Source organism: Impatiens glandulifera, chromosome 9, assembly GCF_907164915.1.
Source record: "Impatiens glandulifera chromosome 9, dImpGla2.1, whole genome shotgun sequence".
In the NCBI taxonomy this organism is placed as follows: Eukaryota; Viridiplantae; Streptophyta; class Magnoliopsida; order Ericales; family Balsaminaceae; genus Impatiens; species Impatiens glandulifera.
In genome coordinates, this window is record NC_061870.1 from 34,788,752 (window position 1) to 34,904,938 (window position 116,187).

Consider the following 116,187-nt stretch of genomic DNA (forward strand, 5'->3'; position numbering starts at 1 on the left):
AATATTATATGAGGTTTGATATGGGAAACCCACAAATTCAGTCGAAAAAAAGCACATTGTCTTTTTTAAAGATCTCCCGCAACACGTTAATTTAGTAATATTTGTGTGATTTTTTTTATTCAATATTTTTTAAGATATACTCAACACTAATATATAGGTTTTTATTATATCAATATTTATATAAATATATTTCATTTTTACCTTGAGGTCAGTTTAATTAAATGTTTATGCACGCCTTCACTTTTTCATTTTTAATAAAAAGAAAAATACTAATATCAAGTAAATTTGTTTTCACATAAATTAAAGTGAAATAATAAATTGGTAAAAGTTTTTTTCTTTCTAAATCATATGTTTTAATTTTTTTTCTAATTAAACTATTAAGATAGGTTAATTCATAGAAATTTTTGTGTTACTTTCAAAATATTTTAAAGGACAATTCACATGCTTAACAGAGTTGTTTCCATTGTATCAAATAAAAAAGGAAATAATTGGTCAAATGTTATTAGATTGTACAAATCTAAATTAAGCTTAATAAAAGTACTACTATCAATTAATGATGATGTTTTAAGGATCTATAAATGTTAAAGAATTGCCTATATATTAGTTTAAGTAAATATATATATATATATATATATATATATATATATATATATATATATATATATTCAATTTTATACTAATATTTATTTGCAATTTGTATGTAAAACCCCAAAATAAAAATATATGTAAAAGTCCTTATATCCAAAACTAAAAGCAAAAGATGAAATGGAATTTGAAACTAAATATCCAAACAAGTTAGAACGTGTCATTATACATGGAATGAAGTATATACTTAAAAAATTATAATAAAAAAAAAATGATTTAAAAGGTACTTTGTTTAATTTAATTGAAAAACTTAACCAGTAATTGTTTCAATTTTATGCTTGTGTTTGTAACAGTTAGAGTTTTGATCCGATAGACTTTATAAAAAAAAAATTGTTTTTACCAATAAGACATGTATAAATATTTAAATTAGGGTTTTTGCACTTCTTTTTTATTTCTCAACTTTGTGTTATAACTTCTCTGTTGAGTTTTTAAATATATCTTGTTGTTATTATCTTGTTTTTTATTTTATCTTGTTATGACTTTATGCGATAACAATTAAATTTTTATTTATTTAATTATGTTTTACCATTTTCTCGAAGAAGAAAAACCATATAAATATAATTGGTCATCAAGTTGGCAGCTAAGTGCATAAAGTTTTAATCTAAAAGGCTAATGAGATATTCACTTAAATAAATAAAAATATTATTTCAAATGATAAAAATAATTTATTTTCCTTTGATAAAAGGTATTTATTTTAATTATACATTGGGTAGGGTAGCGATAAATATAAAGTTACAAAGTTGGGGCAGTCTTTATTTTTTTATTTTTTTATAGATCAAAAGTCTAATGTTTGATTTTTACTAAAAGTTTTTCTTATTTAAATTTAAAGTAGGTCATACTAGACACCCAAAGTATAAATCCCGTTCACATCACACAAAAAAATCATTTATAAGGATGGAAATTATTTTGATTTTATATATTTAAGCAAAATTAATTAAGAGAATTAGGTTGTTGAACCAGTTGAAGTTAATAACTTGATCCTATTACCGTTGGCAACGATTGACACATATAGGATTATTAACTCCATTAATTAAAAACATGTCATTATTTAGATTCTTATAAGTGTGTACTAATTAATATCTTTACCATTATGCAGTAGGTGTTGTTGCAATAATAATTCAAACATTTATATATATATATATATATATATAGTACGAATATGCTTAAGTTTTATATATAGTCATTATTGTCAAAATTAATTGTAAGTCATTTTCAAAAATAAAATTAATTGTAAGCCAAGTTTTGATGCATACATATTCATTATTATTTAGGGTTTGACCCAAAAAAAATTCTGTATACTACAAATGCATGTAAATAAATTATTTTACTCTATCCTATATATGTATTTCAAATATAATTAAGAATTATACCTAAGAAGTCATATGTCTCAAATTTTAATTCCAACTAAAAATGATTTAAATTGAGACTGACATAATAATGTGGTCTTGCTCAAAATAAATAAATAAAAATTAAGTTAAATATTTTTTTGTAAGTTAAAAGTTACAATAGTAATAAAGATTAATCTATCCCAACATTTTTATGTATTCATAAGACTTCTCTTAACCTAAAGTGTTATATATATATATATATATATATATATATATATATATATATATTAGGTGTTCTTACGTAAATAAATGTATTAATTAGTTTAAATAAATTAAAGAAAAAGTTAAATTAACTTTTAAATTTGTCCACTTGTTAATTTATGTTGGGATGGACAATGAACAAGGGCAAAATTGTAAATAATCACTAATACTATAATTATTTGTGTGTCATAATATTTATTTGATAAAAATATAGTTAGTCCTATCATTAAGAATAAAATGTCACAATCTAAATTTAGAAAACAAATATTTATATATATATTATAGATCACTGTCATTAATTATATATGCGGTTGCTAAAGTGGTTCTAATTAGAATAGTCAACTAAAAATAATTGTTGGAAATATTTTTAACTTGTTTAAAAAAAACATTGATTCAAAATAAAATATAAATATCTTTAAAATGTGATTGATACAACAAACCGTGAAAAAAAAACAAGAAAATGGAGCAATAATTTAATTAAAACCAAATATGAGTTTTATTATTATATATATAAATATAATTATAGTTTTATTTTTATTATTATATATATACATTATTAGTAAAACAAATAAAATTAAGGCAATGTATTACTAATAATGTATATATATATAATAATTATTTTATTTATAAATGAAACTATGATTAACCCAACTAACTATATATATATATATATATATATTATTGAATGAAAAAGGACAATTGAAAAGAAAATAAAATAAGTTCCATATATCAAATATTTTAGGACATAGGTTTATAGGTGTAGGTAATACCTATAACCTAGCTATATTCCTAATTCCGCATGTGTCAGCCAATCAAGGAAAGGAAAGTACCATCAACTTTCATATATCGGTTTGGGCGGCCTTATTTAATTATTGATCTTAAATGTAATTATAAGTGTTTTAAAATTGAGGAATAATAATATACAACAAATGTGAAAAATGAGCAAACTAATTAAAAAAATCATGAAAAGAATCACAATTTATTTGTCCTCATTGCAAACTTAAAAACACCAATGCTCTGTCCTACAGAGCCGGCCCCGAGGTTTGGACTGCCCTAACCTCGGTAAAAAAAGTTCGATATACTTTTTGTTACCCTAAATCTAGTTTTAAAAATTGATAAAAAAAATCGTTTTTGGTGAGATATTTGAACTTTAGTATTAAAATAAAAAATAGCCATCTAAATTCAATTGACAAGATATTTGAACTAAATTATTTATCAAAATTAAGAAAGGTGAATTAATGAAGTAACAAAGTTCTTTCTTTTACTAATAATAAGTTATTATAAACAAACAAAATTAAGGCAATGTATTATAGCTAAATCGTTTTTTTAAATAGGAGAAAAAAATTGGAGGGTCATTACATGACCACATTAACTTTCTAATTAGATTCTTTAAAAATAAATAACTAAAATGACCGTAGATTGTATACACTCTTGTATACTACTTTTTATATTATTAGTAATAAAAATGTTAAATAACACAACCTATAATAGTAAATTGATAGTAACCACAATAGAATAAGACAATAAAAAAAAAATCCAAATAAAATCTTCAATTATTAGTTGAATTATTGCCAAAATCTCGATCTTTATAAAGATCGCTTGACCCACCATTTTAAAATAATACTAATTTTTTTTATTTCAATGCTTTGTTTTTTCTTTTAACAAAATCCTATACAAATTAGATGGGAGACTAAAGAAAATGTTAATTTTATTATTATTATTGGAGGATCAATGAACCGTCAAGCTAAAGTCATAATTTTTTTTTTTTAAAAAAAAGTCTGTAACATTTTTGTGAGGTTTAGTTTATTTTAAGTAAAAACATATAAGATTTGATTGTGAAAAAAATAGTTAAATGTTATGTTGAATGATAAATTTAATATTACATTTAATCACAAACTTATAATTGAAGTGAAGAGAGTGTTAAGATTTTTAAAATAAAATGAAACAAATTATTTCGAAAATGAAAATGACTAGTAATACAACTAAGATTTTATATTGTAAGAAAACGATTGAATTAAACCCTTAGATAAGATGTAAATATAATAATTATTATTTTACAAACAGTTATATATGAATAAAGGTACGTAAATAAATAGCTAGGGTAGATGTGACACATTATTCTAAATGAAGTAGTAAATAAACTCACATGTCAAAAATCTAAACTACAAATTAATTTATAATTACAGCGGTTAATTCACGGATTAGGAATCAAATTTATAATAAAATATGTTTTCTCTCTCTAAAATTATTATTAGAATTATTTTTTAAACTGAATAAACACACGTGTCAATCTATAAAGAACAATTAAATTCGTTTTATTGCATTGATAAAAGAAATTAAAAAATAATAATTTAATCCAATCCGATATTTTCTCTTAATGTTTATATTTGTGATAGCGGGGCTCGAAATTTTATGGTATTGGAATTATAGAACGTAACATCTCGAGATGCAAGCAGCATTATATAATTTATATTTATAATAATGTTAATATTTATATAACAAGAATGTTGAAAAAATCGATATGGTTATTTTGGATTTTCTTAAGTTATTTCCTGGAAATTATCATGCTTCTTTTTATTTTTCTTTAGAAAGAAAAAATAAATAAAATCATAATAATGCTCATATTTAAAAAGGTGTGTATAACTGTGTAATCGTGATTTATGTTTTCTCCCTTTGTTATGCTTTTTATATATTCTTGTCTCCCTTTATCAATGTTTGCCAACATAAGATGTTTATAATTTTCATATTCTTAATTTATAAAATGTAGAAATTATGTGAATACATTAAGATTATTATTTTAATTCATCCTAAAAAATATCCAGGCAATAATATTGTTCATCCAAATAGACATAAAAATTCAAAGAAAATGAAATCTACAAAATATTCAAATTGCCAAATTAAGGTTAATTATCAAATAATATGATTTTTTTTTTTTTTTTGAATAAGTATAATAGAGAAAATTTTACCTTTTCAAAATAAATAAATTGATGTCAATGGTGAAAATCAATCACATTTTTTGATGATGTTTTTTCTATCTAAATGTTTGGTTAATTTTTATAACGAAAAATATCAATATTATAGTTTTTGTAACACGAAAATGTCAATATTACAGTTTACCACTATATAATATTTATTTTTCTTTGTCTAATTTTGCTTTAGCAATTTATAGTTTTGATTTAACAATTTAAGCTATTTTTCTTTTCTTTAAAATCACAATTCACATCGATAAAATCTCATTTCACTACACAAGGGATTCTCTTTACTCAATTGTATGATATATGAGAAAATTAACTTGAATTTTTCTTTTTTAAAATATGTATATAATTATTAAACATTTTTGTCAAAAGAAAATCTAATTAATTTGTATTTCATATTTATGAAAATAACAAGCATGCCATTATTACATCTCCAACCAAAAGATTCTAAAGAAGTTAGGATGATAGTCATATAAAAAAAATAGGTACATTTTATGAGTCATATATCATTATTGTTCCTCAAATAATAAATGTCCCTAATATAATGATCCATGAGTAGGTGTCTTTAATAGTGCAAAAGGAACTATGAATTAACTACACCACTTTTGCTTTGTTGTGGCATTATTAATGATATTTAGATCCATTCAATTACCTAGGTGAAAAAGTATATATATATAAGAAACATTGGATTTTATGTGTAAGGATAATATAAAGAACATGACATATGAGAAATAGTTGAATAATCTTGAAGAACTTCCTCCATTCTATCATATGAATATGATCGTGTGAGTGTTATAACTGATTTTCTCAACAACTTTTGGACAATATCATATTTAACTTGTATATAAAGTAACAACAAGTGATGTTGTCTTATCATACAAAATTAGTGATTATCAAATTATACGATGAAATAAAAACATAGGAGACAGTCACCTTACTTCTGGTTTCATTTTTGCTCTCATACTTGTTATTTTTTCTGTTTTCATCTTTTAGTTATTCATTTTTAATAAAAAAAATTATTCTGTCTGAATCATAAACTCTTGTAATCTTTTACCCGGTTTATAAAATCCGTAGGAACATTAATAACATCCATAAAGCGGCGAGAAGAAGTTAATAAAGAAGATAACCCTGATTCTCCCGATTTTCGCACCGAGTTACTTAGCTAGGTTTGAACATGACATGAGATGAGATAATGAGTTTGGGTTTTCTTTTGTAACATTTATTAAATTGTTTTTTTATAGTTGGGTTAACTTGGCAATTAAATAATACATGTTTTATAATCTTTTTATATGTAAAAATATGAGACAAAAGTAACTAATTATAGATGAAAATGATGAGACAAATGAAACCAGACCTGTCAAAAGAACAAACAAAATCTCTATTTAACATAAAGGAGTAGAAGACAAATTATGATAGCTTCAGGGGAAGCTTCCCAAAGAAATCTTTAAGAATCCAAAATTGTTTTCTTATGTATATATATATATGCCAACTCTACTACATTTACAAAAAACATAAAATTAAATAAGTGCTGCCTTAGACAGCAACAAAGATAACAACAAGAATAATAATAATATCGTACCGGCCTGGTACATTCATGATTCATTGCCCCCCTTTTTTTCTTTTTTCTTTTTTTTTTTCTTGAATAAAACCAAATCTTATTGTCTTGCCTCTTTCTTCCTTATTTCGGACCTCTTAACTTCTTCTATCTTATTTCTTTTTCCTACATTATATAATATACTATAATTCTAATTGGGAAATACAATTCATGATAAAACTCGCTAACCGAGACGAATCCAATCCAATCAAACCGAACCGAACAAATCTATTCTTTTTCTCGAGGAACAATAATATCATTTTAGCTCTAACATATTTATAATGTTATCAAATTTTATAATTATAATAATTTGGTTAATAATTATTTAAAAAGAGGAAAGTTACAGTTTCAATTGAATAAAGGGTTCATGTTCATGAGTTTGCATTGTTTTCCTCCCTTTTCTCATGTAATCTATAAAGTTATGCTGTTTTAATTTTAATATAAATAAAAGAAATAATGATTTCGAAATATCTAAACCAAAATGATTTGGCTCTTTAATTAAAATCCTAATTAAGATATATTCATTCGTATATTTATTTAAAATTAACCTAAAAAGATGAGAGTAATAAAAGAGTCTTTATCGTTATTATGGGACCAGTGACCAGTCCAGTCCAGTCCACCATCGGTTCATTCGTCCTGGCAAGACTCACGTGTTTGGGCCCAACTACTGACTAACTGACGTGGCACCTAAATCATCACTCATATGAATTTTTACAAGTATAAATAATTTAGTTATCATTTAAATTTAATTCATTTTAAAGTTGGCATATATTTTTACTTATTTATTATATTTTATGATTTTTTATGTATATATATATAATTAATTAATTTAAAATATTAACATTGAGCAACAAATAAATATTAGGTTAAATATATTAGTTTGTATTTAAATATTTAATTTAAAATATTATTTTACTTAATAATTTTTTATTTTAAAAAGTATTAATATTAATTTTTAAATAAGACCAAAATAACTTTAAAAAAAAAATTCAACTTTTTTTTCTCAAACCAATTTATTAGATTCACATATTATAACCACCAATATTATTTTTCACTATAAAAAATCTCTAATATTATTAAAATATCATTCACATGCTTCGATCATTTTTTCTACCAAATCATCTCAACATTACCAACATTTTAATCATTGACATCTTTCATTTATTTCGGTCGATCAATAATCTCATTCACATATTTTTAACCACGAATATCCTTTGTTTTTCAATAGAGATATTATTACTAATTTATTGAGCTCATTTTGGTCAACCAACCATCTCATTCGCATATTTTAAGAATCAATATTATTTTCTCACTCTAGAATTTTAAAAGTAATTTCCTTATTTTGTGAGTAATTTTCGAGTTCTTTGCTTGATATTTTCGTTGAAACCCGGTGATAATTCAGGTACGCTGGTCAAGTTTGATTAGTAGTGATTTCAGTGCAGAATTACTATTGAATTCGTCGTACCATGGGAGACAGTCATCTGCGATAAACTCTAGCACAAACGGGAGACAATGAAACTGTTTTAAAGGAAATGTGTCTAACACATGTCTCGAATCAATATTTAAATTTGATAATATCGTTCTTTATATATTATATTTTATTTAGTTTATTTGTAACATCATTCTATTATATATTTTCAGTTATTTCAAGACAAAATTTCTAATGTATTCTAACATTTATATTCCTCCGGAGAGATCAAAATAGAGAATGTATAGGAATAAGATAACAGTGAAATAACTGGCCTATGGCCTAACCAAAGCAAATCTAAAAATATTATTTGGGCCTTTAAAATAGACTTGAAAAGGAGATGCCAATTTATGGGCCATCTTGTTCATCTTGAAAAGGACTCCTGTAGGATCTAGAGGAGCAAATTATGAATAAATTTAATTATTTTAACTCAACAAAAACTAAACTAGTAAAATTATTTGGAATCAACAAAAACTAAACTAAATTAATTTCTCATATATTAATAATTAAACGTGAAATCGTCTAACTAAATAGTTCATAGTGCCTTGCAATGCACCTAGAAGGTCAAATTTCAGTTCTCGGGATTTTTAAAATTATAATATATTGGTATAATGTTTTTAAATAAATAAAAAATACTAAAAAAATTATAAATAATTAAATTTTAATTTTAATTTCAAAAATTAGATTCAGGTAGCTATCATGAATTTTTCAACAAAATATATATATTTTTTGAAAATAACATAAAGTTAAATCAATATGTATATATGTTATATATGACCCGATAGAAACAATTAAAAAAAAGGAAGAAGCTAGACATGTCTGTCTGAACGGTTTGTCTTTGCCAATTCTTTTTGTCCTTAATTTGGATATAATATTAATATATAAACCATCACATATATATATATATATATATATATATATATATATATATATATATATATATATATGTTGCTTTCAATTTATTTTTGTTTTCTGTATGAGGATTATCATAACAAGTTGTTGGCGGCACACTTATTCAGAAGTAGAAGTCCTCACAAAAAAAAAAATATATGAAATGTGAAGTCTAGGTATTTCAAAATTAAAAATAGAAAAAATAACATTGAAATTGCTTTGGAATGAAGCAATAAATTATTTATAATATTGGGTGAGTTAGTTGACCATTTTTTTTTATTTCCATTTATAATTTTGATTGATCACTTCAATATAATCCTTAAATAAATAATATGTCACCATCACAAAATTATTTCTAAAATGGAAATTGTACTTTCATATATCTTGATTTAACTAACAATTTTTTTTTATTGCCCTATCTACTTGGTCTTGTTGTCTATTAAAGACTTTTATTTACATTTATTTAAATAAAAATTAAGTTTTTTTTGGGTTAACAAAGAAGACTTTGCATAAGGACATATAGTCTTGTAAGACTTTAAGAAACAAATGAATTTAATATTAATATATTAAAGTCCATTACACACTAGAAAATGGAAAACTTCCAAAATGATTAACAACTTGATTTGCCCCTTCATTGCCTAGTTTTGATATTCCATTCTTTTAATTGTTCTTGATGAATAATTGAGACTTTCCTTTATTTTTAAGGTTTCTAACAAGTATATCAAATAGGGATCACAATGATAGTTTTATTTTGTCCATCTACTACATAAATATTGTATATACTATAGCTTCATACCCTCAAACAAAAACAAAAAACTCAAATTTTCATCTACAACTAAGACTATGTTATTTGTTAAATGGTAAGTTTAACTTGACTTATAATATAGTCATTTATATCTCCAAAGTCTTATATATGTTAAAGAAATTAAATGTGTCGTGTCTTCAACTAAACTATTAATTAAATATATATCTATAGTATTTTTAGGTAAGTTTGTAAAGAAAGTAGCCCAATCAATTAATAAAAAAGTCATTCAATAATTATAATCAAAGATAAAAGAAATTATGGCTCATTCTTTCATCCTCCTATATAAATCTTTTCAATTCCTTTTTAGATGAGAACCATTGATAACTCCTACATCAACTTTAAAGACTAATGGGGAATACAAATCATAAGATGTTTCCATTAATTACTTTGTTGGATCAACACAACTATGTTCTATGGAAATCTCAAGTTATTTTTCTTATAGAAGTATGTGGTCTCATAAAACATATTAATGGAGAAGAAAATCCTCCACCAACGGTAATTATGATCACCGACAAAGATGAGATAACAACAACAATCGAGAATCCGGAATTTAAAGAATGGAGGATTCAAGATTCAAAAGTTCTAGGTTGGTTAATCTCAACTCTTACTGGAAAACTTTTCTCACAAGTCACTGTAGATGTTAATAATACGGCAAGAAAATTTTGGGAAACTCTAGAAAAAAAATTCTCTAGTCAAACTACAGCTCGGTTAATGCAATTGAGACTTCAAATCCAAACTTTCAAAAAAGATAACTTGAGTGTTCAAGAATATCTTCACACAATGGAATCAATAGCTTACGCATTGGCTACGGTTGGCCATAAAGTTACGGATCTTGATCTAGTTCTTTATATTCTTGGAGGCTTGGGATCCGAATTTGAATCAATCGTTGTCGCGGTCTCCTCAAATCAAGAACCCGTAAGCATCAACAAACTTACCGAACTTCTTTTTACACATGAGAAAGACCTTTTTTCACGTTCAATAGAAGAACTTACTGCCAACGTCGCATATGGAAGAAATCAACAAGGGAATCAGAACAATCGCCAAAATGGTGATCGTAGTTCTTCATGTTCATATTCATCACTTTCTTCCTTACATGCAATCAAATCTAATAGCTGGAATGGATTAGACAATGGGTCTTCTAATGATGTTGGAAAATTTTCAAACAAAATTGGTCCAAACGCAAATCGCAATAAGTTTGGACATACTACCGCCAACTATCGAACTCAGATTTCTAATAAAAATAGGCATCAACCGATAAATTGTAATCAGTGTTATAATGAAAAACAGTCACCTTCAATAACTATGATGACTTCTCCTCCTACAATGTCAAATCCAGCGTACCCCGACTCTGATGCTTCGGATCACGTTACATCAGATTTAGGTAAATTTCAAATTCACACTCCTTAAACAAGTGTCAATGATATTAAAGTAGATAATTAAATGAGTATTTAATATTACAACTCAACCATTCCGACATGGAAAGACTATTAGATTTTCAAAATAATTTTTTTTACGTAATAGATATTTTAAAATATTTACTAAGTATAATGGTCACCAATATAATTTTTTTATGGTTGTACATCAACAATAAATTTTCTACCTTTTTAAATTATTTTATATAATTGAGTTGAGCCAAAATTTTAAATAAATTTTAATTTGGCTATATATTACTTCATTTATATTTTATTAAGATCATGTACCTTATATTGGATTGAGTGAATTTATAATATAATGAGTCAGTTTAATAATTTTGTTTATTATACATTCAGTATTAATTTATGTTTCAAGATGTTTGCAATCTAATTTTAAAATAATTAATATAAAAAAATTAAGTACTAATAAAAATATTATAAATATCATCTATAATAAACAAATTGTTTTGAAATAAAATTTTAAAACTAAATAAATGTGAGAATAAATAAATAAAAAAGTTAAAAATAATATTTTTGATTAAATAAAAATGATTAATTATTTAATAAATATTACATTTAAAAATAATAATAATAATAATAATAATAATAATAATAAATGATCTAATAAGTTTCTTTTATCCATAACTATTTCTTTCCATATTTACAATTAACTTTTAAAAGCAGCCGCCGAATATTTCTGTGGGTTAGATAAAGATTCATAAGATAAGCAAATGACCATTATTAATTAATTAAGGCAACTGAAATATTAGATTTTTTTATCCATATCTGTGTTGTGTATGAAGAAATAACGAGTGGAAAAAGTTCAAAAGGGTCAACTTTGGGTCGGTATTCATCGTACGAGTCTAGTAGTAGTTCTTATGGATATTCTTACACACAACCACCTCATGAAAGGGGTTACGGTGGCTGGCCTCAAGAACCAAGAAGAAGAATTAAAGGTGAGAAGAAATTCTCCAGAATAGATGACATCTTCACCAGTTTGAAACAGGTATATATATATGCTGATGTTTTTAATCGCCTTTTTAATTAGTCTCTATACTATAGAGTTCTAACCCACCCAAGATAATGAAATGCTAGTTAGAAACTGCTTTAATACGTGCTGGATTGGAGTCTTCAAATCTAATTGTGGGTATCGATTTCACTAAGAGCAATACGTGGACAGGTTCTTGCCTAAATCTCATGGGATTTTTTTATATAAATCTTTCATGCCATTAGCCATATAGATTTTGCTGAAGAGTGAAGAGTGCTTTAACTTGTGGGTGTTCTTATTAATTAGGTACGAGATCATTTCATCGAAAATGCTTGCACTACATTGGAGATGGAGGAATGAACCCATATGAACAGGCGATCTCAATTATCGGACAAACATTGTCTTCTTTTGACGAGGATAACTTGATTCCATGTTTTGGATTTGGAGATGGTACTTTCTAGTATAATTAAGTACTGTTGCCCTAGCTATTTGGTTGAAATCTGTTTGAATGTATTAAAATATGAAATACAAAAAGTTTATTTATTTTCAATTGTTGTAACAGCGTCTACACATGACCAAGAGGTATTCAGTTTCTACCCAGATGAACGAAACTGTATTGGGTTCAAAGAAGTTCTGACAAGATACAAGGAAATAGTCCCTCAACTTCGATTTGCAGGTTGGAGTCTCATATATTAACTTTTTATTGGCTTTAATTACTCTTTCTTATATATCTATCTGATGATGATATAGGGCCTACGTCGTTTGCTCCAGTAATCGAGAAGGCCATGACTATAGTCGAGCAAAGTGGCGGACAGTACCATGTTTTACTTATAATAGCTGATGGACAGGTTCGGACGTGTTCTATTTTTCATATCTGATGCATAGATTGAGATTGTAAGAGTACCGGTTTGTTTGTTTGTTTGTTTGTTTGTTTGTTTGTAGGTGACTAGAAGCATGGACACTGAGAATGGCCTGTTAAGCCCACAGGAGAAGAAAACTGTTGAGGCAATTGTGAAGGCAAGGTAATTTTCTCTTGGGTTATTTGAATTTAATCTCACATCATTGAAATGATCATCAACCAAAATGACTAGCTACTTAATTAATTATTAATGTTATGAATGTGAAGCGAGTATCCTTTGTCAATAGTCTTGGTTGGTGTTGGAGATGGACCATGGGAGATGATGAAGGAATTTGACGACAATATCCCTGCACGGGCTTTTGACAATTTCCAGGCAAGTCTCTTAATTGGTTAGCATATTGTTTACGAGAATCTAACTATGCATGCGGTTGCATTAAATCTCGTCTGTTTTTTCTTTTCTCTCTAGTTTGTGAATTTTACTGAGATCATGTCGAATAACATGGATGGATTAGGGAAACAAACTGCTTTTGCTATTGCAGCATTGATGAAAGTTCCTTCTCAGTATAGAGCAACACTTGAGCTTAACTTATCGGGGTATGTATGTATGTATGTATGTATGTATGAATGTGGGTTGTGTTTTCATTTTCATTTAACAATTTTGGTGTAATTGTTAATATTTATTTACTTTTGCATTTGATTGTTGAATAGTGTGAGTAGACCAGGAAAGGGCATAGAGAGGATTGCTTTGCCCCCTCCACAATACAACGGTGGCAGTTATCGCCCATCAAAACCTTCAGAGTCTAGTAGCCTCCGTCCACCGACTACACCTTCCAATGTACGCGATACAGCTAATACAGCTGATAATAACTCGAGCAGACCCAACACTTATTCAAATTTGGAGAACAACGTGAGCTATCTATCTTTTCCGTCTCTTCATGTTGAAAATACATGTTATAATTCAGCTTTGTTTTGTTTTGTTTTGTTTTGTTTAGCTATGTCCAGTGTGTCTTTCTTATCCAAAGAACATGGCTTTTGGATGTGGGCATCAGGTTTGTAGATTTTTTAATTATAACTATTTTTTTGAAATTATATATCTAAGGAAGTTTTGTGGGATGATTTCTTACAGACTTGCTGTTACTGTAGACAATTCCTTGAGTCATGCCCCATATGTCGGAGCAGGGAGCAGGGAGCAGGATAGCAACTCGGATACGTCTGTACTGAGACATTGCCAACATATTCGGTGAAGGGTCGACCTGATTTTCTCGTTTTCTTTTGCCTGTACATAACAATATTCCCTCCGCGTTTTGGTCATTATTCACATTTCTTATATTGCTTTGAGATGATCTTCTTATCATACTGTTTATGTTTGACACACCAGCATTTCAGGTAGCAAAACCACATGGTTTGGCTACTTATCTGTTTAATGTTTAATGCATTTGATGATGTTTTTTTTTAAGTTGGTTTGATTCCAATTAAAACATTCTTAAATTGGATTGACTTAATTGTTATGCTTTTGGATCATATAACACAAAAGATACAAAGACTAATGTATAATAAATGTTAAATATACAAAGACTAAATACTAAAATTATAGAGTTTTTGATGGGCCAATGTTAAATTAACGGGCCTGACCCAAGTTATGACAACGTGAATTGAGCTCATCCATAATCCTAGATAAAACAAAAATATATCTGCGCCCTTATTTCGCTTCTTCATCTTCTTCCTCCAGAAATCGTCATCAGCATTTGTTGTTGTGATACACGTAAGTTGACGCTAGAGGAAGAACTTCTCTTTGATCGGGTCTAAAGTGAGTGGATGTATTCCATTCCGATCACCCTCCCGTGTCTCTGTCATCCCAAAACAGACTAAAACAAATCGAGTGGCGACAAATTATGATTTGCTTCGAGACGTTCGATTTGATTCATCATTCAATTGCTTCACTTTCGTCTTCAAAACTTAAGTAAAGTTTATCGCGTTCAAGACTAGAAAGAATAAGTCACCCTGTATCGGTCAACTCTTGCGTGAATTCGCTGCATATAATAAAATTAAATTGTAATTAGTTAATTACAAAATTCACACATAGTCATTAATCAGCTTATAAATTTTTACTGTAATATTATTCGATTTCGATACAATTTCTCAAAATGTATACGTGAGCACACTCTCGATCACTCGATTCGTATGTGTAAAGTGTCGCAATCGATAAATCTTCCATTGCCAAGAATATAGAAAGTGTTGAAGTTGGTTGTATCGATGTCTCTAATGACTCTTGATCTTCTAAATATCGAGCACATAAACTCTTACTCTCGTGCAAAATGTAACTCTAACTGATACTGATTGACCCTTCAGAAAAGTTTTTGTTCCGAAGGTACTTTTCAAGGTATTCATATATTTTTCAATTGGATACATTCATCGATACTGTATAGTGTATATGCCCCATAACAAAGCCTCAAAGACCAAGTGTACAGGAAAATGTACCATTATATCAAAGAATGAAGGTGGAAATATTTTTCCAATTTATAAAGGGTCAAAACAATGTCATCCTACAACTCTTCCAATTAATCTTGATTTAAGGATTTTTGACACAATAATCGGAAGAACCTAAACAAGTGCACTAGAGCATCGTACACATCATCCGGAAGTAAAGCACATGTGGCAAGTGAAATCAAATGCTGTAATAAGATGTGACAATCGTGACTTTTCAATCCGAAAATTTTCTTATTAATTACGTTTACACACCCTCCAATATTAGAACAAAACATTTCTAACATTTTTACATTTTTAAGAAACATAAATAATCGTTTCTTCTGATCCGAAAAAAGTGCGTATGTGGCTGCCGGACATTGAAGAACATCATTGACTTCAACGGGATGTAATGAATGTTTTATGTTCAATAATTTCAAATATTTACAAGTTTTGAGTCCATCATTCATTTTTTTTAAATCCATTATAGTGCCAACACGTTATCACAAATGTTTTTCTCAATATTCATCTAATCCAAATTATGCCTCAATAACAACGTTTTCCAGGATAGTAGTTTGAACCGGGAATTAATATAGAAAGAATGAAGTTATTTTTATCCATACAAATGATAGGAGAGACGTTGTAATAAATAATAAAAACACTTCATATATGGTACAAACATTAACTAGTCTATTAAGTACAACATTATTCTTATATCACTTAATTTTTATTTTTTCATTATATTTATTATTAATATTATATATAACTTATTATTATATAATATATTTTATTTTATTTTAATATTATTATAATATATAATCATTTGTAATATATATATTTTAAATAGCTTAGTATTTTAAGTAAAATATATTTATTTATTTTTATAACAATAATTTTATTAATTATTATTTCTATATTTATTTATATTATAAATAATATTATTTATTTAAAATTATTTTATTACAATTATTAATAATATTTAAATTAAATAAATATAATTTATTTTATATTTTAATTAAAATTACATTAATTATAAAATAATATCAGTATAATAATTTATAATATTAAACAATATTATTTATAATATAAAAAATATAAAAAAAAATAATAATAATATTAATTTTAAATTCATATTTATACTATATTCTTATATTATATACAAAAATACAAAATTATAAATCATATAAAACTTATATTATTTTTTAGCATTCATACCAAAAATCAATAATTTATATAACTTATCTTACCTTATATTATTTATACATAATTATAATATATAATTCTATATCATTTATAAATATATAATTTGTACCACTGTAATGTATATATGTATATTATAATATCATATATATTATATACTGACTTATTTAAGTCAATATCATTCGATGCAATTTTTACTCTATTCAAACAAAATCCATATTTATGTTATAATAATAATAATATATATATATATATATATATATATTATAAATTGAATAAAAAAACAAATAATATCGATCTAATAATTTTTTATATATAAAAATATAAAATTATAAAATTCTTATTTTCCTTTTCTATATATAAAGAAATGTCACCAAGTATTTGTTGGAAAAAGCAACCCAACAGATTTGGACAAAATGCGGTTAGCTAACTATTGAATAAGTTTTTTTAGAAATGTATTTGTTTGCTGTTTTATTTTCTAATTACTTTTCAATTAAAAATAATAGTATATATATATATATATATATGACCCGATAGAAATAATAATATTAATTAAGAAAGACAGCTAGACATATCGAAACGGTTTGTCTTTGGCTTCTTTTTGTCCTTGGGATATAATAATAAACCATCATATGTTGCTTTCTCAATTCTCACGGATCACCATAAACCATATTCAAATACGAAAATGTCTTTTTCAATTTATTTTTGTTTTCTTTAAAACATAATATTTATTACAAACCTCAAAATGTATGCATTTCTTAAAGGTTATTTTTTTTTTATCCAGGTTTATTATCAAATTGCCCTACTTAATTTAAACACGAGATAGATATTTGAACTCTAAATGTTAAAAATTCAGTGTGGTGGAATTGTAAATTTCCAATAAGGTTTAGTTTAAGATTAACTTTTTTCTTAAAAGAAAGAGATGAAAATGAGTAACTCAAAATAGTTTAAAACTAATTAAGGTTTAAACAACTAATAAAAAATTGTCTCAAAATAAAAAAAAAATGGTATAAATATGTGTACAATTTGTAGACGTCAAAAGAAACTTTCAAGAATTCTACAATGCCTTGATGAAAGAATCATTTAAAAGAAAATAAAACTCAAGATTAATTATCCTTACAAGAGGGCCAAAATTATAAATACTTTAAAAAAAATGAGGATTATCATCGAGGGCGAATCCAGGAAAAAAAAATCACTGGGCTGAAAAAGTTATAAGTATATATATATATATATAATGATGCTATATATATATATATATATATAATGATATTTAATTTTGAAAGTGTCCGAATTGCCGGGTTGAGAGCTGTGGTTAATTTGAATATATATGTGAGAGTAAATGGATATTTGGGTCGGATTTTGGGTTGACCCGCCCATAAATTAAAAACGGTTAAAAATAAAATTAAAAATGCTATAAGTATGTTTCGAACTCGCAATCTAACAAAAACAAGTATATTTTTTTAACCAACTAGGCTAATAACATTTTATATTTTAAATTAAACACCAAATTTGATGAGTACGGGACGTTGTAACAATATATTTTTATCCGTATGCATCGCATGAGTATCTTCCTAGTTATACTAATACCCTTAGGTGAACATATTAATCAAACAACTCCCAAAATACCTTTACTAAAATATCCCAAAATACTTTTACTAAAATAAAATAAATATATGAAACCTAATAAAATATAAGAATACTCGATTTAAAAAAAATATATGTTAAGAAAATGTGAGAAGTTAAATTAATTATGTTTTAAATAATAAAAAAACTAACTATATAAATAAACATAAATATAAAAGTGTAATTTAATGGATTTTAGCCTAATTTTGTAAGAATGTTAGAAAAAGAAAACAAAAATTAGTAATTTAATGGATTTTAGCCTAATTTTGTAAGAATGTAAGAAAAAGAAAACAAAAAATATAAATAAGAACAAAAATACAAAATTGTGGTAAAGACATATAATCAAATAATATGTTCGAGATTACGATTATAAATATTAATGCATAGAAATCGTTTGAGAAGAATATATAATATATCAAATTATTTATTTAAATACCGAAACAAATCAATATAACTGTTTTAACTTGTCTATTAATATTAGTTTATATTTTTTATTTAAATAATTTAAAATTAAAAAATATAAAAAAATTATTTTACCATTATATTTATATAAATTATTATTTTAATATTTATATTTTACTCTTTTAAGTAATTTGTATTACAAATTATATTAAAATTAATAAAAAATAATATATAATTATTATAAAATGTTTAAAATAAATAATAATATATAATTATTATATAAATATACTTTTAAAATAAATAATAGTATTATATGATTTATATTATATTATATATAATTCTTTATACTTTAACTTATTTAAATAAATATTATTTATTTATTTAAATAAATATGAATAAAATTTATTTTAATAAAATTAGTTTACAAACAAATTATATTAAATTTTAAAATATAATAAAAAGAAAATGAGGTCAGGTTTGATCTCCTGAACTCTTATTTAAAATCCAGCTTCAAAACCAACTAGACAAAAACATTTATGATAAACATATTTATATATATATATATAATATTATAAACATTTACACTGGGCTATAGCCCAACGCAGCCCGCAACGTGGCTCCGCCGTTGATTATCATACCTATTCAGAAGTAGAAGTCTTCATAATAATAATAAAAAAAAAAAGAGGAAATATGTGTAGTCTATATTGAGTTATATGTTAAATCTGTCTTTCAAAATTAAGAATATAAATAACATTGAAATTTATTTGGAATGAAGCAATAAATTATTTCTACATATTGGGTGAGTTGGTTGACCATATTTTTTTTATTTCCTTAGATAATTTGGTTAATCACTTCAATATAATCCTTAAATAATAATATGTCACCATCACAAAATTAAATGAGATTGTGCTATAATTGAAATTGTACTTTAGTTCATATATCTTTATTTAAGTAACAATTTTTTATTCCCCTATCTTCTTGTGTCTTGTTCTCTATTAAACACTTGTATTTACATTTATTTTAATAATAAAATTAGATAAAATGAAGTATTTTTTTATTAACAAAGAAGACTTTTTAAGTCATAACTGCATAAGGACATATAGTTTTGTAAGACTTTTATTTTTGAAGACTAAGAAACAAATTAATTATATTAATTAAAGTCTATTATACACCAGAAAATGGAAAACTTCCAAAATGATTAACAACTTGCATTTGCCCCTTCCTTGCCGAGTTTTCGCCTAGTTTTGATATTCTTTTTTTAATATTTTTTTTAAAAAATTGTTCTTATCAATAATTGAGAATTTTCTTTATTTTTAAGGTTTCTAACCAGCCTATCAAATATAGGGATCACATGCACTGATCCAAATAGTTAGTCTCTTAACAATGATCTGATAATATTCTTGGAATATGTATAAATATGAGATAAAATGATATTTTGATTTTTTTTTTTGGTGTTAGGAGCATATAGACATAAATCTTGTATATACTATACTTTATAGTCGCCCCAGTCAAATAAAAAGAATTAACTCAAACCTTTTGAAATCAAATTTTAATTGTGGAGATATTAAAAATTTTATGTACAATAAAGAAAAACATATTATTTGTTAAATGGTAATTTTAAGTTGACATATAATAATTATAATATAGTCATTTATATTTCCAAAGTCTTGCAAAAAAAATATTATCGTTGTATATCAACAATGAATTCTGTACATTTTATGAATTATTTTATATACACTAGGGTTATTGTGGATTGGGTTGAGTCAATATTTTTAAATAAATTTAAAATTGACTATATTATGTACATGCATCATACAATCTTATATTCTACATAGGGTATATAATACAATGTCCGTTTATTATATTTCAACATATTTGCAATATAAATTTAAAATAATTAATTTAACAAAATTAACTACTCATAGAAATATTATAACACTTTTTTTATTAAATAAAGACATAAATATCATGCCATTAATATATTAGTTGTTTTGAATTTTTTTTTAATTAAATAAAAATAACTAAAATATTTTTTTTAACAAAAATTACATTTAAAAATAACTCAACATTAATAAATGGTCTAAATTTCTTTTATCCATACCTATTTCTTTCCATATTTACAACAATCTTTTTATATAATATTAATAAAATGTTAATATTTAACTTTAACTGTTATTAATGTTTATTAAAATAAAATTTACAAATTTTATATTTAAAACAAAAGTAATTATTAATTTATTAATATATTTTGATTGTTATATAAATTAAGAGAAATGATTGAACGAGAGAATTTGAGAAAAAGAATTTGAGACGTGGCTCATTGATTTTGATTCGTTGAAAAAATAACAAAATTTTTATATTTTTTTTATTTTTGTTAAGACTTGCTCTCATTCTCCCATTTCCCTCGTCTACTCATAAATTAATTCAATCATTTGAAAAGTCTTTACATAAAACCCTAATAAATTGATTTTTATTTTCTTAAACTTGTATATTGTCTGCCCTAGTAAATTTCCAAAACATGATTATTTTCTTTATTTTCTAATGGATGGGGACACTTTTTTTCTTTTTTTTTGAAATGCGGCTGTGAAAATAAAAGAGAAACTTCCTGGAATTGAGGGCCATTTGGGAACTCCACAGTATTGAGTGTATTGACATTTCTCTCCCTTCTTCTGCCACCAAACGCAGTAAAAAAGACTTTCTCTTTCTCCCTCAATTTAGTTTATTCCTATCATCTCCATCTCTGCCTTTATTCTATACAAATGCAGCCCGAATCTTAAGGTATGCGCAACCCTTTATTTCTGTCAATTCAATTCAATATCTTGCTGGGTTAGATTCATAAGATAAGCAATTATGAAAATCTTGTGTTAGGTCTACTCAATCAAGTGAATTCCCAATTCCTTTGTTGTTATTAACTGCATGTCTTTGTTACCCAGCTCTTTGTTTATGGATAGAGACTGAGATTACTCAGTTTTATGCATTTCTACCTCGTAAAAGATTTTTCTTTTTTTTGATGATTATGCTTTCTAGATTCTTCTTATCCTTACCTATGGGTTTAATTTTAATTTTACTTTAATATGATTCCTTATTTAGTGCTGTAATTTGAATGAAAATGACCTAATTTGCTGAAAGAAAAGGTACCCTTTATGAAATTGACGGCGATGGATCTATTAATTAAAGTCCATGTCAAAATAAATCATAGTATTATCAAGTTTAATGTGAACAAGGACCTGGATCAAAAATTGCTTCAACTGTTGATGATACAGGGAAAATTTTGAGCCAATTTCAGTTTAGTTCTGCTAATTGCAGATGGCCATGATTAAGTTCTTCATCTCTATTATACATAGAAGTTAAAGCAACTGAAATATTAGATTTTATCCATCTCAATATATATAGTATTTGAAGAAATAATGGGTGGAAAAAGTTCAAAAAGGGCAACATCGGGTCGGTATACAACATACGAGTCTAGTCCTTATGGATATCCTCCCCAATCGTACGCTCAATCGAGCCATTCTTATACACAAACACCTCCACCTCCACCTCAAAGTTACGGTGGATGGCCTCAAGAACCAAGAAGAAATGTTGAGAAGAAATTCTCCAGAATAGATGACAACTTCACCAGTTTGGACCAGGTATATGCTGATGTTTTTAATCGCCTTTTAGTCTCTTGTGGAATTTAGAAACCATAGTTTTCTATGTTCTAGATAACAATTTTTGTTTTGTTATGTTTTTGGAAATGGTACTTCATTTAGGTTACAGATGCTTTATCACGAGCTGGCCTGGAGTCTTCAAATCTAATCGTGGGTATCGATTTCACTAAGAGCAATGAGTGGACAGGTTCTTGCCTACATCTCTTGGGAAATTTATAAATCTTTCATGCCATAGATTTTGCTGAAGTGCTTTAACTTGTGGGTGTTCTTATTAGGTGCGAGGTCATTTCATCGAAAATGCTTGCATTACATTGGAGACGGAGGAATGAACCCATATGAACAGGCGATCTCAATTATCGGACAAACATTGTCTACTTTTGACGAGGATAACTTGATTCCATGTTTTGGATTTGGAGATGGTACTTTTTAGTTTACATGAGCTGAAACTTATTGAATTGGCCTATTTGGTTGAAATCAGTTTGGATGTATTAAACTATGAAACAGTTGTATCATCATTCTCTTTTACTCTATGCAAAAAGTTTATTTTCAATTGTTGAAACAGCATCTACACATGACCAAGAGGTATTCAGTTTCTACCCAGATGAACGAAACTGTAATGGGTTCGAAGAAGTTCTGACAAGATACAAGGAGATAGTCCCCCAACTTCGACTTGCAGGTTCACACAAGGACTGGAGTCTCATATATTAACTTTAATAGTTTATGATTCTATTGACTTTACTCTCTCTTATCTATTTTCGTTCTATCTGATGATATAGGGCCTACGTCGTTTGCTCCAGTAATCGAGATGGCCATGACTATAGTCGAGCAAAGTGGCGGACAGTACCATGTTTTACTTATAATAGCTGATGGACAGGTTGGGACGTGTTCTATTTACATTGCAAATCTATTTTTCATAGATTGAGATTGTAAAAGTACGGTTTGTTTGTTTGTAGGTGACTAGAAGCATAGACACTGCGAATGGTCAGCTAAGCCCACAGGAGAAGAAAACTGTAGAGGCGATTGTGAAGGCAAGGTAATTCTCTAGTCTTTGACCATTGAAGGCCTTGTTCAATCTTGGGTTATTTGAATTTAATTTTACAAAACCATCATGAATCACATCATTGAAATCATCAACCAAAATACCCTAAAATGACTAATTAATGTTATGAATGTGAAGCGAGTATCCTTTGTCAATAATCTTGGTTGGTGTTGGAGATGGACCATGGGAGATGATGAAGGAATTTGATGACAATATCCCTGCACGGGCTTTTGACAATTTCCAGGCAAGTCTCTTGGTTAGATACTGTTTACGAGAATCTAATTATGCAGTTGCATTAAAGTCTGTTTTTACTTTTCTCTCTAGTTTGTGAATTTTACTGAGATCATGTCGAAGAGCATGGAGAGATCGAGGAAAGAAGCTGCTTTTGCTCTTGCAGCATTGATGGAAATTCCTTCTCAGTATAGGGCAACACTTGAGCTTAGCTTATTGGGGTATGTATGTATGAATGAATGTGGGTTGTGTTTTGATTTTCATTTAACAATTTTGGTGTAATTATTAATATTTATTTACTTTTGCATTTGATTGTTGAATAGTATGAGTAGACCAGGAAAGGGCATAGAGAGGATTGCTTTGCCCCCTCCACAATACAACGGTGGCAGTTATCGCCCATCAAAACCTTCAGAGTCTAGTAGCTTCCGTCCACCGACTACACCTTCCAATGTACGCGATACAGCTAATACAGCTGATAATAACTCGAGCAGACCCAACACTTTTTCAAATTTGGAGAACAACGTGAGCTATATATCTTTTTCGTCTCTTCATGTTGAAAATACATGTTATAATTCAGCTTTGTTTTGTTTTGTTTAGGTATGTCCTATCTGTCTTTCTGATCCAAAGAACATGGCTTTTGGATGTGGGCATCAGGTTTGTTTGTAGATTTTGTAATTTTAATTATTTCTTTGAAATGATATATCCTAAGGAAGTTTTGTGGGCTGTTTTTTTACAGACTTGCTGTGACTGTGGACAATTCCTTGAGTTATGCCCCATCTGTCGGAGCACGATAGAAACTCGGATACGTCTGTACTGAGACATTGCCAACATATTCGGTGAAGGGTCGACCTGATTTTCTCGTTTTCTTTTGCCTGTACATAACAATCCCTCCGCGTTTTGGTCATTATTCACATTTCTTATATTGCTTTGAGATGATCTTCTTATCATATTGTTTATGTTTGACACACCAGCATTTCTAGTAGCAAAACCACATGGTTTTGTTACTCATCTGTTTAATGTTTAATGCATTTGATGATTCCCATTCAAAATTTCTTAAATTGGATTGACTTAATGGTTATGTTCTTGGATCGTGACTAACGTATAATAAATGTTAAAAATACGAAGACTTATATATTTTTTGATGGGCCAATATTATTACATTAACGGGCCTGGCCCAATTTAGGACAATGTGAATTGAGCTCATCCATAATCCTAGATAAAACAAAAACATATCTACGCCCTTATTTCACTTCATCTTCTTCCTCTAGAAATCCCCTTATCCACCTCTCTCTCTAAACCCTCTCTCTGTGTTTTTATACATTACATTCAAAAATATCTAACAATGTCTTGTACCATTAAGCCTCTATTCAAGCCATTATCTATGGCAAACGCATGTTTGGTTTCACTTCCCTCGTCTTTCAGTACAAGGGCATCGTCTTATCCAAAATTTCAGCTACTATTTTCATCTTCTTCGATAGTTCCCAAGTCACTTTCTTTGAAGAAGACATCACGTTCTTCACCGCTGGTGGCTTACGTTGCTCAAACCTCAGATTGGTCTCAAGAAGACATCACAACGCTCGTTAAAGAAGAAGTAGAAGAAGAAGAAGAAGGCGATGAACAAAGCTCTTGGGAAAACGAGGGTTCTGATGTCGGTGAGAGCGCATCCGAGGAGGAGGAAGAAGGGTCTGGAGAGGTAGGAGGAGTGTTTTTTCAGGAACCTTCTGAAGATGCTAAGGTTTTCGTCGGCAATTTATCTTATGATGTTGACAGCGAGAAGCTTGCTCAGTTGTTCGATCAGGCAGGTGTTGTTGAGGTTGCTGAGGTGAGTGTTTTTAGAAAATTGTTTTAAATTTAGGGTTTCTTCAAAGACTTAGACTTGTAAATCTTTCAATTATTTAGGTTATCTACAACAGGGAGACAGACCAGAGCCGTGGTTTTGGGTTCGTGACAATGAGTAGTGTTGCAGAAGCAGAAAAGGCTGTTGAGATGTTCAATCGATATGTTAGTATTTAATTATTCTTCGAATTAACTAAAGCAGAGCTCTCAATTTTCAATTGAGTTTGAAAAATATGGAAATTTTGAAACAGGAGATAGATGGAAGACTGTTGACAGTAAACAAGGCTGCTCCTAGAGGATCAAAGCCAGAACGTGCACCTCGATCATCGTTTCCTTCGTCTGGTTCATCGTTTGGTCAGCCTTCGAACAAGATATATGTTGGCAACTTGCCATGGAGTGTTGACAGTGATCGGCTTCAGCAGGTTTTCAGTAAGTATGGTAAGGTGTTGGATGCTAGGGTAGTTATTGATAGAGAAACTGGTCGTTCTCGAGGGTTTGGTTTCGTGTCAATGTCTAACGAAGATGAACAAAACGAAGCAATTACCAACCTTGATGGACAGGTATGAATCAAACATGGTACCTAATGCTGTTTGGTTATAGTTTGTATTAGTCAGTAATAATAATAATGTTGATGTTTATATATATACTACAGAGCTTGGATGGAAGGGCGATTAGGGCAAATGTTGCAGAGGAAAGGCCAAGAAGGGGGTTTTGATTTGAAAGAGATAAAAATTGAAGTGAAATCCAATGGCATTCTTCATCCTTTAGACTGTTTTCTTTTTGCTTGAACTTGTTGTTTCTTTCTTGTTTTTTCGAGTTTAAATTATTGTAGAAACGAGTTAAGTTTTTGGTGGGATATATCTACAGGGTTCTCAAATGGTAAAAGTCTCCAACTTGTTTCTGACCTATTGAAATGGATTTTAGATCAAGGTTTTGAAAAATATTCATGAACAGCTTGAGAAGAAGCATCTTTTGATAAAAGAGTATTGAAATTGAGTCGATGAATACATTATTTAAGTTTATTTCTAAAATCAACCCCATAGATGATTAGATAAATTATAGTTTAAAAGTATAAATTAAACTTTAGATTGATTACTTTTACATTAAATAATTTTTAGATTCTTTTGAGAACGCTGGGTTCCGCTACTTATGGAATGCGACTAATTCTCGCAGGTTAAGCACATAGTCATAGGTACGATTAATTCTCGCATGTTAAGTCGTACCACGTGGTTGGTGCACTAGGCTGATCGAGACTCGACTTTTCGGATCTGGCACCTGCGCCCGGCCCGGTCTGCCCACTTTTAAAAATTTTTAAAAGAAATAGGTTCTTTCGAAGTGGCGAAGACCTATGCTACAGTAAGAAAGAAAGTTGAGGAAGTCACTTAGTCGAACTAAAAAGAAAGGGGGGCTAAGGCCTTACAAAGTAAGGGCAGCTGGCCTCGAGGGTCACAAAATAATTCAAAAACCTATTTGATATTATTTATCTTGATCTCTTTCTATAGTCTGCAAACACATTTAACCAGACGCAGAATTTATCGCATGACAGGCTCAAACCCAGAACTTCATGGAGGCCTGGAGATATCCACATCTTGTGAGGGGATAGGATTGTTTAATCTTAACGAGAGGGAATGACTTAATAACACTTAATTGGTAGGAAAAAAAAAAGTGTGAGAAAAAAGAAATATCATCCCCTCTCCCAAATTTCATACTCAATTTGAATCCCAAATTCAATATTGATATATGCAGATATGTTATTAAAAAAGAGTATGGAATGCAAGCATTTTATTCAGGCAACTGCCCTGGTTAATGCAGAAACCCAACTTTATAAGTGCTAGCAAACAAGCAGAAAGAGTGAACACATAAGTTTTTGAAAATGGAAATAGACCCATTTAGCATCAAACATGTATGCATAAGGACATCATTTAATATTAATCAACAACTAAGCTCTCTGCTCAATGTAGGAACCAGATAACCCTGATGTCCCAAGAACTGTAACCTGCAACAACACCAAGAAACACACACAAAAATGTTAGATATTGACTGAAAAACACCAATCAACAGTTACACAAAACTCTTCTATATCTTGTTATTTGGATTCACAGTGGGATCAACCAACAAAAATCCTTTTCAATCTAGCAGTACTGTCCCAACCAAAGATTTAAATTCTCCATTGATCAAGTTATTTCACAAGTTTTATCTCCATTCAACATCAACAAGTCAAATAGAGAAACCAAAATCAATATTATTGAAGCAAAAGGTAGAAATACCTTTCCCCATTCAGAACCAATGTGACTGCATCGCATCTTCAAGTGTATCATCTTGGTCCCCAACTCAGTCTCTACTTTTTTACGCAAGTAAGTCTCTTCAGGGACAAAGGAATCCAAGTATGCAACATACCTTTGATAGATAGTAATCAATGCCTTCTCAAGATGCTCTGGCAATGGTTTTACATCCTAAACCAACATTAAAAAACCTTTTAATGAATAAATCAAGTCAGTACTTGGCTCTCTCTGCAATTACTTGTTACCTCGCCACTCAGTCCAATGCTGTCATCAATTTCCATTCTCAAAGATACTAGCATTCCCCCAAACTCCTCAACTGCCTCTGCTGCACGGAAAACATTTTTCAAGACCTCCTGACCCGCTTTATCATCAGTATTTTTCGACAGAGCTTTCTTCGCATCGTGGATTAATGTGTCGGGAAGTTCGTCCCAACTTGCAGCCATTAAGTCCTTGTAAGGGATAACAATTTCAGGGTCCTCCACGGCAGGCATGTGGGACATATCTTCACTGTAATAACGGACACTTCCAGCACTTGGAAGAGAGTTTAGAAGACCATTATAACCTACATACAGGATGCAAATCAGTCCCCAATTATGCAACAAATAAATCTTTCTCAGCCAGCACCTTAGTTAATCAATAATGAATACCAAATTAACAATAAAAGGATGAAAATCTACATTATGTAAATGACTGCTTATTTATCTCAGATTATTTAAAGATCAGCATCAGGACATTGGCATATCAACAAAGAGGTACAAATGAAATAAGGTATTCATCAAAATTTGAGCGCATATGAATCAAAACAATAAATCTTTTTGTTGAATCAGGCAGGGAGACAAGAGAAGAAAAGTACCGAAAGCAGGCGATGGTTTGGGGAGCAAAGGACGAGGAGATAAATGAAGATATCGCAGGCCAGGGCGCAGAATCTGGTGATGCGAACGATTGACGGCGGATGAAGTGAGATAGATAGATCGATACAGAAATTTGATAATCGTCATTTTTCTCGTCGTCTTAGAGTAAAAGTGTCGCCGGATGGACAAGACCGTTCGTCGGCGGCTGAATCTGTGTCTTCGGTAGATCAAAATGACGATGAAGAGTCGTAGGTGCGTGTGCCTGCCTGTGTGTTTTAGATTTATCTTTTTTATTATTATTATTTTGGTAAGAAAAAATAAAACAAAATTATAAATTGAAACTTCACATGACTCATATTAAAGCCCAAATACAAGTGTGATTAAAGTCCAGCCCAACTGCTAGTTCTCTATACATTTTATAAAAAAATTCAAATACCTTCACCAATCTTTTCAAATAAATGACTAATTTATAAGGATTTCAAGTATATACTATATTGTTGATGAATTGTTTTTAAATTTTAATTAAAAAAAAAGTATAAAAAATTAGCTTACAAAAACAACACCTTTTAAGCAAGTTTTATATATATATAAAAAATTAATCTTATTTATTTAAGAGAAGATAACATGTATGTCTTATTCTTATTAAACTTAAGCAATTTTAGTAGCTAATTGTTTAATTAAAAACTTTTGTTTTTTTAAACAATATTATTTCCACTTGAGCTACTTTTAAGAATGTAAATGATGAAGTTTAGTCTGTTTATTTGAAATTAATAATTGAATAGTTGACGTTGGTTTAATAATATATCGATTAATAAATCGGTTATACCTAACCGGTATTCTTTTGAATGTTTTTTTTATTACTTTATTTTTATGATATATAAATTTCACTTAAGAGTAATACAAACAAAATAGGAGTATCATCTATTATGTATGATTTGAAATTTATGAAAAACAGATATATTAATATATATGTTGATTAAAATTTAAGATATTTAAATTATAAATAAATATAAACATGATATTAATGTTTAAATTTACAGGTTCTTGTAAATTTTATATTATTTATCCCACTTCAATTTACACTTGAATTACTCTAATAGATATTATTCAATCAAAAACTATTATAACATCTTATTAAACACTCAATTCACACTTATAAACTAATTTAGTCCATAAACTTACATCAATTGTTGAGTTTATTTGAAAATGGATACTTATATTACTTTTGTCTAATTATAATTGCATTAAAAAATTAAAATTATGTTTTGGAGTCTAAGGTTATTCTGAGTCTCACCCTATACTTTAAATATATATATATATTTATTTTTATCAACCTGAAAAAGTTTGGGAAGATGACTTTTCTTTCTTTCTTTTTTTTCTAAAGGAAGACCATGACTCAAACCTCATAACACGCTTTTGAAAAAACAATTTAGGCCCTATCTATTTATTATACACAAAAAAAAAAATCTGAATTTAAAAGTCTAACATGACCAAAATTATTTTCACTTAAAATACTCTTATATACACATTTATTATATATATAAATTTATTAAAATTTATTTATTTTTCTTTGTGATTTTAACGTGAGGAAGGGTCTCATTTTTTATCCATTTAGATTTGAGTTATTTTGTGTTTGTTCAGTATCACGAGTCTTGTTTATAATTTATACATACCTAAATTGTCGTCTTACTTAAATTTAAATAACATTCTCAACTTTTTATGGATAATTTGTGGTTAGGTTCTCTAATTGTGTTAGTGTTAGTATGTACACGTCTCATTTCTAACAACTTCATTGTATAATTGTTTTTTATTTATCCAATATATAGTTATTTCACTTCCAAAGTTTCACTTAACTTTAAGTTTAGTTCATTAGTTCAACTTCTTCTAATTCATCATTTATTATTATTAAATTAAAATAAGATATTTCATATGGTTAATCTTATACATTATAATATTCATTTTTATAAATTAATAATATTATTTAATATTTAAATTCTGGTTTAATTATTTTAATTTTATAAATATTATTTAGAAATTAATTTTTAGTTGTATTTTTCTTTGAGTTAAATATTAATTTCATATAAAAAAATCAAAACCGACCATTTAGATTTTTGTGGGTAGTTATAAACTTATAATTAATTATGCCCCATCCATCAAATTAGGGGTATTTTGGTCAAAGAGCAAGTAAACGCACTCACTATCTAAAAGTCTTTGCCATCATGTTTATTAAAAGAGATAATAACAAAAATAAATAAATAAATGACTAAGAGATATTTAATAATAATAATATTGAGATAAAATAAGTAAAATAATTATAACTAAAAGTAAAACTACTATATGAACATATACTTATTATTTCTTTTAAAGGTGCATATATATATTAATAAATGATGAAAACGTTTTCGTATATCAACAAAAACATGACAAAAAAAAATAAAACTAAAAATAAAAAACGTTATTTAATATGTTATCGAGTTCGTAAGTTTTGAAAAAACGAATAACTCTCCGACGGACTCTATTGGCTTTTCAAAATGAATCTCAGAAAACATCATAATAATAACATTATAAATTACTAGGAAGATCCCCGTGCGATACACACGGACAAAAATATATTGTTACAACGTCCCGCGTTCATCAAAATATTTGTTGAATTTAAAATATAAAGTGTTATTAGCCTAGTTGTTTATAGAGTTGTAGTTGTTTTGTTAGGTTGCGTCGAAACATATATACCTATAGCATTTTTAATTTTATTTTTAACCGTTTTAAGTTTATGGGCGGGTCAACCTAGAATTCTAATTATTTTCACATATATATCAAAATTAATCAAATCTCTCGACCCGACAATCCGGATATTTTCAAAATTAAGCATCATTATATATATATATATGTATATATATATATATATATATTAATTAATTAATTAAAAATATTATGCGTTCATCAAATTTGGTGTTGAATTTAAAATATAAAGTGTTATTAGCCTAGTTGGTTAAAAAGTTGTACTTGTTTTGTTAGGGTGTGAGTTCTCTATAGCATTTTTAATTTTATTTTTAACCGTTTTAAGTTTATAGGCGGGTCAACCCAAAATCCGACTCAAGTATCCAATTACTCTTACATATATATCCAAATTAACCACAGCTCTCGACCCGGAAATACGGACACTTTCAAAATTAAGCATCATTATATATATATAGATATGCATTGAACGACTATGATCAGTGAAACTTCGATGATCCCTCTCCAACGAAATAGTCCACAAAAAAATTGAGATGGTAACCCAATTATGTAGGCATGTCATATTAACCGCATAAATCCAAATTTCTCAACAACTATCCAAAGACTCGGACATCACCTAATGATCGCAGTAATACTTCACAAAAGACTTCAGATACTAGTCACTCATCGATAATGAATAAATAAGTGAGTTGCTGATTAACTTACTCGTAACACATATGACAATGACTAACCATAATACAACATTTTTTCATGCACATATCATCCGTAAGAATTTCACCGTGAATAATGTTTCATTCAAAGAACGAGATCTTAGATAAAATCTTTAACTCCCAAAGTTTCTCCCAAAAATATTTATATAAACTTATCTTATCGAACAATTTGTAGCAATTCCCCAAATTAAAACTATTCATATCTTGTCAACGCATAACATCTTATTCAAACGGAGACAATTGTTTGCATCCTATAAAAAATAATTATATTATGAGACGAACTCTCCATAATGTTTAATCTTCTTCTATATTTAATTCAGCTAGTGGAAGCAATATCCTTAAATGTGATAGAAAAGCCTTATTAAATAAAATAAAATCTAGAATATCAAAACCTCCTTAATCTTTAAAATATTTAACATTATCATAGTTAACTAAATGACAAAACGATGAGTTAGAGGATTCTCATAGAAATTTATACATTATTCTTTTTATTTTCATCGTCACACCCTTCGGAATAATGAATAAAGATCATATATGTTGGCATAAATGACAACACAATTTTAATGAAAATTAACCGACCCCCTTTTGAGATTATTTTACTTTTCCATCTAGATAGTTACATTCCATTTTAGTGATAATCGGGTTCCAAAAGACCTTGGATCGTAATTTAACACACAATGACATATCAATGTATGTTGATAGAAGATTACCAATTCTGAACCCTAACTCATTTGCCAATATCATCATTCTTTTATTTGAAACAGGATTTAAGAAAAAGATGTTTGACTTATTAAAATTCACTCGAAGATCGAAACATACCCTGAATACCTATAAATTATCTAAAAGTTGTTTAAAATTTATGTAGGTAGCCTAACCATGTATAACATGTCATCAGCAGTAAAAAAAAAAACAAACCAATGTGATATGGAAAAAAAATGACATTTACTCATTAATTTTATATTAATATATAACAGTTATGTTTAGAAATACATACTTTTAAATATAAACATTTTGGTATAGGTGGAATTTTATATGAATATTTTGTTATAAAAAAAATCCTAAATATAACTCACATCAAACTTGCTCTTAATATTTAAACTTGTTTAGATAAATATATTTAAAGAATATTATTTAACAAAGTTCAATTATTTCAAAATTCATTATTATGTCCAACTTATAATAATATTTTTATTTTATTAATATATTTAAGTATTTTTATAAAAAAAAATATTCATTTCTAAAATCTCACACATCATTACCATTTTATTCTCTCCAAATTATAAAAAAAAAAACTCAAATCCAACTAGGCATAAATGTTTGGATTAAATTGCATCAAATCAGTCATTGAACTTGACCATTAACTACTGATGTTGTCAGAATTTTAAATATAAATAGTTATATTATAAATTAGTTTGCAGCTATCACGTGAAATAAGATAATGAAAATATATACAACGTAAGAACTTTGAATATATGGCAAACTTGAACGCATGAGCATCGACAAAGAAAAGTTGATTTCTGTAAACCAGTTTATTTTAAATATAAAACAATTATATAACGATTTCCATATAAGCCCTCCCTGTATGAAATTATGAACAATGGGTACAAAATGAAAATGGTAGAAAAATACAACCATTTTTTAAATAATATGAATGTAAAGACTTAAACACCTAACTTTATACTTTACTTTTCAATTTATTTGACTATTATTCTATGGAGTTTACTCATGCCATGTAATTTAGTCAACAAAAGACTTCTAGAATTAGAATTTGATCCAATATGACAATAACATTTTTCTTTTTATACATTCTTTAATGTGAATTATGTAACAAACAATAAATGTAAATTTATTTATATAAAGGTGCTACTAATTCTCAGTTGATAAGAGTCATCATGGATGGGATGAAATAATTGATGATAATGCTATTAGCCTACTAAATCTTGTTATATTGTGTTATACGCCGTTCATTCATAACTAAACTTAGATTATTCATTCTTTATAAATAAGAACACAAAAAATAAGTTTAAGTTGAAGTAAAGTTCTTAACATAGGTTAACTTTCTATTTAAAAAAAAAAAGACATAAGGATAAGATCTTATAAAAAATATATTGGTTTAAGTAAGAAGGATTAATGTATTTCACCGAGATGTCTTAGGTTAAGTATGAACGTGGTTACACCCTAATAATAACTATAAGTTTGCTAACTTCTTAAAAAAACATATATATTTTGCTTTTATTTGAACATAAGATAGATTGAAATTATTCTCTCTAATAGCAAATAACTTACTATAAGAAAAAGTCATACATTTTTGTAAGAAAGTAAAAAGTTATATAAATTATGGGTGGTAATTATAAGCTAAAATTAACACAAAGAAGACACAAGATCAAAGAAAAAGAAATGAAATTCTATGTAATAAGTGACATATTTACAATTCAAATAAATCGGTCAAAGTAAACATGAAAGATGGAGGAAACAAATTATGAAAACTTCTTGTGAATGTTTTTTTTTGGTGTATTGGTGTCAGTGAATGCTTCTTTAAAGGAAAACATATATATTTTTAAAAGAGATTAAAAACTATATTTTTGGCAACAAAAAAGAATCTATAATTATATTGACCAATTTAGCAAAATAAATGATACATTTTTGTTTACATATGATTCATTACATTACCCAAAACGTGGCAACAGAATATTGCATATTGATTTATTATTACATTTAGACCCATGAGGCCATGCCTAATTTACTTTGATACAAGTTACAACAACATATTGGTAATGAAATATTGTCACGTAAGTTAGTACAACAAACAAACATTTGCACATTAATAGATAGAACCCTTTTCTAGTGCTTGATTTGAGACAACATAACGCAGACTTCCTTACTGTTTGGCCTCTGCTTTGGATCGTCTATAGTACAAAAGCAAGCGATCTTAAGTACAAGTAGCATTTGTTCATGAAACCCATTTCCAATCATCATCGGATCAATCGCCCTTAAAGGTTCTTCCGAAGTCATGATGCTCCTCATCCACTTAACCAGTGTCGGCTCAGCGGTTTGCTGAAAGAACTCGTCAGTAGGAAACTTACCCATCACTAAAGCCCCGAGAAGAACGCCGAAGCTATATATATCGCACTTGTCAGTGAACTTCAGCGTTTGGTGATATTCAGGCGCGATATAACCCGCGGTTCCAGCCACATTGGACGCGGTTATGTGTGTGTTGGCGTCTGGCATCACCTTGGCCAGACCGAAATCGGTGATTCGAGCTTCCATGTTGTCGTCTAGAAGTACGTTAGCCGGTTTTAAATCTCGGTGGATAATTCGTGTGCTTTGGCTTAAGTGAAGGTATTCAAGACCGGTTGCTATTCCTATTGCGATTTTGTGTCGGGCTAACCAATCTAATTCAACTTTACCTTGAACAGCTAGATACAGAGTGTCTTGTAAACTGCCGTTTTTCATGAATTCGTATATTAGGAAATGACAATCGGGACGAGGAACGTAGGCTAGAAGAGGTAGGAGGTTTCTGTGACGGATCTGACCCACGGTTTGAATTTCTGATTTGATCTGCCGCATCTTCTTGTCAAGAAATCTTGATTCTTCATCACTTAGATCCGACCCTTCTTTGACGGGTATGATCTTTTTAATCGCAATTAACTTTCCATCACTTCCTGGTAACTCCGACTTGTAAACCTCTCCACAACCCCCTTTTCCGATCAGCTCTAGAGATGCCAGACCGTCTTCTTGCTGAAGGAAGGCTAAATCCTCTGTATTCTTAATCGACTGACTGAAGATTACAATACCCGGTTCCTTTCCTCTGCCTTGGATGATGAAAGTTACTATTTTGAACAGAAGTGAGAATAGCAAACCGGAGATAGTTCCGGCGACCAATCCGGCAACGAAACCCAGAATCCATGTTGTTGGGTGTTTATTCTTCTTCTTCTTGTTCTCGGCCGCCGGGGATGTTGACGGTGACGGTGACGGACCTGAATCCGTGCTGTTTAAATTCTTGCTTGCTAAAGGTGAAGACGAAGGTGTCATTGCTATTGAACTTGCTCCGTCACTTCTCGTGTTGGAATTCTCTAACAAGATGTAACGTTTGGGAAGAGAAATTCCATTGTTGCCGGAGAAGTTAAAGGATTGGAGATTCAGAAACGATTGAACTGAATTGGGGATTTTCCCGGAAAACTTATTGTTTTCAAGTGAAAGTTTTTCAAGATTAGGGAAGTAACGGAGGAAACTCAGATCCCCATTGAGTTCATTAGAGGCAAAGTCAATAATTCGAAGACGAATCAAAGAAGAAAGCACCGGCGGGACTTTACCAGAGAATCGATTATTTCTCAGATTGAGAATCTCAAGCTTCCTGCAATCGGAGATCTGAGGTGGAATAGACCCGGAAAGAAAGTTATGAGGAAGAGAGAGTTCCCGGAGCTCCGATAAGCGTCCAATAGCCGGAGAAAGAGTTCCATGTAGGTGATGAGATTCAAGCACGATGCGGGTGATTCGAAGCACGTGGGTGTTATTGACCAACCGTCGTTCACAATAGATGCCGTCGGCGGCATGGCAGGCGGTTTCATGGTGGAGGGATTGGCCGTTGACTTGAATAATTCTTTTGAAGATTTGAAGTGCGTCGTGATCTGGACGGTGGAGATTGAGTCTGGCATGAGTTAGTATGAAGATGGATAAGAGAGAGAAGAGGAGGAGAGATAGACGGAATAAGGTCGCCATCTATGGCGGTAGAGACTGGCCGTGATTTTGATTACTGTAAATATGGAAACCACCGCCACATTTTGAAGACGTTGATGATTATATATATATATATAAATTTATGAATTTATGAATTCCGACCGGGTCGTCGATTGTATGCCGTTCTTATTACTTCGTCTTCATGTTCGTGGAAGATGTATGGTCTTTGGGGGCCCATAACGAAATTACATTTCTGCCCTTACTATTATAACCAACTGACTAATTATTAAGATTAGAGATTATACATATTTTGGTTTTTTTCAAAGGTTTTAAGCTTATATAATTTTCTCACGTCAAATTTTTTAATATTTTCTCATATTTTTTATATAATTTAATTATTAAATTAATTTATACATTATTATTATAATAATAATATATAAATTTAAAAATATATTTTTTACACACAAAAACATTTATCTAAAGTCACAAATTTAAATATATATATATTAATTTTATTTATATTTATTATTTAAATAATATAATTTTATCTTTTAAATATTAATTACAATTTGTTTTATACGTAAATATTGAAAGTTATTAAGAAAAAAGAAGTCAAAATAAAGACTTGACAATTTAAAAGTTTCACAAAAACTAAAAATATTTTATATTTTTATTTTTTAAGTTTTATAATTTTTAAAAATATAAATAAATAAAATTTTAAATTGATATAATAAATAAAAAAAATGGATTTTTTTGTGGAATAAATTGTTAAATTAAATTTAATATAAATAAAATAAATATATTTAAGTGAAATGATGGTGAGAATGGAAATATAATTGTGAGAACGAAGATGATGTTGTAAGCTTATAACAAATGTTTAAAAAAACCCTAATATTAACCTAAATACCCTATACTTTTTAGAATTTAAGGGTCCTATTTTGAGTCTTTTAAAACCAACCTTCATAAAATCTTGGATATACAAAGTTGGACTATAATATTGTCTTTTATATTTAAAATTTAAATTGAATAAAAACAGTTAAAATGTATTTTAATTGATGAATTAATTTATGAGTATGAGTCATGATAGGGTAACATGTTAATTTTTCAAAAAAAAATCCACTCCTGCACATGGCCATTTTTGGAACAAAATCTCATGAACGATAACAAAATTCTCTCGAACATAGCCATTTTAAAAAAAAAAATAAATTTATAACATGATGAACCAAAAAGTATTAAAGACCTAATAATGAATTACTATTCTCATTAATAGCATTTAACCAATTTAACCAACCGGGTAGCCATGTGTTTCGACGGGCATTGAATGTCGGGCCACTCATTGAAGATAGTTAATCACAATGTTTTAAAATACGCGGTCCGACCGGCGGTCCAACCGGTCCGACCGCGAAACGGTTTGATGAGCGGTCCGAGTTTTATCTTCAAAACGGTTATCCGGTCCGACCGTCCGGCCTAACCTGAAAAACAAACCGATTTTTTCCGGTTGGAAAGGTAAATTTTATAAAATTTATATAATTATTATTATAATATTATTATAATAATATTTAATTATTTCTTTGTTGGTACTATTCACTTATTCAATCTATTGAGCTATGACTGTGAGCCTATATTATTAATTTATTATTTATTATTTTTTTGTTTTTACTTTTGTTTTGCTATTTTCTTTGTTTAATTATTACTTATTAATTTATTAATTATTACAGTAAAGAGAAACAGAGAAAAGAAAGAATTATATATATAATTATTAAATTTAGTTATTATTAAATTTAATTGACAATTATTAAGTTCAATGAGCATTTTTTTATATGCCTAACTAATCTATATATATAATTTATATATTAATATATTTAAATTTATTTTTTTAAAAAAAAAAAAAATCGGTTCAACCAGTGGTTTAACCGGTTGAACCGGTCGGACCGAAGTACACCACAAAAACCGGGTTGATGACCGAAACGATTTTCAAAACCTTGGTTAATCTTAATCAGACCCTATGAAGTTTTACTATGATTAGATTGTATCATGAAGTAAACATAGATTCAATCAAGATTTGTTATTCCATCTTATAACTTTGTTGTTGAAATATTTCTCTAAATCATATTCTTAAGAAATAACTAATCGAATAAGAGTAGTTTTTAACAAACTAAAAGAAACATTTGTAAAGCCCAAAGATTAGACTCTCTAGATATTAGGTGAGCATTCATAAGAGTCCAATTTACTATCCAATGATTGGAGAACTGGACTGGATTCCATTTTGAGAAAGGCTTTTGCAAAGGATTGGGAGAGGTTATGACAAATCTAAAACAAAATTGTTGCATCACATCAAATTGTGAATTTACAAAATCCTTAAAATAACTTTTAAAATAATAGTTCACAATAATGACAATATCATGACCTTAGATTAGATTTGAAACATATAAGAACTCATGGCTATTCTTATTCTTATTATTTTTTTCTTTTAATTTTGAACTCTGTTTTTCATGTTATGTTTATATGATTGAGCTTAAACAATTTTTATTTTAATTACATAAATCATTACAAATATATATATATATATATATATATATATAATATCCTAAAGTTTGTTAGAAAATTCCAATATAATTAATTAATAAATCAATTAAGATGTAGGAATTAGACAAATGGTCTTATCCTACATTTTAATAATTCTCCTAACGGTTAAGAATTTTCTACTTTAAATAAGATACGTAATAAGTAAGTCGATTACATATTCTTGTTTGTTTCTTTTTTTTAAGCAAAGTGTTTATGCCTTGAAGAATTAAACAATCAATAAAAATGATCGATGCCTTCCCCTTATATCTTTTCTTCTTCAATTTGTATTTACTTGCTTTTTAATTTAATTTATTCCAACTATTTAATAATCACTTCATTCTAATAATACTAATTAAACCATATATGTTACGAATTGGTAGCTAGATCAATTTAACATTTTATTCAGTTTCTCTTAATTAATTAAGTATGTGTAACTGTCTTTCTTATAATATCAAAAAACTTAATTCACTTATCCATCTTGCCAAGCAAGATTAATTCTGGTAAATTGTTCATTCAAATAATCCAAGAAATCCATTTTCATCTCTTTCTTTGATCTCCATTCCTTTGTATATAAACTAGGCTTACTACCATTACCCATATCACAAACAATATAGCCTGCAATGGCATTCTCTAAATCTTTCATTGTTTTCTTTGCCCTCTTTCTAATTCTTCTTCTTCAAATGATCGAGTGTTTCGATTTCCATGAAAAGGAGTTGGAGACGGAGGAGGGTCTCTGGCAGTTATACGAGAGATGGAGAAGCCACCACACTACCTCGAATAGCCTCCAAGAGAAGAAACAGCGTTTCAACGTGTTCAAACATAATGCTCGATACGTTCACGAGTTTAACAAGCTAGACAAGCCATACAAGTTGAAGCTGAACAAGTTCTCGGACATGACTAGTCATGAATTCCGAAGTATCTATGCTGGCTCCAAGATTAAACATAATAGGATGTTAAACGGGGTTAGAGATGCTAACCGAACTTTTATGTATGAGAATATGGAAAATATTCCGTTGTCTATGGATTGGAGGAAGAAGGGTGCTGTCACCCCCGTGAAGGACCAAGGACAATGCGGTAATTGTATCACATATAGTTTTCATTTTTGTTTGTAATCCTCAATCATGTGTCTATATGAGTGAATTTTTTCTCATTTTGATTGATATAGGGAGTTGTTGGGCTTTTTCCACGATTGTTGGAGTTGAGGGTGTGAACCAAATCAAGACACAAAAACTTGTTTCTTTGTCCGAACAAGAATTGGTCGATTGTGATAGGTCAAAGAACAGCGGATGCAGTGGAGGGCTCATGGATTTGGCTTTCGAGTTCATCAAGGAAAATGGAGGCATCACATCCGAGGAAGACTATCCTTACCTAGCGGCAGATGGTGTTTGCGACAATTCCAAGGTACAATCTTAGGTTTTTGGTTATGGAACTAGACTAAAAGCTGTCTATAAATTACTTTTATTTTGTCGAAGTATCTCATCTAGATAATGGATTCATGTTAATAATCAATATCTGGCAGTTGACCTCTCATGTGGTAACGATTGATGGTTACGAGGATGTACCCGTAAACGATGAGAAAGCACTTCTTAAGGCAGCAGCCAACCAACCTATATCGGTTGCTATAGATGCCAGTGGTTCCGATTTCCAGCATTACTCCGAGGTAAACTACATTTTATTATGATAATCTTAAATATAAGTTTCAAATTCTAAGTGTTTGATGATCGTTCAGGGCGTGTATACCGGTGGTACATGTGGGACAGAACTGGACCACGGTGTAGCCATCGTAGGGTACGGTGCGACCTTACTCGGGAAAAAGTATTGGATCGTGAAAAACTCTTGGGGAACCGATTGGGGAGAAAAAGGGTACATAAGAATGAAGCGCGATGTATCGCAAATACAAGGATTGTGTGGCATAGCTATGGAAGCTTCTTATCCTACCAAATTATCACCAACCAACAACCTTAAAGAACCCAAATCATCTATAGAGAAAAATGATGAACTTTAATTGAAACACTATAATATAATATGATATGGTTTAATGCAATAATTAATATTTTCATTATACAAGCTCAATATTATTATATGAATGCAATTATAAAAGTATTTATATTTCAGGTCACTTGTTTTATTTCTTTTAGTATTCATTATAAAAGAGTTTTTATTGTTTGTACCTAGTATTGGATCCGACCCGTTAACCGTAGCAACGGATGGGATCATTGCAGCCCTTTGCGGCCGATTGCTTCCGGCCATGGCTTCCGCCGCCTTTCTCCAAGTACTGCTGATGATACTCTTCCGCCCTGTAGAACTTCTTCGCCGGAAGGATTTCAGTTACGATGTTGATCTCGACCTCCTCTTGTTTTGCTTCCTTCGATTGACGAGCCAGATTGGCTTGATCTTCGTTGTAGTAGTAAATCCCTGATCGATACTGGGTGCCCACGTCGTTACCCTATCGCCGCGACGCAATGCGATTAAGCTTATGAATCAAATTAACGAGAATAGGGTTTTGAGATTTGACTACTGACCTGGCGATTGAGAGTGGTGGGATCATGGCGAGACCAGAAGAGAGAAAGGAGATTGGAATAAGGACAGACAGATGGGTCGAATTGAACCCGGATAACTTCGGCATGGCCGGTGGATCCGGTGCAGACAAGCTTGTAGTCGGGATCCGCAGCGTGGCCCTGAGAATAACCGACTTCAGTTTTCACAACCCCATTAATCCTCTGAAAAGCAAGCTCCACGCCCCAGAAGCACCCCGCTGCGAATTGGGCGAATTCCAGTTTCGGATCGATCGGTTTGTCCTGATCCGGTTCAAAAGCCGGGTTGCTCGCCGCCGCCATTGCTGAATGATTATTGATTGAATCCTCCTTCCCACGCCTACTTTATATATGGTGAGAAAGAGAGAGGCAGAGGATTCAAGCCAATTGCTGCACTTTAAAATTCGTTCAGGTCTTGTTTGATTTTCGGTTAATTGTAAGAAAGAAACTTGTTTGATGTAAAAAAATATTTGTTATATTTAATTATTTTTAAACTTTATAAAATATTAAGTAAGGCTTGCTTACTATTTTATTATATAATAAATAGTTTATAAATAACCTATATCAAACAAAACAAGACCCAAGTCAATCTAACATATTTAAGTTTTTTTTATAATAAATAATTAAAAAATAAAAATTATTATTTCACTTTCTCATCTTAGATGTGAAATCATTCCATTTATTAAATAAAATATTAAAATAATTTTTATTTTTATATATTAATATATTTTAATTTTTTTTAAAAATATTTTATACTTATTTAAAATAATCACCAATTATTATTTTCAAATAAATAAGATTATAATTTTAATCTACATCCAAACAAGTCCAGTTCATGTACAAATACAGCTGGCAAAATGAGACATGGACTCGAAGAGGCAATATTCCATTTTTCCATTAAGCCTGTTCAAAATAGGGTTATTTTTAATAAATAGTGTGATTATTTAAATAATTTGTTTTATTTAAATTATAAAAAAATTAGCAGCACCAAAATAATTCAAATGTTAAAAGTTTTCTAACTAAATATTTTTAATCGGTCATGCTATCTTCCAAGAAAAAGTTATTTGTGTGAAAAAAATTAATAATAAAATAAAAGTTTTTTTTTTAAATATATAAATTATGTGATTGATGCTGAAATGTAATATGTGATAGATGCATATTTTAAAATAATCCAAAATGTAAGGTTTGTATTTATTTAATATTTAAACACTAATATTTTAAAATAAAATAAATCTGAATCAGCCAACGTCTAAGAGAAGCACTATTCCTAGACCACAAGAATATTTTATAAAAAGTCATTATTATTTAAAATATATATTTTTTAAATAATTCCTTAATTTATTTAAATTTATAAAATAAATAATTTTAAATAAAATATTTACAATATATTATTTTTAAATTTTATAAGAAGTTTAATTTTGAATTTTATAAAAAAAAAAATGAGGATTAATAAAAAATACACTTAATTTAAAATATTTTATCAAATAATTAATTAAGATGTTATCATTTTAATATAGTTGATTAATATGATATTTTCTATAATTTTTATAATTTATATTATTTTTAATATTAGTTGTAAATTCTTTAATAATTAATATTTATAAAGTAAATAATATTTTTGACAATAAAAATGTTTTAAACAAATATTAAATGATGTGAAGAACATAAAATAAAAAATAGACTTTTAGAAAGTTTAAAAATAATATATATATATATATATTAAACATTTAAAAATAATATATCTAAATTTATTAAAATGTTTAAAAATAATATTATATATATATTAAAATTATTTATTTATAAAGGTAAACCATAACTAATTATTTAAAAAATATTATTTTGGTTGAGTTGTTTCCAAATTATATTATAAGTAATTATTATTAAAAAAAAATTATTGTCTAATAGTTCATGAGTCTAATCAAACGTGGGATTTGAAAGTCAGACCTCTACCATGATAAAAAAAAAAATCCATTGGATAAAATTGGAATTCTAACTTAAAATATAAATAAATTTAATATTTAACCCTTTTTAATTTTTTTTGTCATTTTATATTTATAAAAAATATTTAAAATGGTAAGACTTTAAAATAATACTAATTATATATGCATATATAATTAATCTACAATAATAATTAGTCTTACCATTAATGATATAATTTTGTTTTTTAATTTAGAAAGAATATTATCTTCCTGTTTTCAATTCAATTGTACTAATAACTTTTGTTTTCTTAAATATGATTTCTGCCTCTTGATATATTTTAGTGTTTTATTATATAAGTTTTTATTTGATATGTAATAACTTATTTTTTAATATATATAAATATAATAACTTTAGTTATATAAAATCTTATAATTAAAAATAATTTATAAAATTATAAAATATTAATATCATAAAATTGTAAAAAAAGTTAAATTTAATTATTTTAAGAATATAACTAAATATAAAATTTTAATAGACAAACTAAAAAATTATCTAATAATACAAACGTAACAAATTAACCTATTACAATTTAATGAAATTAAATTAAAGAATGATTTATTAATATTAACTACTAAGTCCGCACTAAGGCAGGCTTACTAACACTTTTAGTCTCCTCAATCCTTATCCAACCGTTACAAGAGCCAAGCCAATACATCAAGGTAAGTGTCAAAACCATAGTAGATGGCATGTAACAATATAGAGAGCTTGTTTGATGTTGGGTTTTATATGAATTTGAATAAAAATATGTTTGACTTAATTTAAAAAAAAAAAAAACTAGTTTAAAAAATTTAATGATTATTTTATCCTTTAATTAGATGAGAGAATATATTAAATTACATATATTTTAGTATTTTGATAAATAAATAAAAAATAATGAAATATATGAAGTGAAATGAAAAAATATATTAAGTTTTTTTTATAAATAAAAAATACCAAATATCAAACCTAATGTTATTGATGGATCAAAGTTAGTGAAAAAAAAAGTAGGTGGCACGCAACAATCTATTGTATTTGTAAGTGGCTATACTTAAATATGATCAATCTACTTTTCATCCATGATCATGATTTATCGTTTCATTATTTAAAAAACAATCCATATATATATATATATATATATATATATATATATATATATATATATATATATATATATATATATATATATATATATATTAAAAAGGTCCATCTATATTAAAAATGTAAAAAAATATTTGAAGCACAGCAACAAATATTGACATGAAAAAAAAAATACTTAATAAATTATCGAGCTCATAAATTCTCGAGAAAACAATTAACTTCTCAGACTCTACTGACTTTCTTAAACGAATTTCAAAAAACGTTATAATAATGATATTATGAATGATACGCATCGGACGACTGCTATCATTAAAAGTTCGACGATTTCTCTCAAATCAGATAGTCCAACAAAGAATAATTTGGACGATAACCCAAATATGTAAGTTTTGTTAGAATTATCCTAATTAGATCCTAATTTAATATGTGAGAAATTAAAATCTTAATGCAGCGGAAGCGTACCTTAATTAATTAACCGCATGAATAGTGAATCTTCTCTTTCCTTAAACTTTGCATGGATTGAATGATTCTTTCCTTAAACTTTCCTTATATGGAATGGTTCTTCCATTTGATGAGTAAGTCAATGGATTTCTCTCTCTGTTGATGGGGACGCAAAGAGAATTGACGTTACCTCAAATGGGGACCATTACCGTTACATATAACCAACAATAAGTTAGTTATTAATATGGTTTGACAATTTCTAATTTAGCCCCTTCATAAAATTAGAAATGTCACTTAGGTATCCTCACTTTATATTCATGACAAATACACTCATAAGCCATAAACTTAATTTCACATTAGATCACATTATTTTGGCTTATATTAAATATGACATATGCACAATTATTTATTATACAAGTGACCATAAAAATTCCAACAAGTTTGTCATATCAGTCGCATCAATCCAAACTTCTTAGCAACTACCAAAAGACTCGGACATCACCCAATAAATCTCAATAATACTGTACAAAAGACTCCAAAAAATACTAGTCACCGATCGACATTGCAAAATTAATGAGTTGTCGATTCAACATCTTCGTGACACATACGATCGACTAGTCATAATATAACATTTTTTCGTGCACATATCATCCGTTAGAATTTCACAATAAATAACGTCCATCCAAAGAATAAAATTTTGGATGAATCTTTGACTCTCAAATTTTTTTTCTAACATGAAATTATCTTAACAAAGTATTTTCATATATATATATATATATATATATATATATATATATATATATATATATATATATATATATATATATATATATATATATATATATATATATATATATATATATAGGGATCAATTTACCATCAATGAATTAAATTTAAAAACCAAATATATATACCCCGAGAATTATTAATATAGGGTCATGACCCATTGAATTAATGAAGAAATTAGGAGGAAGATGGAAGTTGAACTCTCATATCCAGTGGAGTTGCATCAACACATAGTCAAACCGGAGAGACTCAACAAGGATATCCTTATATATTTAATTTTATCACCTGTTTAATTATAATAAAAAAATGCAATAAATCTTATTAGGGGGAAGATGGAAGTTGAGATTTGAAGTTGCATTTAAGAACAAGTGCAATTAGATTACTATAAACTATTGTAATTATAATTTGCATTGTATATGAATCTTTTAACTAAATTGTGTATGTCTGTTGTTTTGGTTATTTTGGAATCTTAAATGATAATGTGAAAGTTCTATGTGCGTTTGTCTAATCAAATTCATGATTTATTTCCTTAATTTTGGAAATAGATGAGATTGAAACATGGTAAAAGTTGGAAAAAATAACCTCCATGTTTTATATTATTAGGATATCTATCAAACACCCTACAAGTAGACAATTGTGACAAAAAGGGTATAATTATAATCCACGTTTTGTTCTATTTCGAAAATTTGTTTTAACATTATCCTCGCTTCCTTCGGTTTCGAAAAATCTTCGCAGAACATTAATGTTTATATAATATTCTCTAAAATCAATTCTTTATACTATGTCTTTATATAATATATATTGCAATATAAAAAAAAAAATAATAATATTATGAAGAAAAAAAAACTTAGAAAAAAAAAAATCATAGGAATGTTATATATTTAATTGTGTTTATTAGTGTTAGAGAATTTGGGTGGAAGTGGAGTAGAGTCGGGCCGGTGAAAACAAATATCATCATTGCCCCGCCCAAGTCAAATAAGGAAAAACCACTTAAAACAGGTGATTTAGATCGGTAACCTCGAGGCGAATTATAATAAAGCACAAATTGATACGAAAAGACTTTGAATGGCCTTAAAATGTGTTCTTATAATATTCGGACCCTTAACAAGAGACTATTCATTTTTCTTATGGTGACAATGAGTGTAATGAGTGTTTTGAAGTTGATCTTGAGACCATTTCCATATAAAAAAAAAAGTCAAAAATAAAATAAATTTTGATTAGACAATAAATAAAGTCACTATATAAGATAAGGTATTTTAAATAACAAAGTCAATGAATGGGAACAGAGATTTGCTATTTGAAAGTTACTATAAATAGATGCGTGTACATAATCCATAATTCAATCCACACCCAGGAAAACAAACATCGATCAGATTATAAGAAATTAAGAATGAATGGATTTAAAGTTGATATTGTTTCAAAACACATCATCAAGCCATCCACTCTAACCCCTGAAAGCAAAAGGATCTTGAAACTATCTCTTTTAGACCAAATGACTCCTCAAATCTATGGCACTGGCATTTTCTTCTTCTCACCCGACGCCAAAAGAAATCCCTCCGACATGTTCAGGTTATAAAAATAACCCTTCTCTTTTTTATAGTAGTTCCAATTACATATAGTTTCTTTTGTTCATTTTCTTCACAAATCGATCATTCGATCGATCATGCAGGTCCCTACGAGACTCACTATCTCAAGTTCTCCCCAAGTTCTATCCAATGGCCGGTCAAGTGAAAGACCCTTCCACCATCGAATGCAACGACGAAGGGGCTTACTTCATCGAAGCCCATGTCAACTGCAAGATGGAAGACATGCTCAAGAAACCCGACATGCTATTACTTAATAAGCTCCACTCCACAGACAAGGACAGCGTAGAGTCATGCTCAAACGCGGTCATAATCTTCCAATTCAATATATTTGATTGTGGCGGCGTGGCGATCACTACAAGCATTTCTCACAAGCTCGGCGACATCAACATGTTGTTGGCCTTACTAAAGGCGTGGACTACAACTTCAAGAGGAGATGGTGGTGGTAATGAGGAAGTTATGCCCGAGTTCATCGGTGGGTCCCTATTACCCCACAAAGAGGAGCTGATGATACCGGACCTAGGTGTTTTTATGGAACCGTCGAAGTCTCAAAGATTTGTGTTTCAAGGCGACAAAATCGCCGCCTTGAAGGCAAAGATAGAGGCTGATGGTGGCGGTGAACAAGCATCATCCAAAGTGGAGGTATAGTATCTCCAAATTGAATTTATTATAAGTATAATTGATTCTAGCATGTACCTTCAATAATTGATTTTGCAATTCTCCTAGTTAATATTGTTATAGAGTAAATTTTATTAAATAGATAATAATGTTACAATTTAGTTTTATATAAATAAAAAATTAGGTTAAACGTAAACAAAACGAGCGCACTTAGTTTAAGTGTTAAAAGTCTAATTGGAAATTATAATTTAGTTCGGAGAATACAATTAATGTGGACCATTGTAGACAAATAAAATTAATTTAAACATTATAGGTTTTAATTTATTTTGTTTGACTATATATATATAATTAAATACTTACAGGTAGTTTTAGCGATCATATTGAAAAATGCAGTTGAGGCCTCGAGAGAAGTAGTAGTAGTATTGTCCGACGATGTTCATGATGATGAGCCCGATACACCGGCCATATTCTTCCAGACAGTGAACATCAGAAGCATGATGAAACCTCCTCTATCAAAATACTCAGTCGGAAACCTCTTGTGGCAATACCCGGTTTTCATCGAAGAAAAGGAGATAAAACTGCACGAAATCGTGGCGGGGATGAGGAAAGAAATGAAGGAGATGCGTGAAGTGAAGGCGGCTAAGCTTAAAGGAGAAGAAGGGTTTATGGAAGTAATGAAGACTTTGGGAGAATGGGCATTTCATTTCATAACAAACAAGGATATTTTTAGGTGCACAAGCTGGTGTAGGAGTGGATTGTATGAAGTTGATTTTGGGTGGGGGAAGCCAATATGGGTATGTGGAGTTACACCACAAATGAGGAACATTATTGTGTTGATAGATACAAAGGATGGTAATGGAGTGGAGGCTTGGATCAGTTTGGATGAAAAAGAGATGGCCATTTTTGAGAAGAAAGAAGAGCTTTTTGAGTTTGCTCAACTCAATCCTAATGTCCAAATGTGATGATCAAGATCTAGAATGATGGCTATAATTAATAAAAACAAATTAAATGTTGTGGTATATTTATTAATTATATATTGTGGTATTTGGGTTATAAATGTTTTAAATTATTAAAATAAATGCAACTACATGGGTTATATGTTCGGGGTTAATGTTGAAAGTTTGTGTCTATTTATAAGAAATAATATATTTTCTTTTGTCTCTAAATATTTTAAGCTTCCATAATTTATAAATTGAAGTACTCTCCATTTGTGACATTTTAAAAATTATTTCTCTCTTTTTCATTCACTTGTTTTACATTACACCTATTACAATAGTTTTATGCTTAATTGTATTTATTATGTATAATGTTATAATTAAGGGTGGATATATTTAACTTTGTTGGTTAGGAATCATCAGAATTTTTTATTTTTTTTAAATATTATTTTAATCAATAATTTCATTTACTTAATTTATAATAACCCAAAACTAAAGTTATATGTGTATATTGAGTTGGTTGTTGTTTGTGGATTGTTCCACTTGAAACTTTGAACGATTAATTTAAAAAACTATAATTAAAAATAATATATATAGAAGTCTTGAAATTAATAATGATAATTGATAAACACCCTACCAAAATAATATATATAGAAGTCACTTTTATATTTTTATAATCTACTTCAGTGAACATGCTATCTTTTTTTTTTTAAATTAAATTCTTATTTTATTTAATGTTTTTTTTATTAATGTTTATACATACAAATTATATATATATACATATATATATATATATTATAAATATATATTTGTATATTTAAAAAAAAAATCCGGACATTCACATCCCATATCATTATTCCTAATATTACATATATAATTTTTATTTTATTTGATATCTATAGAATATTCGGATTTTAAGAGTAATTTTTATTTTATTTGATATCTATAGAATATTTGGATTTCTAGAGGTATATATATATATATATATATATATATATATATATATATATATATATATATATTTGGTATCACTATTTGTTCTTAATCCTTTTTTTCTATTTATCTTTCGAAAGGCTTTTGATTATCTAACTAGGGTTTCTCCAATAATAATAATCAAAATTAAGGATTTAAATATGTCAATTGTAGCCATGAAATCAAAATCAGCACCGCCCGAAGAGGGCAATTGCGGCGGCGACGGCGACAGCGTGAACTCAGAACAAGTTGAATTCAAGAAAAAATCATGGACTGAAAAGGTAACCGACAGTTTCTTCTCTCGTATCTCTTCAAACTATGTTGTTAGTTGTCGATTGATTTTTATTTTTTTTTATTCAGTTACCTGGAAGAACCGATAATGAGATTGATGATATTGATATTGTGAAGTTCAAAGATGAGGATTCCGATTCAGCTCTTCTTCCTGACGTATTATCTTCTTCTAATTATTCTCCTGCTTTCTCTGAAAATATTGATTCTTCATCTTCTTCTTCTTCACCTCATCAGAATTCACAACTCCATTCATTCCAATATACAAACCTTCCTCCTGTTGCTGTTGGTTTTGAAATTACTGATCAAAACTTTCCTTCATCCTCCCCCTCCTCTTGTTTTCATGCTTCTGATTTTTCAAATGATCATTATACAAAGCTCTCATCATTCGATCAACAATCTTTTTATATGCCACCAATTGGATTTGTGGAGAATCGTTTCAAACCTACTATATAGTCAGCCCTAAACCCTAAACTCAAATTCTATGTCTCATCAAAAGAGAACCCACCATCAAATACCAAGACATATTTAGGTACATTATATTCTCATTACTAGTAGTTTTTTGTAAGTGTTTTTCTTTTGTATCCATATATGTTTACTTATATGAAGATGGTAAAATTATAAACAAATATTTTAATTTGCTTAGTCTTTTTTTTTTTTTTATTATGTTTGATTTATTGAATGGAGATTATTATTATAATAAAGAAAATATAAGAAAAAATGGTACTTAACTAGTTATCGAAATCGTAAATTTTTGAGAAAAACGATTAACTCACGACAAACTATATTTTAACGAATATTAGGAAACGTCATAATTATATTATTAGGAATAATTTTCCCGTGCATTTGCACGAGTATTAATATAAAAATCGTGAAAAAAAATTACGGATAACATTTTTTATTTTATTTTTAACCGTTTTAAATTTAAAAACGGGTCAACCCACAATCCGACCCAAGTATCCATTTACTCAACACCTATATAGATTAGTTAGTTAAAAAGTTGAACTTATATTAATATTAAAACGTCCCGCGTTTATCAAATTTGGTGTTGAATTTAAAATATAAAGTCTTTGTAGCCTAGTTGGTTAAAGAGTTGTATTTGTTTTGTTAGGTTGCAAGTTCGAAACATACCTCTAGCATTTTTAATTTTATTTTTAACCGTTTTAAATTTAAAAACGGGTCAACCCACAATCCGACCCAAGTATCCAAATTAACCACAGCTCTCGACCCGCCAATCCGGACATTTTTAACCGTTTTAAATTTAAAAACGGGTCAACCCACAATCCGACCCAAGTATCCAAATTAACCACAGCTCTCGACCCGCCAATCCGGACACTTTAAAAATTAAGCATCATTATATATATATAGATTAGTTAGTTAAAAAGTTGAACTTATATTAATAGTAAAACGTCCTGCGTTTATCAAATTTGGTGTTGAATTTAAAATATAAAGTCTTTGTAGCCTAGTTGGTTAAAGAGTTGTTCTTGTTTTGTTAGGTTGCAAGTTCGAAACATACCTCTAGCATTTTTAATTTTATTTTAACCGTTTTAAATTTAAAAACGGGTCAACCCACAATCCGACCCAAGTATCCAAATTAACCACAGCTCTCGACCCGCCAATCCGGACACTTTAAAAATTAAGCATCATTATATATATATAGATTAGTTAGTTAAAAAGTTGAACTTATATTAATATTAAAATGTCCCGCGTTTATCAAATTTGGTGTTGAATTTAAAATATAAAGTCTTTGTAGCCTAGTTGGTTAAAGAGTTGTACTTGTTTTGTTAGGTTGCAAGTTTGAAACATACCTCTAGCATTTTTAATTTTATTTTTAACCGTTTTAAATTTAAAAACGGGTCAACCCACAATCCGACCCAAGTATCCAAATTAACCACAGCTCTCGACCCGCCAATCCGGACACTTTAAAATTTAAGCATCATTATATATATATAGATTAGTTAGTTAAAAAGTTGAACTTATATTAATATTAAAAGGTCCCGCGTTTATCAAATTTGGTGTTGAATTTAAAATATAAAGTTTTTGTAGCCTAGTTGGTTAAAGAGTTGTACTTGTTTTGTTAGGTTGCAAGTTCGAAACATACCTCTAGCATTTTTAATTTTATTTTAACCGTTTTAAATTTAAAAACGGGTCAACCCACAATCCGACCCAAGTATCCAAATTAACCACAGCTCTCGACCCACCAATCCGGACATTTTTAACCATTTTAAATTTAAAAACGGGTCAACCCACAATCCGACCCAAGTGTCCAAATTAACCACAGCTCTCGACCCGCCAATCCGGACACTTTAAAAATTAAGCATCATTATATATATATATAGATTAGTTAGTTAAAAAGTTGAACTTATATTAATATTAAAACGTCCTGCGTTTATCAAATTTGGTGTTGAATTTAAAATATAAAGTCTTTGTAGCCTAGTTGGTTAAAGACTTGTACTTGTTTTGTTAGGTTGCAAGTTCGAAACATACCTCTAGCATTTTTAATTATATTTTTAACCGTTTTAAATTTAAAAACGGGTCAACCCACAATCCGACCCAAGTATCCAAATTAACCACAGCTCTCGACCCGTCAATCCGGACACTTTAAAATTTAAGCATCATTATATATATATAGATATGCATCGGATGAATACTATAATTAAAAATTTGATGATTTGCTTCCCATTTAAATAAATTATTTTCTAGTATAACATTTTTTGAAATTTACTTTCCCAATTTAATTTATTTTGTTTATTTATTTTTAAAGTAACCTAATATATTTAAAATTATTTCTTAACTTATAATTATAGAAACTCTTAAATAGGTAACTCTTAAGATTTTAAATTTTAAATAATAAAATTTTACGATTTTACAAGTTTATAAATAATTTTGATTTTATGCTAAAATATACAATTTTATATTTAAAATTAAAAATAAATTATTATTTATTTAAATAAATAAAAATTAATATAATTAATTTTGTAAATATACTTTTTTTTAATAGTATTGTTTATTTATTATTAATTTTATATTTAAATATATAAAATTTTAAAATTGAATAATATAAAATACTTTAATCTAAAAAAAATATTATTTTAAATAAAGATTTTACAATTTCAATTTTAAGTAAACTCTAAATTTTAAAAGTTTGCAATTGGCTAACGATTTTACATAAACTCTCGATTTTGACATATTTCTTCTAGACCGTGAATATAACACGGAATGCTAGTTAGTCGGGAACTTTTTTTTATAACGAAAAATGTGGTCACGAGGGAGTTAAGTATATAGCCTGCAAATACACTTAACCATTTAACCATAACCAGACGCAGAACTTGTCGTCTGACGGACTCGAACTTATAATCTTTGAGGTCAGTCGAGAACTCTATTTCTTATCATATACTGAATTGGGCCTAGGCCCAGTTGGATTTGAGGTTTTCATTTAAATAAAACTAATGGATGTGTATGCCTATAATTAATATTAGAATTGGAAGGTTCAATCAATACTCTCAAAATCGAGATTTTATATAAAATCAATGGTTAATAATAAACCTCTAAAATTTAGAGTTTACTTAATATAGTTTAATTTAAAAATATATTAGTTATATATTATTTTTATTTGCATATATAATTAATTATTTTATACTAATCAATTTTAAAATTATATATTTAAATATAATATTAATAAAAAATAATAATAAGTAAATAACATTATACAAAAATTATATTTACAAAATGAATTATATTGTTTTATTTATTTAAATAAATAAAAAATTTTTTAATTTATAAATATAAATTTATTTATTTTAACATAAAATCGTATAAAATCGTAAAACTAAAATTATTTATAAACTTGTAAAATTGTAAAATCTTATTATTGTAAATTTCAAATAGTAAGAGTTTATATATTTAATAGTTTTTTAAATCAAACTCGTTAAACCTAAGATTTTAAGAATCAACTCGAGATTTTAAAAATGTTGGGTCTAATTTTAATTCTTAATTTGGTAAACCTTTTAATATTAAGAATTAGATTAGAATTTAAATTCTAGTGAAATTAGATATATTGTAATTTTATAGTTCTCAATTTTATTCTTTTTAGGTGGGAATTGTAATTATAATTTTTTTTAATGTTTTTTCAAACAAAATAACTTATTATTTTATTATTTAAACACAATTAAAGTTTTTAATTGATAAATTTATTTTTTTAAATTTAGGATGTTAAAATATAACCAATATCTTTTTATTTTTTATTTTTTTATTTAGTAAGTTGAGATATTGAACTATAATATATAATATATAATATATAATATATAATATATATATATATATATATATATATAATATTTTAATTTGAGAAGATAACATATTTAACTGATATTTTGTTTTTAACTTAGAAAGTTAAAATATTGAATAAATATATTTTATTTTTTAAATCTATTAAGTTAATCTGATAAATTAAAATCGAACTTAATAAAGTTTTTTAACACTTAATTATCTTAATTGATTATGTTAAATTAATATTTTAATAAAATATAAAATATATATTAAAATTATTTTTATTATATATTTTTTTAATATAAGAATTGAGATTAAATTACAAATATACAATTTTTTAATATAAAAATTGAATTTTAATTTAACATCAATTTCATTATAATTGAAATTAAAATTCAAAACCTAAATTTTAATTTCAATCCACCGTCCAAATATACCATTAAAATAAACTTGGTTGGCCTCTCTTTTTAAAAAATTAAATAACAATAATAAAAATTGTGCTGATAAATAATTTAGCCTTCTTTGAGCTCGCACTGTCCACTCATAACAAAGGGAAATTTGACGAAATGACCTTAAAGACTGGGTTATTTGACCTGGTGGTAATTTAATAATTTAATTGCGCTCGTGGTGATTTTATTTTTTTTTGGACGATTTTGCCCTTGTCGCGAGCGTTTCGCGAAGTGGATTAGGGTTAGTATAAATACTCAAATATTTTCATTTTCTTAGTTTTCTTTCTCTCTCTTCTCCCGTTCTCTCCTTCACGGCGGCCAGCGGCGACGACGAACGACGACGGACGGCGGCGGTTATCTATACAGATCTATACAGATTTACAAGATCTTCCAACATAATCCATTTATGTTTTTATCTATACAGATTTACAAGATTTATAACCCTAAATCTATTTTGCATGCAGGTTTCCGATTCTAGGGTTTAGGGTATGCAGATCTCCGATTCTAAGGATTTGAAGGTCGTCGAGGTAGATGTTCATTTAAGATCTGATAAACAGTTATGTTCATGTTTACATTTTCTTCATTTCAAAACCTTTTCATATTTCGTTCATATTTGGTTCATATTTGGTTCATATTTGTTCATATTTGTGGGTTCATATTTGTTATTTGGTTCATATTTGACCATTTCGTTAAGTGTGGTTCATTAATGGGTTTTGCATATAATCTTGGATCATATGAGTTCCGTTTCAGGGAAGATTCGCTAAGGACTTACCGTTTCGCTAAGTGCTTAGCGTTTCGCTAAGTGCTAAGCACTTAGCGAAACGGATCTTGTCTGTCTTCATCACCGGTGAGACTGAGCTCATGATTCCTAAAGGCTCCAGTTAGAGCCATGAATCCTTTGATGGTTGCAAAAGCCTTAGGTGGAAAGCTTACATGGTATGTATCATGTATGTATGTAATGTAAGAAAATAAGAGTATAATTGAAATTTGTTTGTTTGATTGATTGTAGTTTCGAGAGGGATTGACTACGGAAAGATCTGAACGTGATTGGGTTTGGGTTGATCGGATGGTTAGCACCTTCCAGTATTCCGGCGATCAATTGACTCTTTCCAGCATTGGGACTGAGCAATTAAAATATATTTCTGTTTCTTTCTAATATTAATATACATAAACAAGTAAACAAACAGGTTAGGCTGGTTACTTGACACTTGAGATTGTTCTTGGCATTGACTTTTGGACAAATTGGATTCAAGGGCAGGACTGAAGATTACTTCAGTAAATAAATAAATTAATTCTAATTAAGAAAATAATAATATGTAAAAAGTGAACTACTTTCTTTGGTATTTGTTAATGAATGTTTAAGCTGCTTTTGGTATTTGTTAATGAATGTTTAAGCTTATTTTGTTTCATTTCTTTCTATACCATTTCATTTATGCATCAAACTAAAACATAACCATTTCTCTACAAATGAACATTTGATTTATGCAAAAGTAAAAAAAACAAACAAACATTTTCTATACCATTTTCTATACCATTTCATTTATGCATCAAATTAAAACATAACCATAACAAACATTTTCTATACCATTTCATTTATGTATCAAATTAAAACATAACCATTTCTCTACAAATGAGCATTTGATTTATGCAAAAGTAAAAAAAAAAAAAAAACTATAAAAACATCATCTGTGAGAATTGAACCCACAACCACATGGTTAAAAGCCACACACTCTACCAGCTGAGCTAAGACAACTCATGTTAAAATATTTAGCGAAACGATAAGTCCTTAGCGAAACGGGAAGTCCTTAGCGAAACAATAAGTCCTTAGCGAAACGGGAAGTAAACCCTAAACAACAGTGATTCGAAGATGCATAAACCAAACATCAATAAACTTGAAATATCATAAGATAAACGTACCAAGTGGAACAGTGCTCGTGCTCGTCGTGAAACTCATTGTCGTTTCGCCGCCGTCGCCGCCGCCCAGTTTAGAGAGAAGGAGGAGAAGAACGGGAAGAGAGAGAAAGAGAAGAAAAGAAATGAAAAAAATGAGGGAAGTTATATTAAATAGTAAGGGTAATTTGGACATTTCACACATTTTCACTTCGCGAAACGCTAAGTCACTTAGCGTTTCGCGACAAAGGCAAAATCGTCCAAAAAAAATAAAATCACCACGAGCGCAATTAAATTATTAAATTAGCACCAGGTCAAATAACCCAGTCTTTAAGGTCATTTCATCAAATTTCCCATAACAAAGGCCCACCTCCTTTAAATTCATAAAATAGATAAGGCAGTTAAAATGAAGATTTTTTTTTTTATATTAATTATTAAAAATAAAAATAATATATAAACGTAATTATTAAATTTAAAATTAATATATTCTAAAATATTTAACAAACTTATATTTTGTAATAAAAAAATTTACCTAAAATTTTATTTAAAAAGTATTAGTTATTAAATTATTTATATAAATAAAATAAAGATAAAATAACTTTTTTTTATTATTTTTTTACAAATACTCATATTCATGAATATATATATATATATATTAAAATAATAAATAACTAAATAAAATTAGAATAATAATAAACATATTATATTATTATTATTTATGATGAAAATGATTTATATTATTAAGTTAAAAACCTAAAACTAATTACTCTTTTTTTTTTCATTCTCTCCTTATTTCACAACCTCTTCATTTCTATTTTTTTTATTAAATTAGAACCGGTTCTAGTTTTTTTTTTTATTAAATTAGGAACCGATTTGATTGAACCGGTTATTCTCATTCAGAAAAAGAAAATATACCCGTTATTTTTGACCAATCGGAATATATCTGACCTAACTTTGATTTCCTCAATCCTCGTCGGAAGTCGCCTTCGCCGTCGTCTTCCTCACCGTCTCTTAGCTAGCCGCCGCCGCCCTCATCTTCTCTTGCAGCTTTCTCCCTGGATATCAATCCTTACTTATTCTGTTCCAGTGTCGACGAGGTAAATGTGTGTATTTGTAGATTCTTAAGATTTATGTGTTTGATTTAGTTTTCGTTTCAATGTTTTCTGAGCTCCTAGATGAAAAATCTGAATGTTTCTTTCTATACTGAAAGTAAATTTGTAGATGGACTACTAGTCAATCTACTAGGATCAGGTTATAAACCCTAGTATTTGATCAAGTGTATGTTCAAAGATTGACTCATGTATGTTCTATATGGTTAGGCTGTGATATGGGCAAGGAGAAGTCTAGCGACACGGCTTCTTTTCCTCAGCTGGTGGTACTAGACAAGGCATTCAAGTTGGTAATTTATTTGCACTCCATATCTTTTCTTTTTTCTTTTTTCTTTTTGAAAGGATTCAACAATTTCATTGATGTAAGAATCTTTAGCTGTATCTGGATTATAGATTGTGATCCAAATACCTTGCCTTTTAGATGCAAGTGTTTATGGATAAATGCCTTTGAATTGTGTGGCGGTTTGCCTTCGGTTAGGTTTTAACAATCACCCACAAAGTAATAGAAACTTGATAAACATGTGATAAATGCTAATGAATGCCCGAAGATGGATATGCTAATGATACGCAATTCCTCAAGTTTCATTGTTGGTTTGACATTAGATTGTTGATGACTTACATGTTCTATTTTTCATTCCAAGCTTTTGTTTTCATGGGTTCTGCTACTGTACATTAGTTTGTTTTGGCATGAGATGATACTGGCAGCAGAGACAGTTTGTGAAGGATAAAGAAAATCTTCATATTTCCAACTCGAATGAGAAATTAGTCTGAAAAAGTGTTTTCGAATGAAGCAAACTAGTTTCTTTCTTAGGCTTCCTTATAGTAGCCATTACTTATACTCCTCCAATTGTTTTTTCTAATGCCTTGTATGGTTTGAACGAAACAGGCTGATCAATGGGTTAATAAAATGACTAAGATAACTGAAGACAAATCAGTTGAAGTTGAAGAAGAAAGTCGACCCTACAGGAAAGTTTAGTTCTCTTTTACAAGTTATGATATCCGTCACTGAATTTGATTGCATCGTATTAAAACTCTTTCATATATATCTCCACAGGCTTGGTTTAGGTGCACTTGTTCCTCGTCAAACAAACATTGGGCATTTGGTTGGCGTTGAGAAGAAATTGTACAGCAAGTTAGAGAATAGTAAAAGAAGAAATGTTGAAATCATGGAAGAAACCACCACCCCATCAGCCAGAGATAAGAAACATGAAAACAACAAAGATGATGATGATGACGACGATGATGAAGAAGAAGGCAGCAGAACCAGTGTGTTCACCAAGAAGAGACCCGTGCCTGCAACTTCAGTTCAACAGGGAAAAAAGAAGCAGAAGAAGCAGCAGCAAAGGTAGTATCTAGTGGGAAAATGTAACTCTTCATCTAGACTCAAGTGAAATGGAAGTTATAGCCAACAAACACAACCTTACCCAATTTTATTGGTTTAACTTTTGGTCTCTGTCATTTTATGAGCATGTTTGAAAAGTTGTAGATTTTGCTTGTCATTTTATAACCATGTTTCCAAAATCTGTTAATTTTCAAGAATTATTCTCTTTTGCATCCAGTGTGAATTTTTTCTAAGTGATAAAAAATAGGAAGCTGGTTGAGTTCGATTTTCAGTAATTAACGGAGCTGGGTGGTTCGATTTTCAATTTTTTCAATTAAAACGTTTATGGTAAAGGAAAGTTAATTATCATGCTAACGGGTGAGGAAGTTTCTAAAATTTAAAATTTGCAATTCTAAATTTTATCTATAAATTAGAGTAGTAACAAAAGATGAATAAATCCCTTCAAATAGCCCACTTTCACCGACCAGAGCGGCTAATCTGTGAAGGCAGCAATGTCGCTCCGATGCCACTGTTCGAATCCCTCACCTGTATCTTTACCTCCTTCATATGTTGATTTCTGTAATTTCTCGAGGTTTCAGCTGATTAGCAATGGTCGCCGAAGATTTTCCAAACCTTTCTCTTTCTCTATCTCCGCCACTCCTGATAGTACAGCTTCACCTATTTTCCTCCCTTTTCTCCAACAACAACATCAAGAAGAAGATGACCACGAATATGAAGAAGAAGAAGAAGCTGACCTCGAATATGAAGAAGAAGAAGAAGAAATCGAAGAAGACCCAGAACCGCCAAACGATCCTCTTGTCAAATTCTTCAAGTTCAGAGCATCCACACAAGATCCGGACCCCGGTCGTCAAGGCAAGTTCTCGCTTCAGAAGAACCGTCGGACCTCATGGCACCTAGCCCCCGACGAAGACATTGATGAGGTGGAAGAAACCCAGTTCGATCCCCCAATTGAGCCCGCGTTCGAAGAAGAGCAGGAGAATCTCACTTTGAACTCAGGTTCGGGTCGCCTCGGAGTGGTGGCGGAGATTATGCGACTGGCGAGGAACGTGCCGGACAATTCGACGTTGGGTGAGGAACTGGGGTCTTATGAAAGGAAAATTGGAGAAAGAGAATGCGTGGAGGTGTTGAGATTGATGGTTGGAGAAGGCTTAATCGTTGACTGTTTGTATTTCTTCGAATGGATGCGATTGCAGAAGCCTTCTTTAGTTACTCCTCGGTCTTGCTCTGTTCTATTCCCAGCTTTAGGGAGAGCTGGAATGGGTCAGAAACTGCTTGTTTTGTTTCGCAATTTGCCTGATTCTAAACAATTTCTGGATGTTCATATCTTCAATGCAACTTTATCTGGTCTGTTATGCTGTGGGAGGTATGAATCTATGCTACTTGCTTCACTTATGCTTGTTAATCTTTGACATTGATTCTATGTTGTTAATATTTTGGTCTTAGTTATGAGGAAGCTTGGAGTTTGTACGAAACCATGGAGACAAAGAATCTCCAAGTAGATCATGTTACTTGTTCAACCATGATAACAATCATCAGAAAAAGTGGAAGAAGTGCGAAAGATGCGTGGAAGTTCTTCGAGAGAATCAATAACAAACGAGCGAAATGGAGTTTGGAAGTCGTTGGAGCTTTGATTAAGTCATTGTGTGACGAGGGGCTTATAAAAGAAGCGCTTATTGTTCAATTAGAAATGGAGAAGAAAGGCATCTCATCAAATGCCATTATATACAACACTCTACTCGATAATTACAGAAAATCCAACCAAATCGAAGAAGCAGAAGGCCTGTTTGCAGAGATGAAGGCGAAAGGGATCAAGCCGACAACTTCCACTTTCAATACTTTGATAAACGCATACAGCCAAAGAATGCAACCTGAGATTATCGAGGAACTGTTTAGTGAGATGGAAAACATTGGCCTAAAGCCGGATGTTAAATCATACACATGTCTGATAAGTGCCTACGGAAGACAAAAGAAGATGAGCGATAAAGCTGCGGATGCTTTCTTGAGGATGAAGAAAGTTGGTATAAAACCGACTTCACATTCCTATACCGCTCTTATCCACGCATACTCGATAAGTGGATGGCACGAGAAAGCTTATTTGGCCTTTGAGAATATGAAAAGGGAAGGAGTGAAGCCTTCTACTGAAACGTACACTGCCCTGCTCGATGCATTTAGGCGAGCTGGCGATGCAGAAACACTTATGAAAATATGGAAGTTAATGATCAGTGAAAAGATCGAAGGGACACGTGTGACTTTTAACATTCTTGTTGATGGTTTCGCTAAGCAAGGCGAGTACAGTGAAGCGAGGAATGTAATAAGTGAATTTGGTAAGATCGGTTTGCAGCCAACTGTCATGACTTATAATATGCTTATCAATGGGTATGCAAGAGGAGGGCAACATTTGAAGTTACCTCAGCTGTTGAAAGAGATGTCAACTTTAAATCTGAAGCCCGATTCGATTACCTACTCTACTATGATATATGCATTTGTTCGTGTTCGCGATTTCAAGAGGGCATTTTTTTATCACAAATGTATGGTGAAAAGTGGGCAGATTCCGGATGTGACATCTTACAGGAAGCTTAGGTCGATTTTAGAAGTTGAAGCTAAAACAAATAACAGGAAAGATCAAAGTGCAATACTTGGTATTGTCAAAAGCAAGATGGGTTTTTTGAAAGATAAGAAAAAAGGAAAGAAGGACGAGTTCTGGAAAAACAAGACCAAACGTTCCAGAGCTGCTGGCACTGCCTCAAAAGTTCAAAATTGACCAGTTTGGGTAAATTGCCATTGACCTACCTACCTATGCTCTATTTATTTTAGCTAATTTGATAATCTGTAGGAAATTTTTGAATCCCAATTTATAGTATTTGATAATCTTTATGAGTTACTGTAAAGTTCAACAAAAGATTGCAATTATCCTAAATGTGGTGCAACAAGAAATCCAGATGAAAAAACATGAGTAGTGGCCTGTGGCAGTTCATCTGATTGTTTCTATACTCAAATTGGTGCTCATTTTCTGTCTTAGTTAGTTGTAGTTTGAGTCTTGATTCATTTAGAAACACATATTTATCAACCAGGTTTAGATTCAGATGAGATCAAAGAGGTGTATTATGTATATGAGCTTAGTCAGGCCCGGATCCAGATACACATAGAAGAAAAAGCGATAGACGATTGAATCGGTCTTCTAGATGGAGGCATTATTCGGTTGGGCAGAGTTCGGTTTGATCAGTTTGCAGCTACATTATCTGGATATGTATTAAAAAGATTCATTAGAAGTGTTTGGTCATTCATATTATTTGCACCTTTTCCTTTTTTAAAAAATTCTGGTTTGCATGCAAAAAGATGCTAATCCAATGAAATGAAGATATATATTTGCCGAGCTGGACTAAGGTAGCACATGGACTAGGTTTAAGAGAGAGTTCGATTTCTTCTGAAAGCGTTTTAAGTTTAAACATGGTTATGTTTATGTAGTGTAAAAGACAAAAAAAAAATAAAAATAAAAAAATAAAAAAATAAATAAATAATAATAATAATTAAGAATCTATTACAAATTTTATAATCCGGTTGTCTTAACCAAAAAATTAATTCAATGTTAAAGACAATGAAAAACAGGTTTGCCAGCTTGCTTAATAATCTATATATATCTAATAACGCTTAATTTGAAATATTGAGGGTGTACATCACGCTCTCTCCAAAATGATTCTCATATCACAAAGTATTTTTTCATATTTTTCTCTCTTCATTTATGAATTATTTTTCTTTCCCTCACCGGATATATATTTTCATGAATTCTATTAATTAAATTTCATCATTAATTATTTTAGGTCGGTTACTCATTTATATGTATACTTATATATACTTTTATATATATATATATATATATTAAGATTTTTTTATTAATTATTTTAAAAATAAATCTAATAATTCTCCTCTAAAATATTATATATATTAATTGAATTTTTATAAAAAAATTACAAGAAAAATAAAAGTTTTAGTTAATATATTATATTAATTATAAAAAAAATATTTATATTAATTCAATTTAACATTAAATATTAAGTATAAAAATATACAATAATAAAAAAACTTTCAATTATCATATTATAATTATCTATTAATTTAATTTAACATTAAATAATGATTATATCAACTTATATAACTACAATTAAATCAATGTTAAATCAAGACTTTTCATCTTCTTCTCCATCCAAATATTTTCTCTTATAAATAATCTTAAATCAATAAGGTTCAATTGAAGAGAGAATAGTCATATCGACTCACAATATTCTCAATTTCTCTATCAATGTCATGCTTTCAATAATTGAATTTGCATTATGTTATATGTTTCAACAATTCGTTGTTCAATGTTTTGCATTTTTTTTCCAGGAATTTGATCATTTCAGGCAGCTACAACAACATCATCCGTCTTCAAGCGTGTTATCTCTGTATTGACTCGAATCTTCTCAATTTCTTTATCAATATAATATTTTCAATAATTGAATTTGTATTGGGTTATGTTTCAACAATCTGTTGTTCACTATTTTGAAATTCTTATTAGGAATTTGATCGTTTCAGACACCTGCAACAACGTCATACACATTTCATCGATCTTCTTTTGAATCCATTCGTTTCAGGCAGCTGCAATAACATCCTACACATTTTATCGATCTTCTTTTGAATCCGATATGGTCAAAGTATGAGTAATGATTAAATTTTATGACTAATTAATAAAATAAAATAAAAAATTAAATTAAATGCATATGATCTCTATATTCTTAGCTTAATATTTTTTACTATTTTCCAGTTTTTTTTGAAATGTTATTATTATTTATTATAATATTTAATTAATTTATTTATTATTCACATTATTTTATAATATTTGTTTAATTAATTTATTTATTATTCTCAGTATAATATTTGTTTTAGTATAATATTTGTTTTGATTATCCTATTTAATATATTCATATTATATTAATAATAATGTGATTTAGTCTGAATTTAATCATAGCAGGTTGTTAATTCTATCATCATTTATTATTTGATCATGTGGTGTTATCCTATTTGTTCTTCTAGCTAGATACCTACTGTTTTAAGATACCTACTGTTTTAAGATGATAACTTGATGGCTATGTATAGAAAATCTGTAAAGGGAATTTCAAATGCCCGCAAGAAAAATGGGAAGTGAAAGAAGACAAGGATTTGAAATCAAGAAAAAGCCAAAAATTCTTTGTCTCCGTGAATTTAGAAAAAAAAATTAAAAATTATTATTTATTATTTATTTATATTATTTCATAACACAACACAGTCTAATAAGATATTTTATAATAAATTATAAGTAAAATTATATTTTAATAAATAATATTAATATTTTAATTATATGTATATAAATGTTGGAGATGTACATCAAGCTCTCTCCAAAATGATCTTTATCATATATATATATATATATATATATTTTATTAATTCTTAACAAAATTTCATCATTAATTATTTTATGTCGGTTACTTTTTTATATATATACTTATATATATATATATATTAATATTTTCTTATTAATTATCTTAATAGTAAACCTAATAATTCTCATCTAAAATATTATATATATTAATTATAAAAAACTGCAAGAATAAAGTTATCATATATTAATTATATAACGTAATGACTATTTATAGGAAAATCTATAAAGAGGATTTCAAATTAATTATATAACTTGATGGCTATGTATAGGAAAATCTGTAAAGAGGATTTCAAATGCCCGTAAGAAAAATAGAAGACAATGATTTGAAATCATAAGAAAGCCCAAGATTCTTTGTCTATGTGAATTTAGAAAAAAAATTAAAAATTATTATTTTTAATTTAATTATTTATTTTTATTATTTCAAAACACAGTTTAATAAGATATTTTATAATAAAATTATAAATAAAATAATATTTTAATAAATAATATTTTAATTATATGTACATCAAGCTCTCTTCAAGATAATCTTCGTATAAAATAATATTTTAATAAATAATATTTTAATATTCTAATAATTAATTTTATTTTTTACTTTTTCTCTTCTCATTTATATATATATTTTTCATATTGTCTAAATTAATAATTATTATATTTTTTTCAGGAATTTAATCGTTTACAAATTAATTTATTTTTATAAAATTTACTTATATTATGAAACAATTATTAATTATATATTTATATTATATATTTTCTCTTCATATAAATATATTCTCTTTTATTAAATTAAATATTTTATAAAAAAAATTATTTATATTTTTCCTACTAATAATAATTCTCAAATTATCTCTTATAATAATTACTAATTTAATTCTTATTTCATAATTACTAATTTATCTTTATTTCCGTTAATATATATATTAATTTTTTCTTCCTAATTAATATTTTTTTTTATTTTCTATATATATATATATATATATATATATATATATATATATATATATATATATATATATATATATATATATATATATATATATATATATATACTAATTTATTTCTCTAATCATAATTATTAATTTATTTTTCTTATTTTATTTTCTCTCTCATATAAATATATTATTTTTCACACAAATTACATAAAATATATGTTATCTTATTAATAATTTTATATTTAATATAAAATATCAATTTATTTTTATGTAAAAATATTTATAATATACATAATAATAATAATTCTCATTTATCAAAAATTTTATATAAATATAATTTTTTTTTAATATTTTCTCACAAATAAATTTTATATTTTTTTTAATAAAAAAAATTTATATATATTTTAATTTATTTAAAAATTAAATATTTTAAAAACAAATAACATTTCTCTCACATAAAATTTATATATATTAATTTACTTTCCTATTTTTTTCTCTCTCTTTTATATATATATATATATATATATATATATATATATATATATATATATATATATATATATATATATATATATATATATATATATATATATATATATATATATATATATATATATATATATATATATATATATATATATATATATATATAATAATTCTCAAATTTTCTCTTATAATAATTATTAATTTAACTCTCATTTTTAATTACTAATTTCTCTTTCTTTCCGTTTTTATATATATTAATTTTTTCTTCTTAATTAATATTTTTTTATTTTCTTTTATAACTTTAATAATTAATTTATATTTTATTTTCTCTTTATATTATTTGATAGATTTCGGGGATCCAATTATTTTTAATGTTTAACTCAATCCAGAATTTTTTAGATAAAGAAGTAATGCAGAAGGCAGTTGTGCGAGAAGATGAGATTGGTGCACAGGAGGATGTGGCGTTCATCGCGTCGTCTTCTACTAACATTCCACGTTGTAACTACAGGTATCCTTAAGGTACACGTTGATTTTTCTGAGTTTCGATTGATCTTGTATTCTGTTACACTTTTTGTGAAAATTGTTCTGTTGTAGGACATCGTAGATGGTGAGTGCATTGTCTTCTTCTCCCGATGAGACGACGATGGCGATGAAGACGACGAGGAAGAGGAGAGATGAAAATGAAATTATATATTCATTAATGTCATCATACTGTGCTACTGCTTATTTATAACCATTATGAAAACCATGTACAAGTTATTGATAGTTCATCTGAACTGCCAGAATACGAATATGATTCAGTTCGGCTTGAAATATAATTGTTTATTCCAGAGTTTTCTGAAAAAATATGTTTGGTAGATTATAAATAAATTGATCTTCTAAAAGCATATGAGAAATGGGCATTATTCAAGGAAAATATTAAAGGACGTGACATTATATGTTTTTTTGTATTAGTGCTGCCATTGGAAATGGTACCCACAAAGTGATACCTGCAGCTTATGAACTCATACTGGCTCAAAAAGAAGACAGTATAACTAAATTTATTACCCTTTATTTAAAAGAAATCTTAATATCTCTAGAATATTTAAAATCTTATACTAATGTTTAGATACAAAATTGTTTCCAAATATTGCTCTCTTTTAGAGTGGAATGTCTCAATTTTCATTGTATCTCAACTATGAACATCTTTCTGTATTTATAAATTTATTAGCAGTTTTTTAGAAGTATATTGCACACGTGTTTATGAATGAACCTATAAACATATTTTTGTTTGTGATGATGATACAAAGCATAAACTCTTTATTTGTTATGTTAGATTCTCTTTTCATTACTAAATATGAATTGATAATTATATAACTGACAACTTTTCATTTCAGTTACATAGATTCAGAAACATGTTTGGTAGTTTATAACAAAATAGATCATCCAGAAACACATGAAAAATGGGTATCATTCAAGGAAATTTTGAATGATGTGGTATTAAGTATTTTTGTATGGGTGTTGTCACGGGAAATGGTACATTAGAAGTGATATATGCAGCTTATGAACTCATATTGGCTCAAAGAGAAACAATATAAATCAAGGTCTTACCTTTTTTTTAAAGAAATCTTAACGTCTCTAGAATATTTGAAGTAGCATATTAATGTTTAGATACAAATTTGTTTTTAAATATTACTCTCTTTCAGAGTGGGAGGTTTCTATTTTCATATCTCAATCAAATACATCTTTTTATATATTCATAAATTTATTAACGTTTTTTCAAAAGTATAATGCAAAAGTGTTTATGAATGAACCTATAAACATATTTTTGGTTGTGATGATGATACAAAACATAAACCCTTTATTTTTTTATGTTGAATTCTCTTTTCATTACTAAACTTGAATTGATAATTGTATAACTGACCACTTTTCATTACAGTTGCATAGATTCAGAAAGAAGATTTTGATACAAGAGAGAAAGGTATTAGGGTTAAATATAGTGACGATAATAAAGTGACAGTTATAATGTAGTTAATTGTGAAGAGTGTGTAATGAAATGATTTTAGTTGTATCAGATTTCAGCACGTATTGGAAGTATGTGGAGTATATAAGTCTCTGTCTAAATTTTGGTGTGAAAGAGGTGACATCGTTTTTGTTGGAGATATTAAATTTAGGTTTTTCTTCTTCCAACGATTTTATATTTTTTTAATGATTGAGTTATGAAAACACATTTTGCAGATGGAGATGACATAGAATGACTCTAATGAACCAGATGGCCTAAATGGAATTAAAATCTTAACTTTCATCTACACAACATGTAAACATAATTGATCACTTTTCATTACAATTACATAGATTTAAAAAGAATATTTCAGCACATCTTAGAAGTAGGTGGGTATAGAAGTCTTTGTCTAAACTTGGTGTAAAGGAGGGTGACACCGTTTTTATTGAAGATGTGCTTATTCCAACGATTTAGTATCTCTTAATGATTGTTATGAACACATTTTGTAGAACACCACTAAATTTACATTAAAAAATTCCATTCTTTAACATTAAAAGAACAAAACTTATAAAATTAATAAAAAAATTAAAATAGTGTAAGTTCATGTTTATATTTATATAAGAATATTTAGTTCATATAAGTTCGTTTATAAAAATTAAAATATTGTAAGTTCATATATGTATATATATTTTCTTTTAATATAAATATATATTATTTTATTATTAATTTTATATAAATATTTTCTTTCATTATATATAAACATATTGAATTAAATATCATATAAAAACTTCATTTATATTTTTTTCCGTACAACGTAGGGTATTTTACTAGTCTTATTAAAAATACAATAAATTATATATTTGAGAAAAAAGAAGTATCAATTTCATGTAATTTAACTATTACTATAAAAAAAAACCTTTCTCATTTTCTTAGAAGAAAAAATTTGAAAGAGTCGGTTTCAGTCCATGTGTAAAAATATTTATTTTAAAAAAAATATTTTTTAAATATATATTGTATTTTAATGGTTTATTAAGAAGTTATTTATTAATAGATAGCTTAAATTTGAATCATGATTATCGTTTCAACTGACACTAAAAAAACCGATGAATTGTTTGTTGCCTTTGATTCGGTTTACCATAATAAACCGTATTGAATTCAGTTCAGTGGTACATTTGGCGTGTGTACGGAGGAGGATTAGGTTGATTTTGCTCATTTTCAAATAAGGTGTGAGAGAGAGAGAGAGGGAACAAAAGTAACAGGCGTCTCTCTCTCTCTCCTCTCACTGTACTAATTCAAGTTGAATTACTACAGCCGGAAGCAGAGTTAGGGTTTAAGTGTAGGAGGAGATGGGAACCTCTGATGAGAAGAACTCCATTGTTCAACTACAAAATGAACCTACATTACTACAGCCTGAAGCAGAGCTAGGGTTTCAAGCTTCTGCTTCTCTTGATTCTGATCTCAATCCCAATCCTACCTCTCATGATCTCCTCGATGAGCTACCGACTGTTGTAGAGACTCATAATCAACAATGTGATGATGGAATCCTCAATAAATCTGCCGACGAAGAGCTTCAGTATCAGCGACTGATCATTGAGGGTATACAGAATTTAGTTTTGGAAGAGAGAGAAAGGGAGAGTAAGGAGGATGCCGATCACGAAGAGTATATAGAAGTAGCCGAGGAAGACGACTATAAGATAGATGCAGATCGAGGTGACAATGGTTTTGAAGAGAGCTACAGTGACGATAATCAGATTGAGGAGGATGTTTATACTGATGAGGGAGACGGAATAGAGTCTTCAGAGTTAGAAGTATCTAAGCATGTGAAATATAATAGGCCTACTTGTCCAGTGAGTCGCCTTGATGCTGAAGATTGTCCGCATTTCATGAGAACTGGAACATGCAAGTTTGGATCATTTTGCAAGTTTAACCACCCTCCTAATAAGATTAACCAGGTATTCATTCCTTTGATCGTTTATATTTGTATTAACAAATGAATTGCATCACATACACTGAATAGATGCTAAGGATGAAAGCTATAAAGTATAAACAATGAATTACTTACAGTAGTGTTATTGTTTCTGTTACTCTCAAGGAAGGCTTCAAAGGGTAGAAGGAATGATGGAAATTCAGAAAGAATGGGGCAAGTTGACTGCAAGGTTTGCAGATTGAAATGTTGCTTGCAGATTCTGTTTTATAGCTTCTTTGAACTCTCTTACTGATGCCATTGCAGTATTATCTTGTGCCTGGGGGATGTAAATACGGGAATACTTGCAAATTCAAGCACCGTGGTGGAAATAATCTTTTTCCTCCACACAATCACTGCGGTGGAGAGGTTCCATTCTCTCCGGTTATTCAGTTCAATTTTCTTGGACTTCCAATTAATGTGGTAATGCAGATGAGACTCGTATGGAAATCCAGTTTAATGCTTGTTTATTCAACTCGAGATTTATTGACATATAATTGCAGGAAGAAAAAGATTGTCCCTATTACATGCGTACTGGAACCTGCAAGTATGGTGCTAACTGCAGATTCAATCACCCTGATCCTTCTGCACAGAGTGGTGATCCTCATTCTGGATATAATGCAGAAGGATCTGTATCGCAAGGCATCTTCCCTCGACCAAACGTGTCATCTTGGTCAACACCAAATGAGGCTGGTCCACGGCCAACAATGTTTCCTCCTAGACAACTGAACTCTGTTGGTCCACAATGGAACAGTTTTCAGGTAATTTCTTTTATTTGTTTACCTTTGAGTGAAGATTATTGTTTTAATATTGACAGTATTTTTAGTTTCTTTGGTTAAACTTTATTCCAGTTGAGAGCATCACACTTGAAATTTATTGATTACAAAATTTACTGAATTTTAGTGCATCTCAATTGAATTAATTTTATGTGGTTAATTTCTTTTAAAGTAAGGTGATGTGTGAATATCATTCTCAAGTTTGCCTTGTTAGAATTTGAGCCAATTCTCTCTTATTTCTTGTTGATCATGATATACAAATGGTTGATTGGAGTTATCTACTAATCTGAATGTGTAAGTGCTTATTTGAATTAAGAATTAAGTTCATTTGATAACTGTCATTTCAAATCACCTAATTATTTAGATTCAACTCAAATTAAGTTAAAAAATCTTGCTTCATTCTGCAAGATATGGAGTACTTAACTCGGTAATCTAGTAAAAGTGTCTAAAAGACAACTTTAACCATTGAAAATCAATCAAATCACGTCAATAGAAGGCTAAAATAGTCATTAATTACTTTTCCGACATTAGTTCCACAATTGATCACAAATCAACTACTTTCACACTTAAAATACATCATTGTACAATTAATTTTCAGTTTGATCAAACACACCATAGATCTAATTCAAAACATTTCATTGACATCAACTTTTGGGCCTTTCTATTATATTCTTGTGAATTATGACATGCACAGGCGCCTAATGTCTACCCAACAGCTGGGACCAGTAGTCTACCTATACCACCTGCGCTTGCTCTGATCAACTCGATGTCTGAAACCAACAACTTCCATATGTATCACAATCAACAGAAGATTGTAGCACAGGCGCCTAATGTCTACCCAACAGCTGGGACCAGTAGTCTACCTATACCACCTGCGCTTGCTCTGATCAACTCGATGCCTGAAACCAACAACTTCCATATGTATCATAATCAACAGAAGACTGTAGCCAATGAATATCCAGATCGCCCTGGCCAGCCTGAATGCAGTTTCTTTATGAAAACGGGAAGCTGTAAATACAAATCCACTTGCAAATTTCACCACCCAAGACTTCAGCTCCCCAAGATAACTAATGCTGCTCATAGCGGAAAAGGCCTTCCATTAAGACCCGTAAGTTTTTTGGGTACTTGCTTCGCTTCCTATGAAAAAAAATACCATTTTATTTCATTTTATCAATTGACATTGATTTTGCTTCTGCCATGATCATCAATCAAATTTGTTAGATGTTTGCTAAAAATGATGTCTTTTTTAATACTCAGGACCGGCCTATATGTACTGATTATGGTCGATATGGTATTTGCAAGGACGGCCGTGCCTGTGAATACGATCATCCAGCAAACTACAGCCAGTCTATCTCTTCTTCTTCATCATCATCATCTATGCCTGGACCGGAAAATCAATTTGGCAACTGGACAGTGAACAATAACATGGCAAATGGAAATCCTGGTGGTTATTTTACCAAGCCTCAAATACAACAATCATTCTAAGTCTAAGAACTTCCAAACAACTATGCTGTGCCCATGAACTATTTTACTGATATTTTTTTTTTTCGTTTTGAATTACCAGAATTGACTTGATAGGACACGGATGATAGGATTTCTTTACCATATTTTCAGGTTTCGAAAACTACATCAAAGTCAAGAAATCAGGATTATTTGAGATTTTCTTTTAGTTTATTGGTGCAACTGATTATTATTATTATTATTATTATTATTATTAGCACATGTTTGAATTTCATCTTCTTGTGGGTTTAAGCCTTGGCTAGGGCAAGTTTCAATCCAAGCAATACTACACATGTTGCTTTTTTCAGGGTTTGAAAGACAAAAGGTTGGGCTAAGTAATGAGGGTGTTTCAACTTCTAACCCTAGATCAAATCATTCATCACATTTGAAGTTCAAATGTTTATGTTGGAATTATTTGTCACAAGTCTATTTAAAAAATAGTATTTTGTCACAATTATTATTATTATTATTATTTATTTGTTAGTGTTGGAAGACTATGGATTTTGATATTTTAGGATTTTTTTTTTTATCACTTAAACTATTTAGTGAGTTATGTATTTTGTTACAATAAATCAAAATAAAAAGTGTATTTTGTTTATATTTGTTATGAAAAGTCTAATTGAATTTGAAGATTTTTTTTTAGATAAAAAATGATTATTTTAATAAATTTTAATTAAATAAACTTCTTTGACATAATGATATTTGTGATTTTTGACATAATAATTTTTTTTTATTTTTTTGAAGATTGTCTAATTTAAAATTGAACTGATTTTTTTTTTTAAATTTGTTTTTAATATTTTATCAAATACAACACTATTCTAAAGTTATTATTTATCAATGATACCTCTTAAAATAGTATGAAATAGGATTAATAGTATAAATTTGGTGAATCATGAAATCTCTAATTAATTAATTTATGATTATTCTTTGCTAATACATAATTTATTTATTTCTAAATATTTAAAATCATTCCTAATAATTATGTTTTTTCCTGACTATTCAAGTAAAATACTGATTCAAATCGCAATATAAGAACGCCGTCGTCGGCGATTTAACGGTGTGAGATGAGCAAGTTGAATAAGTTTAGTGTTAAAGTTTTTGAAAATAAAATTTAGGATCAGAAAGTAAATAACGTTGATAATCAGGGACCTAAAAATATACGGTAAGGTCATACATAATTGAATGTAAAACGACGTCGTGTGAAATGCGATTTCTACCGTTGTCTAGAGTTGCAAAAAGAATCGCTAGCCAGAGAGTGAATAATCGCTGCTTTAGTTGGAGTCATCGTCTCTCTTCTTCATCTTCATCCACCAGTTATTCATTCATTCATTCATTCATTCAGGTATTCATATTTCCTTGAAAGTATAAATTAATTATCGATATCCGATTCCCTTTATATCTTCCATAAGAGAGAAAGAGTGAAGTGATGGCTGGCATTTCAGTCGGATCGTTCTATTCTGTTTCAGGGTTATTAGCTGCTAAACGAAACAGTCTTAAGCTAAAAACTCCACTATTCTTATCTCTCTGCCTCAGAACTTCTGTAACCGCTCGATCTGCTCCCATGCCGTATGAAAATGAGCTAGCCGCCGCCAAGAAAGCAGCCTCCCTTGCTGCTAGACTCTGCCAGGCATTTTCTCTCTACTATGTCAAACTATGTCAAACTAGTTCTTGTGGAGAGTAGCAATTCTTGTTTTGCACAAATGATCTGGTTTTCGAAATTGGAGTTGTTTGCTGTGATTTTATGCAAAAACTTTCATGTTTTTTCTAATAGAAAGAAAAAGTATTATGGGTGTCAAAAAGTGATGTAGCCTCATTACAGTAAAGATGTCTCTTAGTTGATTGTTACTAGCATGTGTGAGTAGTCTTTTTTGTTTCTTTTTTGATCAAGGTGATTAGTGAATGCAAGTAGAAAGGTCAAATATTGAGCGTACAGAACCAAATTCATGCCAAAGTTGGCCTATATGTAGGGCCTTTATCTATAAAGACCAGTTGTGAAGATTACACTTATAAAGACCAGTTGTCCTACCGAAGTAAAACTAGCTACAAGTAACTGTCAAATCCCATAAGGATCTTCATCAGTGGATTCTTTTATCATAGGTTTTAGTTGTTTACATTGAGTTGGAACTGGAGTTTAAGTTCAATTCCAATTTCTATAGAATTTGATTTGAATGATATTTCAAATTTGCTTAGAAGAACTTATAGAATTGTAGAACTTCACAAAATTCTATTCGTTATTAACATATATAAATCACAAAAAACAGATAAATTGAGTAACATAGTAAAATATCACTTTATGAACTATGTAGCATTAAGGTTTTTAGATCATGCATTTAGTAACATTATATTTACTTCCTATAATTAGGTTAAGAAATATGTTATTTACTGCTATCCTTTGGGTTGATGCTATTGTTTGGTGTATCCCTTATTTATCTATTTCACGTAAAAATTGCATTTCCTTGGTGCAACCCAACTTTTTCATACTACATACACCTTCCAATGAGTACTCTATGTCTTTCTTGTAGAAAGTGCAAAGGGAACTTCTGCGTTCTGATGTTCAATCAAAATCAGATAAAAGTCCTGTTACAGTTGCAGATTACGGTTCGTTGCCATACTTTGCTCACAATTATATTTAGTTATATTACGAAAGCATGTGTTTAGGCAGTCCAAAACAAAGTTGGATGCTTCCACAAACATATTGATTTAATCTGAATGAAGCAAGTTTAAACGAGATGCAACCTAGGATGCACAATCTCTACGTTTCCTTGCATATCCAAATTTATTATTGTGACAGTTTGTTTCTCCAATAAAGAATAAACGTTATGGTGATAATAGGAACAATGTTCTCCAACAATATCATAATTCACCTTGAGATATACATATTTCTTTAGTTGTGACCAATAATTATTTTTCCCTGTTTTTTCTTTTGTTTCTTTTTGTCTGCTAGTTCCTTTTCCATTCATTAGTAAACCATATTCACTCATGAACATTTCCTGTTGGAGCAAATTTACCCATGATGTATAAGTAAAGGAGTTACATTACCCTGGAACTTTGTGAATGATATGTCTTCTTTTAGCTTGAATATTGATTTATATCTTTATCAACCGTATATGTCTGGCCACTTTGAATCCCATGTGTGAATGAACAATGAAATGCATTGTATAATTTGTATTGCTGCCTGGGATAAACACTGATTTTTGTCTTTTTTCAGGCTCTCAAGCATTGGTGAGTTTTGTGCTAGAGAGGGAGCTCCATCCTGAGGCTTTTTCATTAGTGGCGGAAGAGGTATACTAAAATCCTTTTCTGTGTACCATCTAGTTTCATTCAAATATTCTAATTTCTCTGTTATGTAAGGACTCGGGTGATCTTCTCAAGGAAGAATCTCTAGAAACACTGCACCGCATCACAAAACATGTGAATGAGACCCTTATTAGTGATGGAAGCTACGGCGTGTCCCCTTTATCAGCAGAAGATGTAGCTGTAGCCATTGACAAGGGCAAATCTGAAGGAGGCCCTCATGGCCGGCATTGGGTCTTGGATCCCATTGATGGAACTAAAGGGTGAGAGGTTCATATTGACATGCCAGTTCATGCTGACTCAAGTGATTCTATTGCAAACTGCTTTATCTTTGTTTTTTTTTTGCAAACACAAACATATTTAAATAAGTTATATGAATACGAATCAAACCCTTGAAAAACAATTTTTTTATTATGTATGTGGATCTGTTTCCAGATACAGAAACAAAATAAAATTTGAAACTGTCGCTAATTAAATTTGGTTTCCAAACGAATATGAAAACGTATTAAAAAACAATAAGTGTTTCCAAGAGTATAACACTGGTTGACTGAAAATAGGTTATAACTGTATCTTGAATCTTCTTTTCAACTATTTAATATTTCCAGTAAATTTGAATATCTTGCCTACAAACATAAACATATACTATTTAATATTTCCAGCAAGTTATTTGCATTTATCAGTCAAGGCTTATTGTAAGACATTGATCCAAAAAAGATTAAACTGATATACTATTGCAGGTTTCTGCGAGGAGACCAATATGCAATAGCACTGGCATTGTTAGATGAAGGGAAGGTTGTGTTGGGTGTGCTGGCGTGTCCAAATCTACCTTTAACACCTCTTGGAAGTAATCATGAACAAACATCCGATGAGATAATGGGTTGTCTGTTTTCTGCTAAGATTGGCCATGGAACGGAATTGCAGCCTCTAGATGGCTCTTCTTCAGTAAAGGTATCAGCCTCTAGATAGTTGTTGATATGCAATTTAATTCCATTTTGACTTTTACTCTCAAACAAACATAGTTCCAATTCCAAATCTTACACTATACAGACATAGCCCAAGTGTAATTTGCGATATTTGCTCCCACAAACTTGACTTGGAGCATCAATGATAATAAGTGAAATATCAACAATAAATTGACCCCTTTAATATTGTCTGCATTTGGGTTTGGCTTTGTTTCAAACCTGATTATGTTCCTTTTCTCCCTGTACTGCATTTGATCCTTTTCATCATTATCTTTTAGGTGCGTGTCAGTGCTACAGAAAATCCTGAGGAAGCGTCATTCTTTGAGTCATTTGAAGCGGCACATTCCTTGCACGATTTATCTAGTTCAATAGCAAAGGTGATATTCTCTCTCAACCTCTCCTTTGCTTTCTCAATCTAAACAATTGTTCTTTAAAAATAGCTAGTCAAGGCTTTATTTGTTTCCTCTGTAGAAACTGGGAGTTAAAGCACCACCTGTCAGAATTGATAGTCAGGCCAAGTATGGTGCTCTTTCAAGAGGGGATGGTGCCATATACCTTCGCTTTCCCCATAAAGGATATCGCGAGAAAATATGGGATCATGCAGCAGGGTGTATTGTTGTGACTGGTAAACTGCCATTTTCCCATGTTCATTAATCATTATAAACATTCTCTTAAAACTTTTTTGGGATTCATTGCATTTTCATATGGTTCATTTGTAAACACCTTTTCTATCATATTTCTTATTTCTAATGTGATTCAGATGAGAAGATTACATTTAGAAACTGAATAAATTGAGAAATGTTTTAGACCGATTCTCATTTGTATCCAGATACTTTGTTCTATTGATTAAATATTCATGCGGTGTTGTGATTTGTTCTTTGCAGAAGCTGGAGGCGTTGTTACAGATGCAGCAGGAAAGGCATTAGATTTTTCGAAGGGAAGATTTTTAGACCTCGACACCGGCATAATTGTCACTAACCAGAAGTTAATGCCATCGCTCTTGAAAGCTGTTAGAGAGTCTATTGAGGAGAAGGCTGATTGAATTTTTAGAAAAAATATTTTGATGTTGTACAAGCAAACAAGTCCCAAATGAGCATAATATTGTGGTTTAATTCATTTGAACACTTTTTTCATTTAGTAAGCTAATTTTTAGTGGGAATGGAAACTGAAACAAAAAAAACTACCTATTGGGTTTTACAAATCATAATTGCACTTATTTAATCATATAATAGGATTAGTATAATTAATGATTTCTTATCTCAATTAAATCACTGAACAATGTAATCTCAGTCACAATTTTATACAATAATATACATTTAAAGTCTTTACATAAATCAATGATTACCATAGTTATTATTAAAAATTTATAAATAAGAAACAACAAAACATGTATTTAAGCTATAAATTATGCTTAAACTATCATTTATTATGAGTGGATAAGTTTTTTAAGTGTTCATTAGTTTATAATATTTTTTTTGAAAAAGTGAAACCATTTTATTATATTTTTTGGTTTTGTTTTGGGAAGATCTATAAACTTATATAAACTTATGATAAATTATTAACATAATTGATTAATTATATAATATTATTATTTTTATATAATTTAGATCCTTATGATAAATTATTAACATAATTGATTAATTATATAATATTATTATTTTTATATAATTTAGATCCGTTAATATAATTGGTAAGGACAAAAAGAAAGAAGAAGAAATGGAAATAACCCAATCGTTTCCTTCTTCAAGGTAAGAATTACTCGCTTGAGAGAAGACGAGGGAGGGTTTGGATTGTGGATTATTATTATTATTATTATTATTATTATTATTATTATTTATACCCTTCTGACGCAAATATAGCTTGAACAAAGCTAGGGGTTAAGGTTCCGAAGTCAAATGTGGTTTCGCTATTAGTATTAGATCAGATCCACTTAGAGCAAGCATGCGCATATGCTGTGGGAATTGGTGTCCGTGAAAGATCATCCATCTCCCGAAGGTTTCTTACTTCTTTTCTTACATAATACTTGTATTTGATGAAATCTTCCATGTGGGTTTGCGGTTCTAGGAATAGTAAAATATGGTCCCAGTCCATACATCTTTATTTGTTCACCAATTTTATCAATTTTATTACTTGTGGTCTTGCCTATGGATCTCTATTAAATTGTGAATCTTTGACTAGATTGGAAGTTTACAAAAGACTATCTCTCTTCAGATTGGGAATGAGCATATTTCTTATTCATTATGTCCCCTCTTCAGATTGCTTGAGAAAGATCCAATTTTTCTACTGCCCAACAGTTCCCACTGCACTTTTCCTGGCTGGAGGTTGATATCCAATGTCGAGGATTACTATTGGTGGGAAAGTTGTAGACTCTGTTGATTTGTTGAAGACGAGACATCTGATATGGTGCTTGGATGTTTTACCCTTTGCTATTCTATATGTTGCATGGCTAATCACTGCTGTTCCTGTCCTGGACTTTTTGGATGCTACAATACTTCTCGGTGGCCTAATTGTTATTCACATTCTTGTGGCTCTTTTCACAGTCTGGTCTGTTGACTTCAAATGTTTTGCTCACTATGCTAAGGTGTGTAAACTACCTAGCTTTTCGTTGGAGTTACTGCTATTAGTGCTTGACTGGAGCTTTTCTTTATATTCCATATGTTTGACTCCATTAATTTCTATGGACATTTTCACCACTCATTATATGGAATGATAGTTACTAAGTTTTATGTTTCTACATCACTTGTTGTTCTTCTACTCTGAAGAACATATGTAATTTGAGCTTCCATAAGCACACACCATGGCTTACATGTGTACACAATTTTGCAGGTGAAAGATATTCACCTTGCAGATTCGTGCAAAATTACTCCAGCAAAGTTTTCTGGGTCAAAAGAGATTGTGCCAATTCATTCAAGGAAAATTGTAAGATCTTTTTTTTAATCATGTGCTTTGTGACTGAACTTGTTTGGTCTCATATTTAAATCGTGGAACTTCTACATTTACAGCTTTGACTCGAGGTTAGTTTATCTGAATACTTGAGTAATAAATGTTCACCCTACAGGTTGCAGGTTCCACATCTTCAGTAGATATCGAAGAAATTTATTTTGATTTTAGAAAGCAGCAGTATATCTATTCGAACGAGAAGGATACATTTTTCAATCTTTCTTACCCTACCAAAGACTCATTTGGCTATTACCTGAAAAATACTGGCCATGGATCTGAAGCCAAAGTTCTTGCTGCTAATGATAAGTGGGGAAGGAATATGTGAGTTCTAGCCCTTTTAGCTTTGGATTTTTTTTTTTCAAATGCTTTTTAGATAAACAAATGTCGCATGGGTCGCATGAAGCTTTAGATTGTTATTTTCTTCCTTTAATTTTATTATTATCTTAAGCTTCAAATACTTTTTGACGTTTGTTATGTTTACCTAGAGCCTTTTGGTTCTTCTCTACATAATATTTAATTGCCACCGATTTCAGATTAATTTTTAAGGATTTCTGGGATTGTGATTGATTTTTCTTGTACACAGACGATTGAAGAACATAAATTATCATCTCTCTTGTAATTGATACTATATATTATGCTAAACTAAATACCTTGTTTTCATTTTCCACATTTTGTTTAAAATTCCATCTTATAGTCTATATTTAGATAATTCTTATGTTCCATTTTATTTGGCATAGTAACGTCCTTGTGAACCTTAGCGCTAGTAGATGTTGATGTGCTTGGGAAAGCTGTTTGGACTGGAAAATGTAGTTGAATTGGCATCATATCATATAAAATGAGGACACGGTATTATCATTGTGCTGCATAAGATGGACTATGTGGAGTATATTAAAATCTATTTTATTTATATTTGAATATATGGTTGTCATTTATATGTTAAGAAATAGATTATACAAGGCGCCTTCTCTATGGCATATGCTGTAAATACCTGTGTCAAGCATAAGCTTGATTTCTAAAAACTTTTCATTCTATGTAGCTTTGAATATCCTCAGCCAACTTTCCAGAAATTAATGAAGGAGCAGATAATGGAACCCTTTTTTGTATTTCAGGTTTGTGACAGGTCATTCTGTTCCAGTTATAGTATCTTTATACCTTTTACTTTTCCAGTTCATAGTTATCTTATTAAAATGCATTTTACATTTAGGTCTTCTGTGTGGGTCTTTGGTGCCTGGATGAATTCTGGTATTACAGTTTGTTCACTCTGTTCATGCTGTTCATGTTTGAGTCCACAATGGCAAAGAGTCGATTGAAGACTCTGACAGAGCTTAGACATGTGAGAGTGGATAACCAGACTCTGATGGTGCATCGTTGTGGCAAGTGAGTTAAACTCTCTGAGCTTTTTGGATGATATTACATCCAATTTTCTCGTCATTTGTCATTTGCTTAACTGATTTATGATAACTTTTTCTTAGATGGGTTCAACTTGCTGGGACGGAACTTCTTCCTGGTGATGTGGTTTCCATTGGTCGCTCTAGTGGACTTGATGGAGAAGATAAGTCTGTTCCTGCTGACATGCTCATTTTGTCTGGTAGTGTCATTGTAAATGAAGCCATCTTGACTGGAGAGTCTACTCCGCAATGGAAGGTGGGTGTGTTTCCATTTTAGATTATCGATGGCTTCCACCTAACTTCTGAATTTTAGCACTCTTTCTTCCAATTATGTCTTTTATCATGCTTTTTTCTTTTTTTGTGACTGGGGTTTAATCCCCGGGGGAAGCTAGCACAATCCCCCACAACCATGAACCCCGATTTAATCGAGAGTGTTCTTAGTGAAAATCGAACTTGAGACGGAATGGCTTCAAAAGCGGCGTACTGTCTTTTTGACTTAAAAATGAATTATATTATAAGCTGTTGTGTTTATTTAATATCTGTTTGCCAATATTCTCAGGTTTCAATAATGGGAAGGAGCTTGGAGGAAAACTTATCAATCAGACGAGACAAAAGTCATGTCCTTTTTGGTGGGACAAAGATATTGCAGCATTCACCAGACAAGGTCTTCTCACACTATATAATCACATTCTTGTATTGTTTCTTCAATGAGTCAATGTTCTCATCCGAACTTTTTATTTTTTGTCTTCTTTTGAAGTCAGACCTTTCCTCTTAGAACCCCAGATGGTGGCTGTTTGGCAGTAGTTCTACGGACAGGTTTTCAGACTAGTCAAGGAAAACTAATGAGGACCATTTTATTTTCCACTGAGAGGGTATTGTTTTTAGCTTGGCTTTAATTGTTACTGTTGCATTCTTCCAATAATATCTCTAATGAAATTGATAATGATATAATATTATTTGGTTATAGGTCACTGCTAACAGCTGGGAAAGTGGGCTTTTCATTTTATTCTTGGTCGTATTTGCTGTAATAGCTGCTGGCTATGTGCTCAAAAAGGTAAAGAGGTTTCTAACCACCTTACTAGCTCACTTTACTCTCTTATACCACTATATTACACTTTATGAAACTCGGATTTCTCATCTATGCCTGTGCATTTTCTTTGTTGTTTCTGACTGTTTTAACAGGGATTAGAGGATCCAACAAGGAGCAAATACAAGCTTATCTTGAGTTGTTCACTAATTATCACTTCAGTCATACCCCCTGAGCTGCCAATGGAGTTATCAATAGCTGTTAATACGTCTTTAATTGCACTTGCTCGAAGAGGGATATTCTGTACTGAGCCATTTCGAATTCCTTTTGCTGGGAAGGTGAGTGCAAATTGTTTCACTTATCATTTTCCTTCCTTATCCTTTCACCACATGTTCTGTCTGTTTTGCTTGTTAAATAAAAATATATAAATGATGCAATATAGCATCACAAAAGTGCCTTCTCTATGGGTTGTATACTAATGCCCTAATTTATTTGATTGTTGTGCAACTCTTACTTGCAAGTATTTGATTGGTCTAAATGACAACAACAATGAATGCAAGTTTCCCGATAAAAAATCAATAATGGAAGTTTCATAGGCATGTAGTATTTTCCTTTTTTAAGTTGTTGATCTTAATTTTGTTTTATTCAAAAATTTCTGCCACAGGTTGATTTATGTTGTTTTGACAAGACTGGAACACTTACTTCAGATGATATGGTATGATATATTCCTCCTATAAGTATTTTCAAGTTATAATTTAGGACTATGGGCTAAGAAGTTCTTCTCCTATGGATCCAGGAATTCACTGGTGTTGCTGGGACCACTGATCAAGTGGATCTAGAGACTGATATGGCTAAAGTTCCCTTACGTGCTTTGGAAATTCTGGCTTCATGCCATGCTTTGGTTTTTGTGGACAACAAGCTGGTATGCATATGGATATGGGCTATATATTTGTGTACATCATGTAGAGTATATTTGATAATGATATGGTCCTTGATTCTCTCTGGCTCAAATAGTAGATCTTCTATAATTTCCCCATAAATCATACCTGATCTGGAAATTATAATTGTAGTCTGCCACTTTTGTTTGTGGTATGCAGCTGGTGACAAGCCTGCTGGTTGCTTAAATACTTATTTGTCGAAATTTCTTTAGCCATTAGCTTTCCCTCTCTGTGAAGAGGGTCTGGCATGAATCATTTGGATAAGATACCCACAGATCTTAGGAACATATTAGAATGTTCCAAGTAACTAAATAACAGATATGTATTAAGTTACATTGCTTTTATGCTTGTAGGTTGGAGATCCTCTTGAAAAGGCATCTCTGAAGGGTATAGATTGGACATATAAGTCTGATGAGAAGGCCATGCCAAAGAAGTAAGTTTTATCTTCCATATTTGATGGTGTGTTTGCTTCACCTTGGAATGACTTGTTTGCAGAAATGTGTAACGAACCTAGAGGCTGTTAATAGCCAAGAAGAAAGGGAGATTAGAGGATACAGGAACAATAATTCCACATATAGCTAACTGATAGACTAATTAGTCTAAACATAAGAGCTCTACTTATACTAGAATGGAAGTACTAGATAAAGTTTATCATAAAAGAAGATAAATAAATATAGTTTTGGGTCCGATGTAAATCCATCTTCTGATCCATAGCCAATGGATGGGGCACCTTTCCCACGTAAGGTGACACTTTTGCGTGTTCTGTGTCAATTTGGTTCAGCCGTTGATCTCCTTTGCATCTGGGCCGTTCCTTATGTGTGTTGGAGTCATTTTCTAAGAACCCCCTAATGTTCTTATTTACAGTGTTATTTGACTTGTAGATTATTAGTTTATTATGCTTTCAGAAGAGTAGAAATAATGTCAATGTTTGTATGTACCCCAATGACTTTCTCAGGGATCCATCCTCTACAGTTCAGTGCTCAGTTTTCTGGATATTCAGCTTAATAGAAATTTGGAGAACATCCACTTGCGAGATATTAAATAATCCTTTCCTTCTTTTTTTTTTTTCTGTACAGGGGAGGTGGTGACATTGTGCAGATTGTGCAGAGACACCACTTTGCTTCTCACTTAAAAAGAATGGCGGTAGTTGTTCGTACCCAAGAGCAGTTTTTTGCGTTTGTGAAGGTATGGAGTGTTAAGCTGTTTATCAAAAACCTTAGGGGAGCTAAATTTGCATTAGTAAAGCATGTCTTGTAATTGTTCCTCCTGATACTTATGCTAGCATAATATTTAGGATCTGTTATTGCTTGTGAAAAAAAATGATTTTTGTTTTCTTTTTGTTGTTAACCATATTCTTCCTCTAAATTCTTTTCTCTTATTTGAAAGTTATATTTCATTATCTAGAAATCTATTGTTTTTAGTTATAAGGGCAGAATTCACTACCCCCTGCTTAAACAACATATACACCCTTATCCACTCAAGCTACCATGTTGACTAAAAAACCAGAATATTCATGTTTACAAATTTGTCTTCCGTGAGTTATTGGCATGCTTACACTTGGAGGCACTACTTTTACCATGTAAAAATCTACTCCTATGCATGTTATGCATGTCTACATTGTAGGAATCTTTCATATGATCCCCCAAATACATACTTATAAAGAGTCTAACCCACTCCTGACTCTCCTATTAGTCCTATATAATTATCACTCTTTTCTATAAAGTTTACTTAGGGGACTATTAAAAGAAAGACGATTTATGCACTCTGCATAATAGGAAATAGAAATGTGAAACTGTTTTTTTCTGGAACATAAGCCCATAAAACTCTAAGGGCTAGTGTGATCTAGGTTTATTTAAAAAAAACTAGTTCACGGTATTTTGTATCTAGTTTTCAGAAAAAACAGTTTATTTAAGTTTTTTTTTTACCAAATTACCCTTATTTTAAATTATAAAATGGATAAACGGTGTTGATGATGTGATAGTTGTTAAACCACATCACACAAGCCTTGGCTAATCTATGGGCTTGTTTGATGTGGGTTATTTGGATTAAAGCCAAACTATCCAACATCTCGTCAACACTCAACCCATTAAATCATCAATTAAAATACAAAATATCCTTGTAACATTTTTAAAATATTAATTATTAAGGGTATTTTGGTCATTTGTTGACCCAAATAATTCATGTTCTAATTTTCAATAATTTAGTTATTTACAATAACCCCACATCAATCAATCCCTAACTGTATTATCTCAACTAACTCTAATTGGATAACTAGTTATTTAACTAATAATAATTATTTACTTGAAATTACTTAATTATCCATCTACAAATGTTAATCTTCTGGCCATGTGTCTTCACCTAACTGACAGTTCAATGCCTTAATCTTATGACATATCAGAATAATGTTTTATGCTATTTAGTTGTGGATCTTGTAAAAAACATGCTTTGCTCACAGTAAAAGTCTCATATTTTGAGCAACATTTTTTCTGTTTGGACCTTTCAATTTGAAGTAAAGATTCCTTGTGGATTCAACTCCTTAGCTGAATTGTAGGTGGTGTAAAAGAAAACTTCTTTTTGATTCAGGGTGCTCCAGAAACAATTCAGGATAGGCTTGTTGATCTGCCTCCTTCATATGTGGAGACCTATAAGAAGTACACACGCCAAGGTTCTCGTGTTTTGGCCCTTGCTTTTAAGTCCATACCTGAAATGACAGTGAGTATTCTTTTCCGGAAATTTTTTCCTCGTTGGTATGCAAGTTTCTATACTTTGCTGCTCTTTAATTAAGATTGACAAGAATTGAACTTTCAAGTCCTCAATTAGTTCATCCCAGGAGCTTATCACAATTAATTGAGAGTTCAATCTGTGTATAATTTGTTCTATTTGCTTGTTTTTTTCTGTTAGTGAACTCATTTGAGTTGATGGATTGATGTAAGTTCCGTCTGGCTGGTTCTATTAATTAAAGAGTCTTTTCACAAATAAAAAAAAATTAAGATTGACAAGATTTATGTCAAGATCTTTTATTCGTTTCTGCTGATCATCTTTGCCACTATATACTGATATTACCTGGTTAGAGTTAGCAACCTATATATGATATATCTGTTTTCTTCTGATTTTAACAAGTGAAAGTAATATTCTTAGTTTCTGTTGTCAAATCTGTTGGTTTTCCTATTTCCATGGAATGGATGATTCAAGTTCGCATTCTCTTTTTCGAATATGTGGTCTCACTTAACTCTTCTCTTGTCTGTCGCTTGAAGGTTAGTGAAGCTAGAAGTTTGGATAGAGACGATGTAGAGAGTGGGCTAACTTTTGCAGGATTTGCGGTATGTCCATTTTTCATGTTCTTCCCTTTAGGCTCCACATATGTATTAACTGTTATTATGACAAATGTATCAGTGGCACCAAGTTTTGGTGGAAATTTTGATGTGGTAAAATGGTGACTGCAGTGTTTTTTTCTTGTTTTAGATCAATAAAATTATTCCAATTTATCTCACTCTGTACTGTTCAAGGGCATTTTAGTTACAAATAATTTCCCACCATCCTTCCTTAAAACTCAACTCAAAACCTGAAGGGTCACATAAAATGGGACGGAGGCAATATTAAATAATGGACATTTTGATCATTGCTTCTTAGATAAACTCAAGAACTGGGTAAATTGAGCCCAAGTTAATGTTTGGTTAGCCATACTGATCAGAAGTATTTGGAGTCAGAAAAACATAAACCTTACATTTGCCTTGTTCTTTTGTGTTTGAGTAGATTGTCAGGTAAATAGTCATGTCTGTTGCATATATTTGATTGTTTCTTGCTACAATTTCAGGTGTTCAATTGTCCTATTAGAGAAGATTCAGCCGCTGTTTTATCTGAATTAAAAGGCTCGTCCCATGATTTGGTGAATGCTTTTGCTTTATATTTGCATTGTGGATTTCCAAGAGTATACACACTATGTACCTAAAGCCACGTTAATTGCATGCTTCTGAAGACACATTTTTCTTATGCAAGGTGATGATCACTGGTGATCAAGCTTTGACAGCTTGTCATGTTGCTAGCCAAGTCCACATAGTGTCGAAACCAGCATTGATTCTTACCCCAGTAGTGGGCGGGTCTTTTGACTGGGTTTCACCAGATGAGACTGAGATCATAAGCTACAGGTAACAGTTTCCTATTTTGCATGACCTGGAAGCTTTCTGATTCCAAATTCGATTTGCCTGTGATTTAGCTCCATCTATCTTGACTTTATATTCCTTGTGTTCAGAGCATAACATGCATAGATGAGATGTTTGTTCTATTAATAGAAAACACGTCTCCCTTTTTTACTAAACATTATGCTTTCAGTGATAAAGAGGTTGAAGCGTTGTCAGATTCCCACGACCTCTGCATTGGAGGCGACACTATCGAAATGTTGCAGAGAACTTCTGCAGTCCTGAAAGTCATTCCTTTTGTTAAGGTTTTAGACCATACTTCATATTCTAAACATAATTTGGCTGTGCTAGTTTGTGGTTTCCCCTTCCATTTTTCTGGCTTGATGTGGCATTTACCATGAATCCTCCAGGTTTTTGCAAGGGTTGCTCCTGAGCAGAAGGAACTAATAATGACCACGTTTAAGACAGTGGGAAGGATAACATTGATGTGTGGTGATGGAACTAACGATGTTGGAGCGCTAAAACAGGTAAACAAAATTTTTGTTAACTTGCTTCTCCATCGTCATCCTGATACTTCTATCTGCAGGCACATGTTGGAGTTGCTCTGTTGAATGCAATTCCTCCGGCTAAACCCGTAGAGTCTTCAACATCAAGTAAAAAAGAAGATCCCGAATCCGCAAAGCTAAAGAAACCAGTACTAGATAATGTGAAGGGTGAAGAAGAGGAACCTTCAAAGAGCAAAGCCCTAGAAAAATCTGCCTCCACCAGTCAAACGCCTGCCAACCGACACTTGACCGCAGCCGAAATGCAAAAACAGAAGTTACAGAAGCTCATAGATGAGATGAACGAGGATGGAGGCGATGGACGATCAGCCCCCATCGTTAAGCTCGGCGACGCTTCAATGGCGTCGCCCTTCACAGCAAAACACGCGTCGGTTGCCCCCGTAACAGATATCATACGTCAAGGAAGAAGTACACTGGTAACTACCCTCCAAATGTTCAAAATTTTAGGTCTCAACTGTCTGGCCACTGCTTACGTGCTAAGTGTCATGTACTTGGATGGAGTGAAACTCGGCGACTTTCAGGCTACAATAAGCGGAATCTTCACAGCGGCCTTCTTTTTATTCATTTCCCACGCTCGTCCCTTACCGGTCCTTTCGGCGGAACGGCCCCATCCAAATATATTCTGCTTCTATGTCTTCTTATCGCTTCTGGGCCAATTTGCAATCCATTTGTTCTTCCTTATATCGTCCGTGAACGAGGCTCAAAAGCATATGCCTGAAGAATGCATCGAGCCAGACTCCAGCTTCCACCCGAACCTGGTGAACACGGTTTCGTACATGGTGAACATGATGATACAGGTGGCGACTTTTGCCGTGAACTATATGGGGCATCCTTTCAACCAGAGCATATCGGAAAACAAGCCGTTCCGTGTTGCTCTATTGGGAGCTGTTGTTTTCTTTGTGGTGATTACCTCGGATTTGTTCAGGGAGTTGAACAATTGGTTGAAGCTGGTTCCTTTGCCTGTTGGTTTGAGGAACAAGCTGTTGGTTTGGGCGTTCTTGATGTTTTTTGTGTGTTACGGTTGGGAGAGATTTTTGAGGTGGGCTTTTCCTGGGAAGATACCTGCTTGGAAGAAGCGCCAAAGGAAGGTGGCTTCTAACTTGGAGAAGAAGAAGAAGAGATAGTCGTTTAGTTGGTTGGTTGGTCATTTGAAGAGAAAGTTTTTGGTTTAATATTATTATTTATTAATTAACTGTAGCAGCTGAATTGTTGTATTCATTCATTTTCACTACCAAATTGAAATTGAGTTCATATTTTACATTACAATTGAGTTCATATCTGCAGTTTAATATTGTTAATTTTTTTTTCCCAAAAGATAAGACTTATATTGTCACGCAAACACTAGAAAGGGTTTTTGAAATTTTGAAAGAAACCCCCAACATAAATAATAATATATAGTATCTTATTAAGAATGTCAGGTAAAATCAAATATATACATACAAATTTAATAAAATATGTCATATTTATTAAACTAAATAAAAAATAGTAAGTGTTAGTGTTTGACATTTATGCTTAGCTACAAAATGACTTTTATTATTATTATTATTATTTATTGCCAGGGTGGCATCAAAGTAACTAAACAAAAATTGATGTTCAAGATTCGAAAATTGAAATGTACTTGATTAAAATATATATTTTCACTTAAATAATAAAATATTTTAAGATTATAATTTTTTTTAATAAATTTAATTTTTATATATACAGTCTATTTATAATAATTTAAAATTAATGATAATTTGGAATAAAATATTTTTAAATAATATTTTTATTTTTTTAAAATTAAAATTTATAATATATATTATTATTATATATAATATATTTTGTTTAGAATAATTTGATTTTTTTAAGAAAGATAAACAATTTTAATTTATATATATAATTCTATTTATTTAAAATATATAAAATTAATTTTTCTAAAATATTAAAATAATCAAATTTATAAAAATAATAATTTAAAATATATATATCAAAATATAAATCATCTAATTTATAAAAATAATGATTTAAATATATATATATATATATATAATGATGAATTTAAATATGAATATATTAATTAATTAAAAATATTAAATTTAAACCGTTTTTAAAAATAAATAAACAAATCTGTTGGTATGTAAAATCATAACCCATTTTCACATCAACGTAATTTGAAATTTGAAGGTACAATTATTTCACCCCAATTGATGATACAATTATTTCACCCTAATTGATGATACAATTATTGTACAATTATTTCAGTCTCTCTTGTTTCACCCCAATAAGGAATAGCAGTGGGGCGGTTCGGGGCGGGGAATGCAATTACCATCCCCGTCCCGTTTTAATTTCGGAGATTTTTTTAATATCATCTCCGTTCCGTTCGGTTTTTTTCGGTTTCGGAAAATCCCGCGGGGCACCGTTAATAATTTTTATTTTAAAAAATAAATAAAAATTATACAATGAAATTATATAAACAAATTTTTTAATATAATATATATTATAATATATTAAAATTTTATATTATTATAAAGAAATAATTTTAATACTCTTATAAAATATAGTAAATAAATAAATATATTGGTGATTTAATATATTTAATTATATTTATGGTATTCAGGGTGAAATCGGGGCGGGTCGGGGCGGGGGACACAAATACCATCCCCGCCCCATCCTTGTTCGGTTTCGGGGAAAAACGTCCTAAACGGGACAATTCGGTTTGATTTTTGCGGGGCGGTTTCAAATTGTCATCCTTAACCCCAATATAGGCCTGGTTCGTAGGGTTACTTTTAGTCTCTATTGTTTCACCCCAATATAGGCATGTTTGTAGGGTTACTTTAAAAAAAGAAATGAATAAAAAAATTTAAATAATGGGGATGATTTTAAAAGATTAATGATTATTTTTAGTATAAAAAATATTAATATATATAAATAAAATAAAAAATAATAATTTAAAATAAAAAGTATTTTAATATTTTGATTAATGAAATAAATAATGTGATTAGTAATAAGTGATTGATTGAAAAATTAATTTTATATAAATAAAAATAAAATTTTTGACATAAACAAATCAATACTCACATTTTTCATTTATTTTCTTATTATACTTATTTATTTCCTTCCATTTTACAATCTAATTATACTTAATAAATATTTCATTCTCTACACTCATTAATTATTTTATTATATATATATATAAATAACACATATTTTATTTTGACTTAATTTTATAAATATAATATATATAATTAAAATTAATCGTGCCAAATTAAATAATTTAAATAAATATTCATCTATTATAAAATCCGAATCAATATCTTCAATAATCTCTCGTTCAATATATAAAAATTAATCATATATATTAAAAACTTTTCTTCTGTCATTTTTCATTGAACAATTTTCACATGTTTAATTAATAGTTGAAAATGATCTTTTTGGTAAAAACTGATAAAGTCAAAACAAGTCGAATCAAATTATAATTTTGTGACTTATTTGACGTTTTATTTAATGTGCGACACAATTAATTGATGAAAGATATATTTTAAAATTTCTCATTATGAGATACATCAATTTTATAATGTTGAAGTTGAGATTTTAAATAATACATTTCTTTTTCACTTAAGTTTTCTGACTTAAAATAATTTTAAATTGTGTTTAAAACAGAACTAAGTATAATAAGTTTTATCACTAAATCTGAAATTAAACTCTATTGGTTGAAAATTTAGTGATAAAGATTAAATTAAAAAAAAAACATATTTATTTTAATATATATATATATTACAAATTTTTTTTATAGATATATATTTAATTTATATGTATAAAATATATATATAAAGTAATAAAAAAATTACCTGGCTGCAGCCCACCACCACCTATTTGGTAGGGAAATTTGACAAAAATAACTCTAATAATTAAATATATTTTTTTAATGACAAAGTAGGATAAACTTTGTAAAAATTATATTTTCAATCTGAGTAAAGACGAAAATACCCTTACATGTGGTATTTTTGCTAATTTTATCAGGTTTGGGTCATTTCCAAAATGATGATATTATTAGGTCATTTGATCAAATTTTCCCTTGGTGGTGGATCCGCCCTGGATCATGTCATAGTCTTCAATGTCATTGTTTTCTGAACATGAGATAATAGCATCAGCTTAAGGCAAGGAGATATACATCGATCAATGGCGCAATTGAATATAAATATATTATCAAATGAGTTTGTGAGGCCATTATCTCCCACCAAGGATCCGTTCAAAAAATACCACCTATCCGTGTTGGACTTGGATCAATCCATGCCCAATTTCTTCTTCCCCGTCATTTTCTATTATGATCACGACCAAACCACTTCCACCACACAGCTTGAACTCTCTTCCCGCCTCAGAGAATCGCTCTCCCAAACCCTGACCATGTTCTACCCTTTCGCAGGGAGGCTCAATAGAGCCGACAACTCCATAGACTGCAACGACACGGGCCTTCGATATTTAGAGGCAAAAGTTGATTCCAAGATCACGGAGGTGATCAAGCGCAATGATGCCCAAATGGTTGACCCACTCATACCCAACTTGACGGGAAATGGTGAAGAAGAAGATGAGATTTTCGCAATCCAAGTTAACTACTTTAGCTGCGGAGGCATCGCAATTGGCACCTACGTCCCACATAAGATGGCAGATGGGCTCTCCTTTTTCTCATTCATGACTACCTGGGCAGCCATATCTCTCCAACATGCATATAACAATACCCTGAAGCAGGGGCGGAGCGAGGATGAAAAATTATCTGGAGCTGACTCTAACTTGCATCTCAGATTTAACTTTCTATGTTCCGCTTTTTTTTTTCAATAAAATTTTCACGATTATTAGAAGATGGAAACTCGTCATGCTCTCTCAATGCACACGTTTGCAAAGTGAGTCACCGAGTGCTTTCAATAGTTGTTGTAAGCCGTAATCTGTTATTTTGTTTTCATCTGAAGACTGTGCATTTAGTATTTTGTCAATATGACAAGGATATTCATTAGATTATCAAGATATTCAACTGCCCTATTATGTGGTGAAATATTATATCATATATGCATAACAAAAGAGCATCTATCATTATCATTAACTCGTTTTCAATATTTAAATCCATCTATTGTAAGGTAGGTTTTTAGGGTTGCTTATGTTAAAACAAGAAACATGGGAAACAAAAAGCTGCATCTTTCAAATGAGAGTATTCTAACCAAGTAAATTTCTTAAACCAATGACTTTGTAACCGTCGATTTTGATTTCAAATTGGACGAAGATGGAGGAGCTGTTGACAAGCGAGGAAGCGAATTTCTTTGCATTCAGCAGTTTGGTGCAGGTTTCCAGTTTATGATGTTGATTTTGGCATGGGGAAACCTGTTTGGACGAGCATAGGGAGCTTGAACATCAAGAACTGCGCTGTTCTGCTGGATTCTAAATGCGGAGATGGAATAGAGGCGTGGGTTACTATGAATCAACAAGACATGGCTCGTTTTCAGCTTGCTTTTGATTATCAATCTAAATTAACTTGCATGAACAAGACATCATGACTCCGCCTAAGGTTTCAGCTTGCTTTTGTTAGTTTCAACTTTAAGTTCAAGTTTTATCTAATTAAAATAAATAAATATGTTTATTTCTATCAAAAGTTTGTGAGAAATATTAATATATTAATCTATAAACTTGATTAGATTTGTCAAATATACTTTACTAAATTTTTTATTTATAATTATCATTTATCAAAATGTATAATATTTATTTTAAAATTCAGTCATATTTTTTCAAATCTCACAATATGGTTCCTTATTATTAATCTTATTAATAATATATATATATATATATATATATATATATATATATATATATATATATATATATATATATATATATATATATATATATATATATATATAAATATAACTAGAACAAGGATTAGGAGTTAGGACTAAGATTAAGTCTAGGCTTTGGGCTAGGGCTTAGATTTAGACTTAGATTTAGGGCTAGGGCTAGAAACCAATTCCCAAACTAACCTGGTTTCACGTTCAACTTCCCAAACTAACTTACTTTGTTCATTCATTCCCAAACTAGGACTTCCCAAACTAGGACTAGGACTAAGCTTAGGGCTAAGATAGGTTACACTTAAGGCTAGGGCTAGGATAGGGTTAGAATTAGGGTTAGGGCTTAAGTCCCCTATAGTCCAGTAGGGTTTGGTTAGTGGTCAGGACTGGCCCTAAGTAAGCCCGACAAACCCTAGCCTATCCCAAGAGGATAGTCCATTTGTTAAAAGGGTGTTAAAAATGGTTCAAGATTAAATTTAGAATTTCTATATGGTTTTTGTGGGTTCAAATCTCAGAATTTTTTTTTTTAAAACTAGAGCTAGTAGTGTTTTCATTATTATTTTTTATATTGCTTATATTATAAATAATATTGTTTATTTTATATATTATTTATACATAAGGAAGAGAAATGATCCCTCGGTGATAAATTTGACTTATAATTATTGGATTTGGTCGAATATTGACGAATTTGGATTTGCTTATGCCTCGTGCATGCAATTCACTCTGCCTTTTCCATGTTCATCCTCTACAATGAAGTCAATAAATTTTCTTTATTATTATTATTTTTATAAATTATATAAAACTATTATATATTTTAAATATAAATAAATAAATAAAAATAAAATTTTATTTTTCACATCGATCCTACAACCTTTGAACTGGGCACGCACGGGTGAATTTAAAACTCTATTATTGTTATATTAACGTCAACTTTTGATCTCATTCCTTGCAAAAACATTCAAATGAATATAAGATTTGCTGAATTGACAGTCTAATAATCCTATAAGAGAAATCGATAATGGCGATCAGTTCAGAATAGTGAACAAGGCGATTGCAATTAATGTCAAGCAGGAGGAGAACGAAACTTATTTGTATGAGTAGATATATAGATTCATAATCTAAATTATGTAACATGAATTCCAATATAATCTTTCACATTCATTGGACAACAACTAATCTTTAGGTGCATGAAATTTATAAAGTTCAAATAAGGACTGAACTAATCTGCAATGGACATTATAACCAGTTGATTGATTCTCTACATTATTTAGGCCAATTAGTTAAATCAATTAATAGAGACCGAAAGAAAGAACTTTTAATTAAAACGAAGAATTATAATAATTAACAAAAGGTATAAATCTGAATTACAAGCGTCAAAAGTGTGTACGGAAATGACCACACTTACGAACTCTGAATCTTTCATCTATAGATTCGATTATTGAGTCTTGGGATTTTCAGGGGACAATGAAAGAACTTATTTAGAAATAAAGAAACATAGTGACTCCTCCAATAAAATAATAATGATGTCGTGGGAACTTCCTTTTCATGAACTAAAAATATATATACTCTATATGAAATGATAGTCAACACTATTTTGGTGTTATAAATGATGTCGGAAATGATTTAAGTGTTGGGTTTTGCAACAGCAAAACTATGGATCTTCTTAGAAATCAAAACCTGTAGCAAATCAGATTCCAAATCGTCTATGACGATAAACAGATTACTAAGAACTGAAATAGCACAAAGCAATAAACGACAACACAATATACGTGATTCGGTCAAAATCGACCTTCGTCCACGGGAGGGATAAGTTTCACTAAATCAAACAAATGTCAATAGTAGAAACTTACATGCCGCCCGCAATGGCAAGGACACCAACAATGGCAAGGAACACCAACAATTCTCTAACCCGTATACTCTAACCCGTTTTCTTAAAAGAAAACCCTAACCCATTTACCCGGAATTTAAAACCCGTCCGCAATGGCAAAGAACACCAACAATTCTCCCCCTTCCGAGCCATGGGAGAATGTTGCTATAAACATTCATCATCGTGACGCTTCTGCCAGAACCATTCCGGCTTTGGCACAACATATCTCATGCTTTCCTCTTGGCAAGCCCTTTGTCATCGTATCTGACCCGTTCTCATCTGTGTGCACTTTCTCCAAGTATAACTCCTTCTTCTCGAGCACTTCACGGATTCAATGGTACCTTCTTTGGATGTATTTTGAACGTGAATGGAAACTTGGATTCTTGCTCACATGTATAGCACTCTGTGAGTCACTAAACACCACAAACATGTCTTGTGCAATGCCAATTTCTTTCAACAATTCTTTCATCCATCTCATTTCTTTACAACATTCAATAATGGCAATATATTCAGCTTCTGTAGTAGACAAAGCAACACATTTCTTTAGACGAGACTGCCATGATACAGCTCCTCCTCCAAAAGTAAACAAATACCCTGAAGTTGATCTCATTATGTCAATATCACCACTCATATCTGAATCAGAAAACCCTTCAACATGTGACTTTCCAGTACCATAACACAAAGCGTATTTGGAGGTCCCTCGAAGATATCTCATTAGCCACTTAACCGCTTCCCAATGTGTCTTACCAGGATTTGAAAGAAAACGACTAAGTACTCCAACCGCATGAGCTATATCCGGTCTTGTACAGACCATTGCATACATCAGACTGCCTATTGCTGAAGCATATGGAACACTGCACATTTCTTGTCTTTCCTCTTCATCCTTGGAAGACATTGTCTTGTTTATTTTCAAGTGTGTAGCCAATGGACAAGCAACTGGCTTTGCCTTGTCCATACAGAATCGTTTTAGAATCTTCTCAATATATCTCTCTTGAGATAACCATAGCATTTTCTTCACCCGATCACGAATAATCTGCATTCCAAGAATTTGTCTTGCTTGACCCAAGTCTTTCATCTCAAAAGACTTAGCCAAATCCTTTTTCAACTTGGCAATCTTGAGCTTGTCTCTCCCAACAATCAGCATGTCATCAACATATAGGAGAAGTATAATAAAATTATTAGAAGCAAACTTTTGCACAAAGACACAGTGATCTCTAGACGTCTTCATGTACCCATGGATGGTCATGAACGACTCAAACTTAAGATACCACTGCCTTGGTGCTTGCTTCAAACCGTACAGACTTTTGACAAGTTTGCACACCTTGCTTTCCTCACCTTTCTTATTATAACCTTCAGGTTGCTCCATATAAACATCTTCATCCAAATCACCATGGAGAAATGCAGTCTTGACATCAAGTTGTTCAACCTCAAGATCCATACAAGCAGCTAGACTTAACACCACCCAGATAGAAGTCATCTTCACTACTGGTGAGAAAATCTCATCATAATCGATTCCATGCCTCTGGCCAAAACCTTTGACAACCAGCCTAGCCTTGTATCTTGTCTTACTATCATCACATTCTTGCTTGATCTTGTACACCCATTTATTTTGTAATACTTTTCTGTTCTCTGGTCTTTCAACTAGATCATACGTGCAATTTTTTAGCAATGACTTCATCTCTTCATCCATGGCAGCTAGTCATTCTTTCTTATGAGCATCCTCAAGAGCCTCCTTGTAACATATAGGCTCCCCACAATCAGTTAGAAGGACATACTCTGTAGCAGGATACTTAGAACTTGATCTTTTCTCCCTAGTAGACCTCCGAAGTACTTCTGTTTGTTGATTCTGTTGATTTCCATCTTCTTGTTGAACTTCAAAATCAACCTCAACATTATCACCAAGATCAGTTTCAGTATTAGTATCATTTCCATGGCCTACAGCTTGACCCTGAGGAACATCATCATCACTATCTGAGTCTGAAGCTACATGTGGCCTTGTCTTCTCAACATCATGAGACAACTCAAGACCAGAAAGGTCACGTATGTATGCATCAAGCTTTTTACCATCTTCAAAATTTTCAATAGTCTAATCTTCAAGGAATACCACATCCCGGCTTCTCAAAACCTTCTTATCAACTGGGTCATAACACCTATATCCCCACTTTTCATCACCATACCCCAAAAATATGCATTGTCTGGTTTTTGCATCTAGCTTAGACCTCTCATCTTTTGGAACATGCACAAAAAGCTCTGTAACCAAAAACACGTAAATAGTCATAATTAACATCTTTACCTGACCAGACGCTTTATGCACACTTATTATTCAATGGCTTGGAGGGAGAACGGTTGATCACATACACTGCAGTGCTCATGGCTTCAGCCCAGAAATGCTTAGCCAACCTGGCATAGGAGAGCATACTCCTCATCCGTTCCAACATTGTTCTGTTCATCCTCTCTGCCACACCATTTTGTTGTGGAGTCTTGGGCACAGTCTGTTCATGTCGAAAACCCTGCTCTTTGCAATAATCATCAAATGAGCCTATGTACTCTCCCCCATTATCTGACCGCACTCTCATTAGTTTTCTTCCTGTCTCTCTTTCAACCAGTTTGTGAAAGACCTCAAACCTTGCTGCAACCTCATCCTTGGACTTTATAGCATAAACCCAAACCTTCCTAGATGCATCGTCTATGAAGGTTACAAAATAAGAAGCACCGCCTATGGATTTAATCTTCATAGGACCACAAACATCTCTATGGACCAATTCAAGAACATTCTTTTTCAGTTCAACTTTTGACTTACTGAAGGAGACTCTGTTCTGCTTACCCTTCAAGCAATGCTCACAATTTTCAAGATGAGCATCCTTGAGATTCAGCAACTCATTCCTCTTGATCAAAACATTCAGCCCCTTTTCACTAATGTGACCTAATCTCTTGTGCCACAACTTAGAGGATGACTCCATTAAAACAGAATATGTCGCATCATAGACAATTTTCAAATTTGTCTTGTATAAGGAACAACATTTCTTACCTCGTGCAATAACCAATGAACCCTTGCTTAGCTTCCATGCTCCACCACTGAAAATATTATGGTAGCCTCCATCATCGAGCTTACCTGCTGAAATCAAATTCATTCTCAAATCAGGAACATGTCTTACATCTCTCAATGTCAGGAAGCAGCCCATGTTTGTCTCAATTCTAACATCACCCAGACCAACTATCTTGGACACACCACTGTTACCCATGCGAACCTCACCCTAATCACCAGCTTTGTAGGACTGGAAGTAACCTTTGTGTGGACTAATATGGAATGAGGCACCTGTGTCAACAATCCATGCTGTTTCATTTGAAGATGTGCTAAGACAGGAGTCTTGACAGTTATAAGCATATGTCAGTTTACCATCTGAAGCATAAGCATATGTATCTGCACTCTGTTCTTTCTTTTCTCTGGGCTTCACTGTACCCTTCGCTATATCATTTTTAAATTTCCAGCACTCATTTTTCCAGTGACCCATTTTGCCACAATAATGGCAAGCACCATCCTTCTTTGGAGCTCTAGACTTGCTTCTAGACTTTCTCCTACTCGAACCACTTCTATTATCTTTTGATCTTCTTCTATCAGCCACCAACATATCAGACTTAGAGGGTTTATCCCCCTTTCGATTCTCCTCATCAAGTAAGGAACTGGTGACAAATGGCATGTTGACTTTACCATTTGGTGCTGAGTTGTTGAGAGTGATAATAAGTGTCTCCCAACTTGCAGGAAAAGATCCAAGGACTAAAAGTGTTTGCACCTCATCATCAAAGTTTATCTTCATACTACTCAGCTGATTCAAAATATTTTAAAATTCATTCAAGTGCTCAGCAATTGATTTATTATCAATGTACTTCAGATTCACCAGCCTTCGTACCAGTGCTGCTTTATTCCCTACTGACCTCCCAGCATAGAGAGCTTCAAGTTTGCTCCACACACCATACGATGTAGTCTCATTCTCAACATGGTGCACAACATTTACACCAACCCAGGAACGAATAAAGCTGTAGGTCTTTCTATCTATCTTTTTCCAATCAGCCTCTTTTGTAGTCTTAGGTCTAACACCCTCATTTTTAATTGCTTCATTCAAATCATCTGAAACTAACAGATCACTGATCATCAGTTTCCATTGCCTATAGTTTGTACCATTCAGACTCACCATATCATGTCTAGATTTCTCCATTATTATTGCCTTAACAACTGACAAAAACACTAGTAAAGAAACCAGTTGATCTCTTTTATGAATTTCGCCAAATAACCAGCAGAACACTCTGCTCCAATGTTAAAACAGATAACCAATTAATACTGTTCTGATACCACTGTTGGGTTTTGCAACAGCAAAACTATGGATCTTCTTAGAAATCAAAACCTGTAGCAAATCAGATTCCAAATCGTCTATGACGATAAACAGATTACCAAGAACTGAAATAGCACAAAGCAATAAACGACAACACAATATACGTGGTTCGGTCAAAATCGACCTACGTCCACGAGAGGGATAAGTTTCACTAAATCAAATAAATGTCAATAGTAGAAACTTACATGCCCTGCTCTCAAATGAAAGAAGTGATTACACTAGAAATGATTGAACTACTCCACAATCAAAAGCTCCCCCAATCTCTCACTCTAGATCAGCCAAAGAACAAGAAGAAGAAGAAAACCAGAAAACCCTAGATCTGTAATTCACTCCCTTTCTATTTGCTCTGTTATGAGAAAAATACCAAAAAAAAAGTATTTATACTCTAACTCGTTTTCATAAAAGAAACCCTGACCCGTTTACCTGGAATTTAAAACCCGCCCGCAATGGCAAGGAACACCAACATTAAGTCCACTAATGTATTTTCACATCACTCATAAGCTCTCTTTTCATGATCAATCTATCTCGCAATTTTCTATTATGATTACAACTATACCATTTCCTCCACAAAACTTGAACTCTCTCAACTGCTGGATTCCAAATGCAGAAATGGAATAGAGCTTGGGTTACTATGAATGAAGAATTTGTAAGTAGCAATTAAGATTTTACTATGAGCTTGGGTTACTATTTATATATGTTACCTTTAAAATGTTTGATAGTAAATTGTGTTGTAATAAAACAATATTGTTTAATAAGATGTGCATCTAACTGATATGTTTTTAGAAGAAGATGAGAAGAAAAACTATTTCAGACAATAATGAAGATCAGTAAGAATTGAAGAAGATGGAGAAAGAGATAAGAAACTGCTCGTTCATTCAAAAATTAATTGTAATGTAAGAAAGTCACTGATTAGGTTATAACTACTAACACAGCTGACATAACATACATGTCAGAGTTTAAGAAAGAAATAAGTTCATGACAGAAATAGAAAAACATTAAAATATAAAAGACAATAAAAAAAGAAAAACAAATGATATTCTTCATCGGGTTACTGTGACGTCGTCACGTGGCTACATAGTCTCCATTGGATCTTTTGTAGTTACAGTTCGTATCACTAATCCTCATTATCAAATTTTAACTTTAAAAATCTTTGAATCAAATTTTTATTCGAAATATTCAAGATTGACGCATACAAAATCAAAAATTGTTTTTATGAATTTGAATCATTCGCCGGAAATAATTTGACTCTTCTCTTGACGATCCTTTGATTGTTTTGTCCTAATTTCGACTTTACAATTTTTTTAATAACCGAATGAATCTTTTATAAGTCAATGTAAAATAATTAGAAAAAAAGAAAAACAAGAATATGTATTATTATTATTATTATTATTAATTGTAGAACCTTAATTGTTGTATTCATCCATTTTCATTACATATTACGGAATTATGATTGTGTTCGTATTATACATTTGAATTATTTGACAAAGTGATAGTTAGGCACAGACGGTTCCAGGTTCCAGAAGTTAGGGTGAACTTCAAAAGAAATTGGAGTAAACTTAGAAAAATAAATGGAGAAAACTAAATAAATATTTGTTTGATGAGTGAATTAAATTGAAAAAAAAAATTAATAAGTAATTTAACATTATTTTATTTATAAAAAAAACATTAAAAAAAATCCAAACTTAGATACGTGCGTTTAACATGTGTAGTTTAATATTTTTGACTTTTTAAACCAACAAAAAAATAAGAGATTTAAATTGTCACGCAAACCGCTAATATTTTTAAAATTTTGAAAGAGACCCACAGCACAATCAAATAATATAAGTAATTGTCAATATTTGCATAGTTTTCTGCAGATAAATCAATGGCAGAGTTGAAGATCAAAGTTTTATCAAATGAGTTTGTGAGACCATCATCTCCCACCAATTATCCTTTCAAAAAATATCACCTCTCCCTGTTGGATCAATCTATTCCCCGTTTCTTCATCCCCTCAATTCTCTATTACCAAGCCACTTCCACCACCACCACCACACAACATGAACTGATCTCTTCCCGCCTTAGAGAATCACTCTCCCAAACCTTGACCAAGTTCTACCCTTTCGCAGGGCGGCTCAATAGAGCCGACAACTCCATAGACTGCAACGACATGGGCGTTCGATATTTAGAGGCAAAAGTCGATTCCAATATCTCCGAGGTGATCGAGTGCCATGAAGCACGAATGGTTGATCCACTCATACCCAACTCCATGGGAAATGATGAAGAAGAAGATGAGATTTTCGCAATTCAAGTTAACTACTTCAACTGCGGAGGCATTGCAATTGGCACTTACATCCCACATCAGATTGCAGACGGGGTCTCTTTTTTCACATTCATAAAGTCGTGGGCTGCAATATCTTGCCAACATGATATTAACATCATTAATACCCTGAAGCCGAGCTTCGTATCATCATCCCTCTTCCCGCCAAAGGAGAACCATGACTACAATCCACTATCCGAAGACTGGAAAGAGACCCTAGTCACGAGGAGGTTTGTTTTTGACGCAAGTCATATAACTTCAATCAGAGAAAAGGCGAGAATTGATCATGATTATCTCATTCCCACCCGAGTGGAAGCAGTATCGGCTTTCATATGGAAGTATGCTACGGTTGATAAGCCCGGTAAACAATACATCGCAACTCACAATGTGAATCTAAGGAGCCGAATGGTGCCTCCATTGTCGGAGCATGCTATAGGGAATCTCTTTGGGGTGGCATATGCATATTGCAGCTATGAAGACTCAAATGATTTAGCAGTGATGGGAAGGAAGGTGAGGGAAGGAATTCGGAGAATTGACGACGAGTACATAAGGCGGATTCGAGGGGACGAGGGGTATGAGGTGATGATTGATAATTGGATGAAGATGGGGGAACTAGTGACAAGCGAGGAAGCAAATTTCTTCAGATTCAGCAGTTGGTGCAGGTTTCCAATTTATGATGTTGATTTTGGCATGGGGAAACCTGTTTGGGCGAGCATAGGGAGCTTGAACATCAAGAACTCCGCTTTTCTAATGGATTCCAAATGCGGAAATGGAGTAGACGCCTGGGTTACTATGAATCAACAAGATATGGCTCGCCTTTCAGCTTGCTTTTGTTAGAGGCTAATTATAAACGAATTTGTAATCGATGGTGGGGTGCAGTTAATTAATTAAGATTGTATTTATATTATGTTGAAGATTTTAAGAATGAAAGGGCCTATATGCTATCTATATCTATCTATCTTTAAAATGTTGGATCAGTAAGTTGTGTTGTAATACAATAATATTGTTTGTTTAATAAGATGTGAGTTTTACCTTCAATGTTTAAAGTTTAAGCACATGCATTATTAATTTTGCTTCCCGAAGTACTATGGATGTAAAAACTTTAAACAGAACTAATTAATCTTATTTAGAATTCCAATATTGTTAAAGCTAATTTTTTTATGTTTTTTTTTTTTGTGTTAAGTATTTTGTTTTAAGGTTTCATTATTGATTTTATAATTTTTTTTATGTTTTTTTTTTGTGTTAAGTATTTTGTTTTAAGGTTTCATTATTGATTTTCAAATGATTAATCTATATTGTTTTGGTGGCACATTAAAAACTCTTTTTTTTATTTAGTTTTGGGAAAAATGACATAGATTAAATATATATATATATATATATCGTAATCATATCAGATGCAGAATTACCGTCTGAGACCCAGAATTTTAGGGTGTGAATATTCATCTCTTATTGCGGTTAAATGTTAAATTAGAAGAATGGATTATTGTTTAATTTATAATATCATATTAAATGATTCATTATAATAATAAAAAATTGTTATAAAATTGATCAAATGTGACAATTTAATTATGTATTTTTTTGGTATGAATTTGATATTTATACAAACTCTTAAATATTAATTATTATTTTATAATAAATAATACTTTTAGTTAATGATTTATTTTAAAATAATAAAATATTATAAAATTATGACCTGATTTAATTTTAATTTTAATAAAAATAATAGTTTTAATATATATAATTTATAAAATTCTATTTATAATATATTTAATTTAAAATAACTACTTACATATTTACTAAATAAATAAAATTAAAATAAATAATGATAATATAGAATAAAATATTTTGAAATAATAATTTTCATGTATTTTCAATAAGTAACAATTTTAATATATATATATATATATATAATTTTATTTAGAATACATTGTTATTTAGAATAGTTATTGAATCATCTATTTAAATTTATAAAATAAATATTTGAAATTTATAATAGAAAAACAAAATAATTATTTTATTTTAATTATAATATGAAATTAAAATTGATTTATTTTTAATATTAAAATTATTTTAAAATATTTGATTTGTAAGTGTAAATAAGTCAATAAAAAATATTAAGTTTAAATATTAAATATATATTATAAAAAATAATTATTTTAAGCTAGAGTAAAAGCAATCAAAGAAATATAAGTAGATTATAAATTGTATCATCTGAATTTGTTGGCTCTTTAAATTCTAAATCTATTTTAAATCCTGAATTAGATTTAGAAAATACTTTTAAAATGATTAAACACATTTTAGAGATTTAGAAAATATTTTAAATAAATTAAAAATTAAATTTTTATATTATAAATTAAAAAATATTTGTGCATAGTATATTTTAGAGATTCTATTTTTATTTGAGACTTATTACATTGGGAAAATAGTTTTCACGCTTAATCTTCTATCTCCAATCATGGTATTTTAAAATTTTAACAAACTTTTAAATTTTATTATTTTACATTTTTATTTTTAAATTATTTAAATCTAATTATTGATTCATACATACATGATAACATGTACTTATGATTGAACTTAATTTGATTATTAATTACCTTTTGTTTTTATTCTTCTAATAAATCAGTCTGTCAAAGGGTTGTTTTTATTTTTAGTTGTCGTTTTTTCTCTTATTTCTCCTATCCATTTTTTTTTCTCTTCCTCTTTTGGTGAATCTTAAGGACTTTGGAGTTTTATTCAGCTAGAGGCTTTAATGTCCGTTCAAATCTCCCACCGACCGAGGAAGATGAGTTTAAGGACCATTATCATTTCATCCAAATCCACAAAATATGAAATTCCATTATCCTTAAAAAAAAAAAAAATTAAAATTTAATCTTTTGTGGATTTAGATGAAACGATAATGGTCCTTAAACTCATCTTCGAGCTAGACATAGACATCAGAAAGAGAAAGAGAAAGATAAGGTTAGGGTTTGTGTGGAGGTGGCTTTGACCCTTCTATCTGCGTGTGCAAGTCCTTAAACTATTTTCCTTAGTTTAAAGAGGTCCCTAACCTTTTTTTATTTATTTAATATATATCTCAGGCCTCCTCTGGACCTTTTTGGCTTTGGGCCTTGCCTTGGCATTGGGCCTCGTGTCGTGTGCCTCCTAGTTTGGCCTTCACGGGTCTTTAGCATAGGGTCTGACCATTTGGCCTAGCCTTGTTTGGCTCTTGCTTTATTTTTCTTCTTCTCAAATATAGCTTATAATAATTATTATTAATTTATTTAAATTGGATATATATATATAACCCCGAATTCAGTTATTGTTACCGTGAGAAGAATATACTACAAATATACCGTAAACCATTAAGCCAGCACAATCCAAGCTTAAAATTATTTATGAAGATATCTATAGTCCAATTTTTTAAGGTGGTATTATTTGAATTTTTAATTGGTTGAGTTTAAAATTTTTTTAATTTAAAAAATTAATACTATTTCTTGTCATTTGAGCTATCTAATTAGTTATTGTCATTTTATATTTAATTTATAAAATAAAATATAAATTTTTAAATATTTTTGTTAAGAAATTAAGTGATTTAATATGTACGATGGTTAAATTTTGCATAAACTTTTTGAAAAAAAAAACACATCAAGTTTAAATTATATAAGGCTGAATTTTTTAAACTTTCTAGTCTAGTTATTTAATATATTTTGAATATATATTAATAAAATTATACACAAATATTTCTTTTAAATTTAGGAGACAAGCATAACAACATACCATTCATTTTTATTTAAAACGTTTTAAGTCAAAATCAAATCAATAATATTTTTTTTAAAAACAACTATCATCAATTAATTTACTCTAATAAAAATAAATAATAGTGTAAAACACAAATAATTAATATATCAAATTGTTTATATGATTCAAAAGACAAAAACAAAATAAAATCAAAGTAACAGTTGAGTTTGACAATCAAGTCGATACAACGTTGACATAGAATTTGATTTCATCCAACTTTTCACATCTCCACCCAACTTGAGCGGGCTAAAACTCGATCGTTTGAATTACTTCTCGATCAATGCGGTACTATGTTAGTATTGCCACAATGCTAACTAGTCAATCTTTTAAAAAATGCAAGAAAAAAACTTTAAAAAAAAGAGTGAGAGCTTGGAGAATATGATTGTATTCAAAATTATTTGTTGTTTGGTTTATGGTCAAAACTTGTTTATATACCAAAAGATTTTCTAAATTCTCTTAGAGAATTCCAAAGAGTTCAATAAAAAAACTTAGCAAAATCTAGAATTTCTAGTATATACATGGTGGGCTTTTGACATCTCCACCCAACTTAAACGCCCGTGTTCAGTCCAATTCAAATTTGGAAACGAGTTCATTGTCAAATTAAAATTATTTTTAATAAATATTTTAAAGAATTTTAAGTTTTAAAATAATAAATTTTATCAATGACATGATTCAAGTTTTTACTTTTTACACCTCTGAAATTTATAAAATAATTATAATATTATTTCTACCAAAATAAATCATAAATACATATTAGACCCATTTAAATATATTTTATTGAGCCGCAAGTTATAATTGAATTGGTAAAAGAAAACCGTTTGGATAATTTTTCTTAAAGATACTTTTTTTTTCAAATATTAATTTAGATTATATAATATTATAAAACATCTTAGACATATATTTATAAATTATTATTATTAATTTATCTAAATTATTTTTTAAATTTTAAAGCATTTTTTCTATGCTATGTTTGGTGTGAGGTATAATAATATAGATATAGGATAATTATATCTAATTTAAAATTGTTGTTTGGTCGATTATTATTTATATCTACATGATTAATTAGGTATAAATTATACTTTCAAAATGGTATAATATAGTAACTATTAGTATGTATAAGCTTTAATATTTCTCTTTTATTTTTTAGTTTTATAAAATTATTAAATTTTAATTTCTTTATTATATTCAAAATATAATAATTATAATATAAAATTATAACTAAATACTTATTTATATTCAACCATGTTTAATTTTCTAATTTAAATAATAATAATAAATACTTAATTACTTATTTTTATTTGATTATTTAATTTGATATATTTTATTTATTTCTGTAAATAAAAACATATATTTTTTAAGTAAAAAAATTTAAATATGAAAATTTTATATATAGTTAAATATATTAATTATTTTAAGAAACTAATAATGTTAATTAAAAAATAATAGTAGTATATAAAAGGGTAAGGATCTGTTGTCCCAAAATATGTTCCACTTGCTGTATCATTCATCAAAACAACATAATTTTGATAAATTAGACAAATAAAAAATTATATATATGAAATAAAACCTAAATTCTAAACCCTAAACCCTAAATTCTAAACCTTAAACCCTAAATCTTAAATCCTAAATTCTAAACCCTAAAAAATTATATACATATGACATTTTATTTTAATATTTAATTTTCTTTTTCCTCTTTCCACACTCTTCTCTCTCCTATGACACAGCAAGTGGAACATTATTTTGGGACAGCAGATCCGAAGCCTATATAAAATTAATTTATAAAATAAAATTTTATTTATAATTAGTCATACATAAAATTAATTTATAAAATTAATATATTTTTTTTTAAAATACAAATATTTATAATGATACAAAATTTTTAAATATTAATTAATATATAAGTTTTATTTATATAACTATATAAGTTAAATTATAAGAAATTATGTATAAAATAATGTAAATCATATAATTTATATAATAATTAAATATTAATTTTAATATAATTAAAATTATTTTTTAGATAAATATTAAAATAATAATTAAAAATAATTTATATAAATATAACGATAAAATAATCTTTTACATTTTTTACTACTTTCTTATACTAGCCACAAAACACAAAATAATAAAATCTATATAATTTATACATTTTAATATATTCTTACAATTTATACCCATTATAACTCATATCTATAATACAATACCATATAATTTACTGTAGATAAGTTCTGCTATACCTACGGTCTTGTATATCATACCAAACATCATTTTATAATTTCTAATCACAATTGAGTTCTGATTCCGGAATCCCTGGAAATGATTTTATTCTTTTAAATAGTATATATTTATATATATATATATTTTATTTAAATAAAATAATATGCTTGTGATCGAACAAGGTTGCTTCATGCTGACAAACAAAACAAAAATGCTTTTGTCTAATAACAACGATCATAAATAAGGATGAGTTAGGTCCCCAGCAGCTCAAGTACATGACCATCCTATCTTAAGGCCCCGATTCGATCGAACCGGAGAACCTCCGTGCCGGCTTGGAAGATGCGGCTGAGTCCTTTATGGTCTTCAAGGTGGCGGTGGAGTCGCCGCACCTTGCTGCCTGATCGTTCCTCCCGGCCTGAACAAAAATCCGATTAATATCTCTCAAGCTCATCTACAATTCGCCGCAAACAATATATATATATATATATATATATATATATATATATATATATATATATATATATATATATATATATATATATATATATATATATATATATATATATATATAAAGGCTGGTCAGGGCATGATATTATATAGGGTAATTTAAAGAGAAAAAAAAAAGTAGCCTTTGGTGAAAAATAATAATAATTAAATAAGGCTTCAATAGACAAATCAAAGCTGCCAAACTGGATTGATCAAAAACATTGAAGAAGAATCAGGAGAAGGAACATGCATTGCTGCGAATGTTGCTTCCATCCTCACAATCAACAAAAACGAAGATATTGAAAAAAAGGCTAATTAATTATTTAAATTTCTTGATATAAATTCTTAAATTTCAATATTTAAGATTTAAGATTTAAATAAATCTTTAAAATAAAAGAGTATAACAATAAATTTTAAAATTTGTCAAATATTTAAAGTGAAGATCAATGACGGGAAAGAGGAGTAATCAAACCCGACCCAAAATATAATCTATAAAACACGTTTAATTAATTACGCAAAATATTTCCTAATTTTAGAAAAAATAAATGTGAATTTTATAATCTAAAAATTCAATTTCTAATTTATTTAAAATATTCAAAAATATTCTCTAAAACAAATTCAAATTTAAAAATACTTACAATTAAAAAAATAAAAATAGAGCTGAGAGATTTCAGGGCAGTATTAACTATTTAAAATATCATGTTATATATATTAATTATATTATACTAAGTTTTAAATTTAATTTATATTATACAATTTTTTTTAAAATCCTTTCTTATCCAAACATTATTGATGATTATTTTTTAATAAGTACTCAATATATATATATTTAAACATCAAACAAATTAATGTAGTGTATTTTGATATATTTCAAACTGTTAATTAATATTTATTAGTTTGTAATATTATTTTAGTTATGAAAAAAAATATATATTTAAATTAAAATATATATTTAACTAGCAATATTAACTTGTAAACGTAACAAAGTATAAGATTTATTTGTTAGAAATGGAGATAAAGTTCAGAAAAAAATATTATATCTAAAATTAATTTAAGAAACAAGAATAAATAAATCATACAAAAAAGAATTATAATTATAAATTATAATTACATTAATTTATTTATTAAAATAAATAATTAATATTATTTTTTTGTTAATATAAATTTGTTTTTTTTTTATAAAATCTTGTAAAATTTAAAATGGAAATAATTTATAAAATTCTAATTAAACTCGTTAAACTTTATATTCATGCTTTTAAAATCATAAAAGTTTAAATATAACTTAAAACAATCTTTTAAAATTTTTAAAAATTGAAATAGTTTAAAATTTTCTAATTAAACTCATTAAACTTTAAAAACATAATTTTATAAGATTAAAAGATTAAATTTAACTTAAAAACAGTTTATTTTTAGAAAAAACGACTTAATGTCATTTTATTAAAAAAAATCAAAATAGGGAAAAAAGTTATAAAAAACAAAAATAAACTGACCATAGTTTTATTGAAAATACCAAAATTTCAAACTACTGAATTACAGAATAAGCAGAACAACAAACAATTGAATTACAAATAAGTCATCAAACAAGAACTATTTGAACATTTCTTTTTCTTGTAATGATTTAATTTATAAGGGATATTACCGTTTTTAAGATATTAGTTATACCTAAAATAACACTATATACATAATTATTAATAAACCAAACATCTAATATAATTTACTGTAGGTAAGTTCTGCTATACCTACGGTCTTGTATATCATACCAAACATAGCCAAGGGATATTACACCTTTGACTTAGCTTCCAATTGTCTTCATTAATCGGAATTTTCCTCCATGTATGTATGAGAAAGCATTGTCATTATAAACAATATCACCACAAAATTTTCATTTTGTTCTCTTATTTGTGTTATGAATTTTTGTATTTCTTTCTCTCCAAGTATTGTAGACCAGGGCTCTAAAGAAGCATTTGAAAACATTCGCGTAAAAGTTATCGTCCTTAGTCTTTTTCTTTAGAAGCTCTATGATTGCGTTCCATGTATTTGGAAAGTTAGTGATATTTATGTTCTGAGCAAAATTGATCCACAACTTAGATACAAACGCGCACTCCCCAAACAGGTGGTCAATGCTTTCCTCTTTTACTACGCATATTTTACAATTGACTTCTAAAATATTCATATACTTCTTAATTATGTTTCTATCCACTATGAAAAAAAGGGGCATTTATCGACAGATTTTATCGAGAGTTTTATAAAACTCTCGGTAATGGTCCTGAGAGAAAGAAATCTTTCGTTATTAAAAATAGATTTCGAGAGGTGTGTAAAACTTCGATAATATTAATTTTTACCGAAAATTTTGGGTTTGAATCTCCCCAAAAAACAGAAAAAAATTTAAGTGTTTAGGTGAGGGGTAATTGCGAAGGTTATTCAAAAAACACTCGGTTTTAACTCTCACCAAATGGGTAATTGCGAAGATTTTTCCAAAACCTTCGGTTTTGACTTCCACAGAAAATAATTCCAAAGGGTAATTGCGAAGGTTTTTTAAAAAACCTTCGGTTTTGACTTTTTTAAAAAAAACTGAAATTATTTTAAGTGTTGAGAAGAGGTAATTGTAAAGTTTTATTAAAAAAATCTTCGATTTTAACTCTTTCAAAAAAAAAACATAAAATAATTATAAGTGTTGGGAATTGTATAATTGCGAGAGTATTCCATAAAACATTCGATTTTGACTATTTCCAAAAAAACAGGGGTAATTGTGAAAGTTTTAGAAGAAATCTCGGTAAAAAACCTTACTAATTAAAATAAGATCCTTTACTTTTTCCAATTCTTTCAGACGCCTTCCTCTCTTCGTTTTCTGTTTTCTGGTCGCTGCAGATTCTTCGACGTAAAGTTAAAGTTAGTATATGTTTACTTTAAACTTGTGACTAACAATATTGGACTTATGAATTGTTGGTTTAATTTCGACTGCTATCTTATTTAATTATTGTCCATCGAAGTGGTTCAACAACAAAAATATAAAACTTAGTGAATTCAATTTAATATTGGATCCGGTTTCAGCGGTCTATTCAATTTAATTCGATCAGGTTAATTAATTATACCCTTAGTCAGGCCAATTAATTATAGCAGGAGCCACCAAATCATAATTAAGACTTTTCTTTGTATAACAATTTGCGCTGATATTAAACGAAGTTATAAATAGATTTATTTATTCTACATTAATTAAATAACAGTTAATGACATGGCGTTATAGTTTTTTCTTTAAAATGACTTGTCAAATTATATATTTATATTGACTGATAAATCACTACTACAAGGGATGAGAACATATTATTTAAAAAACAATTGTATCTCAAATTACGTTTTTTTATTCAATTTTATAGTTAATATATGAATGGTATTTCTCTGTCCTCAATCATTTAATTTTTCTTCTTAGATTTTTTATTGTAATGAATCTAAGTTGACAATCAAGCAGAAGGTCTTCATAAGAATAGACAGTCAAGTATACCTGAAATTCTTGATTACTCCTTATTTATTTTTTAATTGTATAAAATATTGTTTTTTTATTTTACTTGTTTTAAAAATTCAAATATTTATTTTCATTTAAAAGCATAATTATACAATTTTATGGAGCTAAAATTGTGTTAATCTAAGTTCAAAAATATGTTAAAACTTCTTTATTAATTTTAATTAACTAATCAAAGACTCAAAAATAAATAATATATTAAATCAGAGACCTTTATAATATGATTCCAAAAATACATATACAATTTGATTTTGTGACCCATTTCAGGAATCAATTTCGATTCTACCTACTTTCAAACCAATTTTTTTTAATCAGTACCTATCTTTTCATTCTTATTCCCCAAATATTCATATTTAATTCTTTAAATCAATAATTAACATATTAATTACACATTTTCACATTAAATTCATTAACTACTTTACTTTACAAATATAAATATATATAACTAAAATTTAAATATACATATATTAAATAAAATATATTATATAAATATTTAAATAACACATATATTTTATTTTTACTTAATTTAATAAATATAATATATATAATTAAAATTAAAAATTATAATATAAATAAATATTAATTTAGAATGTTTTATTTTAATTATATATAATATATTTATAAAATTAAGTAAAAATAAAATATGTGATATTTTAATATTTATGTAATATAATTTATTTTAATATTTATATAATATAATATATTTTATTTTAATATATAATATTTAATGTATCTTATTTTAGTGTATAATATTTATTTGAATTATTTAATTTATAATGTTTAATTTTAATTATATATATTATATTTATAAAATTAAGTAAAAATAAAATATATGTGTTATTTTAATATTTATGTAATATATTTTATTTAATATATGTATTATTAATTTTAATTTTAATTTTATATATTTATATTTTTGAAAAGTAAAGTAATTAATGAGTTTAATGTGAAAGATGCACAGGTTAATATGTTAATTATTGATTTAGAGATAAAAAAAATTAATATTTTAAGAATAAGAATGAAAAGATGGATATAATGGGAAAAAATGATTTGAATTGTGGGTATAATAGGAATTAATTCCCATCTCAGACTCAAAACTTGTAAACTCAATTGTGAAGAAATTTTAGTAAATATTTTTAGTTTTATTGTGAGAGAGTAAATATATTATTATATATAAATATTAAGATGGTTCAAAGTTAATATCATACTTCAAAGATTTATTAATTTTAATTAGCACTAAACATATTTCATTATTAATGTTGTAATAGAATGAGTTTATGACTTGATCTAACTTTGAGTGTAATAGTGGTAAGTTATGTGAGTTTTACTAGTTTTTTTTTTTTTTTTATGTATATATACTCTAAAAATTAGAGAGAAAAAGTTATAAATCTAAAAAGTTAGAGGAAAAAAAAGTAAGGTTGAAGGTATTATGTTCTGAATATGACCACATTTAGGAGCGTTCTATCTCGAACATTGCTGTATAGAAAAAAAAAATTATCTTAAACCACTAAACTAGAACATCTCATACTTAAAATTATAATAAATTTAATTAAATATTATACTATTTTTAATAAATGGGTTGTCCTATAAAGTGGGCTGCCCTACTTCGAAGGCTTGTCGGTCTTACTCCAGAGTCGCCCTATAACTATATTCGGAACTATTCTGAGTCACCGATCCGAACATGTTTCTCCCTTTAAATTTTTAGATGATAATTTTTGTTTCCAGTGACTTATTTCTTTGTGGGATAGTTGTCAGAGTGTCTATTCCTCCATCATCACTCATGTATATTTAATGAGGTTCACCTCAATTGTTGTATTTATTCATTTCCAATCCAGATCACCAAATTATGATTGAGTTCATATTATATATTTCAATTATTTTACAAAGTGGAAGTTAGGTATAAACAGATAAAAAAAAATTGGAGTTAGATAAGTTTCAAAAGAAATTGGAGGGAACTTGAAAAATAAATAAAGAAAACAAAGTAAATATTTGAAGTGATTTAAATTAAAAAAATTAAGAAATTTAGAAAAACGTGTCAGCCTAGCTAACAGTTTAACATTGTTGACTATTTTTTCCCAAAAAAATAAAAATTGTCACGCAAAATACTAATTAATATTTTTAAGATTTTGAAAGAGGCACACACACATCACAATCAATAATATAAGTAGTATGCTAATTCATTGTCAATATTTGCATTGTTTTCTGCACATAAATCAATGGCACGGTTGAAGATCAATGTTTTATCAAATGAACTTGTGAGACCATCATCTCCCACTAATTATCCTTTCAAAAAATATCACCTATCAGTGTTGGATCAATCCATGCCCCGTTTCTTCGTCCCCTCAATTCTCTATTACCAAACCACCACACAACATGAACTGATGATCTCTTCCCGCCTTAGAGAATCGCTCTCCCAAACCCTGACCATGCATGTTCTACCCTTTCGCAGGGCGCCTCAATAGAGCCGACAGATCCATAGACTGCAACGACATGGGCGTTCGATATTTAGAGACAAAAGTCGATTCCAATATCTCCGAGGTGATCGAGTGCCATGAAGCACAAATGGTTGACCCACTCATACCCAACTCCATGGGAAATGAAGAAGAAGAAGAAGTTGAGATTTTCGCAATCCAAGTTAACTACTTCAACTGCGAAGGCATTGCAATTGGAACTTACGTCCCACATAAGATGGCAGACGGGTTCTCTTTTTTCTCATTCATGACGTCATGGGCTGCAATGTCTCGCCAACATGATAACACGATTAATACCATGAGACCGAGCTTCGACTCATCATCCCTCTTCCCTCCAAAGGAGAAACACGACTACAATCCACTATCCGAAGACTGGAAAGAGACCCTCGTCACGAGAAGGTTTGTTTTTGATGCAGGTCAGATAACTTCAATGAGAGCAAATGCGGCAAGAATTGATCAAGATCATCTCATTCCCACTCGAGTGGAAGTAGTCTCGGCTTTCATATGGAAGTACGCTACGGTTGATAAGCCTGGGAAACAATACATGCATCGCAACTCACATTGTGAACCTAAGGAGCCGAATGGTGCCTCCATTGTCGGAACATGCGATAGGGAATCTCATTGGGGTGGCATATGCAGATTGAAGCTATGAAGACTCGAATGACTTAGCAGTCATGGGAAGGAGGGTGAGGGAAGGAATTCGGAGAATTGACGACGAGTACATAAGGCGGATTAGAGGGGACGAGGGGTATGAGGTGATGATTGATAATTGGATGAAGATGGGGGAACTAGTGACAAGCGAGGAAGCAAATTTCTTCAGATTCAGCAGTTGGTGCAGGTTTCCAATTTATGATGTTGATTTTGGCATGGGGAAGCCTGTTTGAGCAAGCATAGGGAGCTTGAACATCAAGAACTCCGCTTTTCTAATGGATTCCAAATGCGGAAATGGAATAGAGGCCTGGGTTACTATGAATGAACAAGATATGGATCGCTTTCAGCTTGCTTTTAGGCGATGGGCGGGGTGCAGTTAATTAAGATTTTATTTATATTAATTATGTTCAAGATGTTAAGAATGAAAGCTATCTATCTTTAAAATGTTGGATAGTAAGTTGTGTTGTAATACAATAATATTAATTGTTTAATAAGATGTGATTTAACACTTAATGTTTAAACATACATTATTAATTTTGCTTCCGGAAGAACTATGGATGTAAAAATTTTGAACCCATGAAAGATCGAGATGATGGAACTAATTAATCTTGTTTAGA

The 116,187-nt window shown here is 29.6% G+C and overlaps 15 protein-coding genes, 1 non-coding gene and 1 pseudogene across 19 annotated transcripts; 13 read left to right on the forward strand and 4 right to left on the reverse strand.

Moving 5' to 3' along the window:
* The first annotated feature begins 10,315 nt into the window (after window positions 1–10,315).
* Window positions 10,316–14,678, forward strand: LOC124916325 (E3 ubiquitin-protein ligase RGLG5-like). Its single transcript, XM_047457049.1, has 12 exons — window positions 10,316–11,348; window positions 12,150–12,385; window positions 12,475–12,559; window positions 12,674–12,817; window positions 12,930–13,043; window positions 13,118–13,215; window positions 13,310–13,389; window positions 13,494–13,599; window positions 13,693–13,820; window positions 13,935–14,133; window positions 14,219–14,275; window positions 14,353–14,678. The coding sequence occupies exons 1-12, from the start codon at window positions 10,316–10,318 to the stop codon at window positions 14,422–14,424; spliced, it is 2,352 nt and encodes a 783-aa protein (XP_047313005.1). The 3' UTR covers window positions 14,425–14,678.
* Window positions 14,679–21,541: 6,863 nt separating this feature from the next.
* Window positions 21,542–24,762, forward strand: LOC124913977 (E3 ubiquitin-protein ligase RGLG2-like). Its single transcript, XM_047454429.1, has 12 exons — window positions 21,542–21,692; window positions 22,308–22,543; window positions 22,664–22,748; window positions 22,837–22,980; window positions 23,124–23,237; window positions 23,338–23,435; window positions 23,515–23,594; window positions 23,739–23,844; window positions 23,925–24,052; window positions 24,155–24,353; window positions 24,429–24,485; window positions 24,568–24,762. Exons 2-12 carry the CDS (start codon window positions 22,322–22,324, stop codon window positions 24,646–24,648), a joined length of 1,314 nt encoding a protein of 437 aa, XP_047310385.1. The 5' UTR covers window positions 21,542–21,692; window positions 22,308–22,321; the 3' UTR covers window positions 24,649–24,762.
* Window positions 24,763–25,079: 317 nt separating this feature from the next.
* On the forward strand, window positions 25,080–26,572 carry LOC124915519 (28 kDa ribonucleoprotein, chloroplastic-like). The gene is made up of 4 exons (XM_047456246.1): window positions 25,080–25,653; window positions 25,731–25,832; window positions 25,919–26,227; window positions 26,320–26,572. Exons 1-4 carry the CDS (start codon window positions 25,174–25,176, stop codon window positions 26,380–26,382), a joined length of 954 nt encoding a protein of 317 aa, XP_047312202.1. The 5' UTR covers window positions 25,080–25,173; the 3' UTR covers window positions 26,383–26,572.
* An 860-nt stretch (window positions 26,573–27,432) lies between these two features.
* On the reverse strand, window positions 27,433–29,053 carry LOC124914783 (succinate dehydrogenase subunit 5, mitochondrial). Its single transcript, XM_047455392.1, has 4 exons — window positions 28,803–29,053; window positions 28,195–28,511; window positions 27,935–28,120; window positions 27,433–27,663 (listed from the first exon to the last, which is right to left on the reverse strand). The coding sequence occupies exons 1-4, from the start codon at window positions 28,945–28,947 to the stop codon at window positions 27,607–27,609; spliced, it is 705 nt and encodes a 234-aa protein (XP_047311348.1). The 5' UTR covers window positions 28,948–29,053; the 3' UTR covers window positions 27,433–27,606.
* Window positions 29,054–34,901: 5,848 nt separating this feature from the next.
* On the reverse strand, window positions 34,902–37,081 carry LOC124914794 (leucine-rich repeat receptor-like serine/threonine/tyrosine-protein kinase SOBIR1). Its single transcript, XM_047455403.1, has one exon. It carries the CDS (start codon window positions 36,963–36,965, stop codon window positions 35,088–35,090), a length of 1,878 nt encoding a protein of 625 aa, XP_047311359.1. The 5' UTR covers window positions 36,966–37,081; the 3' UTR covers window positions 34,902–35,087.
* Window positions 37,082–40,108: 3,027 nt separating this feature from the next.
* Window positions 40,109–41,493, forward strand: LOC124915404 (vignain). Its single transcript, XM_047456113.1, has 4 exons — window positions 40,109–40,562; window positions 40,654–40,889; window positions 41,008–41,148; window positions 41,218–41,493. The coding sequence occupies exons 1-4, from the start codon at window positions 40,109–40,111 to the stop codon at window positions 41,491–41,493; spliced, it is 1,107 nt and encodes a 368-aa protein (XP_047312069.1).
* A 159-nt stretch (window positions 41,494–41,652) lies between these two features.
* LOC124916326 (peptide methionine sulfoxide reductase-like) lies at window positions 41,653–42,920 on the reverse strand. Its single transcript, XM_047457050.1, has 3 exons — window positions 42,847–42,920; window positions 42,011–42,362; window positions 41,653–41,934 (listed from the first exon to the last, which is right to left on the reverse strand). The coding sequence occupies exons 1-3, from the start codon at window positions 42,918–42,920 to the stop codon at window positions 41,680–41,682; spliced, it is 681 nt and encodes a 226-aa protein (XP_047313006.1). The 3' UTR covers window positions 41,653–41,679.
* Window positions 42,921–47,693: 4,773 nt separating this feature from the next.
* Window positions 47,694–49,466, forward strand: LOC124916327 (acyltransferase Pun1-like). The gene is made up of 3 exons (XM_047457051.1): window positions 47,694–47,872; window positions 47,973–48,528; window positions 48,867–49,466. Exons 1-3 carry the CDS (start codon window positions 47,694–47,696, stop codon window positions 49,464–49,466), a joined length of 1,335 nt encoding a protein of 444 aa, XP_047313007.1.
* A 7,631-nt stretch (window positions 49,467–57,097) lies between these two features.
* On the reverse strand, window positions 57,098–57,170 carry TRNAK-UUU. Its single transcript has one exon. It is a non-coding gene; the product is annotated as a tRNA-Lys (tRNA).
* A 1,066-nt stretch (window positions 57,171–58,236) lies between these two features.
* LOC124915258 lies at window positions 58,237–59,974 on the forward strand. The gene is made up of 4 exons (XM_047455943.1): window positions 58,237–58,404; window positions 58,627–58,706; window positions 59,303–59,382; window positions 59,471–59,974. The coding sequence occupies exons 2-4, from the start codon at window positions 58,635–58,637 to the stop codon at window positions 59,763–59,765; spliced, it is 447 nt and encodes a 148-aa protein (XP_047311899.1). The 5' UTR covers window positions 58,237–58,404; window positions 58,627–58,634; the 3' UTR covers window positions 59,766–59,974.
* Window positions 59,975–60,211: 237 nt separating this feature from the next.
* On the forward strand, window positions 60,212–62,977 carry LOC124914156 (pentatricopeptide repeat-containing protein At5g50280, chloroplastic). Of its 2 annotated transcripts, XM_047454646.1 has the most exons (3): window positions 60,212–61,121; window positions 61,202–62,528; window positions 62,830–62,977. In XM_047454646.1, the coding sequence occupies exons 1-2, from the start codon at window positions 60,250–60,252 to the stop codon at window positions 62,517–62,519; spliced, it is 2,190 nt and encodes a 729-aa protein (XP_047310602.1). In that variant the 5' UTR covers window positions 60,212–60,249; the 3' UTR covers window positions 62,520–62,528; window positions 62,830–62,977. The 2 variants fall into 2 exon arrangements, with proteins under 2 accessions (XP_047310602.1, XP_047310601.1); XM_047454645.1 differs by lacking the exon at window positions 62,830–62,977 and having other exon boundaries at window positions 61,202–62,768.
* A 6,822-nt stretch (window positions 62,978–69,799) lies between these two features.
* Window positions 69,800–73,075, forward strand: LOC124914871 (zinc finger CCCH domain-containing protein 67-like). Its single transcript, XM_047455490.1, has 6 exons — window positions 69,800–70,558; window positions 70,703–70,762; window positions 70,837–70,992; window positions 71,073–71,330; window positions 72,040–72,453; window positions 72,603–73,075. Exons 1-6 carry the CDS (start codon window positions 69,953–69,955, stop codon window positions 72,828–72,830), a joined length of 1,722 nt encoding a protein of 573 aa, XP_047311446.1. The 5' UTR covers window positions 69,800–69,952; the 3' UTR covers window positions 72,831–73,075.
* Window positions 73,076–74,062: 987 nt separating this feature from the next.
* Window positions 74,063–78,330, forward strand: LOC124915173 (SAL1 phosphatase). 2 transcript variants are annotated; one of them, XM_047455840.1, is made up of 9 exons: window positions 74,063–74,187; window positions 74,379–74,472; window positions 75,368–75,443; window positions 76,054–76,127; window positions 76,197–76,402; window positions 76,877–77,087; window positions 77,380–77,478; window positions 77,573–77,726; window positions 77,986–78,330. In XM_047455840.1, exons 2-9 carry the CDS (start codon window positions 74,407–74,409, stop codon window positions 78,141–78,143), a joined length of 1,044 nt encoding a protein of 347 aa, XP_047311796.1. In that variant the 5' UTR covers window positions 74,063–74,187; window positions 74,379–74,406; the 3' UTR covers window positions 78,144–78,330. The 2 variants fall into 2 exon arrangements, with proteins under 2 accessions (XP_047311796.1, XP_047311795.1); XM_047455839.1 differs by lacking the exon at window positions 74,063–74,187 and having other exon boundaries at window positions 74,203–74,472.
* Window positions 78,331–78,939: 609 nt separating this feature from the next.
* LOC124916731 (probable manganese-transporting ATPase PDR2) lies at window positions 78,940–89,376 on the forward strand. Of its 2 annotated transcripts, XM_047457484.1 has the most exons (22): window positions 78,940–79,096; window positions 79,357–79,682; window positions 79,928–80,020; window positions 80,160–80,362; window positions 81,078–81,150; window positions 81,246–81,418; window positions 81,514–81,685; window positions 81,989–82,093; window positions 82,191–82,301; window positions 82,397–82,483; window positions 82,612–82,794; window positions 83,121–83,171; window positions 83,253–83,378; window positions 83,748–83,827; window positions 84,471–84,579; window positions 85,978–86,106; window positions 86,649–86,714; window positions 87,209–87,280; window positions 87,391–87,539; window positions 87,724–87,835; window positions 87,941–88,057; window positions 88,117–89,376. In XM_047457484.1, the coding sequence occupies exons 2-22, from the start codon at window positions 79,434–79,436 to the stop codon at window positions 89,215–89,217; spliced, it is 3,561 nt and encodes a 1,186-aa protein (XP_047313440.1). In that variant the 5' UTR covers window positions 78,940–79,096; window positions 79,357–79,433; the 3' UTR covers window positions 89,218–89,376. The 2 variants fall into 2 exon arrangements, with proteins under 2 accessions (XP_047313440.1, XP_047313441.1); XM_047457485.1 differs by lacking the exon at window positions 78,940–79,096 and having other exon boundaries at window positions 79,344–79,682.
* A 2,875-nt stretch (window positions 89,377–92,251) lies between these two features.
* Window positions 92,252–93,615, forward strand: LOC124916328 (salutaridinol 7-O-acetyltransferase-like). The gene is made up of 2 exons (XM_047457052.1): window positions 92,252–92,862; window positions 93,405–93,615. The coding sequence occupies exons 1-2, from the start codon at window positions 92,252–92,254 to the stop codon at window positions 93,613–93,615; spliced, it is 822 nt and encodes a 273-aa protein (XP_047313008.1).
* Window positions 93,616–102,019: 8,404 nt separating this feature from the next.
* On the forward strand, window positions 102,020–103,288 carry LOC124916330 (stemmadenine O-acetyltransferase-like). The gene has a single exon (XM_047457053.1). It carries the CDS (start codon window positions 102,020–102,022, stop codon window positions 103,286–103,288), a length of 1,269 nt encoding a protein of 422 aa, XP_047313009.1.
* Window positions 103,289–114,878: 11,590 nt separating this feature from the next.
* On the forward strand, window positions 114,879–115,950 carry LOC124916331 (annotated as a pseudogene).
* The last annotated feature ends 237 nt before the right edge of the window (window positions 115,951–116,187 follow it).

What these genes read in the sequence shown, in the direction of transcription:
- LOC124915519 (XM_047456246.1), top strand. Translation starts at nt 25,174, where the DNA reads ATGTCTTGTACCATTAAGCCTCTATTCAAGCCATTATCTATGGCAAAC. An exon ending in TTGAGATGTTCAATCGATAT is followed by an intron (nt 25,833 to 25,918) that starts GTTAGTATTTAA and finishes ATTTTGAAACAG; the next exon opens with GAGATAGATGGAAGACTGTT. An exon ending in TTACCAACCTTGATGGACAG is followed by an intron (nt 26,228 to 26,319) that starts GTATGAATCAAA and finishes TATATACTACAG; the next exon opens with AGCTTGGATGGAAGGGCGAT.
- LOC124913977 (XM_047454429.1), top strand. Translation starts at nt 22,322, where the DNA reads ATGGGTGGAAAAAGTTCAAAAAGGGCAACATCGGGTCGGTATACAACA. An exon ending in CTTGAGCTTAGCTTATTGGG is followed by an intron (nt 24,053 to 24,154) that starts GTATGTATGTAT and finishes ATTGTTGAATAG; the next exon opens with TATGAGTAGACCAGGAAAGG. An exon ending in CTTTTGGATGTGGGCATCAG is followed by an intron (nt 24,486 to 24,567) that starts GTTTGTTTGTAG and finishes GTTTTTTTACAG; the next exon opens with ACTTGCTGTGACTGTGGACA.
- LOC124914156 (XM_047454646.1), top strand. Translation starts at nt 60,250, where the DNA reads ATGTCGCTCCGATGCCACTGTTCGAATCCCTCACCTGTATCTTTACCT. An exon ending in GGTCTGTTATGCTGTGGGAG is followed by an intron (nt 61,122 to 61,201) that starts GTATGAATCTAT and finishes TTTTGGTCTTAG; the next exon opens with TTATGAGGAAGCTTGGAGTT.
- LOC124914871 (XM_047455490.1), top strand. Translation starts at nt 69,953, where the DNA reads ATGGGAACCTCTGATGAGAAGAACTCCATTGTTCAACTACAAAATGAA. An exon ending in CTCCTAATAAGATTAACCAG is followed by an intron (nt 70,559 to 70,702) that starts GTATTCATTCCT and finishes CTCTCAAGGAAG; the next exon opens with GCTTCAAAGGGTAGAAGGAA. An exon ending in TGGGGCAAGTTGACTGCAAG is followed by an intron (nt 70,763 to 70,836) that starts GTTTGCAGATTG and finishes ATGCCATTGCAG; the next exon opens with TATTATCTTGTGCCTGGGGG.
- LOC124914783 (XM_047455392.1), bottom strand. Translation starts at nt 28,947, where the DNA reads ATGACGATTATCAAATTTCTGTATCGATCTATCTATCTCACTTCATCC. An exon ending in CAAACCATCGCCTGCTTTCG is followed by an intron (nt 28,512 to 28,802) that starts GTACTTTTCTTC and finishes TCCTGTATGTAG; the next exon opens with GTTATAATGGTCTTCTAAAC. An exon ending in GCATTGGACTGAGTGGCGAG is followed by an intron (nt 28,121 to 28,194) that starts GTAACAAGTAAT and finishes ATGTTGGTTTAG; the next exon opens with GATGTAAAACCATTGCCAGA.
- LOC124916327 (XM_047457051.1), top strand. Translation starts at nt 47,694, where the DNA reads ATGAATGGATTTAAAGTTGATATTGTTTCAAAACACATCATCAAGCCA. An exon ending in AATCCCTCCGACATGTTCAG is followed by an intron (nt 47,873 to 47,972) that starts GTTATAAAAATA and finishes TCGATCATGCAG; the next exon opens with GTCCCTACGAGACTCACTAT. An exon ending in AAGCATCATCCAAAGTGGAG is followed by an intron (nt 48,529 to 48,866) that starts GTATAGTATCTC and finishes AAATACTTACAG; the next exon opens with GTAGTTTTAGCGATCATATT.
- LOC124914794 (XM_047455403.1), bottom strand. Translation starts at nt 36,965, where the DNA reads ATGGCGACCTTATTCCGTCTATCTCTCCTCCTCTTCTCTCTCTTATCC.
- LOC124916330 (XM_047457053.1), top strand. Translation starts at nt 102,020, where the DNA reads ATGGCAGAGTTGAAGATCAAAGTTTTATCAAATGAGTTTGTGAGACCA.
- LOC124915173 (XM_047455839.1), top strand. Translation starts at nt 74,272, where the DNA reads ATGGCTGGCATTTCAGTCGGATCGTTCTATTCTGTTTCAGGGTTATTA. An exon ending in TTGCTGCTAGACTCTGCCAG is followed by an intron (nt 74,473 to 75,367) that starts GCATTTTCTCTC and finishes TCTTTCTTGTAG; the next exon opens with AAAGTGCAAAGGGAACTTCT. An exon ending in TTTCATTAGTGGCGGAAGAG is followed by an intron (nt 76,128 to 76,196) that starts GTATACTAAAAT and finishes CTGTTATGTAAG; the next exon opens with GACTCGGGTGATCTTCTCAA.
- LOC124916328 (XM_047457052.1), top strand. Translation starts at nt 92,252, where the DNA reads ATGGCGCAATTGAATATAAATATATTATCAAATGAGTTTGTGAGGCCA. An exon ending in TCTGGAGCTGACTCTAACTT is followed by an intron (nt 92,863 to 93,404) that starts GCATCTCAGATT and finishes AGTTTGGTGCAG; the next exon opens with GTTTCCAGTTTATGATGTTG.
- LOC124915258 (XM_047455943.1), top strand. Translation starts at nt 58,635, where the DNA reads ATGGGCAAGGAGAAGTCTAGCGACACGGCTTCTTTTCCTCAGCTGGTG. An exon ending in TAGACAAGGCATTCAAGTTG is followed by an intron (nt 58,707 to 59,302) that starts GTAATTTATTTG and finishes TGAACGAAACAG; the next exon opens with GCTGATCAATGGGTTAATAA. An exon ending in GAAGAAAGTCGACCCTACAG is followed by an intron (nt 59,383 to 59,470) that starts GAAAGTTTAGTT and finishes ATATCTCCACAG; the next exon opens with GCTTGGTTTAGGTGCACTTG.
- LOC124916325 (XM_047457049.1), top strand. Translation starts at nt 10,316, where the DNA reads ATGGGGAATACAAATCATAAGATGTTTCCATTAATTACTTTGTTGGAT. An exon ending in CCCTCAACTTCGATTTGCAG is followed by an intron (nt 13,044 to 13,117) that starts GTTGGAGTCTCA and finishes ATGATGATATAG; the next exon opens with GGCCTACGTCGTTTGCTCCA. An exon ending in ATTCAAATTTGGAGAACAAC is followed by an intron (nt 14,134 to 14,218) that starts GTGAGCTATCTA and finishes TGTTTTGTTTAG; the next exon opens with CTATGTCCAGTGTGTCTTTC.
- LOC124916326 (XM_047457050.1), bottom strand. Translation starts at nt 42,920, where the DNA reads ATGGAAAAATGGAATATTGCCTCTTCGAGTCCATGTCTCATTTTGCCA. An exon ending in TTTGTACATGAACTGGACTT is followed by an intron (nt 42,363 to 42,846) that starts GTTTGGATGTAG and finishes TATATAAAGTAG; the next exon opens with GCGTGGGAAGGAGGATTCAA. An exon ending in CCACCACTCTCAATCGCCAG is followed by an intron (nt 41,935 to 42,010) that starts GTCAGTAGTCAA and finishes TCGCGGCGATAG; the next exon opens with GGTAACGACGTGGGCACCCA.
- LOC124915404 (XM_047456113.1), top strand. Translation starts at nt 40,109, where the DNA reads ATGGCATTCTCTAAATCTTTCATTGTTTTCTTTGCCCTCTTTCTAATT. An exon ending in GAAGGACCAAGGACAATGCG is followed by an intron (nt 40,563 to 40,653) that starts GTAATTGTATCA and finishes TGATTGATATAG; the next exon opens with GGAGTTGTTGGGCTTTTTCC. An exon ending in ATTTCCAGCATTACTCCGAG is followed by an intron (nt 41,149 to 41,217) that starts GTAAACTACATT and finishes ATGATCGTTCAG; the next exon opens with GGCGTGTATACCGGTGGTAC.
- LOC124916731 (XM_047457484.1), top strand. Translation starts at nt 79,434, where the DNA reads ATGTCGAGGATTACTATTGGTGGGAAAGTTGTAGACTCTGTTGATTTG. An exon ending in AACCCTTTTTTGTATTTCAG is followed by an intron (nt 81,151 to 81,245) that starts GTTTGTGACAGG and finishes TTTTACATTTAG; the next exon opens with GTCTTCTGTGTGGGTCTTTG. An exon ending in ATGTTGGAGCGCTAAAACAG is followed by an intron (nt 88,058 to 88,116) that starts GTAAACAAAATT and finishes TTCTATCTGCAG; the next exon opens with GCACATGTTGGAGTTGCTCT.